This window comes from Ovis canadensis, chromosome 13, assembly GCF_042477335.2.
Source record: "Ovis canadensis isolate MfBH-ARS-UI-01 breed Bighorn chromosome 13, ARS-UI_OviCan_v2, whole genome shotgun sequence".
NCBI lineage: Eukaryota > Metazoa > Chordata > Mammalia > Artiodactyla > Bovidae > Ovis > Ovis canadensis.
The window spans coordinates 79,637,516-79,756,593 of NC_091257.1; the positions used below are offsets into that span (position 1 = coordinate 79,637,516).

Consider the following 119,078-nt stretch of genomic DNA (forward strand, 5'->3'; position numbering starts at 1 on the left):
GGCGGTGGAAATGGCAACCCACTCCAGTGTTCTTGCCTACAGAATCCCAGGGAGAGAGGAGCCCGGCAGGCTATAGTCCACAAGGTCGCAAAGCACTGGACACGACTGCAGGGACTTAGTATACATGCACTAGTAAGCGTAACTTAAAAACTGAGATATATGATACCAAGAGGGAAGAGATAACATTTGTAGAAGGGACCTACTTTAGCCAGTGTAATCAAGGGAGGCCTCTTTGAGGACGTGACATTTGAGCTGAGACTTAAAGGACAGGAAGGAGGCAGCTATGCCCTAGTTTGGAGTGGGAGTATTACGAGTAAGGGAATGGCAGAGAGAAAGTTTCCAAGGAGGCAGAAAGGAGATTGGTGTTGTTTATAAGCTCTCGGAAGCTGGTGGGTATGTAATGGAGTGAGTGGGAGGGTGGGGCTGCCTGAGGTGAGGCTGAGGAGTTGGCAGGGTCTCTAGGTCAAGGGCAGCAGACAAGTTTACAGTCTGCAAGTTTAAATGAGGTCCAGGGACTCCTTAGATACTCTCCTCCTGTTTGTCTCTAGGATGGGGGTCTAAAATACTCGGAAGTGACTGAATCCTAATACAAGTATCCCCCACTTTTTGAAAGTTGGATTTACTTCAGCTTTCATAAAAGACTTTCTCTTTTAAAAATATTTATTTTTATTTATTTGGCTGCACCAGGTCTTAGTAGCAGCACAGGGGATCTTTAGTTGCGGCATGCAAACTCTTAGTCACAGCATGTGGGATCTAGTTCCCCGATCAGGGTTCGAACCCGGGCCCCCTGCATAGGGAGTGTGAAGTCTTAGCCACTGAACAACCAAGGATGTCTCCATAAAAGATTTTTACTTCACTTTTATAAAAGATCTATCTTAGAATGGAAGGCCACCCACTCCAGGATTCCTGCCTGGAGAATCCCATGGACAGAGGAACCTGGTGGGCTACAGTCCATTGAGTTGCACAGAGTCAGACATGACTAAAGCAAGTGAGCATGCATGTACATTGATATAAGCAACAGCTTGGGTTAAGCTCCAGGGAATTATGCAGAGTGAAAAAAGCCAATATCAAAAGATTATCCACTGTATGATTTCATTTATATAACATTTCTGAATTGACAGTTTTAGAAATGGGTGACAGGAGGTTGCCAGGGGTTAAGGATGGGAGGGAGGAGGGTATGATTATGAAAGGGAGCACCTTTGTGTTGTTGGAACTGTTGAATATCTTGACTGTGGTAGTAGATCCTTGAATCTGCACAGATGAGAGAGTTGCGCAGAATTTAATACATACATGTACATGCACACACATACACACAGGGTGTAAAACAGGGAAAATCTGAATAAACTCGGGGGATTACATCAGTGTCGATACAGGGGATCTCTCTCTCTCTTATTTCTTTTTTGACTCTTTGAAAAAAATTATTTTTGTTTTAAAAAATATATATTTACTTATTTGGCTGTGCTGGTTCTTAGTTGCGACATGCGACTCTTAGTTGTGGCTTGAGGGATCTAGTTCCCTGACCAGGGATAGAACCTGGGCCCCCTGCTTTAGAAACACAGACCCTTAGCCAGTGGACCACCAGGGAAGTCCCTGTATTGTTTCTTATAGATGCTTGTGACTCTATAATTGTCTCAAAAATTTCAAGTGAAAAGTGAATTTTAAGACCCCAAGTGCTAGGTAGGAAAATAGAGACATTTTAATAACAATATTTTCAACCTATTAAAAAAAATCCCTGCAGGCTGTCCTAAAGGAGACCTCTCACCCTTAAGTTTGCAAAGTCTAGATTCACAGAGAGGTGGGCAGTATACCCTGAGATGTGAGGGAGCACAAGGTCACCCCACAGACCCCACGATCTCCAGGGCAGACCATTTGATTCCCAGGATAGACCGTTCGGGTTGGCTTCCAAGCCTAACTCGTTGAGCCTCTGTCTGCCCTTCACTCCCTCACCCCAAGCTGATGGACCATAATCACAAAGGCATAACCACAACCTCATCCCACCATCCATCCATCCATCTCTAACTGGTCTTCTGAGAGTTCTTCCCTCATTCGCCACTCCAAAAACAGATACCTGGACCTTAGGAGCAAGCCTAGAACCAGTCCCAACCTGGAGGGCATCAGAGATTGTTTGTTGAATGCAATGAAACAGGAAGCTGATGTAGGCTGGGACAAGCCTGTCCTGATCCTGAGACCCCAGGGAGGGCCTGGATTTTGGGGTGGCTGTGGTCTTACAAGATTCTGGGACCTCTGTGTTAGGCCTACAAAGATGTCTCTTCTAGAACGTTGATTGCCCTGGACACTATCTCAGATTCCATCCCAAGAGTGGAAGACCCAGCAAGGCCTCCCCACTAGATGACCTCGACATACTTATCACTGTAGGGCTGGTATGTTCACACTGTTGACCTCTTACCATGGGCTAAGCACTCTGGTTCATTTGTAGCAGAGGTCACCAGCCCCCAGCACCCCACGATATGGGACGATGGCCTGTTAGAAACTGAGTCTCACAGGAGGAGGTGAGTGGTGGGTGAGCAAGCAAAGCTTCATCTCTATTTACAGTCGCTCCCCATTGCTCACATTACCTCCTGAGCTCTGACCTGTCAGGTCAGCAGCAGCATTAGACTCTCATAGGAATGCGATCGCAACTGTGAACTGCGTACCCGAGGGATCTAGGCTCCGCGTTCTTTGTGAGAATCATCCCCAAATCTTCCCCACCTTCCAAGGTCTGTGGAAAAATTGTCTTCCATGAAACCAGTCCCTGGTGCCCGAAAGGTTGGGGACCGCTGATTTCTATCTTTCAGCAACATTTTAAGGCAGGTACTCTTTGTATATCCATTTTTCAGAGAAGGATCCCGAGGCTCAGAGAGGTTAAGTTACTAGCTCAGGGTCACTTAGCTTGTGAATGGTAGAGCAGCAATTTGAAGAGGTGGTCCTAAAACGTGCTCAGCCTCATCCATGCAGAGGCAAAGCTGAAAAAGAATCATTGCCCGCTGGATGGGGCCAATGACACTGTCATCAAACATTTACAAAGGGTATGTATATGTCAGACACAGGCTAAGCTCTTTACAAACCTATTTCCTTGCCTCTGCATAACAATCCAGTGGAATAAGATTATGCTAGTTTTATGATGGAAATTGAAGCTCCAACAAAAAAAACGTTACCTGCTTAAGCTCACATAGCAAGTACGTGGCAGAGCTGAACAGTCTGACTCTGAATTTTTTTTTTTTTTTGGCCACTTTGCACAACATGTACAATCTTAGTTCCCTGACCAGGGCCTGAATCCACACTCCCTACACTGGAAGTGCGGAGTCTTAATCACCGGGCCACCAGGGAAGTCCTAAACAGTCTGACTCTGGAGCCATATCTATGGGACCCTCTTCTGCCAAGTTTCCTCTTTTTATCCCCTTCTCCCCACCTCCATCGGAGAAGGCGATGGCACCCCACTCCAGTACTCTTGCCTGGAAAATCCCATGGACGGAGGAGCCTGGTAGGCTGCAGTCCATGGGGTCGCGAAGAGTTGGACACGAGAGTGACTTTACTTTCACTTTTCACTTTCATGCACTGGAGAAGGAAATGGCAACCCACTCCAGTGTTCTTGCCTGGAGAATCCCAGGGACGGGGAAGCCTGGTGGGCTGCCGTCTCTGGGGTCATACAGAGTCGGACACGACTGAAGTGACTTAGCAACAGCAATACCCCTCCTCCATACACTGACCCTCCCAGGCTTTCTTCTTGCTGCTCTTTCCTCTCTCCTACACCGGGCTCACCCAGGTCCAAAGCCCCCACCCCTCTCATTCATATGCTGAGCATAGTTTGGAGGCTGGGGTTGGGTCAGACTATGTGGATGGTGACCTCCAGGGGTCAGCTCACACCCTAGAGTGTCCTTCAGCCCTTCCTACTTCCACCCAGGTGCCTGGCAAGGAAAGTCTTGGAGGGGCCCACCTGCCAGTCCTCTTACCTATCAGCCATGGCCAGAATGTGTGTGGCCTGCAGGACGCGGTGGACAGAGCGAGCAGGACACCCCTACCTGGCAGAGAGGCCAGCGTGCCAGGCAGGGGGGCAGTGCTGGGCCTCTTAGGGCTGGGTGTTTCTGGAAGCTGATATGAGCCACAGCAACTGCTGGCATTATCTGGGTTCTAAGAATAGCCTGGGCTAAAGAGTTGGGGGGCGGGGCCAGGGAAGAGAGCAGGAGCCTTTTTCCACTGCCCCCTCTGCCCCTGCTGCTTGTCCTAGAAACTGGGAAGCCTTCCTTCTGGCTTACCACGTGCTCATGGATACACCTTGTCCACCTTTGGGTGGAGGATAGGGGGCATCCCAGGGATTCAGACCCAGGGCTGAGAGCACTGAGTCCACACTCTGAGGTCCAGCCTTCCCCCAGGCCCTTCCCAAGGGCAGAGAAGGGGCTTGGTTTTTCAAGGACTGATATTTTGGAGGCGACCTTTATTCATTTAGCAAACACTAAGAAACAGGTAGACATGATTCAGAATTCAAAGGTACAACCACCATGTGTAAAATAGATATCTAGTGGGAGGCTGCTGGATGGCACAGGGAGCTCAGCTTGGTGCTCTGTGATGGCCTAGAGGGGTGGGTTGGGGCAGGTGGGAGGGAGGCGGCAGAGAGTGGGTATATGGATCCAAGTAGCTGATTCACTTTGTTGTACTGCAGGAACTAACACAATGTTGCAAAGCAATTATACTTCAATAAAAAAAAATTCAAAGGTGCAAAAGGATACACAAGGGTAAAATACCAGTCTCTCCCTTTCCTGGCCTCTAGCCACCTAGTCCTCTCCGCTCCTCACTTTTCTCACTCAATGAAATATCCTGAAATTACGGTAATGTAAATTACCGTAATATATTATGAGAGGAAACCCACATGTCACATTGTGAGTCTCCACTATGTGCCAGGCACTGTTCTAAACACTTCAGATGTTCTAACCTATATAGTGCTCATCAGAATCCTATGGAGAAGGCAATGGCACCCCACTCCAGTACTCTTGCCTGGAAAATCCCATGGATGGAGGAGCCTGGTAGGCTGCAGTCCATGGGGTCGCTAAGAGTCGGGCCCGACTGAGCAACTTCACTTTCACTTTTCACTTTCATGAATTGGAGAAGGAAATGGCAACCCACTCCACAGTTCTTGCCTGGAGAATCCCAGGGACAGAGGAGCCTAGTGGGGCTGCTGTCTATGGGGTTGCACAGTCGGACACGACTGAAGTGACGCAGCAGCAGCAGCAGCAGCAGCAGCAGCAGCAGCAGCCATTGTTAAGAGGTCAAGTATTTTTGCTGGTAATTGATCAGAGCTAGGATTCAATCCCAGGCAGTCTGACATCAGACAAGGTATTCCTCATCACTGCTCCCAACTGCTGTTCACACTTAGGTCCCATTCACTACGCACCACACTGTTGCTCTTCCTAAGGGCCGAAGCCAGAGATGCATTGCCATGGTCAGGCTCAGGCTGAGCTGCAGCAAAGAGCAAGAAAGCCGAGGTCTCTGCCCTCTTGGAACTGGCATCCCCGTGCCCATGAGTATCTGTCAACCAAGGTAGGAGGAGGGAAAGTCAGTGTCACTCACGTGCCCATCTACAGTCTGCTGTTCATACACACCCTGTCCCTTATCCACCGGCCCTTTACTCACTCAGCCCCTGAGCAGCAAGGCCTGAGAGCTCAGAGCTATAGGTAGGTACATGGAGGGCCAGACAGAAGTAGACACAAGAGATCAGAGAGGCCCCTGTGAGCTTCATCTCCTGCCCCCAGGATCCATTTCAGCAGGGCTGGTGGGGGGATGTCTCTAATCCAGGGCCCAACCATTGTTTGAAGTCGGGAACAATTGAAGGGCAAGGGAGCTATAGATAGACCCACAGCTGCTGTCACCTGTTCCCGCCTGGGCACTGGGCCCGAGCATTGTCTCCGGGGGGTACTCTACCAGTGAGGGGCCCTGGGGGTGGGAGCTTGGTCCAGCTAGTTCAGCTCCACAGAGACTGAGTCAGAGGCCAAGACAGAGAAATAGAGTCTCAGCGGGCCGAGAGAGACAGGGTAACACAGAAAGACCAAGATCCTTGAGGGATACAGAAGACTCCCACCCAGTGTCGGAACCACTGAGACTCACTGGGGCTCTGGGAGGGTCACGTTCCCCACATGCCTCAGCGGCTGCCAAAGGAAGGGGCTTGGGGAGTACTCTGGGAGACCCCTGAGGTCTATGAAAGAGAAAGGTTGTGCTTCTGGGTCTAGCCACAGCTTTCATTCACTTCTCATTCACTCTGTGACTTTGGCCAAGGACCTGCTTCTTCCTCCTTGCCTCCGTTTCCCCAGCTGTCCAGTGAGAGAGAGGATTTGCATGGTCACTGAAGGGCCCCTCCAGCCTCTGATGCCTGTCCGGATGTCTTCCTCATCTGTCTAACCTCTCTCCCTCTTGCTGCCATGGAGGCCATGGTCCCCTCCTTTGCTTGCCCTTTGTGAAGATGGGGGACAGCTGGTCCCGCAGCCCCTCCCCCCAGTAACCTTTTGGCCATAAATCCATGCTGAGGCGTCTCTCCACCGGATAAACAGCCCTGATACCTTTTGGCTGTCCTCATCCTATTTTCTGCTTGAAGCATCAGAGCCAGGGCCCACTCGGGCCCTCTGCAGCTGCCCAGGGCCCCAGGACAGGGGACAAGCCTGGGATGAGCAGCTCCCCCCTCCCACTGTCCACCCCCAGGGTGCCAGAGTAGAGGCCCCTCTCTGGGCCTCACCCCCTCGCATTTGGACCCTTATGGCAGCCGCCTCCTAAGTCAGTCTTCCTGCCCTGGTCTCGCCCCTGCAGCCAGTTCTCCACACCAGCTGCCGTGGGGATCTTGTGAACACATAACTCTAGCCACACTGTCAGATGCCCTTGCTCAGAGCTCTTTGATGAAAAATATAAAATAAAAATGCCTTTGATGACTCCCCAACTCCTGCGGGATAAAGCACTGAATCCTAAACTGGCTTCTGAAGCTCTTCCTGATCCAGTCCCAACTGCTCTGTGCAGCCTCAGCTCCCTTTATGCCCGGGTGGCTGCTCTGGCTTTGGTCTGGGTTCATGCTCTCCATCCTGGTCCTCTGTCTTCAGTGCCTCTCCCCGCCCAGACCCCTCCTCTGTTCCTGGGCTGCCACAGCCTCCTCACTGGCCTGCCCGTGGCATCTCTCACCCTTTCCAGTCCCTTCTCCATATGGCTGCCAGAGTGATCATAATTTAAACGTCAACACTTACTCTCCTGCCCCGTCCCTTCACACTTGCAATAAAGTCCTCGGAGATTCCCAGTGATCCAGCCCCTGCTTACCTGTCTCACCTCACCTCATAAAACTCCCCAAGTTCCCTCCCCAGCAGCCCTAGCCTTGCGATGGCTTCAGACACATCAAGCTATGTTCTGCCTCGAGGCTTTTGTATTTACTATTCCTCCTGGTTGGAATCTTGTCTCCTGGGTCTTCGCCTGGCTGGCTCCCCTCTTATCCTTCAGGTTTTGCCTTACATGTCACCTCCTCAGAGAGGCCCTTCCTGACCAGTCTGAACAGTTAACACCTCCATTACCCTCTCCACCACCACCCAGCGTGGTGCCTTCAAAGCACGTGCTACAATCTTTTATCCCTCAGGCTCCTCCATTCTGACGTCTTTCTTCTATGTCACTCCTTTCCTGGACAATCAGTGTTGTGTTCCCCTCCTGGCCACAGAGGAGAAGCTGTCGGATGCATACTGAGTTGAATTCATGTACCTCCCTCCTTAAGGCTTCCCAGGTGGCTCAGTAGTAAAGAATCTGCCTGCTAGTGCAGGAGACCTGGGTTCAACCTCTGGTCAGGAGGTTCCCCTGGAGAAGGGACTGGCAAGCCTCTCCAGCACTCTTGCCTGGGAAATATCATGGACAGAGGATCCTGGTGGGCTACAGTCCATGGGGGTTGTAAAGAGTTGGACACAACTGAGCAACTAACGCTCCCTCCTTAACAGAGTCCTTCAATGTCTTTATCCAGAGAAGGACTTCCAGGCACTGGGTGGCACTGGTGGCAGATATTATTGGGGGCTGGGATGGGGTTCCAAACTCATCCTCTCTGCCTACCTTCCCACCCTTGCTTTCTTCAATACTCAGATCCCACTGGTATTTTCGGCTAGAAGAGGAGAGGCCAGCTTTTTTTTTTTTTTTTTTCCTTTCCTTTTTGGGCTTTGCTCCATCAGCTCATTTCTCATGAAAATCTCCCCAAAATAGTCCTGCCTCCAGGTCTGGCCACTACTAAGCTGTGGGTCCCAGGACTCTTGGCAATTGCTGATCTGAGGCCTTTGGTGCAGAGGAACTGGGGACCCCTAAGCCCAGCTCAGCTCCAGCTCCCCTACATCCAAGACTTTCAGTCTTTCCTTCAGCCCTTTACTCTCCTGACTCTTGCTTCTCCCCTCCCACTCTTAGCTAGGTTCAAGGTTCCCTGGTATAAATGGGGGTAGGCAGGCAGCATATCAGTTTTTGAGGGCAACGACTGGCCTGTCCAGGGCCACCTGGGTCTGGGGACCCAGGGCCACGGGCTAGAAAGCCTGACACCCAGCTCTCCCTGACAGCCCTTCCCAGGGCTGTTAGGCGCTCTGTGCATGCTATGCTATGTTGCTCAGTCATGTCTGACTCTTTGTGACCCCATAGACTGTAGCCCACCAGGCTCCTCCATCTGTGGGGATTCGCCAGCCAAGAATACTGGAGTGGGTTGCCATTTCCTCCTCCAGGGGATCTTCCTGACCTAGGGGTCAAAGCCACATCTCTTATGTCTCCTGCATTGGAAGGTGGGTTCTTTACCCCTAGTGCCACCTGAGAAGCCCAGAAAAGATACAGGAAAGTACAGAAAACAAGCCATTGCACATTTTGGCATATTTGCTTCAAGTCTTTGGACCCAGAACTCTAGCAGGGTTCTAATGACCCAGGGTTCTAACACCCCAGGATTCTAAACCAAGATGCATATATGTCTTGTCTCTGTACTTGTAACATTGGGAAGAGAGGCAGAACAAAAAACTTCAGGTTGTCCATGCTGGCTACTCAGCGGGTGGGTTAGTTGGGATGAGAGGATGGTTGTTAAGAAACAAAACTTCCAGAAGGTCTAAAATTCTGGAACCCTAGCGTCCTAGAAGGCAATGGCACCCCACTCCAGTACTCTTGCCTGGAAAATCTCATGGACGGAGGAGACTGGTAGGCTGCAGTCCATGGGGTCGCTTGGAGTCAGACACGACTGAGCCACTTCACTTTCACTTTTCACTTTCATGCATTGGAGAAGAAAATGGCAACCCACTCCAGTGTTCTTGCCTGGAGAATCCCAGGGATGGGGGAGCCTGGTGGGCTGCCGTCTCTGGGTTCGCACACAGACACGACTGAAGCAACTTAGCAGCAGCAGCAGCAACAGAGTCCTAAGGTTGGAACACACCTCAGAAGTTGTTCAGTCCAAGGCCTCAAGCCCTGTTGCAACCTCTCCTTGATTCTTCTTCGCGTTGGCAGGCTCACTTTCTTCTAAGGCAGCCTCTTTCTTTGCTGATTGGCTTCAAGCTTGAGAAAGTCCTTTTGTGTGTGGTCTCCAAATGCTGCTTCCTTGTAACAGCACCATTGATCTGCTCCTGAAAGAAAGTGTTAGTTGCTTGGCTGTGTCCAATTCTTTGTGATCCCATGGGGTGTAGCCCACCAGGCTTGTCTGTCCATGAAATTCTCCGGGCAAGAATACTACAGTGGGTTGCTATTTCCTTCTCCAGGGGATCTTCTAGACCCAGGGATCAAACCTGGGTCTCCCCCATTGCAGGCAGATTCTTTACCATCTGAGCCACCAAAGAAGCCTGTTCTGCTCTTAGTTAAGTCGCTTAGTCGTGTCCAACTCTGCGACTCTACGGACAGTAGCCTGCCAGGCTCCTCAGTCCATGGGATTTTCCAGGCAAGGATACTGGAGTGGGTTGCCATTTCTTCCTCCAGGGGATCTTCCTGACCCAGGGACCGAATGTAGGTCTCCCGCACTGCAGGCAGATTCTTTACCATCTGAGCCACCAGGGAAGCCCATAGACTTCCTCTGCTCCAGGACAACTCCTCAGGTGTTTAAAGTTGATACCTTAAGTCCTTGCAGATTGTAGCATGTATTGCATCTCTCAGATGCATCTTGGGCTTCCCTTGTGGCTCAGCTGGTAAAGAATCTGCCTGCAATGCGGGAGACCTGGGTTTGATCCTTGGGTTGGGAAGATCCCCTGGAGAAGGGAAAGGCTACCCACTCCAGTATTCTGGCCTGGAGAATTCCATGGACTGTGTAGTCCATGGGGTCTCAAAGAGTTGGACACGACCGAGCGACTTTCACTTCACTTCAGGTGCATCTTAGGTTTCCTCATTGCTTTGCCATGTTTGTTTGTGAGCTCATCTCAGCGGGAAGGTGTGCCCTGCATAGTAGAAGTGAACGTTACAAGGGCAGTTCCAGAACCATTTCTTTGGGCTGGTTTTTCAGTCCCAGATTTCTACACCAAGCAGTTAATTCTAGAATTCAGATCCATGTTATATTTGGTACAGGCTAGGCTTGTTAGAGGTTCTGATTCTCCAGACCAATTCTATTGCTTGGGCCTTAGGCACAAGGCCCTGCTTTCTGAGCATCTTTGAACAGGAGCATCGTTTTCCTTACCCTCTTGGCTTTTTATAAATTGCTCAAACCCAGGTCCTTATCTTCTGAACCCATATGGAAATTACAACTCTATAATCTAAACTATTAAACAAGTTCATTCATTCTTGTTTCATTCTCTTACTTCATAGGTATTTATTGACTTTCTATTACATGCATCCCCTCTGCAGGGTGCTGGAGACGCCGACCAAGCTCTTGTGCTTTTCAGAGTGTGGGTGTGGGTGGGAGGGAGGGGCAGGGAAGAAACAGTCTAAGTTTTATGAAGAGCATTAAAACAGAATGATGTTCTCGAACTTCTCCGGCAGTCTAGCTGTTAAGACTCCAGCCTTCCACCGCAGGGGGCGCAGGTCTGATCTCTGGTCAGGGAACTAAGATCCTATGTGACTCTGCCAATTAAATAAATGTCAGGTTATTTACAAATAAACGAAAAGAAAATTGAGGAAGGGTGCTGGTAATTTTGGGTTCTTGAACAGGATGTGTTTATTTTGGGAAAAATTCATCAGACTGTACAAGAATATTCACTGCAGCCCTGACTGTAATGGCAAAAAGAGAACAATCTAAATGTCCACCAGTATCATTTTGTAACATGGGGAAGTACCTGTAGGGTAAACTACTAACAGGGTCTGGGTGATTGTAATTTTGATAGACATTGCCACAGTTGGCCATGCTTTTTTATTTTTTTGGCCACATCGTGTAGCATGTGGGACCTCAGTTCCCCAATCAGGAATCCAACCCACACCCTCTGCTTTGGAACCGCAAAGTCTTAACCACTGGCCTGCCAGGGAAGTCCTTGGCAATGCATTTTAAAGTGCATACATCTTCAGCTTTCGGCGTGATTAGTTTCAGAGAGAACCCATCTGTGTAGCCACAGCCCAGTTCAGTTTATAGAGCATTTCCTGCATTTCAGAAACTTCTCCTGTGCCTCCTCCCATCCTTACTTTCCCTCAAAGGACTACTCTTTCACTTTTATCATCATTAGCCAGTTTTGCCTGTTTTGAACAATGCACAGTTGAAACGGATCTTTGAAATTATTTCTATATATTTTATAGAGTATAGATATGTCTATATGTTTGGTGCTGGTAGCTTGTTGGTATGGAAGATTTATCTTTGTGAGCTCAGCCCAAGACACCTGGCGAGAATCCTGGCCCTGGACCTCTTTGTGTCAAGCGTCGGAGGTTCCAGGATCCTTTGATTTTCTGACTCTAAAATTCTGCGGCATCATCAGGGCTTGAATGGGGTGATGCCCCAGGAGAGCCCCAAAGTGAGGAAGGCAGCTGGAGTGACAGCACCTCCAACTCCTGATGAGAGTAGGGTGCAAGAGAGGGCTAAGGTGTGAAGTTGGCTTCCTGTGACTCTTCAATGCCAGGATGAAGGAGGCTCCTAACTGGTCTACGTTTCCTCTATTTTCTTCCTCTTCAGTCAGGTTATTCCTTTTCACCTGTGGTTTGAGACCTGCTTTTCTTCTTGTGTGATTTCCCCAGGGGACCTGGGAGAACTGGGGATAGAGGGGAGCAGAAAGGGGAAACGACAGCATCTAGGTGCTTGGAGAGGGATGTCTCACTCTCTCTGCTTCTCTTTGTTTTTTTTTCTTTATTTTTTAAAATCTTTTGGCCATGCTGCATGACATGTGGGATCTTAGTTTCCCAACCAGGGATCAAACCAGCGGCCCCTGCACTGGAAGCGTGGAGTCTTAACCACTGGACCCCTCGTTCCCCCACCCAGGGAAGTCCCTGCTTCTCTTTTTGACTTGGTCTCGGCCACCGCTTTTTGGTGAGACTTGACCAGTGCTTTCCTTTCCCTGGGCCTCAGTTTTCTGGATGTACGGAGAAGGTTGGACCAAATAGTCCCAGGGTGCATCCTGTGGTTCCTGTTCTCTGAGTTTTCTTACTCTTCATTCCTGGACATGTGGACATTTTTCTGAGTATATCAGACTCCCTGAGACTCAGTTCCTCTCCCCCAGCACCTCAGTCTTCCCAAATCTCTCCCTGCCTTGTCCCTACCCCTGTCAGTTTGAATCTCAACCTCCCAGTCTCTGAGTGGAGCGAGTGTCTCTCTCCGCCTTTGTGATCCCTTGACAATGGGAGGTAAAAATAGCCCAGGGGCCGAGCTGGTGGAGATAAAAGGGAATTTGCCTTTTGTGTCCTGTGGCCAGGCTGGGGGGGCTGTGACACGTGGAGATTGCTGACATAGCTCTCCTCCGCTGACCTTGACGGCGGCAATAAAAGGGGGAGCCCAGCTCCCAGCCCTCACCGTGGTGCCGAGGTGGGTGATCAGGGCTGGAGTGGGAGCCCAAGGGAGGGCAGACAGGCTGGTGGGTGAGGGTGCTTGTGGGTTGGCACAAGTCTCTCCATTTCTGTGGGAGAGGATGCTCTGGTGTCTGAGAGGGTGCGTGCATGTGTTGGGGGCTTACCAAAGAATCACCTACTATCAGGTCTTGTGGGTTGGTTGATCACACCCCAGTAAGGGGCCCCTGCCCTCAGTCCCCTCTCCGTGCCATCTTCCAGTGCCTGCTGCCTTGGACCGCCTTGAACCTCCAAGATCTCGGCTGCTGCACCCTCCGCCTCTCAGTGCCACTACCATGATGGATGTGAGTGAACTTGGGGAGTCTGCGCGCTACCTCCGCCAGGGCTACCACGAGCAGATGAAGGTGCACACCGTCCTGTGGGATGGTAAGTGAGGGCAGAGGTGGGCAGAGCCACAGAGAAGCTCTTAAGGACTCAGAACAGGAGTGGGGAGGGGTGGCACTCCCCTCTGGTCTGAAGGAGCCCTCTGGCCTGACACCTTTAGCCCCAAGAAGAAAATCCCAGGGACTTAGTGTACCTCACTTGTGTGCCTGTGAGCAAGCCTTGGTTTGCTCCTCTGTAAAATGGGACAGTATCGCCTGCCTCCTGTGACTGCAGTCTGCGGCCGGAGCCTGAGGCTTCTGCGACGAGAGTGACTGGTATGTGTGCAGGCTGCCTCCACGTGTCCATAAAACCTGTGCTGGAGTTATTTTTAGTGCTTTCGTAGAGCCAAACCCTCTGTTTATTAGGAACAGGAATAAAGGCGACTATTTATGACCCGGTTTGCTCATAGGACAATAATAACAATATGCAATGTGTATCAAGCGCTCATTGTGCGCCAGGCCCAGAGCAGATGACTTTCCATGCATCATTGCAACAACTTGGGGAGTTGGTGACCAGGGCCAGGGCCAGCTTCATGGGTGTGCGACCTCTGCAGCTGCACTGGGGGCGTTTTACTCTTTGCTATCACCATCTTGAAATTTTAAATGATTTCTTAACAAGAGGACTTGCATTTTAACACTGGAGCCTGCAAGTTATGTAGTTTGTCCTAAGGTACTTGGCTAGTAGGTGACAGGATACCTGAGTCTTTCACTTTCATGATGCCTTTAACTACCATGAAATATGGGCTCCCTGGAGCTCTGGGACCAGCTGCCTGGGCAGGAAGGAGCATAAGACAGACTTACAAGGTGCAGGGCTTCAGTCTTGGGTGAAACAGGGGAGACAGAACTCACTAATATTAAGTGCCTGATACTGAGGGTTGCTCCAGAGGGGAACTAAGGCGATGCTCACAATGTGTTGCCTTTGAGGGACAGGCCCAGAGAGAATGAGGGATTTTCCACAGGTCGCAGGGCAAATACAAGAGAAGCATGCATCTGAACTGAAGTGTAATCCAGGGCTGTGGGGGACCCTTACTTCAGTCAGGGGATCCTTTGAGGAGATCTCTAGGGAAACCTCCCAGTGCTTGCTGCCTTTTCAGGAAACAGGGTCTGGAGGGATCTTTCCTGGGTACTCCCGTGTCCTGATAGAGGGGCTCCTGGGAGGCACACAGCTCTAGGGACACGACAGGGGAACCCAGTTGGGCCCCCAACCCCTGGATGTGCATCAGCCTCTTTCAAAGCCCCAATGCTCTCCCGGAAACCCAGGGAAGAAGCGGGTCTGGGTACCTGATGAACAGGAGGCTTACGTGGAGGCTGAGGTCAAGTCGGAAGCCACTGGGGGCAGAGTCAACGTGGAGACCAAAGACCAGAAGGTTTGGCTCCCCCCTTTTCCTGGAATTAGCTCCTCTGCCTCCCCGACGTGTAGCTCCTGGAAGGCATGCTCTGGATGAAAGGGGGTCTGGGGGCGTACAGGGGTGAGAGGCTGAGGTCACTTGGTTCCTGCCCCCACGATATGGCCTTCCTGGCAGGTGCTGACGGTTCGCGAGGCTGAGCTGCAGCCCATGAACCCGCCCCGCTTCGACTTGCTGGAGGACATGGCCATGATGACGCACCTCAACGAGGCATCCGTACTGCACAACCTGCGCCAGCGTTATGCGCGCTGGATGATCTATGTGAGCCGGGAACAGAGGAGGGGCCACGGGTGGGAGGGGCTGTGCGCGGTGGGGCAGCAGGGGCCGTAGCATCGGGGGCGGGGCTAGAACGAGAGCCACAGCTCGGCGGGGTCCGGACCGTGGGGAGGGCGCGGGGCTGTGTGCGGTGGGGCAGCAGGGCTAGAGGTAGGGTAGGGTGATGTCATGGGGCTGAGGGGGCGGGGCCACCGGGTGGTGGGCGGAGCTGGAGGTGGGACAGGAGGTTTGGCTACGGGACTGTAGGGGCGGAGCGGCAGCCGCAGAGTCGCTGGGCAATGGGCTGTGGAGGTGGGGCCGCGGGCTGAGGGCAGGAGGGAGAGCTAGGGCGGGGCCAGGACGGCCACAGGGGTGTGGCGTCGCACCTTAGGCAGCTCATTTTGGGGAATTTTTGCAAAGATCATAGTTTTGCGAGGCTAGAGCTTGAGGACGGGAACTTGGCCTCCGATAACCCATCTATACTGTCTCTCCCCAGACATACTCGGGCCTCTTCTGTGTCACCATCAACCCCTACAAATGGCTCCCTGTCTATACAGCCTCCGTGGTAGCCGCTTACAAGGGAAAGCGCCGCTCGGAGGCCCCGCCCCACATATACGCGGTGGCGGATAACGCCTACAATGACATGCTGCGCAGTAAGGGCTGCCTTGACTCCTCTCCCTGAGCCCTCTCTCTCTCCTGAGACCCCTTCCCCGGCTCCTGGATCCCCTTCCCTCCACTCGCAACTGCCCTCTTTTCCATCCTGCTGGATACTGAAGCATAGTCGTTCTGTCTCTTCAAGTGGGAGGTGGCCTGCCGTCTGAAGGTTCCCACCTGGTCCTTTCCATTTCTGGCTCTGGGTGGCGGAGGGGCTGTCCCAGCGCCAAGGATACCCCAGGTGTTCCACCTGTGGCTGGTCCCTCACTTTGGCTAACTTCTCTGTCTCCTCCCCTTTCTTCCAGACCGTGAGAACCAGTCCATGCTGATCACGTGAGTGTCGGGCTCTGGAGATGGGGTGGGAAATGCTGGCCATCTGGCAGGGAGGGAGTGGAACTAAAATCATTTCCCGAGATTGAATAATCGAATACAAAGTGCTAAGGGCAGGGGTTTTACCACCTAGAGCCAGTGTCCCAGGTGAGGCTAAATTATAGCGTTTTCTCTGTCCCTGCTCTGAGCAGATAAGTAGAAAAGGAATGCCAGACTGATCACCCACCCTCATACCCGCTGTTCCTAGGGCTTGGAATCTTCTCTCACCTTGATCTTTTGGGGGTTCTGATTCTGGCTCAAGGAGTGGGGAGGAGATCCCCTTCCCTTTCCTCTTTATTGTTGTTATTGTTTAGTCACTCAGTCATGTCTGACCCTGAGACCCCATGGACTGTAGCCTGTCACACTCCTCAGTCCATGGGATTTCCCAGGCAAGAATACTAGAGTGGGTTGTCATTTCCTCCTGCAGGAGATTTTCCTGACCCAGGGATTGAACCCATATCTCTTGCATTGCAGGAGTCTTCTTTACCACTGAGCCACCAAGAAAGCCCTTCCTCTTTATTACCAGCTTCTTATTTCTGAATCTTATTTATAACCCTTTGTTTGCCTCCTTGAGAAAGTGGTAGAATTCTTACATACCAAGTTTAGGTCCAGCCAAGCCAATATGGACATCGGTTGCACGTGAGTGGGTGTATGTGTGTGAGTGTGCAGCCTGCTGGTTAAGAGTAAGGCCTTTGAAACCAGAAAGACCTGGGTTCAAGTTCTCATGGGTCCACTTCCTGCTGGTGCCCTTGGTCCTCTGAATCTCATCAGTATAAAAAGGACGGTCCTGCTTACCTACTGCAGAGCTATAGGAGTCAGCCGGTGAATGTTTGCACCTGGCACCCAGCAGAAACAGCTACATGACCTCTCTGAGCCACATCCTCTTCTGTATCAAAAGAGGGTGATGATGGCGCCTGCCTTACAGGGTTCCTGAGGCTTCAGTGAACCAGTTCAGGTGAAGCACTTGGCCCAGGGCCTGGCAGTAAGTTAGCGCTCAGTAAACAGTGGCATCATGTGTTTTCTCATCTCACTGGGATGATCTATGCTAGTTTGTTTTGCAAACAATTCAACACCTCTGGGAGTTGACCCATCTCTGAGGAGTTTTGGGTTGGGGGGCTCCTGAGTTGGGAGCTGACTGTGGGGAGGGTGCTGGGGAAGTAGGGTGCTGGGGGGTGGGAGGAATTAGAGTAGCCAGATAGACATTGGTGACTCATGTTTGTGTCGTCCAAGGGGAGAATCGGGGGCCGGTAAGACCGTTAACACCAAGCGGGTCATTCAGTACTTTGCCATCGTCGCTGCCCTGGGAGACGGGCCGGGCAAGAAGGCTGTAAGACTTGCCCACGCGGGCACTGCTCCCTGCTGCTTCTCACTGTTTTTCTTTTCTTTTTTTTTTTCTCCTTTTCTTCTTTTTTTTTAAAGTTGATTCCCCAGAGCCTCTAGCCCTGCCTGAGCCTCCCACCCTGGTGGCAGACTCTGGCCCGAGCAAGGCTTGACCGGAGAGGCGGCGGCCATTCTCTGTCAGGTGCCGCAGTTCCAGGCTTGCCTCACTGTTCCCATCTGTAATGCAGAGGGGCAGGACCACATTGCTAGTCCTCAACATTTCATGTAATTTTTCCCTTTCATATTTTCACGACCTTCATATTTTCAAAGTTTACCAAGCAGGCTGTTTTTACCAAGAAGTAATAATCAGTTTCTTGGTTTTCATGCTCCAGTTACCTGCTGTCAATCAAACAAGGCAGGTTCAGCCAGAGCCAAGGGCACTTGGCCTTCTCAACAGTCAAGATTAAGGAGCAGTTTTGCACCCTATGATTTCTTTATGGTTTTTGAAATTTTCTGAAACAATGGGGGACCAGTATTTTGGGGTTTTTTATTTGTTTTCGAGGTGCAGTTTTCCTTCCTAGCCCTATGGCCAGCTGTTTAGAGATGTGTGGGCACCGCACACCCACCCCCAAATGGGTTGACTTCTCTTTCCAGAAGCCTAAGGCCTCCACCCACCCAGCCCTCACTCCTGGTCTTGTTGAGCCTTGCTTTTATTCTGGGGCATTTTTCTTTCTTCTTTTTCTTATCTTTTTTTTCCATTTAAAGTTTTTTTTTTTTTTTTCCTTTTTCTTTTTGCCTTTTCCTGTTTTCCCATTTGATTTTCTTGTGTTTTTTTTTTTTTTTCCAGTTTTGGTTTTTTGTTGTGGTGGTGGTTGTTTTTCTTGTTTGGTTTTGTTTTTGCTGTTGACTTTTTTGGTACTCTTTCCTCCCTCCCCTTCACCTCATTTTCCCAACTCCCAAAATGTCTCTGAAGATGCTACAGAAAGTTGGGGCTTGGTCCAGGAATGGGAATGGAGGGCGGGAGCTGACAGGGATACAGCCAGAATTTGTGAGTCTAGGGGGCACCTGGGCAGAAAGGAGCCCTGCATCGTGGGTTTGAGGTTTGGGGAAGCTGTCAGGCAAGGGAGGTAGAGAGAAAGGCTGGCCCACAGGGGCCATGGGTGTTGTAGCTTAAAAACCCTATCAACCTGCCCCCCCTCTGCCCCAAATTTGATCACATCTATCAGAAGGAGCCCTGTTCAAAAGCCCTGGAGCTGAGTGTGTGGGGTGGAGCTCAGGGGAGGGCTCCTGCCATCTCTCTCCTGCCCTTGTCTCCCCAGCAACAGCTCAGGGGGATTTTGAAGTCTTGGGCTCCCTGGAGGTGAGTGAATCACCAAAGTCTCGTGGCATGGGACAGGTGGCATGGCACCTGTTACTCCAGAATCCATTCCTTCCTTTCCCACCTTTTTTTCCCAGGCTGCTGGGATCCAGGGCAGGGAAGAGATAAAAGGGTAGATGGAGGGAAGATGAGGCTAGGAGAGCAAGTGGGGAGGAGTCCTTTGGTTTAGCAAGTCCCTCTAGATGAGAGATAGGTGGCTTTGGGCGTCATGGGAAGCAGGATGCCTCTGACTTACTGTGTCATCTTGAGCAGATCACTTTCCAGCTCTGAGTCTTAGGTTCCTCATTTGCAAACTAGGGCTAATAATATGCACCTGGCGGGGCTATTTTGAATAATACTCGATATATAGTTGTACAGTGAAAATGCATCCAATCATAATAGAAAGGAGAAGTGTGAAGAAGGGCCATCACAGAGGGGGGTCAAGGGTCAGAAGGTTTGGGCAGGAAGAGTCTCTTCTAGCCTCAGAGAATCAGGGAAGACTTCCTAGAGGAAGGGGCTTTTGAGTTGGGCTCTAAAGGGGAGTAGATTGTAGTCAGGAACCTCTGGGGCTTGGGGCAGTGTCAATTCTGGGGTTGTGGGAAATGAAGGGATATGGAGGAGGCCAGAGACAGAGCTTTGGGGCACTGTGGGTGGGGGACACCCACACACAGCTCCTGCCTCAAGCCCCTCCCTGACTAGAGCCCTGCCTGCTCCATTTCTTGCATTTCTCCATCTAACAGCCCGTGGAGGGTCAGGCACAGGGAGTGGGGTGACATTTGGGTGACTAACGTTCACTTTCCTGCTAACCCACCCCACTCCCCCACTGCCACACTCCCGCCTGGTGAGACCTCACACCCTCTAACTTTGTCTTCCTTCTCCTCCCAGCAATTTCTGGCCACGAAGACAGGGGTAGGTATGGGGCTGGTATGAGTGGGGCAGGCAATTATTATGAAGTCCTGGGGACCCTCCCTCCCCTTTCCCTTCCCCTTCCCAAGCAGAGGTGGTCTGGTGTGGGCTAAAATCCAGGACCACGGGGTGAGAGACCCCTCATCCTGCCACCAGGGCACCCTCGAGGATCAGATCATCGAGGCTAACCCCGCTATGGAGGCTTTTGGCAATGCCAAGACTCTGCGCAATGACAACTCATCCCGCTTTGTGAGTGGCTTCAGTGGGAGACTGGGTGGGGTTGGGGCAGGAGGGTGGGGAGGCGGGGAGACACAAGGTCTGGGGAGCCCTGGGTGGATGGAGCAGCACTGTCTGGGCCCCCGACTGAGGCTGCTCCTCTGCCCACAGGGCAAGTTCATCCGAATTCACTTTGGTCCCTCTGGGAAGCTGGCATCTGCGGATATTGACAGCTGTGAGTTCAGAAGAGGGTGGGGAAGGAGGAGGATGGGAGAGGCCCAGGCCTGCACCTTCCCACTCAGATTGAGCAAGTCTCATCAAGTCCTTGGGGCTCCTACCTGCCCCAGATGCTGCTCTTTATCCCCAGGCCACTGCCCAGCTCATGCCACCTCACCTCTCACCTGGAACTTACCCACTGCCTCCACATGGTCTCCCAGCCTCCATTCCTCTGCCTGATCTTCTTTCAGCCAGAGTGATCTTTTTTGGCTACTAATCTGACCACATCGCATTCCTGCCTAAAAACCTTCTCCAGATCCCATCACCTTAAGATGGAGACTCTCACCCTTATTTGGCCAGTCAGGCTCCTTGTAATTGGCCCCTCTGCTTCCCACAACCCCAGCCTTTTCTCTGACCCTTCATCCAGCAGACCTGTGCCCCTCCTGCCCAACCTCATCTCTGGACACCTTGAGACACTGTCCTTCCAGGAAGGTCTCCCCCAGTGTGTCTCTGCAGTCATCACCTATCCCTCCTGACCCAGTCTGGCTATGCAGACACTGGGTGCCCAGGTCACATGCACAGAGGGACTCCCCCGCGTTGAGTGCTCCCCATCTTTGGATGCAGGGCCAGATCCTGATGGCCAAGCATAGGCAGGTGGTGATGGGAGGAAACGTCGTAATTTACACCCTGACGGGCCCGTGTGCAAACACACAGAGGCTCTGCTCTCTGCACACACTGGCACATCAGCACGGCTCTGGGGGAAAGCAGCAGTCTGTGGGTGGAGGAATGACAGCCTAGATAAAAGAACAGACAAACCAAGAGCCACACACACAGGATTTCCCCGGTGGTCCAGTTAGGACAGTGAAGACTTGGCACTCGGTGCTGAGGGCCCGGGTTTAGTCTGGTCAGGGAGCTAAAATCCCACAAGTTATGTGGCCAAAAAAAAAGACCTCTACACAGACATACATTAATACATGCACACTGGTGTACAGACACCACATTCCCACACTGTGGCACATGTGCCAATGGAGAGACCTCCTGCAGCGCATGCTGGGTTGGTGGGGGAGGGGCGGGGATGTGCAGACACCCTTGCCCCCGGCCGGCCCCTCCCCCCTGCTCCTCAGCCCTAGTGGGGTGACCCACTCGGGACAGTAGGCCAGCTCCTCCCTCTCCCCCAGATCTCCTGGAGAAGTCACGGGTGATCTTCCAGCTGCCCGGTGAGCGAGGCTACCACGTCTACTACCAGATCCTTTCAGGGAAGAAGCCAGAACTGCAGGGTGAGGGCCAGCAGCCCGACAGGATGGGAGTCAGAGCCCGCAGGTCTGGGTGGCAGTGGGGCTGCCCAGCCCTGTCCCGGGCCCCCTCAGACCAGGCCCTGGGCTGCCTGTTCCCCTGCTGTTCTGGAGTCTGTGACATCCCTTCTTCCCTAGCGACCCAGCACTCCTAGCCACCCACCCCCTTCCTGGGATTTCTGGCTCCTGCCGAGCCCTCCTCCTCGCGCTGGGGAACATGCCCCTCAGCACCGCTGCCCTGGCCAGGTTTTCTCTCCTGCTGTCCTGAGACTAGGGAGGGTCCCCCCAGCACCAAGCAGGGAGCAAGGGCTCCATCTGGGCCTGGCTCACCTCTCTTGCAAGCCCCTCAAGGGTAGAATCTGATCCTTCCTGTACCCGAGCACCCAGCAAGGGGTCTGGGCCAGAGGGGTGGCCATGAGCAAGGGTCAAAACGTGAGTGAGAAGTAGGGACTGTGGCTCTTTTCCCAGACTCATAAAGAAAGGGACGCCTTGGGCATTGGAGTGGAGGAGAGAAACTCCGGGTACAAAATCTAGAGAGGGCCCTAGAGTTTCCTGCCGCGCGAGCCCCCAGGACCCACCACGCTGCGATCAGGGGAAGGAGGAGAGCTGGTGAACCCAGCCGACACACCCTTCTCGGCCCCGTGTCCCCCAGACATGCTGCTTCTGTCTATGAACCCCTACGACTACCACTTCTGCAGCCAGGGCGTCATCACTGTGGACAACATGGATGACGGGGAGGAGCTCATGGCCACTGACGTACGTCTGGTGCGAGGGGAGCAGGTCTCTTGGCTCCACTGGACCCTGAGCAGCCCAGAGATCTCTGAGTCTTCCCCTCCCCCACAGCACGCCATGGACATCCTGGGCTTCAGCGTGGAGGAGAAGTGCGCCTGCTATAAGATCGTGGGGGCCCTCCTGCACTTCGGCAACATGAAATTCAAGCAGAAGCAGCGGGAGGAGCAGGCTGAGGCCGACGGCACTGAGAGTGAGGCGCCCTGACCCTGACCTGACCTGGGCATGCTCTTGACCCTGATCCCAACCCTCAGTCCGTGACCGTGATCCCTGAGCCTTGTCCGCAACCTTGGACCTCAGTCTGGCCCTGATTTGTAAACTGTGACTTCTCAACTCCAGCCCCTCCCCCTTCTGAGCTGTACAGTTTGCTGACCCTGAACTTGACCTCTCCCAACCTCCCTCTTCTAACCCTAAGTTGAGACCAGTAGAGCCCCCAAGAACCCCTATTCTTGGCCACCTCCTCATCTCACCTGTGTGTCCTGCCAGGTGCTGACAAGGCTGCCTACCTGATGGGGGTCAGCAGCGGGGACCTCCTCAAAGGCCTTCTGCACCCCCGAGTGCGTGTGGGGAATGAGTACGTGACCAAGGGTCAGAGCGTGGAGCAGGTGAGCTGCTGGCAGGCCGGGGCCCACCCTGGGATGGCTGGGGCAGGGTCCGCCTCTTGCCAGGTCCCAGCCCAGCCTCCCCATGACTCCAGGTGGTATTTGCCGTGGGGGCTCTGGCCAAGGCCACCTATGACCGGCTGTTCCGATGGCTGGTGTCTCGGATCAACCAGACGCTGGACACCAAGCTGCCCCGTCAGTTCTTCATCGGCGTCCTGGACATTGCGGGTTTTGAGATCTTTGAGGTACGGGCAGGCCCATGGCCCCAGGCGCTGTTCTCTCCCGGGGTGGTCGACAATTCTCCCGGGCGGAGGACCATGGGGGTGGGGGCAGGAGCCCTGGGGGTCTGCCTGGAGGCAGGGTGTCCCACACATTCCTGTTCTCTGTGGGCCTCCAAGTCCCCATCTACAAGGAGGCCGGCTGAGCCGGGCACTGCCCTCTACAGTTTAACAGCTTCGAACAGCTGTGTATCAACTTCACCAACGAGAAGCTGCAGCAGTTCTTCAACCAGCACATGTTCGTGCTGGAGCAGGAGGAGTACAAGCGGGAGGGCATCGACTGGGTCTTCATTGACTTCGGCCTGGACCTGCAGCCCTGCATCGACCTCATTGAGAAGGTGGGGCCCGGGGCCAGGTCACTCCGGCAAGGGAGTGCCTGTGTGCTTGTGTGTGAACGAGCGTGTGCAGGCATGCATGTGCATGTGCATTGAAGTGAGCATGTGTATATGAGCATGGCTGTGAGCGTGTGTGTGTAATGTGTATATGAACAGAAATGTATGCAGGTGTGTGACTAGTGTGTTTGAGATTGAGTGTGATTGTGTGTTGGTGAGCAGGGCGCGTGTGTGAGTATGCATCCCTGTTGCACTGCTGACAATAAGCCCTGGTGCAGACACAGTTTCATTGGACCCTCAGAACTGTCCAGAATTACAGGGCATGGTAGGGTGTGTTTATTTGTTTATAAAACATTACACATATTTTCCTATGGTACAAAGACTAAAGGAAAGAAAAATCAAAGAAAAATGGAAAAATCAGAAATAAAGGGGAAAGAATATTTCCCCCAATCCTACCACAATGTGCGTCCTTTCCATCCTTTATCCTCGGCATCTCTTTTCTCTAATGGACACAGACTCACTTCTCATCCTACCTTTTCTCTGAAAGTGTATTCTGGGCGTGGTGCTTTGTTGAAGAAGACACAGTGGTTCACACAGCAGATGATGCCCATGCATTTCTGTAATCTCCTACCTGTGCACATTCAGGTGGTCGACAATTCTTTGCTATTATGGCAGCAATGAAAGTATTCGAGTCCCCATTTTGCAGGTTAGAAAACTGAGGCTGAGAGAGGTCTAAGGGCCCCTTAATCACTAAGTGAGGAAGCCAGAGTTTGACATCAACTGTGTTTTTTGACTGCACCATGTGGGAGAGTGTGAGACCACAGATGTCGGGGGTGTGTGGGTACAGGGGTGCTGGTTTGAATTTGCACATTTATAAGCAAAGAGAACAACTCAGGGCTGCGAATTGGTCAGAAGCAGGTTGAAAGCCAAGCCACAAACATTCTTTCTTAGAAGACAGGGCTCCTGGGTGCAGATCCATTCTGCCTCCCTCTGGGCAGATGGTGGCTGAGGTGGGGGGTCTGGGGAAGCTCCCAGAGAGAGGGGCTCCAGGAATTGGGGGTCCAGTCCAGCCTGGATGGACTGGCTTGATGGAGACCCTTCACACTTGTGCCCTGTCCCCAGCCGCTGGGCATCCTGTCCATCCTGGAGGAGGAGTGCATGTTCCCCAAGGCCTCAGATGCCAGCTTCCGGGCCAAGCTCTATGATAACCATGCGGGGAAGTCGCCCAATTTCCAGCAGCCACGGCCTGACAAGAAGCGCAAGTATCAGGCCCACTTTGAGGTGGTCCACTATGCAGGCGTGGTAAGTGCCTGTTGAAACCCCAGCTCTTGACCTCTCTCCTTCCTTCCTGGGGTTCCCCCACCCCTTGGGTCAGCACCTGTCTGTTCTCTGGCAGGTGCCTTACAGCATTGTGGGCTGGCTGGAGAAAAACAAGGATCCACTGAATGAGACGGTGGTCCCCATCTTCCAGAAGTCTCAGAACAAGCTCTTGGCTACTCTTTACGAGAACTATGCTGGCTCCTGCTCTAGTGAGTACCAAGTGGTGCAAGTCTGCAGGGGACTCACAGAGGGATGTTCTCTGCCCTGAGTGACTGGCCCCATGTCTGTCCTAGCCGAGCCCCCCAAGTCCGGGGTGAAAGAGAAGCGTAAGAAGGCAGCATCTTTCCAGACGGTGTCCCAGCTGCACAAGGTGAGGCCCCGACTAGGCCCCGTGCAGGCCCCCACCCAGCCGCCCCAACTCGGTCCTGGCTCCCTGCTCTGTCCCCTGCACCCGGGGCGGGCGGCTGTTAAGACTTGCAGTGATGTTTAACTCCTCTCCACGTGAACATCACAGCAAGTCTGTGCTGCTTCCCGTCCCCACGCTGCCTGGGCAGGGTTTAGGGGGGATGGGGTGGGAGCCACGGGGCCTGTGGGAGGGCTGAGGGAGAGGTTGAGGGGCCTGCCTGGTCAAATGGAAGAGGGCCAAGGGTCACAAGGGTCAAAGGGTGGCGCTGCAGAGACCCAGCACTGAGGTGCCCAGTCCTTGGTGGGCTGGTCCATCCTTGACGGGCTGGTCCACTGCGGCTTCCAATCCTGCTTCTCTGCCCTCTTGTGCTTTCTCCCCTCTCCCTCCCCCAGGAGAACCTCAACAAGCTGATGACCAATCTGCGGGCCACACAGCCCCACTTTGTCCGTTGCATCGTCCCCAATGAGAACAAGACCCCAGGTAGTCACCCCAGCGGGGGCTGGTTCCCCATGGGGGACATGGGAGGGAGGGGACGGGGTGGACCAGAGCTGGGTCATCCCTTTCCACAGGGCCTGTGCGGCCTCGAATTCATGAAGGTGTGTCCCCTGACCGCTAGTCTTTTCTTTTAACCTCCACTGTGCCCAGGGGTCATGGACGCCTTCCTGGTGCTGCACCAGTTGCGCTGCAATGGGGTGCTGGAGGGGATCCGGATCTGCCGACAGGGGTTCCCCAACAGGCTGCTCTACACTGACTTCCGGCAGCGGTGGGTGTCTCCTGGCCCCAGCCCTGGCTCCTCCTCAGCTCCCCCTGCCAGCCACCTTCCCTCTTACCTTCCTCCCGGGTGGAGGCAGAAGGCTGGGTGGGGTGGGAAGGGCACCGAGGAGGATGCAGGAGGGCTGGGGAAGGGGCTGGGGGGCATCCCAGTGGGAAATGCTAGTCGGTGAGACCTGAGGGAGTGGGTTTGGGAGAAGCGAACAGGCTCTGGGTAAATATTGCAGGTTCAGCCAGCAGGTTTTGCTAATGAACTGGAAGTGGAAAGAGAATGAAAAAGACAGGGGTGACTTCCAGGTGTTTGGCCTATCAACTGGGGAGTTGGTGGTAGATTTACTAAGAAACCAAGACAGAATTTTAAACTTTTGGTGGTGGGGAGGTAGGTGGACAGTGGATTGAACTCTCCTTGGAACATGTCAGATTTGAAATGTCTCCAGCAGGAAGCCCCGGAGGGAAGTCAGGCAGGCAGAGCCAGGTGTGGATTTGGGAGTTGAACGAGGGTTCACATGGACTGGGCTTTATGTAATGCCTGGCAACGAGGGCTTGGTCAGTGCTGTAGCCTCTCTGCCTTCCCCTTATAGGTTTGACTTCTGTCTGGCTGCAATTGTCCACGGGTCCCTCCCCCTTCAGATGTAACTGGGGCCATCCACGCCGACCATTATACATGTGTGTCTGTAGAAATACGTTACACATGAGTGCACACACACGCGTGAGCACACACACACGTGAGAACACACACACATGTTCTCTCTGTTTTTTCCCTGTAACCATGTCTTGGGGATTGTTCCTTGTTAATAGACATAAGTCTGCATCATCACCCTTTTTTAAAAAAATTGAAACTATTTTTCTAGAGTAGTTTAAGGTTTGCAGCAGAATTGAGGGGAAGGTACAGGAAATTCCCCACAGTCCCGCTGCCCCCGCACATGCACAGCCTCCCCCGTTGTCAATGAACCCTACCAGAGTGGGGCATCTGTTACGGTGGCGTGATAATCAATAAGTGTCTATAGTCACCATTACAGTCCACTCTCGGTATTGTGCCTTCTAGGACTTTGGATAAATGTAATGACAAGTGGCATCATCCATTTTGTTATGGAGTGAAGTATTCTGTAATCTAGGGACCTGTGCTTTGTAATCAGTCCCTTAGTGAGGGGCCTTTTGTGTTTCCAGGGTTTTGCCTTCACTGTGTGGTCACCACAATCTGACCCACATGGCCCTGTACACACGTGCAACTGTGTCCTTTTAGAAGTGGGCATGCCGGAACCCTTGCTCTTGTTGATCACAATTCTCTCCCAATGCTTCTTCAGTTTGTGACAGGCTGTAACACATCACCTTCTTTACTTTTTTATTGCCTTCTCAAAAAACTGATAAAGTATTAATAATTATAAGTTAAAAATTGTAACAGTGCCATAGGCCTTCTGTAAATACTGCCACCTCTTAAAGAACTACTGAAGCCGTTTAAATATTACCTGAGCTTTTAAAGCAGAGTATGCCCACTCCCCCAGTATCACGAGGCTGTCAAGTGTCACCTGCCAGCTTGTTCAGTGGAGCCTGAACAAGCCTCCGAGAGGCCAGCCTCTCCAGTCCTCTGTTCCCCACCCAGCACTCTCCTCACCAACCCTTCCCCACCCCCTCAGGTACCGCATCCTGAACCCCAGCGCCATCCCGGACGATACCTTCATGGACAGCAGGAAGGCTACAGAGAAGTTGCTGGGCTCGCTGGACATCGACCACACACAGTACCAGTTTGGCCATACCAAGGTCGGGGCACAAGGGAGTTAGGGTCCTGACCCAGTGTGGGCACGCACTCTGCAGGGGGTCATGCAGATGATTGAGGGTTATGCCTACCATGCCCACCCCAGGTGTTCTTCAAGGCTGGGCTCCTAGGTGTCTTGGAGGAGCTTCGCGACCAGCGTCTGGCCAAGGTCCTGACACTGCTGCAGGCGCGGAGCCGGGGCCGCCTGATGCGCCTGGAGTACCAGCGCCTGCTTGGAGGCAGGTGGGTGGGGGCAGGGGGGTGGGACACAGGGTTGGGGGTCAGCCACTGTCCCCCAGCTCACAGAACTTCTAGGCTCTCTGAACCTGGTCATACTGTCCTGTGGGTCAGATTTTGCGTACGGCTGGTTGAGTGTCTCCGAAGGGGCAAGGCTCTGCTGTGTGCCCATTAGCCCCCAGCTACCTGCCACTTCCTCCCCTCAGAAGGTGGGGAAGGAGAGTCCATCTCTATTCCAGGCCATCCCAGAGTGTGGTCCAGAGTGGGAATAAGGGCATCTCGTGTTTTCTCAGAGTCTTATGTGCCAAGCCCTGGGCAAGATATTTTGTTTGAATGTATCTTGGTTAAGGATGGACTTCTCAGGTGTCCCTGGTAAAGAATCCGCCTGCCAGTGCAGGAGATGCAGGAGACATGCAGGGTTTGGTCCCTGGGTTGGGAAGATCCCCTGGAGAAGGAAATGGCAACCCACTCCAGTATTCTTGCCTGGAGAATCCCCTGGACAGAGGAGCCTGGTGGGCCACAGTCTATGGGGTCACAAAGAGTCGGCATAGGCTGAGCACACATGCAAAGTACAGGACAGTCCTAAAAGGCAGATGACCATCTATGCTCACCAGACGGGTGTCTGAGCCGAGAGAGAGCCGTCAGCTGGCTCATGGGGGAAGATGGGAGGCTGGGATGGGAGCCCAGACTGTCCGACCTTATATGACAGTCAGTGGCTTAACCACCCCTTCAGGACCTTTGCAGGGACCACCAGGCCATTCAGGGTTTGTGAGTTCCAGCCCTGAAGGCAGACCTGCATGCCCTGGGCCTCTCCCTCAACCTCGTCTGTAAAGCAGAGGATTAGGACCTATTTGAGAGGCTATGGGGAAGGTTAACGCCATCGACCACACACTGAAGTGCTTAGTGCAATGTCCAGCCCAGGGGAGGTGCTCAGGAGCATCAGGGCTATTGCTATGAAGGGGCAGCTGTGAATCTGCTGACCTCCTGCGGTCACTTCTCCCCAGGGATGCCCTGTTCACCATCCAGTGGAACATCCGTGCCTTCAACGCTGTCAAGAATTGGTCATGGATGAAGCTCTTTTTCAAGATGAAGCCACTGCTCCGCTCGGCGCAGGCTGAGGAGGAGCTGGCAGCCCTGCGGGCAGAGCTGCGGGGGCTGCGGGGGGCCCTGGCCACCGCCGAGGCCAAGCGCCAGGAGCTGGAGGAGACGCACGTCAGCGTCACCCAGGAGAAGAACGACCTGGCCCTGCAGCTTCAGGCGGTAAGGGGGGAGGGGCGGGTTTTCTTTCTGTGACCTGGTGCCCCTACCCCCAGGCATCCTCAGGGAACCCCAGGCTGCTCCGAGGAAATAGCACAGGCAGACCCACCACGCCCCCTGCCCCTTGCCCGGCCAAGGCCGACCTGGCCTGTGCTGGGTGCTCAGGCTTTACCTGGGTCCTTTTTGCTATTCTGGAGGCTCACGGGCTCATACCTGCGTGCGGCCTCCTCATACTCAACCTCCCTACCCAGTCTGTGCATGTGCCCCAGTGCTCCCACACCCTGGGCCCCCATGGCTTCCTGCTAAAGCCTCTGTGGAGCCACATCTCCCCAGCTCTCTCCTCCGCTCCCTCCCTGAGACAGTGCCAGGGTCCCTTCTCTGGTTAAGGGCCACGGGAACCCAGGCAGCAGGTAACAGTAACAACCAGAGGGCACAGATCAAGGGTCCAGATCCTCCCCCAAGTCCATGCAGCCTTTCCTTCCTTCGGCAAATACCTTGAATGTCAGGCCCCACAGAAGCTCTGGAGATACACTGGTGGGGAGACAGACGGGCCTGTGCTCACAAACCCACCCGCTAGAGCAGGAGATGGTTATCCGGTCAGGTGGTGAGGAAACAGCACGGTGGCTGAGAACCTGAGCCCTCCGTGGCCCTGCAGGGCCCTCCCCAGCCCTACTTCAGTGAGGGCGGACCTGGCCGTTGGCTGCTCTTCTTGAGCCCTTGTTTGGGTCTTTCTCTGGGTCGCCCTGCAGCCTAAGGTTCCCCTCTTGTCCCCCGGTCCATCCCTCCACTTGTGCCCTCATTCCACCACACTTGCTTGCCTTCAGGGCCCAGAACAGGTCATTGGCATGGCATTCCTTGGTCCCAGAACCCAACTGAACCTGTGTCAGGCCTTGGCGCGGACAAATGAGCTTTCTGTCCAGGACCTGGCCTGGGGTCCCTCGGCTGTCCTGACTCTGTGCCATTCCCGTGTGCCCCTCCAGGAGCAGGAAAACCTGGCGGATGCCGAGGAGCGCTGCCACTTGCTCATCAAGTCCAAGGTGCAGCTGGAAGCGAAGGTGAAGGAACTGAGCGAGCGGCTGGAGGACGAGGAGGAAGTGAACGCAGACCTGGCTGCCCGCCGCCGCAAGCTGGAGGATGAGTGCACGGAGCTCAAGAAGGACATTGATGACCTGGAGCTGACGCTGGCCAAGGCAGAGAAGGAGAAGCAAGCCACGGAGAATAAGGTGTGGGTGCAGGCCGGGGTGGGGTGGGGCAGAGCTGTGGGGCCAGGCACCTCCAAGTCCCACACCTGTGTGGCCCTGGGCAGGTCTCATCCTCTCTGTGAGCCTCAGTTTCCTCCTCTGTCAAATGGGGCTAATAGCAGCACTTCCCTAATTAGGGCAGGTGAGGATTCAGTGTGTAACTAGTCTGTGCGAGCACTCGCCACTGAGCCTCGCACATAGTAGGTGCTCAGCAGATGCTAGTGATTGTCATCCACCAGCTCCATGTGCCCCAGGTGCCTTCCCTTGTTGAACCCTCCCGAGAGCCCGTGTGGATCACACTCTGGGGGGACTGACTCCATTATATAGGAGGGGAAAGTGAGGCTCTGGAGAAGGGTGAGCTGCTTATTCAGGTTCTCACAGGTGCTTCCCGAGGAAGCCAGGACTAGGGAACAGCTGCTTAAACACCCCTGAATCCCCAAATAGCTGACATCTGTTGATCTCTCAGTGCCGGCCAGACACTGGGGAAGGGCTCAGTAATCCCTCGAGGAGGAAGCTACAACCATCCCTGAAGGATAAAGAAATTGAGGCTCGGAATGAACTGACTTGCCTGAGGTTCCTTGGCTGGAAGGGGCAGCTGCTCAGGGCAGAATTGGGGGAGGCAGCCCCACGGTGACCTTGGCTCCAACACAGGTGAAGAATCTGACAGAGGAGATGGCGGCGCTGGATGAGTCTGTGGTCCGGCTGACCAAGGAGAAGAAGGCCTTGCAGGAGGCCCACCAGCAGGCCCTGGGTGACCTGCAGGCTGAGGAGGACCGTGTGAGCGCGCTGGCCAAGGCCAAGGTCCGGCTGGAGCAGCAGGTGGAAGACGTGAGTTGGGGCCACAGCAGGGGGCTGCACGGAGGGGCTGGGCTGGCCAGGACAGGGGGGGAGCCCACCCACCCTATCCTGCCCCACAGCTGGAATGCTCCTTGGAGCAAGAGAAGAAGCTGCGCATGGACACGGAGCGGGCCAAACGCAAGCTCGAGGGGGACCTGAAGCTGACGCAGGAGTCGGTGGCAGACGCTGCCCAGGACAAGCAACAGCTGGAGGAGAAGCTCAAGAAGTAAGTGTGGGGAGGACCCAGGCCCGCCCTCCTGGGCACGGGGGCCTCCTGAGCCTGCAGCCCGCCTCTCGTCACCCCCGGGACTCTAGTCAGTGTTGCACCACAGCAGAGGTTGAACCGTAGGGTGAAGGGAGCTCACCTAGGGCCAGGCTCTAGGGCCGGGGCTTGAGAGGGAACACCGGGGAGGTCTTGAGGGCTACTCCAGGCACAGTGCCAGCGTGTGTGCTGGGGGCGGTATCCAGGGGCCCCAGGCAGGTGGGCAGCAGTTAGGACCTGGGCCAGCTCATGCCCACCCTCTCCTCCAGGAAGGACTCTGAGCTGAGTCAGCTGAACCTGCGGGTGGAGGATGAGCAGCTCCTCGGAGCCCAGCTGCAGAAGAAGATCAAGGAGCTGCAGGTGCATGAGGGACAGAGGTGGGCAAGGACCGGGTCAGGGGCCCATGGAGGTGACCCTGACGCCTGCCCGTCCCCAGGCTCGGGCCGAGGAGCTGGAAGAGGAGCTGGAGGCCGAGCGGGCGGCTCGGGCCCGTGTGGAGAAGCAGCGGGCAGAGGCGGCCCGGGAGCTGGAGGAGCTGAGCGAGCGGCTGGAGGAGGCAGGCGGTGCGTCGGCCGGGCAGCGCGAGGGCTGCCGGAAGCGCGAAGCCGAGCTGGGCCGGCTGCGGCGGGAGCTGGAGGAGGCGGCCCTGCGGCACGAGGCCACGGTGTCGGCCCTGCGGCGCAAGCAGGCGGACAGCGCGGCCGAGCTGGGCGAGCAGGTGGACAGCCTGCAGCGGGTGCGGCAGAAGCTGGAAAAGGAGAAGAGCGAGCTCCGCATGGAGGTGGACGACCTGAGCGCCAACGTGGAGACCCTGGCCCGTGGCAAGGTGTCAGCCTCCTTCCTGACCCCGACCTCTGACCCGCCACTAGCAGCCCACCCTCACCGAACCCCTCCCAACTGCAGCAGCTCACCCCACCCTCTGAGCCCCAAGCACCCCCTGCCTATCTGACACCACACTAGTGCTGACCCTGCATCTGATCCTGATCCCCGGCCCATTCACCCGGCACCCAGCCCGAAACCCCCCACCAGTTCTGACAAACCTTACCTCCTAAACTCTGTGCCCTGATGCCAGAGGATTTTGACCCAGTATCCAATTCCAACTTCTCAGTCTTTGACCTTTGAATTCTGACCTCATCCCTATCCTGTTTGGGCCTCCCTGGTGGCTCAGATGGTAAATAATCTGCCTGCAGTGCAGGAGACCTGGGTTTGATCCCTGAGTCGGGAAGATCCCCTAGAGAAGGGAATGGCAACCCAGTCCAGTATTCTTGCCTTAAGAATTCCATGGACAGAGGAGCCTGGTGGTCTACAGTCCATGGGGTCACAAAGAATTGGACATGACTGAGCAAATAACACAGACCTGTCCTGACTGTTCTTGTCCTGAATCCCAGCACCCAACCCTGACCCCTGACCTTTGTACCACCTAATCTTAACATCTGACCTGTGACCTCTGTCCCCAGCTGACTTCAGACTCTGGTATCCTAACCTCATCTTGACCCACTGGCCTTCGGACTAGTTCAGCCTGCTCACTTCTGACACCCATGTTTTAAGCCATAGTCCAGCACTAGAATTTCTGACCCTGAACTTGGGGTTCTGTTCTCCCTTTGATTCCTGAGCACACGTCTAGCCTTCCAGTTCCTGGCTGCAGTCTCTCTGATTGGCAGCCCTAGATCCTGCCTTGTGAGTCTCTGACTTGTTCTGATCCCTGACCCCGGCTCCCAGGCCAGTGCTGAGAAGCTGTGCCGGGCATATGAGGATCAGCTGAGCGAGGCCAAGATCAAGGTGGAGGAGCTACAGCGGCAGCTGGCAGACGCGAGCACCCAGCGTGGGCGACTGCAAACCGAGAGTGGTGAGGGGCGGGGCTCGGCCGGGCCACGGCGGGGCCTCCGTGCTGCCCACCCGCCTTCACCTGACCTGCTGGCTCCCCTTTGGCCTGCAGGGGAGCTGAGCCGCTTGCTGGAGGAGAAGGAGTCTTTGATTAGCCAGCTGAGCCGCGGGAAGGCCTTGGCCACCCAGAGCCTGGAGGAACTGCGGCGGCAGCTGGAGGAAGAGAGCAAGGTGGGCCAGCCGTGGGCAGCCACAGAATGGCGGGGGTGGGGGCACAGGGCCACCGGCCGGCCCCACGCTGAGGTCACTGGGCTCTCTGCAGGCCAAGAGCGCACTGGCTCACGCCGTGCAGGCTCTGCGGCATGACTGTGACCTCCTGCGGGAGCAGCACGAGGAGGAGGCTGAAGCCCAGGCCGAGCTGCAGAGGCTGCTGTCCAAGGCCAACGCCGAGGTGGCCCAGTGGAGGAGCAAGTACGAGGCAGATGCCATCCAGAGGACCGAGGAACTGGAGGAGGCCAAGTGAGTGCCCTGCTGGCCTGGCCAGCACCACCTCAGGGCGGGGTAGGGTCAGGGAGGATGCGGGGCTCAGCTACGAGCCCACATCCCATCTGCTCCCGGGGCCCAGAAAGAAGCTGGCGCTGCGACTGCAGGAGGCAGAGGAGGGGGTTGAGGCCGCTCACGCCAAGTGCTCATCGCTGGAGAAGGCCAAGCTGCGGCTGCAGACCGAGTCGGAGGACGTGACCCTGGAGCTGGAGCGGGCAACCTCTGCAGCCGCGGCGCTGGACAAGAAGCAGCGGCACTTGGAGCGGGCGCTGGAGGAGCGGCGGCGGCAGGAGGAGGAGATGCAGCGGGAGCTGGAGGCGGCCCAGAGGGAGGCCCGCAGCCTGGGCACCGAGCTCTTCCGGCTGCGGCACAGCCATGAGGAGGCCCTGGAGGCCCTGGAGACGCTCAGGCGGGAGAACAAGAACCTGCAGGGTATGGCCTGCCACGGGGTCAGAGCTGCCCTGGGGTCACTAGGAGTTCCGAGTCACACAGGCAGGGTGCCCTGGCAGGGGCACCCTGGAATTACAGGGGGGTGAAGTGATGTGGCTGCAGCATGGGTGGTGGGGTGGCCCCTCAGTGCCCTGTCCTCTCTGCAGAGGAGATCAGTGACCTCACAGACCAGGTCGGCCTCAGTGGGAAGAGCGTCCAGGAGCTGGAGAAAGCCAAGAAGGCGCTGGAAGGGGAGAAGAGCGAGCTCCAGGCAGCGCTGGAGGAGGCCGAGGTCAGGGGTGGGGCGACGCTGACCCGCTGGCTCCTCTGGCCTCCCCTCTCAACACACGTTCGTGGACCTCCTGGCTCGTGGCTTGCTCTGTACCCCAGGGGGCCCTGGAGCTGGAGGAGACCAAAACTCTGCGGATCCAGCTGGAACTTTCCCAGGTCAAGGCTGAGGTGGACCGGAAGCTGGCGGAGAAAGACGAGGAGTGTACTAACCTGAGGTGCGGGGGGCTGGCCCTCCTCTCCAGGCCGACAGCCTCTCCCGTCCCAACCGCCTGAGAGCAGAGGGCAGGAGGTGTTGGCTGAGCCCCAGCGTGCACGCGGATTGGCATGACACCTAGTCCCCCACCCCAGGACTTTCTTAGGGGGGAGGAGTAGGTTATTGTCCAAAGTTCAGAGGTGAACCGAGGAGAGGCCAGAGGACTTGCCCAAGGTTACACAGTAGAGGCAGAGCCAGGGTTCAGTCCGTGTCTGTCTGCTCCGGAGCCTCACTCTTGCCTGTGAAGTTGCTCTGATGGGCAACAGGCAGTCACGAGGGGCTTGAAACCAGGGAGAGACCGGTCACTTAGTTTGGTTTGCATCTCCAGCGTTCCTTTTGCGCCTGTCAGCAGGTGCGGTGCCCAGGCCCCTGCTCCTCACAGGTCACCACGCCTCCTTCCGTCCCTCCCAACCATAGGCGCAACCACCAGCGGGCAGTGGAGTCCCTGCAGGCCTCCCTGGATGCGGAGACTCGGGCCCGCAACGAGGCACTGCGGCTCAAAAAGAAGATGGAGGGCGACCTCAACGACCTGGAGCTGCAGCTGGGCCACGCCACCCGCCAGGCCACAGAGGCGCAGGCCGCCACGCGGCTGCTGCAGGCCCAGCTCAAGGAGGAGCAGGCGGGGCGGGACGAGGAGCAGCGGCTGGCTGCAGAGCTCCGCGAGCAGGCACAGGCCCTGGAGCGGCGGGCCGCCCTGCTGGCTGCGGAGCTGGAAGAGCTGCGAGCAGCCCTGGAGCAGGGTGAGCGCAGCCGGCGGCTGGCGGAGCAAGAGCTGCTGGAAGCCACCGAGCGTCTCAACCTCCTGCATTCGCAGGTGGGCACAGAGAGGGTCACCAGAGCGTGTGGGGCGGGGGCCTGCTTGGTGTGGGCCTGCAAGGCCCGACTCTAAAGCTCTGCTTCCCTGCAGAACGCAGGTCTCCTGAACCAGAAAAAGAAGCTGGAGGTGGACTTGGCCCAGCTGAGTGGGGAAGTGGAGGAGGCCGCCCAGGAAAGGCGGGAAGCCGAGGAGAAGGCCAAAAAGGCCATCACTGATGTGAGGCTGGGCTGGGGCTAGGGGTGCCAGAGAAGAGTCCAAAGGGACCGTCACCTCCTGACCAGACTGCCGCCTCCCCCGCAGGCAGCCATGATGGCAGAGGAGCTGAAGAAGGAGCAGGACACGAGCACACACCTGGAACGGATGAAGAAGACTCTGGAGCAGACGGTGCGGGAGCTGCAGGCCCGGCTGGAGGAGGCAGAACAAGCCGCCCTCCGGGGTGGGAAGAAGCAGGTGCAGAAGCTGGAGGCCAAGGTGTGTGCGGCCCGCCTCCCGGCCTGCTGCCCTGGCGGGTGGGTCAGCCCTGGGGAGGGCAGGCCAGGGGCACCAGGCCCATCGGCTGGCTGCTTGCAGGTGCGGGAGCTGGAGGCCGAGCTGGACGCGGAGCAGAAGAAGCACGCGGAGGCCCTCAAAGGGGTGCGAAAGCACGAACGCCGGGTCAAGGAGCTCGCATACCAGGTGGGTAACCAGGACCACCTCGAGGGGCAGCCCTAGAGCTGGCCTGCTTCGGGCAAGACCTGAATCCCCTTTGCCTGCCCAGGCTGAAGAGGACAGGAAGAACCTGGCTCGCATGCAGGACCTGGTGGACAAGCTGCAGAGTAAGGTCAAGAGCTACAAACGTCAGTTTGAAGAGGCGGTGAGTGCACGGGGGTCTGGGTGTTTGGGGCCTAGTACCAGTCAGGATGCTGGTGGTCACCTCACTTCTACAGCTGGCCCCAGCCAGTGGGGATGCCAGCAATGGTCAGGCCTGTTCCATCTCTGGGCTATTTCCCCCACGGTGGCTTTGTGTGTTGGCTGGGACAGTGACCCCACTGCCCAGTGGGAAGAAAGACAAGTTTCTAACAGCTCCAGCAAGACACGAGACCTAGCTCTGTCTCTGAGGGGACCTCTCTGCTTTCCTCTTCCAGGAAGGTCTGGCACCCAGGCACCTCTGGAACGAGTGGCTCCATGCCCTTCCTTCCTGCTGTGGGGACTGGGGAGGGGTAGGGAGGGCTGTGGGCAGTGGTGGTGGACAGACTGGAGGACCAGGAGAAGCCGGCCCCTTCTGGGGCAGCTGACCGTCTTAGTGGTCAGAGAGTGAGCAGGCCTGCCTGTGCCAACAGGAGCAGCAGGCCAACACTAACCTAGCCAAGTATCGAAAGGCCCAGCATGAGCTGGACGACGCAGAGGAGCGGGCAGACATGGCGGAAACCCAGGCCAACAAGCTGCGGGCACGCACCCGGGATGCCCTGGGCCCCAAGGTGAGGGGTGCTGTGGGGCACCTTCCCTGCCCTCTGCCCTGGGAGCCGCTCACTCAGGCACCCTCTCCCTTTAGCACAAGGAATGATGCTGGAGTCCTGGGCTCTGAAGAGGGACACCTGCTCTCTGCCCCACCCTGATCCTGGCCTCTCTTCATCACCTGCTGGAGCGTCACCACCCCAAGCCCTACTCCACCCTGAATAAACCCTGTGGCTGCAGCTCTGACTGGGTTCCTGCTCATTCTTTGGGGTTCAGGAGGGGAGGGGAGCACATGGTCTCACAGACAAAAGTCAGGTCCACATCAGTCATTTAAAATAAATTCTTTAATAGTCTCCATTTAATTGGTTTATTTGTTGTTAATAAATTGGCAACACAAGAAGGGGCCAGGGGTGTGCTCCCAGGCAGGCTCCTGTGCGGGCAGGCTCAGGCAGGAGACACTGCCTGGGGGTGGGGCGTAGCCACCCTGTGCCCCAGGGGATTGAAGGAGAAAGCCCCCCAACTTCTGGGGGAAACCCCTGGGATGAACACAGTGGCCAATGAGCAAACAGAACCAGAGGAGCTAAAGGAAACCAAGGGAGGGAGGGAGGGATAGATGGGCAGGCCTGGGGGAAAGAGGCATTCTCTGGTATCCCCCACCCCTGCCCAGGGGCTCAGAAGCCTTTGCCTGGGTCCAAAGGCCAGGGCAAGCTCGGCTCACAGATTGGGGGAAGCGGCCCACATCTCCCTCCCCGCGCCAGGACTGACAGTCAAGAGACCGGCGGGAGCTCAGACAGAGCTGTTTTTAAAAGTCCCCTTAGCTCTAGGTGGGCCAGGGCCCCAGGGTTCTGAACGAAGGGTGGGCACAGTGCCCCTGTCCTCATCATGGCGATCTTGAGGGAACTGAGGCACCCCAATGACCCAGAGCCTCAGAAGCCAGAGGCTAAGGGCTTCTAGATGCTCCCTCCCACCCAGTCTGTACCTGAAGACCCAGGGCAGGTGGAGCAGCAGGGAGGCGGGGGAAGGGTGGGGGCAGGGCGTGAGGCACGCGTACCCCGCTCACCCGCGCTGGCCCAGCAGCCACCCGAGGCCTGGGCCAAGATCACTCCTCGGTGAAGTCCCTGTCTATGTCCATGTAGGGCTCTTCAATGTAGCTGACAAGGGCAGAGGGAGACTGGCGGTCCGGGTTCAACAGGATGGACACGGTCTCTTTCCAGTATGAGAAGCTGATGCAGGAGCTCTGTGCACAGAGAGAGGGGCCACAGAAGTGCCCTGGTAAGGGGTAGAGAGCTGCCTTCCACAGGGCCCTGGTGGGAGTCAGGCGCCCTGGACACCTGCCCCTCCGAGGAGCCTGGGCCGGCGTGCCGGCAGCCCGCCGGCCACCCTCGGGGGCGGGGCACTCACGTTCTCCAGGCAGGTGCTGTCCTTGTCCTTGTGCAGGTAGTGCTGCTGCCAGAAGCGCAGCAGGTTGTGGAAGTTGTTGAGCAGGAAGCCGGGGTACTTCTTGCTGTGCTCCATCCGCTGCAGCAGCCGCAGGTAGAGGGGCAGCCGCTCTTTCCGTCGGGCCAGCATCAGGATCACCAGGCTGGTGTTGAGGCAGCTGACATTCTCCTACAAAGATCGGGCTGTGCGGGTCAGGTGTGTGCCGGCAGCCCAGGGGCCCTGGTGGACTGGGGCGGGGGGGTAAGGGGATAGTGGGCAGGGCGGAGGTGTCCACGGGCCTCACACGGTGCTGCCCTGCATAAAGCCAACAGAGGCCTGCGGAGAGGAACGATGAGGCTCCTGCCCCCAGTGCCTTCCTGGCCCTCACTGTCCCCTTCTCCCACCCCAGAGGTAAGGGGAGCGGCATTATTAATCTAGTCAGTCCATGCCTCCTCCAGAATCAGCTCAGGCATGGCTGCTTCCTGGGAGCCTCAGTCCCTGGGGCGGCTGGGCGCACACATCTCTCTTAGCACTAGACTGGAAGCGTCTTGGTCTGTTTATTCACTGTGCGTCCCCAGCCCAGGATCTTGCCTTAATAAATGTTTGTTAGATGAAGGAACAAAAGAAAACCTCTGAGTGTTACCCCCATTTTAGGAAAGAGAGTGTGAAGCTTGGAGGAGGGCAGCTGCACAATTGTTTGTTGAAGGAGATGGGTGTCAACATCAGATCCAACCCCACGTCTGTGCTGCAGGCGGGGCCTGGAGAGCACTGGACTGGGAGGAGTCAGAACTCACTGCCCACCCAGACTCTGCCCAAACCACTTGTGACCTCGGAGCCTTGCTCCTTCCCCAGGCCCCTTCTGTAAAATGGGGAGCTGATCCCTTTTTGCAGCAAGTCCTCAGAATAGCTGGGGGGTCTCCTAGGAATGAAGGGGTGGGTGACAGGAGAGGTACTTCTAGGGTGAAGGTGGCCCTGGGATGAGGGTAACTTTCCAATCCCCCTTTCCCCGGGGCAGGTCTGTAGGCCTCTCACCTGGGTCAGCGTCTGCACGTGAATGATATTGATGAGGCGGAAGAGGAAGGACATCTGTGTGGGCACCTGGGATATGTAGGCGAGCAGACGGCACTCGGACAGGACCTCCGCGACTGCGGACAGACAGGCAGAGGCGTGAGCAGCAGGTGCAGACGCTGCTCGGTGGCCCTGGGGCCCGACACCCAGGCTTCTAGTCAAGCCCCCCTTGGGTCCCGACTCTGAAGCTGGGAGCCCCCACTGTCAAAACGACTACAGAAAAGCTGGGCTGCGCAGGAAACACAGCTCCAGCTGCTCTGCCACCGTGGCCAAGCCTGCTTTCCCACGAGGGCCCCCGCCAGGTCGTGCCTTCACCTTGTCCTTCAGGCCCCTTCTGGGCCCGTGCTTCCCTGAGGCCCTCCCCAGGCTTCACCACTGGAATCCTCATCCAGGTAATTCCAGGCCAGGAAAGGAAGGGTATGCGTTGTTTTTTGCATTTTGCTGGCAACAATGTTTTGACCTTCATTAAAATGTCACACATGCCCATCAGAGAGAGCCACTGCCCTGCCCCCACCCATGTGGGCGTTTGGCGTAGTGACTCTCAGAAGCTCCTGTCTCCCTGCGAGAGGCTGGGTGTTTGGCACCAGTGCAGCCACAATGGACAAACTCGCTTCGGCACTGGGCCTTTCTTACCTTTCACGTCCACCTGGCTTTCAAATCGGTCCAGTGACAGAGTGACACAGCGCACCAGCATGTTGGAGTCCACCAGCGAGCTGTTGACCTGCTTCAGGAACACCTGGAACTGGAGCGGGGCCAGGCTGATGGGGGCGGCGGGCTCTCGGCTAAACACAGCCAAGGCCCAGGGCGTGTGGTCGCTGCAGGGGACACCCACCTGCCCTGGCCCAGCTGTTGCCAAGAGGAAGACTGAAACTCAGAGGAACTCGGAGCCCTCCCCACCTAATAAGCAGCCCCAGAGAGAGCTGAACCAGATCTTCAGATACCACGTCCAGTGTTTTCTACACCAAAGGGACTGCTGTCATTTTTACTTCAATTAGTCTGGGCTGGGTTTCTACCACATACACCCTGAAAGCTTAACACATCAGGCCACGTCCTGCCCTTCCAGGGCCCATCACGGCACCTGGCACACTGCGTCAGAGTCATTTCCAAGCTCACTTGCTCCCGCCTGCCCACAAGCAGGTGAGACTTTCATCCCTGCATACCTAGGGTCTAGCGCAGAGCAAGGACTAATGAACACTAACTGACATCTGCCCGCTGACCCCAGGACTCTCCAGTATAAAACCAGCACCTGAAGACTGGCAAGGACCAGGGCTCTGACATAACTTCTCGACAAAACAGTAAACTCACGAAGCCCTGGCTTAGACTTACCTTTGCATCAGTGTTGATGTACTTATTGAACCTCTTGAATGCATCAACATTAAACTTCATCAGTTCCCCAAGGAGGTCAAAGTAACTCTGCAGCACATCCCGTGACTTGCACTCACTGTCCACGATACAGTAGAGGATGTGCTGGGGGTGGGAGAGGACAGGATGGAGGCAGGAAAAGGTGGCTGGTCCCCGGAGGCCCCAGGCCGTGCTCATCTGAGCTGCTCACCGCCTGCCTCCCCCAGCCCTGGTATGTAGCTCAGCCCATGTGCTGTTAGCTTCGAGCAAGCAACCAGGTTAATAGAACCTGCTCCCCTGTCTAGATTCTCATTGGAGGATGCTGGTGGCTCCAAGTGCAGGGCCAGGCCTGACACACTTAACCAGGAAGTGGGGCGGGTAGGGGTGAGGGCACTTTGGGGTATGTAGTCACAACCTCTCTTGCTTGCCCAGGTCTGAGCTAAAGTCTTTTCACGATGGCCAAGCTCTCCAGCTCACAGGGAGGGAGCTGTCTCCAGAGGTAATACGTCCCCAGCCTGAGCACTGAGGCCATTCAAGTGAAGCATGGGGTTTAAGGACAGGAGACACATTTTGACCCCATGGTTCATGTTAATAAATGGAAAAGTTTACAATGAGTGAATTTTTACAAGACAGTTAAAGTGTTTCCTTTTCATTTTCTTGAGTTATATATACTGATTTAGATGAATTCTTTACCTTATAGATTTTATTACAATTCATGGGTCAGTTTCTTATTTTTTTTTTTAAACCAATTGTAGCTTTGGACATTTTGCTTTACCCTCTCTTGTAAATTTTGCTTTTTCTGGAGACCATTTTTCAATAAAGGGAAATTAAATAGTCAGCAGCAAAGTATCCTTGGGGTCAAAAAGCCTTGCTGAGCAACTTCACAGACTCCTATAATCCTCCATGGCCACCCCTCAGATCCCTCAATCACCCGGTAAGCACCCATGGGGAACCCAGAGCTGAAAGCTCAGGGAATATACCAGAGAGATGTGCACTGGCATTTGAAGATAGAGAGTCTGGTCTGCTTCTGCCAGCTGTCTAGGTCTCAGGGCAGGAAAGCAATGCATGGGGCTGGGGGAGAAGGGGACACCCGACACCCTGGCTCCTCCAGGCCATTACCTCTAGAAGGCCTCGCTTCAGCAGGAACATCTGGTCTGCATAGGAGGTGGTCCCTCGGAGGAAACTCTCCACAGCCCGGGCTTGCCAAAACCTGCGACCCAAATGTTGACCCCTGGCCCAGGTGGCTAAGGCTGCCCTCTTCTGGCCCACGTTCCATTCACAGAGGGGCTGGGAGATGTCTATTGCCCTTTTCACTGATTCAACACACTGAACACTGGGAGATGTTTACCGAACATCTCCCAGGCCTTGGGCCTCATACAGGGCACTGGGAACACGTGGCGAGTCCCCATCCTTAGGGAGCTGACGGCTCAGTGGGGAACAGTCCCCTATGTGGTTCATCTGGAAGGAGTATGTGGGTTCAGAGGACTGCCCCAGGAGTCACGTGTGAAAACATACTCCAGGCTCTGCTCCTTCAGAGGAACAGGAGGACATGGAAGAGAGGGGTCAGAAATGCATGAGGGACCAGACAGGCACGTGGACGGGTCACTGAACTCACTTCTGATGGGCTGTCCTAGAGAAGAAGAGGCTGATATTGACTGAGTGGCCACAGAGGGCAGAGCTTGGATCCGTGAGGGGACGAAGGGACAAGGTAGGCTGAGCTGACAGGGGACCCTTGGGCGTGGAGCCTGCTGACAGCTCACACCCACCCTGATGGAATGCCTCCCTCAGCCGCTGTCCTGTCCACAGCCTCTAAGACAACATGGATGAGTCTAAGGAACCGGGATGCCCTCCCTGTCTGCACCCACCGCCCCCTGCCTCCCCACAAGCCCTTCCTTTGCTCCCACAGTCCCCAAGGCAGGTCCTGGCTCTGAGCCCTTCCACACCGCATCCCCCACATAGGGGTCTTTCCATGCTTATTTCCTGCAAGCCAGGGGCCTCCATATGGGTAGGGATTGTAGCTCCCATTTCTCCCCGCTTGTCCAGCATCAGCACAGAATAGGTGCTTGCTGAATGCTGGCTCAATTCCTGAAACACATTGCCAGCACACAGCAAAATCTAGTACGTGCTGAGTCAACACCAGGGAGCCGGCAGATTCCCTCTCCCTGACAGTAACCAGCTATGCGGGGTGGAAGCTGGTGACGACAGAAGGCGTTTCCAACAGCTTAAACACTTGGTTTCTGCACCCTCAGGAGTGGGAGGTGCATGTCCAGACCTACCTGAAAGATGACTCAGCTGGCTCCTTCTTCATAACCTGCAGCAGACGTGTTAACAAGCCTCTCTTCCCATCACAGACCAAACTCCTGAAAGAAAACAGAAATCTTGATGGCAGATTGGAGAGGCTGACAGAGGCCAAATTCCAAACGGCAGAAGAACTGTGTCTTCAGACCCTGGGGCTGGGGGTCTTTGCTGACATAGGTGGGTAAAAAGCAAAACAAAACAAAACATGAGGACATTTCTAAACCTACAGCATGTCCTCCTGCTCCACCTGGGTCCAGAGCACCCTAAGGACTCCTGCAGTCTCAGAACTAAACAGCCAAATGCATTCTCACATCTCAGGGCAGCCTTCTCTGCCCAGGCTTGCTGACAAGTGACCAGAGGCCAAAAACGCATCCAGAGTCATATGGGGCTCAGAACTGCTGGAGGGAGGGCTGCTCGTGAGAAAAGTGGGTTTGGATCACCATGACAGAGTCTAAGAGATGGGGCAAAGTCCGTGCCACTGATAGGGTAAGTGAGGCAGGGAGTACCCTGGGCCCCAGGTTTGGCTTCAGGTGGCCATGGACACATACTCAAGTTTCTGGGCCTCTACTTCCCAGTCTAGGAAGCAAAGACAATAAATGAGAAAAGCACTCAGGCTGCATTACGGAGGAGAGAGGAATAGCAGGCAGCGACTCTAGGCCCTTAAACCTTCCCTTCAAATAGAGCAGTCCTGCTGGTCACCTACTACAGGCCTTGTGCTATGTGCTTATTCGCTCAGTCATGTCTGACTCTTTGTGACCCCACTGTAGCCCACCAGGCTCCTTTGTCCATGGGGATTCTCCAGGCAAGAACACTGGAGGGAGTTGCCGTGCCCTCCTCCAGGGGATCTTCCCAACTCAAGGGTCGAACCCGGGTCTCCTGCACTGCAGACAAATGTGGGACTACATTCAATTTCATTTGAACAAAGATTTCTGCTGCTTTTAAACCAAAAACAACAACAGAAGACCAGAGAATTATGACTCCTGTTGCTGCACACAGTCCTCCCTGCCCTGACCCCTATGAGCCTGAGAACACCCTGCTCTGCTCCAGAAAGTGAGGCATTACTCGGCTAATGGGTTTTGGCAGAGGGCAGGAAAGGAGGCCAACAAAGCTGAGTGAGCAGGGAGGGGGCAGAGCATTTACGACCTTTGGCAGGTGCCCTCGCTGAGCCCCTGCTCCCCAGTTTGTAAAGTGGGTGACAATGGCACTTCCCTCCGAGGCTGCTAAGGGGCTCCGATGAGACATCGCAGGTGGCGGGAGGACAGAGCCTGGTACAAGGGAGCCCTCGGCATGCCAGTTACACGTGGGTGCAAAAGGACAAGTATGCAGACCCGGGTGCACCTGTCTGTGAGTCCCGGGACATGCAGGCAGCCAGGCGGGCTGTGGGCCCCCCACGCTCACCTGTCAGTGTTGAGGACGGCTTCCACCTCAGGGATGTTGGCCTTGAGAGAGATGGCGCTGAGTTCATTCAGCTCTTGGTTGTTGAGCAGTAGATATTTGTTCCTGAAACAGATGTGTTGGAGGCAGTAATGGACAGGCACTGGGGCCGCCACGTCCACACTGGGCCAGTCTCTTGCTGCCCACTTCCGTTAAGAAGCCCCTGGTAGCCACCCTGAAAACCACCCACCCCGAGGCAGCATTCTGGGGGAGGGTATGGAGCCCACTGCTGTTCGGCTGAGGGAGTCTCCCTGGCCCCAAGGCCCACCCTCTGGAGGCCTGCATGTTCACTAACAAAGCCCCTTTCCTTAGTATGTGTAAGGCCCTTCTTTTGCCACTGAACATTTCTATTTAATTTCTCAAAGGCACTTCCAACTCCATGATGCCCAGACGCCCATCACTTGACTCAAGCCTGGCCCTAGTCCAGCTCTCCCACAAGGAGGCCCAAGTGTGACACTCTTCCTTCCCCCTTCATACCCAGGCCTCTCGTCACCCACGTCACGAGGACAGAACCGGCTTCCTAAACGGTCTCCCACAGGAATCCATCCCACACAAAGTACCCATAAAGATCTTCAGAAAACTGGAACCTGACCCTGCCACTCCTATGAAAAGCACGCCCTCCTTTCCTGCTGCTGCAGAATATACACAATCCAAGCCTGCGAATGTGACCTGTCAAATGACGGAAGCGAGGGACCCAGGTCCTCAGGGAAAAAAGGACACATTCAGGACATACTGGTGCCATTTTTCAGAGAGTTGCCATATTTCTTGGGGCTTAAGGCCTTCAGAGAACCTCTGAGAGAGGATGAGCCCCACCACCCACACAAAAGCTTCAAAGTGAAGGCCCCTGAGGCCACGAGTCCTCAGGCATGTTCTATTAGCTTACACAAAGAATCTAAACCAGCACCTAAAAATCAGGACCTTGCACATAAATCTTCATTTCTGGCTTCTCTTGGGGGAAAAGCTCAGAAACTATACAACAGTGGGCCCTGTTTCCTGTACCCAACAGGTAGTAAGAGCTGAGTAGCAGCTGCTTCTGTTTGCCAGCTCACCAACGTCTTCCCAGTGTCAAGGTCAAGGGTCAGCTGCCATTTACCGCCCCCCCCCCCCACCAGCCTGCATTGTTCCCTCATAGCAGAGACTTATTCTCCTACACATCCTCCATCAACGGCTGAAGAGTTAAAAATGAGAGGGCAGAATGTGTTCCAAGGAAAATGGGAGAAAGCACATCTCCTCGTACAGGCAAAGAATATCCCACCTGTTCAACGTATAAATACTCAGCCCACTCTGGCCATCTGAGATTCCTACAGGCCTCTGAGAATAGCCAAGCTGTCTACTCCCGACTCAGAGGGACAGACGGCAGAGAGCTGCATTGACTCCAGGGGTATTAAGGGGCCAGCAACTTCCACACGCACTTCCAAGGTGGCTGTGGAGGTCAAGGGGAAGCTCAGGTGGTGCCTGGCATAAAGGAAGGGCTGGACAAATGGCAGCTCTTATGGAAGTGCAGCCTCGTGGTCACACTGAGGTGGCAGCGGCTCTCATGGCTCCCGGGCCCTCCTCAGCTGAGCTCAGTGATGCGACAAAGGGAGAACAGCAGCAGCAAACCAAGTCTCCTCTTGGGGACAGCTTGTACTTACTCGTGGTGGTCGCTGAAACTCTGGAGGAGCCTCAAAAACTGGATCTTCAAGGTGATGTCCTAAAATACACGTGCATCCTCGATGTTAAGACCACAGTCACAACGTTCAAAGAAAACAAAAGGCTTTGGTGAGAGCCTGGGCATCCTGCTACTTCTCTGAGTCCCTGTCCTGGCGCACAGGTAGGACTCCTCTTTAGTCAGAAAACCTTTTGTCCACATCTGGCCAATAGCGGATTAAGCTAAGGCAGAACCTTTCTGTTAAAAACACTCCAGGATATTGGATACAAAATAACTGAAATTATTTTCAATGTGAGGCTAAGCACATAGGAAAGAAAGGAAATTCCACTAGAATTAGAAATGAAGGAAGGACTGAGTTCAGAGCAGTGAACACAAGAGCTGATAGCCGGCAGAGAAGGGAAAATGAGACTTATTTGGGCCAGGGCTTGGGTTTCAACGCTCTGTAGGGACCAGACAGGACCTTGGGCCTATGCAAAGCCTGTGGAGCTGATACGTTTAGTGAAAAAAGGGTTAGAAAAACCTCACCTACCAGGCCCGGGAGCTGGCAAAGAACCCTGTCTCTGCTGGTGGAGGGGAGTCCCCAGGTCCGCAGGACCCTGGGCTCACACTTTCAGAGGGGGAGGGCAGATACTCAATGTGAAAACTTGCCCTGGGACACTGCTCCCTAAAGCACCTGGCAGACAAAAGCCAAATGTTCTATGGGACTACTTCCAGTATCCCCAAGGAAAACAAGCCCCCTGAAGGTGACCTTCTACAAACGGTACAGAACACAAGGCGACACTCCATCCTAAGCTGAGTGTGCAGACGCAGATACAAGTATCAGCACTCTGTTAACAATCCAAAAAAAAACCCATAGAAAAGCATGTTATGAGTAACTAAAGAGATGAAATTAGAGAAAACACAACAGAAGAAAATATTTAACATAATCAATAAAAGTCCAAATACTTTTCGACAAAGATCCAGACAAAATGTCTAGAAATGCAAAATATATGAACCCAAATGGATCTGTTGAAAGGTAAATCTGACAAAGCCAAGGAGAAAAACAGCAAACTGGAAGACACGGCACTGAGGGAAGTCCCCAGAATGCAGCAGAGACCAGGCGGGACCCACGGCACTGGCCCCTGACAGCCGTGTGGCACTGACGCGGTGCTGATGGCCGATGACTTAGACTCCCCGTTCAGGGCTCTTTAGGGCACTGTGATGAAAACCGGGTAGACATGAGCCCTTGACCCTTAAAAAAAACAAAAAAACAAAACTTCCTAAAGTCCTTTTTGGAGGCCAACTGCTGCCGTGGTTCTGGGAGGCAAACCTAATATTAGGGATGTCAATTAGGATGGGGTAGAGAACAGAATGAGGAAAAACCTGCTGCCCTGGAGTGGAGTGTGTGGCCCTGCCTGGAGGCGAATGAACAATGGGAAGCTGCTGGAGGGCCTCCAGAGGGATTCCTGGGTAGGTGGAGGGTGGGGGTCAGATCCTTCCCCAAGGTGGCTTCCAGTTATGGGAGTACACGGGCTGTGACTTTTAGTTTCTGCTCTACTCTCAAAGAAGGAGATTTCAAAGGGCCAACGGCAGGTCTTGAAACAACCACTCCTGGCATCTTCCGTCAGGGTCCCTGCTCACCGGGCTACAGTCACAGTTCTGGTTGTGACCGTGGAGCACGAGGGCAGATGCTGAATGCTTCCTCCAGATCAGTTTGTCAAACAAATTATTCAGCCCAGGGATCAGCTTGAACTCTGCAATCATTCTGTGAACCTGGAGGAGTAGGAAGGCAAAAGTATGAAGATAGATGTGAGTTGAAGGTCTATCAAAAGCCCAGGCATATATGTACAAGAAGCCTTCAGGATGAAGAAAGCAATGCTGAGCTTTAAAGCAAACATCTACACTTATTCTCACTATGCACCAACACACTTTCACACACTCTAGAGACATTAAAAATTGGTAAAATTAGATGCCTCGTGGAAGAACCTTGAATGTTCAGGATCAGAGGGGAGAAAGGCTTCATTGATACTTATTTATACCTCAATACAGAACTATGTGAATTACTGACCTATTAAAATAATCCATGTCCTTGTAGTACCTGGCACACAGTAGGAACTCAGTAAATGCTGACTGTGCAAATGGGGACACAACAGCATCACACTGGCTCTCAGGAAGGCAGGGTCTTGAGGCCAGCTGGAAAGGGTGGCTGTGATCAGTTTAACCAAAGACCACAAAGATTCATAGAAACTTGGTACTGGGGAGACTAAGGGAGCAGGGGAACTCACGGTGAAGGGACAGGAAGAAAAGTCAGAGCAGCAGGATTTAAGTCCTGCTCTGATGATGCCTGGAGACTGAGAACATGGCCCTTATATAGGTCTTGGTTTTCACAAATATCAAGTGGGATGGAGGCCACCATCTGCTGTGTAACTTACCAAGTACCTGCAAATTCAAATATGATTATAGAAGTGTCTCGAAAAAGAAAAAGCACTCAACACAGGTAAGACATCGTGACTAGTATTTTTTATATGAAATATATACCACATGGAAGGAAGGCGCTCCAGTGCTGTGGACGGCACAGCAGGATTTCATCCAGTGTCCTGGTTTTAAATGCCAACCACAGGTTGACAATCCCCAAAGTTATACCTCCAGGGCCCATCTTGCCCCTAACTTAGGTGCAGGTAACCCCAGTGCCAATTCTAATAGACACCTAAACTTAACCTGTTCAAACCGAATCCTGCCCCTTCCTCCCTACAGACATCTGTACCCACTCCTTACCCACTAGTCTTAACCATCTCAATAAACGGCAAACCATTCCTCCCACCTGCCTGGAAAGAGATAAGGAAGTCATCTTTACTTCCTCTCTCCACTTAAGTCCATACCTAACTTCTCAGAAAATCTTACCTGTTCTACCTTCAAAACAGATCCAGAACAAAAGCACTGCTCACCACCCCTGCCATCAACACGTGGGTCCTAGCTACTGTCAGCTCTTGCACATAGCAGCCGGGGGATGGTTTTCTGTTTCACTCAGAGTGAATGCCAGAGTCCTTAAGTGGTCTATGAAAGCCAGAGGCAACCTGGCCCCCGGTGACCCCTTAGCCAGCCTCTCCTGACTGCTGGCTCCAGTCCACCCCCAGCTTTCTACTGTTTCACTGAACCATCAGGCCGGTGCCCACCAGGGCCTGCTTCCTTGACCTGGTAGGCCACCTCGGGCGAAGCGGTCAGCATGCCTGGCTCCCTTGCTTTCTTCAGGACACTGCCAGGCCAGATGTCATCTTTTCAGCCAGTCTTTCCCCTTCCACCTTCTCTAAAATTGTTCCTCTCTTGCAAAGTTGTAATAACTGCATTGATCTCACAGAGAGCTGTGTGAGAGAACAGTCTCTGACTCAAAACAGTGCTCAGGGACTGCCGAGCTCCCAGCTCCCCCTCAGGCCTCTCGCTATATCCCTAGGAGGTAGAGGGAACGGGAAGGGGCCACTTGTCCATCCTGGGGAGAAGCGGGGTGCGCTTCCAGAGCACCCCCCATCCCTCCCTCCTGGAACTGCTTCAAGACTCAGGGAACCTCCGCACAGCAGGACCCCTGGTAGCTGCCCAGCTGTCATAACTTGACTTAGTTCTGGCCCACCACCCCAATCCCCCATCAGACTGGCAACTCCTCCAGTGCCATCTGCAGGGTAGACACCCACCCTTTATCCTGTGTATTAACAAGGTCGGGTAACATGGCTACGCCACCCACTTCTGCCTGGGGCCTGAGCTCTGTCTAGAAACGTTGCCCCAGTACGGTGCGGTGGGAGGACTATGGGCTCTGGAATCAGACTGCAGGGCTGAGGAACGCGACTCCTCGCGCTGCTGGGCCAGGGCCAGGGCCCTGTGGAGGCAGCTGAGCAGGACGGCCGGAGTGCCGCGCCGCGTGCGCCCGGGAGGCACCTCTCCTCTCGCGCGCGCGCGCGCGCGCGCCTGGGAAGCATCTCGCCGCGCGCGCCCGGGAAGCGCCTCTCCTCTCTCGCGCGCGCGCCTGGGAAGCGCCAGCCCCGGCGCCGCGGCCTGGAGGCGGGCGGGCCTCACCTGGTTGCGCTGGCGCCCCATCAGCAGCACGCACAGCACGTACAGAACCTCCAGCTTGTACATGATCTCGTGCATGATCTTCATCGACTGAGGCAGCTGAGTCCTGGTGGAGCTGTGAGGCGGGCCGTTCTCCTCAGAAGCCCCTGGCGGAGGGAACACAATGGAGGCTGGCACAGCCACCAGGAGACAGGCTTCAGTCACTGCGCGTGAGGAAACACGTTTCTGCTCCTCAGACCTGCTCTGTGAACAGACTTGAGGGGACAGCCTTTAGACTGGGCCCCAAGTCTGTGACGGAGACTCTGAAAGGCAGGCCACCAGGGGCCAGGGGAACTTAGACGCATAGCAAATACGGACTCTGCAATTCCATCCCATCCGCTTTTAACGCTCTGACTCAGCCCACGCAGTACCCTAACCCATTCTCTGCCCTCATTGGCACTCCTCACTCCACCTCCGCCCCCAGAAGGCACCCAGACACGTGTCCAGCAGGAAACTGTCAAATTCTCTTCAGGTCACAAATGACTCTGAATATGTGGTCATTCTGCCGACATTCCACAAGGGGGCACCGCTGAAGGACTGAAAGGGATCTTTTTAAAAGACTTTTTTTCCTCCTGTTGCTCAAACAACAGCCATAGGAAGTTTCCTAAGGCAGACGAGGCATCACAATCGATACTAGAGATGGAGCTGAACATGTTACCTACTAGCAGATTTTCATTTCCCCCGATTTCATTATTAGCAATGACAGCAACAGCCATGTAGTACCTATGGGACACGATGTGTGTCACTGTGTTCTGGGCTTTAGATAAACCATTTACCCCACTACCCCACTACCAAAATAGTCTCCGTGAGTCACACAGTGGAGGGTACTCTCAGGAGCGTGGCAGAGCAAAGGGATGAAGACTGAGGGCTGTGGAACAACAACCTGCTGGCTGTAGGACCCTGGGCGTGTCACCTCCTCGTTGGGCTTTCAAGGGTTCTGTAAATGGGGAGAACAGGAGTGCTGCAGCGGTCAGCTAGAGATCCTGTGCAGAGTGAAGGAGCCCAGAACCTGCTTCCTGGGAAGCCTCACTCTTGCTGTGCTGTGCTCAGTTGTGTCCGACTCTTTGCAACCCCCAAGACTGTAGGCCGCCAGGCTCTCTGTCCATGGAATTTCCCAGGCAAGAATACTGAAGCATTCTTCCTGGAGTATTTCCTTCTCCAGGTGATCTTCCAGACCCAGGGATCTAACCTACATCTCATGAACTGGCACATGGATTCTTTACCACTGAGTCACCTGGGAAGCCCCGGTCTCACTCTGCGGTCCCTATTATTTTAAATGCTCAGAGTCAGGAGACCTTAGGATTTACTTCCTCTTAGTTTTTCTCATCTTTAAGGTGAAAGGATAAATCAATAACTACTGAGGTTCTTTCATACTCCTACTGAACTGCTGCCCTGGAGCCTTTTGGAAAGGCCAGAAAATCAATCTGTTACAGAGCAGTGGTGCTAAGATATACCCAGATGAGGCACTCACAGTTACGACTTCTGTTTGGTTATATCATGCCACAATAACCTAACTTACTCCACCCCATGGACTTGGAACTATTTTTCCAGCCATGTTAACCATCACTAATATATAAGCTGGAAGAGGACCAGTTGCTGAAAGAAGCATGACTGCACCACAAGGCCTAAAGACTTGGAGCCAGACTGTTAGGTGGCTTTGGGAAATCTGTTGACATGCCTGTGCTTCAGCATCCATCCTTATCTATAAAACAGGAGTAACAGCAAGTCTGTGTGCTGTTGCTCAGTCGCATCCAACTCTTTGCAACCCCCTGGACTGTAGCCCGCCAGGCTCCTCTGTCGATGGAATTTTCCAGGCAAGAATACTGGAGTGGGTTGCCACCTCCTGCTCCAGGGCATCTTCCTGTCCCAGGGACTGAACCTACATCTCCTGCATCTTCTCTCTTGTGTCTCTTGCACTGGCACAAGGATTCTTTAATATTGCAACACCAGGGAAGCCCAAAGGCAACAGCATCTATCTATTACCAATGTTGCAGAGGTTAAATGACTTAAAATCGCAACAGTATCTATTACCAATGCTGCAAAAATTAAATGACTTAATATGTTAGAAGTGCTTAAAAACTGCCAAGCACATGTACCCTACATACTAATGTGTGTCAAGCAGAAGTAAAAAACTCACTCTGGGATTTTCAGTTAATGCTTGCTTGCTACTTGTTTTCTTTCTTGTAATCTGCAAGCTCTTAATGGCAACTAAAGAGGCAGTAGGCAAAAACTAAGAAACATTTACTCAAGAAAATCTAATTGAGAAAATGCTATTTATTGACATATATTTTCTTGCATGTGGGGAGGAAAACCATCATTATTCAGTTTTATGTCTTGGGACTCCTTGGCCCAGCTCCCAGCACAGTCAACTGACTGGTAAAGAGAATCTGATGAGTTATCACGCAGAACCACACCTCTGCTGCACACCTGCTGGGTGCCGTGAAGCCTCTGGTGCCTCAGCGGCCTCATCACCTAGACCAGGAGTTTTCGGTGGGGGGCGGGGCACTGCGGGAGAGGGCCTGTGTGGAAGGAGCAGGTGTGGTGGGTGGCACACAAGCCCTCCTCGGTAATGAACCTCTGTGAAGAGACGCAGGCAGCTTGGATTCTTCCGAGTCACTGCCAACTTCTGCTGCCTGGTTTGCAAAGGCCTCATAAGAAAGTCTGGGATAAATATTTTCAACAAACACAGGCCTCAAAGCAATAGCCAGTGTGCAGGAACAAGACAATTCCCAAGGATGAGGATGGGAAAACTCGTTTAAGAGGCCTGGCCTTCCCTCCACATCTCTGCAGTTCCACAATACTGATTAAAGTGGGTATGACCCTCCATACATCTGTCCTGTACCCTGCAGCACACTAACTTAAAAAAAATAGCTTTGAGCCATAATTCACATACCATACAATTCATCCCTTTCAAGAATATAACTCACTGGTCTTTAATATATTCACAGAATTGCGCAGCTATCATCACAATCAACATTAGAGCACTTTTATCACCCCACAAAGAAATCCTATTTGCTTTAGCAGCCGCTCCCCTTTTCTCACCAAGCCCCTAGAAACCCAGGCATCCGTTAGACTATGTTCTGTCTCTTTCTACAAATCGAATCATGCAACTTGTCTTTTTTTTTTTTTTTTACCAGCACAGTGTTTTCAAGGTTTATTCAGGCTGTAGTATGTATCAGTACTGAATAATAATCTATTATATATCAATTTTTTTATCCATTCATCAGCTGATATCTGAGTTGTTTCTGTATTTTGGTTATAATAAATCTGCTACTATGACCATCCACGTGTAAGTTTTTGTATAAACATATATTTTCACGTATCCTAGGTGTATACCTAGAAGTGGAATTTCTAGGTCATACAAAAACTATGTTTAACTTTTTGAGTAACTGCCAGACTGTTTTCCACAGTGGCTGCATCAGTTTGCATGCTTACCAACAGAGAATGAGGGTTCTGATTTTTCCATCTCCTTAAGGACACCTGTTACCAGTCTTTTTGATGATAGTCATGCCAGTGGGTATGAAGGGATATCTGATTGTTGGACTGGATTTGCATTTCCCTGATGGCTAATGATGTTGATAATGTTCTCATGTGCTTGCTGGTTACTCTTGTATCATCTCTGGAGAAAGTCTATTCAGATCTTTTGCCCATAATTTGAAATGGGTGTCTTTTCATTATTGAGCTGTAGGAGTTCTTTATATCTTCTAGATACAAGTCCCTTATTAGATACATGGTTTGCAAAAATGTTCTCTTCTACCCTCCAAAAGTGTTCACCCATTCTGGCTTTTCCCTTTCTTGATGTTGCTTTTTGAAGCACAAAATATTTTCCTTTTAATGAAGTCCAATTTACCTAGTTCTCATCTGGTTGCCTGTATTAGGCATCATCTAAGAAAGCACTAGGGTTTCCCCGGTGGCTCAGTAGTAAAGACCCCACCTCCCATCGCAGGAGATATAGGTTCGATCTCTGGGTCAGGAGGATCCCCTGTAGAAGGAAATGGCAACCCACTCCAGTATTCTGGCCAAGAAAATCCCACAGACAGAGAAGCCTGATGGGCTACAGTCCACAGGGTCACAAGGGGTCAGACATGACTGAACCACAACAACAACAACAAAGAAACCATGACCAAATCCAAAGTCCTAAAGAGTTATCCTTGTTTTCTTCTAAGTGTTCTCAAGGATTAGTTCTTACATTAGGTCTTTGATCTTTTTGAGCTCATTTTTATATATGATGTGAGGTGGCAGGGGAGGGAGGTCCAACGTTATTCTTTTGCATGTGGATATCTAATGGTCCCAGTACCATCTGCTGAAAAGACTACTGTTTCCCCAACCAAATAGTCTTGGCACTCTTGTTGAAAATCAACTGACCATATAAGTGAGCATTTATTTCTCAATTCTCAATTCTATTTCATTGTGTATATCTCTTGAGGTCAGTAGCACAATGTCTTGAATATTATAGCTTTATACTAAGTTGGAAAATTAGGCAATATAAGTCCTCCACTTTGTTCTTCAAGACTGCCATAGCTATTTGAGGCCTCCTGCATTTCCAAATGAATTTGAGGGCCTCCTAGTTCATTTCTGCAAAGAAATTAGTCAGGATTTTAACAAGGACTGTGTTGACTCTTTAGACAGACCTGGAAATCAAGGTGTGAATTACTGCTACTTTAATAATATCAACTCTTCTGATTCATGAACAAATACTTTCTTTACAATTTTTTAGGTTTTCTTTCAGTAATAATTATGTTTCGTAATTTTCAGAGTGTAAGTTTCCTATTTCTTTGTTAAATATGTCACTAAGTATTTTATTCTTTTCTGATGCTTTTTTAAATGAAATTGTTTTAATTTCATTCTTGGTTTGTTCATTGCTACTGTACAGAAATACAACTGATTTCTGTATACCTATCTTGTATGCTGAAACTGTTGAATAAACTTGTTTATTGGTTTAGCAGTTTTTTAGTGGATCCTTAGGTTTTTCTATACAAGAGATCATGTCATCTGTGACTAGAGACAGTTTTACTTCTTCCTTTTATTTCTTTTTCTTGCCTAACTACCTAACCAGAACTTCCAGTACAATGAACAGAAGTGTTAAGAGCAGGTATCTTTGTCTTGTTCTAATCTTAGTAAGGGAAAAGTTATCAGTCTTTGGCCATTAAGTGTTATAATATTGGCTGTGGGCTTTCTTAGATGCCTTTTAACAGGTTGAGTTCTTTTCCATTCCCACTTGGAATGTTCTTATCTTAAAATGGATTTTGTCAAATGCTTTTTCTCCATCTACTGAAATAATCATGTAGTTTTCCTCCCTTTTCCATCAATATGGTATATTAAATTGACTTTCATATACTGAGTCAGCTTTGCATAAATTCCATTTAGTCTATACATACTTGATCAGGTATATAATCCTTTTTTGTTGCTGTATTTGGTTTGCTAGTATTTTTGTTGAGGTGTTTTGCATATACGTTTGTAAGTTACGTTAGTCTGTAATTTCCTTGTGATGTCTCTGGTTTTGTTATCAGGGTAATAGTTTCACAGAATGAATTAAGAAATGTTCTTTCCTCTTCTACTTTATGGAAGTCTGTGATGTACAGGCATTACTTCTTCTTTAAATGGTTGATAGAATTAACCAGTGAAGCCTTTTGAGCCAGGACTTGTTTTTGGGATAGTTTTTCATCACTAATTCAATCTCTTGTTATAGGTCTGTTCAGATTTTCTATTTCTTCTTGAGTCAGTTGCAGGAGTTTGTGTCTTTCTTATAATTTTTCCATTTCAGCTGGGTTATCTAATTTATTAGCATATAGTCGTTTATAGTATTCTCTTATAGTCCTTTTATCTTTGTAAGGTTGGTTATAATATATCCTCTTTCACTCCTGATTTTAGTAATTTGAATCTTGTCTCATTTTTTTTGCTTGATCAGTGCAGCTAAAGAGTTGTCAATTTTGCTGATATTTTCAAAGAATCAGCTCTTGGTTTTGTGGATTTTCTCCACTGTTTTTCTATTCTCTATAAATTTCCAATTCAATCCTATTATTTCTTCCCATCTGTCTGCTCTGGGAATGTGGTTTGCTCTTCTTTGTTCAATGACTTAAAGCAGAAAGTTAGGTTATTTTTTTGAAATCTTATATGTAGGCATTTACAGCCATAAATTTCTAAGCATGTTTTAGTTGAAATTCTATAAATGTTGGTATGTTGTGTCATCATTTTAATTTCATCTCATTCATCTCAAAGTATCTTCTAGTTTTCTTTGTGATTTTATCTTTGAACCATCAATTATTTGGAAGTGGACTACTTAACTTCCACACATTTGTGAATTTCCCAAATTTCTTTCTACTATTAATTGAAGTATATACTCTACAACTTTAATCCTTTTTTTTAAGTTTCCTGAAATTTTTTTAGGGTTTAGTGCATATATATATATATATATATATATATATATATATATATTTAGTCTAGTTGGCTTACTGTGTTGCTCAAGTCTTCTATTTCCTTGTTGATCTTCTACATAATTATCCATTATTGAAACTGGGTTATTAAAGTCTCCAACTATTATGTTGACCTATTTCCTCTCTTCGAATCTGTTAGTTTTTGCTTTCTTAACTTATTTTTGGCTCTGTTGTTAGATACATATGTGATTTTAACTGCTAAATCTCGATAGATTTACTATAAAATCTACTTAAAAATCTGATAACTTTCTTTTTTTTAAAAGTCTCTCTTATAGTACAGCCATTACAGTTTTTAATGGTTATCTTCTGCATGATACACTTCTATCATTTACTTTCAACCTATTTCTATCTTTGAACAGAAAGTGTGTATCCTGTAGGATGCATATAATGGATAGTTTTAAAAAACCCAACATGGCAATCTGTTTTTTGAATGAATTGTTTAATCTATTCACATTTAATGTTATTACTGACAAAACTGAATGTACTTCTGCCTTTTACTTTTTGTCTTGTTAAAGCTCACTTGTATTCCCCTAGTTCTTCTTTAACACTTTTTGTATTAAGTAAATATTTTCTAGTGTAACAACATAATTCCTTTAACTGTATTTCTAAAGTTACTATGTCAAGCAGTCACTACAGGGCTTCTTGCCATATACATCTTGACAGACTCTTTTTTAGATTTAAACTAACTCCAGGGCTTTTACAGGTCCCTCTCCTCCCTTTCTGTGCTGTTATTATTATGTATACTACATCGACATATGCTGAAAACCAAACAATACAATGTACTATACAATACATTGTTACACAACATTTTGTAATTATTTCATAAAATTGTATGTCCATTAAAGAAGCCAAGAAAAGAAAGGAGAATAAATATTTATAATTTTCTATAATGACCCTCTTTATTTACCATTTTGATTTTCTTCAGATTCCTGTCAATTCCTGAGTTACTATCTTATAACAATTTCCTTATTCCAACACAACTTTGGTCCCACCCTCTTTCTTTGATCTGTTATTGTCAAATATATTACTTTTCTATTTGTTATAGGTTCAACAATATAATTATAAACACAGTTTTACACAACTGCTTTCGAGATTAGTTAAGGAAAAATATGCACTTATATTGTCTTTTAAATTATTATAATTACCTTTACTGATGCTGCATTTTTTTGGCGTGTGAATCTGAATTACTGGCTGAGGTCACTTGCTTTCAGCCAGTATTTCTCATAAGAGAGATCTGTTAGCAGCAAATTCCCTAAGTTCTTCTTTATCTAGGCAGTTTATCTAGGTGTTTATTTCACCTTCATTAAAAGAAAATTTCTTTAATTGAAGCATAGTTCATTTACAATGTTGTGCCAATCTCTGCTATATAGCAAAGTGACTCAGTTATACGTGTATAGACATTCTTTTTTAAAATATTCTTTTTCCACTATAGTGTATCACAGGGTATTGAATGTAGTTCCATGTGTTATATAGTAGGACCTTTTTGTTTATTCATCTTGTATATAATAGTTTACACCTGTTAATCCCAAACTGCCAGTCCTTCTTCCCCCCCGCTTGTGGTTGGCAACCACAAGTCTGTTCTGTGTCTATGAGTCTGTTTCTGTTCTGTTCATTTGTGTCATGTTTAGATTCCACATGTTAAGTGATATCATACGGCGTTTGTCTTTCACTTTCTGCCTTACTGCGCCCAGTATGGTAATCTCTAGTTGCATCCATGTTGCTGCAAATGGCATTATTTGCTCCTGTTTATGACTGAGTAGTATTCCATTATGTGTACATACCACATCTTCTTTATTCATTAGTATATGCTGGCGGACATCTGGGTTGTTTCCATGCTTTTGTCTACTGTGAACAGCGGTGCATGCACCTGGTTGAATTACAGCTTCATCTGGTTATACGCCTGGTATAGGACTGCTAGACCATACAGTGATTCTTAGTTTTCTGAGGAGCCTCCACCTTGTGGAGCCTCCACCGCCTTCAACAGTGGTTGCACCAACTTACATTCCTACCAACAGTGTAGGGGAGTTCCCTTTCTTTCACAACTTTTAAAGCATTTGTTTATAGACTTTAATGACTGCCAATCTGACCAGTATGAGGTGGGACCTCACTGAACTTTTGATTTGCATCCCCTTAATATTAAGTGATGTTGAGCATCTCTTCATGGGCCTACTGGCTATCTGTCATGTCTGCTTTGGAGAAATGTCTATTAAAGTCTTCTGCCCATTGTTTGTGTATTTTGGAGATTAAGCCCTTGTCTGTTGCATCATTTGCAAATATTTTCTCCCCTTCCACAGGTTGTCACTGTTGTTTTTTATGGTTTCCTTTGCTATGCAAAATCTTGTAAGTTCAATTAGGTCTCTTTTGTTTATTTTTGTTTTTATTTTTATTGCCTTGAGGGATGCACCTTCATTTCTGAAAGGTTTTACTGGATATAATTCTTGGCTGAGTTTCTTTCCCAGCACTTTGAGTAGGTCATTTCACTCCCTTCTGGCTGCTATCATTTCTGATGATCTTATTGAGATAATCTTGGGCAGTTCAGTTCAGTTCAGTTGCTCAGTCGTGTCCGACTCTTTGCGACCCCATGAATTGCAGCACACCAGGCCTCCCTGTTCATCACCAACTCCCAGAGTTCACTCAGACTCACGTCCATCAAGTCCATGATGCCATCCAGCCATCTCATCCTGGGTCAGCCCCTTCTCCTCCTGCCCCCAATCTCTCTCAGCATCAGTCTTTTCCAACGAGTCAACTTTTTGCATGAGGTGGCCAAAGTACTGGAGGTTCAGCTTTAGCATCATTCCTTCCAAAGAAATCCCAGGGCTGATCTCCTTCAGAATGGACTGGTTGGATCTCCTGGCAGTCCAAGGGACTCTCAAGAGTCTTCTCCAACACCACAGTTCAAAAGCATCAATTCTTCGGCGCTCAGCCTTCTTCACAGTCCAACTCTTACATCCATACATGACCACAGGAAAAACCATAGCCTTGACTAGACGGACCTTAGTCGGCAAAGTAATGTCTCTGCTTTTGAATATACTATCTAGGTTGGTCATGACTTTTCTTCCAAGGAGTAAGCCTCTTTTAATTTCATGGCTGCAGTCACCATCTGCAGTGATTTTGGAGCCCAAAAAAATAAAGTCTGACACTGTTTGCTCTGTTTCCCCATCTATTTCCCATGAAGTGATGGGACCAGATGCCATGATCTTAGTTTTCTGAATGTTGAGCTTTAAGCCAACTTTTTCGCTCTCCTCTTACACTTTCATCAAGAGGCTTTTTAGCTCCTCTTCACTTTTAGCCATCAGGGTGGTGTCATAGCCATTTCTTTCTTGCTATTTTCAAGATTTTCTCTGTTTTCCAGCATTTTCATTATGATGTGCCTGGGTATAATTCTTTTATTTACTTGTAGTTCTTTGAACTTCTTGGATGTGTACACATTGATCAAATTTGGGGAGTTTTCAGCAACTACTTTGAATATTATTTTCCTGTTCCTTTCTTTCAGTGAACTTTTCATTCCAGTTATTGTATTTTTCATCTCTGGAACTTCCTTTTGACTTTTTTTTAATCTGCTTATTAATATTCTCTATTTGATGACTCATTGAGCTTCTTTGAGCATAGTCACCTTTAGCTCTTTGACCATAATTATGATGTCTCTGTTAATTCTAACATCTGAGCTCTTCCACAGGCAATTTCTTTTGCCTGCTTTCTCCTATGTATGGGTCATATTTTCCTGTTTCTTTGCATGTCTCAATTTTTGTTAAACATTGGACATGTTAGGTAAATATTATGGCAACTCTTGAGGCTGATTCCCCTTCCTCCTTTCAGGGCATGTTGTTGTTTTCTTGTTTGTTCAGTGACCTGCCCAGCCACTTGTGGTAAAGTCTGTTTCTCTGAGGACTGGTTTGCTGTTTTCTTGTTTATTTGTTTGGTGACCTACCTAGCTACTTGGGGATAAAGTCTACTTCTCTGAGGACTGATCTGTTGCTTTCTTGTCTAGTGACCTGCCTAGCCATTTGTGGTCAAGTCTACTTCTCTGAGGACTGATGAGCCCCTCTGCCAGCCTTGGGCATGTGTCCCTGGATGACAGTGTTTTAGCAGGGCTCTCTTTGTCTGGATCTTTCCCTCATCTCTCTTGTTAAACTTTCTGCCTCATCTGATACGAAACTCAGCTGTCAGGCTCCACTAACTGCTAGCTGACTGCTCTACTGTTTTTGACAAAAGCCTTGAGGCATAAATTGCTCCAGAGTCTGATTCAATTAAATTCAGGCAGGGGTAGTTTTTGAGGCTGAGATTTCTTGTGACCTCAGCTTTAAGCTCTTCTCAGCCACTTCTTTCCCTGGTTCTCTGGGGGAACTAGCTGGCATATGGTTTGACTTTTAATTCTCAATTAAAAATAAGTCCTTTTATTTTCTTAAAAAATCTACATTGTTTCTGAGAATGACCTTGAGCTCAAACTTCCCAACATTCTGTTCTTACCTATTACCTCTCTGCCTGGCAAAATCTCAGTGCTACTACTCTGAGCAGGATTGATAGCCTCTACTGTCTTCTCAGCTTGCCTCTATGTGGTGGAACCTCTGTTCCACAAGTGAACTGGGGCAAGGTGATAAGGGCCACAGAATTCTTGGCCTACTGGGCCAAGCTTCTGAGCTATGAGTATGGTATGGAGGTGGATGGAAGGAAGGAAACCCTGGCATTATGCTAAGTAAAATAAGTCAGAGAAAGACAAATACTGTATAATACCAATTAAATGTAGAATCTAAAAAAAGCTGAACTCAGAGAAACAGAGTGGTGGTTACTAGTGGTTAGGAGTCGGGAAAATGAGAAGATATTGGTTAAAGAACACAAACTTCCAGTTATAAGATTAATAAGTTCTGGGTGTCCAATAGAGAAGATGGTGATTACAGCTAATAATACCATTATCATATACCTGAATGTTGCTAATACAGTAGATCTTAAATATTCTCACCAGAAAAAAAATGTTAATAGGATAGAGGTGTCAGTAAGGCTATAGTGGTAATCATTTTACAATACATAAATGTATGAAATTAACACACTGGGAAGGGAAAGGAAGGCAGAAGGAAAGGAGCCCCTGCCCTCATGGCTGTATTCATCAAGAATTCAGCCTCTTCCACTTGGAGCTAGAAGGAATGAGAGCCTGTCCCTCCTGGTGAGATTCTGTATCCTTATCTGGGAGCTGAGAGAGCCCTGTCTTTCTGGCCACACCTGGCTAGAGTGGAACTTGCATCAAGCAGAAATTCCAGCGTTACAAGCTCTCAAGGTTCCCAATTTTAGTAGATTTTTCTGGAAGAAATGTTTCCCTACTCGCTGTATGCTGAGAACAACTTCCACAGACTTTACATGGATGTCTGTTGCTGCTGCTGTTGTGTATCCCAGGAATGAAACTGCTCCCTTCACTTTTATCTGCATGATTCCAGTGGGAATTCCTGTGTTTGTACAATTTGACCCCAGAGTCAAATGCTTTGGGCTGAGCACCTCATCTAAAACAGAGCAGTTCACCGAGAAGCTGAAGCTGAGACTAGGAGTCCACACATTTCCAGGCGGCATACTCATCAGAATGGAGAGCGGAGAAGAGTAAAGAAATGTGTAGGAAAAAGCACGGACAGAGAGAGATCCTCTGGGCTGCTAAGAATGTTCTGGTAATGCTTTTCCAGTTGGTCCTTTGGGTTCTGTAATAAAGGTCCTGTCCCTGAAATCAGGTCTGCTTTGAGGGAGCTCCAAGAAATTCTGCCATTTGCTATTAAAATCTGAACAATCATGATTCAGGACCGCCCTGAGGGAGATTCTTTTTTGAGTCAATTTCAACTTATTCTCCTTGGAAAAGAGGTCAAGAATAGCTCTAGGAACCCACAGGAACACTCTCCACCTCTCAGGAGACCTGCCCCGGGTACCTTGATTGTGCTCAGATTCTTCATTAGCCACTCGCATCAGGGCATCTAGCACCAAAGCGTTGTCCAGCCACGTGTACCACTCCTCCAGCTCCTGCAGGAAGCTGGCTGTGCCCGTTGACTCTGATACCTTTCGAGTTGCCAGCTTGCAAAGCCGCTCGACAAAGCCAGGGATGCTGAGGAGGGCCGCTGCCGAGGAAAAACAAGAGAGGAAATATGACCACAGAAACCAGTGCTATAGCTCTCAACAGACAACCAGATCCTCACCTGCATGAGAGGAATGATCTCTTTTTTTAGGTGAAAATTCTGGGTTTTTATTTTTTAATTGGAACATAATTATGTTGTGTTAGTTTCTGCTGTACAACAACCTGAATCAGCTCTATGTATACATACATCCCCTCCCTTTTGAGCCTCCCTCCTGCTCCCTGCATCCCACCCAGAGGAATGACTCTTAAGATGACAGCAGTTAGAACTTCCTTTTAAAATGAAATGCCCACCCAAGGTAAAATAGTAATAAAGGTAGAGAAATAAGAGCAATTTTAGCAGGTGCAGGGAGTCAGGCTCTCTCATATCAGTTGGTGGAAATATAAACTGGAATAACCTCTAGACCTTGCATCTCTTTGAGCTAGAGGTCCATTTCTGTGAATTCACCATAAAGAAATAATTAATTACATATAAATAGCTAGATAGGTATCTGTATAGAGAGGTTCACTGGTGATTCTATAACAGCGAAAGTCATAGATGACTATATGTTCATTAATAGCATACCGATTAAATACAATACATCCACGCAGTGGAGCACAATACACAGATACTAAAAACAATGACACGTATGTCTTTATACAGCAACTCTGAAGAGGTGTTTAATTTACTTCTTAAAGAAGTAACTTATCAAACAGTATTGGCTTAAGCCCAATTTCTTTAAATTTTAAAGTTTTCTTCTTTAAAATATGCACATAATGTATATATATACACACACACATATAAAGAATGGAAGGATATATACCAAAGTATTTACTGCGGCTGCTCCTGAGTAGGAAAGGATACGAATACTTCTTTTAAAATTACTTAACTATCTGATTTTCCTATAACACACACACCTTTTTTTTTTAAGGTAAAGAAAGTAACTTAACCACCCAACTCCTATTTCCACCAGTTCCACTGTCCTCACAATGATGAGTAAGACAGAAATTCTGGTCAGCATAAACAACATAATAAACTTTGAAGGCAGGGAATTCAGGTTCAAATCTTGGCTCCCAAAATTAATGCTCTTTAAAATAAAGCTAATGTCTGTGCCTCTTTGCTTGTGGATATACTAAATCTTGGAAGGACAGAAAAGAGTGGTTGCCAAAAGCAAAGAGAATATGGCCATTGGGAATAGTGTGAGGGGAAGTTTTCAGTGCACACCTCTCTGAATTTGTGATTTTCTGAATCATGAAAATGTAACATTTAATAAAAAATTAACAAATAGATATTTCAAAATATCAACATATTAATATTACTTTGGGAGAGTATAATATGGTATTAAGAGTTATGGTTCAAGAATCACCATCTTATAGAAACACTGAAATATATGCAGGTGAAATAACGTCTGGGATCTGCTTCAAAATATCCAAAGTGAGGAAGGGAGGAGACATAGACAGGCCATCAGTTGATAATTGTTGAAGGTAGGTAATATGTAAACAGGGATCATTATACTGTTATATACATGTCTCTACTTTTATATGTGTGAAGATTCCCATAACAAAAAATTTAAAATAAATCCTAAAAGAATACAACTTTAAAGAAAAGTCTTTAAAAATAGAATAAATAAAAACAAAATAACTAGTTAGGAGGATTATGTCATATGAATTTAGTCCCAGCAGAAACTGGCAAATCATCTTAGCCCCCTTTCCATCCTCTACAAATTAGTGACTATAAAATAATGTATGACCTCATTAATAAAGATGAAATAAAACTACATTTAAACTAACTTTTCCTCTAAAAAGTTAAACATAGAATTATTATACTATATGACTTAGCAATTCCATCCTAAGTTTTCATTCTGTAAGATCTTACAGAAAAATCTGAATGAACTTTTAGGCCAACCCAATACATACCCAAAAGAAGTGAAAGTAGGTGCTTCAACAAATACATGTGTTCAGAGCAGCACTATTCACAGTAGTCAAACGGTGTAAGTAACCCAAATGTCCATCAATAGATACACAAATTTTGTTATATACACACAAAAAAGAATGAAAAAAGAATGAAACACTGACATTCAACAGCACTGATGAACCTCAAAAACATCATGATAAGTGAAAAAGGTATGAGACATGATACAAAAGGTCACACATTTTAAAAATCCATCTATATGAAAAACCCAGAGCAGATGAATCCACAGACAGAAAGCAGATGATGGCCAGTGGTTGGGGGGAACAGAGCTAGCTTCCCAGGTGGCGCTAGTGGTAAAGAACTTGCCTGCCAATGCAGGAGACCTAAGAGATGCAGGGGTCTGATCCCTGGCTAGGGAAGATCCCTTGGAGGAAGGCAATGACAACCCACTCCAGTATTCTTGCCTGGAGAATCCCACGGACAGAGAAGCCTGGTGGGGTCGCACAGAGCTGGACACAACTAAGGCCACGGGGGTGCAGGGGGAGGGATTAGGGAATAACTGTTGAATGTATTCAGGGTTTCCTGTTGGGTTGAGGAAAATGTTTTGGAACTAGATGGAGGTGGTGGCCGCACAAACTGCAAATGTACTATAAGTCACTGAATTAAGTGGTTAGTTTTTTAATGTAACTCTCACCTCAAGTAATAAAAATATACTGGGATAGAATTTTTTGGTTTTGTCTTTACATTTGTTTCTTTTGAGATACCATTTCTTACTTATCAAGTTTGACAAATATCAAGAAATCTAAAATAGCCCTATACTGGGAAGGGTATACAGGGTGGGAAGATGAACTAGTAATTTCTAGGGAAGGTAAATCTGTTAACATCTATCAACATTTAAAAGGCAAGTATCCAGCACATTAAACTCTATACATAAGGATGTTATTTGTAGGAACAAAGATGAGGGAAACCAAATTTCCATCAACAGTGGACTAATTAAATAAATTGCGGTATGCCCATACAATGGCTATCCACTTGTAAAAAGGAATCAGGTAATTCTACATGTACTGGAATGGGATGCTTTGTGAGATAAAGTTATCTGAAAAGAGTCAGAGGCAGAATGGTGCTTATTTTACATCATCATCAGTACAAACAGAAAGGAGCCAGTCTTCTCTCATTCCCTCCTCCACCCCTGTGGCTGGGCATGTACAGATTATCTCTGGAGGGACCGATGAGAAACTGGTAATACGTCACCAATGGGAGGAGAACAAACTTTCTGCTGTATACCTGCTATTCGTCTTGTAGTTTGTGGAAAAGAAAAAAAAAAAATCTGTAGATTCCCGCCCCCCCAACAAAAAATAAAATAAATGAGTTTGAATTCTAAAAATCTCTAATTTTGAAAAATTTCAAAAACATGGACTTTTAGTCACACCTTCTTTCTCCAGGTAAACAGCCCAGTTTTCCTAACTGTTCCTCAGAGGGCAGTTCCTAAGACCTAGTCTACACATCGTGAACACCAAACACAGCCATTCAGATGTGACCTGCCCAGTGTTTAGGATTCTGAGACTGATTCCCACCCCACAGGGTCCTGAGCTTTTGTTAGTCACTCATCTCGGCAATGGCACCCCACTCCACTACTCTTGCCTGGAAAATCCCATGGACAGAGGAGCCTGGAAGGCTGCAGTCCATGGGGTTGCTGAGGGTCGGACACGACTGAGCGACTTCACTTTCCCTTTTCACTTTCACGCATTGGAGAAGGAAATGGCAACCCACTCCAGTGTTCTTGCCTGGAGAATCCCAGGGACGGGGGATCCTGGTGGGCTGCCGTCTCTGGTGTCGCACAGAGTCAGACACGACTGAAGCGACTTAGCAGCAGCAGCATCTCTGATGAATGTTATGGATTCTCTGATGATGAAAGCTGATCAAAGTTATGGATTCTCTTCTCAGAAAAAACTCACTGGCCTCATTTTACTCACCAACTTATGCACAATCTCAGGGGACTGGCACCCCAGCATTGTACAATCTTTGTACTTCTTCACGGCTTTACCAGTAGTCACCACACACACTGTTGACTAATGTTAAACCAGTTGAACATTAAAACATCCACAACTTCCAATAATTTCTGCAAAAGCAGACCTCGTCTCTCTTGTTAAAACATCAGTATTTCCAAAATATTCCTGTAAATTTTTCTGCTGCAGTTGAGGCCCTGCTTTCCAGATCTCTGAGAGGATTCTGAATTCCATTCTAGCTCGTATGCTGTGTAAATCAGCCCCTCTCATCCTGGTGTCACCTATAAATTGATAACTGCCAGGCCTGAGGCTTTATTTACATCTCTGACTAAAATTTGAAAGACTTTTTCCCCACAGATGGATCCATTTGTTCCCATCTGAATCAACAGAAGAGATAACTGGTAGTTTCTGAGCAGCCTATAAAGTGCTCTGACATTTTCATTAACTGAGGGGCAGGAAGATAGCATAAATCATGATTTTGCTGGTCAAGAAAACTATTTCACAGCCACAGTTTACTAGAAACAAAACAAAAACTTTTTGACAACATCCTACACGCTTCAGCCTTCCATACTATAATGGAATGAATTGTGTCCCCCCGCCCCAATTCTTATGTTGAAGCCCTAATCCACAACATGACTGTATCTGGAGACAGAGTCTTTAGGGAGGTAATCAAATGAGGTCATAAAATGAGGTCCTAATCTGACAGGAATGGTATCCTTATTTAAGAGGATGAGACACCAGAGCTCTCTGTGCATGTGCAGAGAGAAGGTCACCCTGAAGGCGTGAGAAAGTGGCCATCTGCAAGTCAGGAAGAGAGGCCTGATGGCACTTGCATCTTGGACCTGTAGCCTCCAAAACTGTGAGAAGCTAATTTCTGTTGTTTGAGCCACTCAGTCTGTGCTATCCTGTTATGGTAGCCAATGCTGACTCTTATGTATACCTCTATTTCCTTAAACAACTAAAAGCAGAGCTACCAGTCAGATCCTGCAATCCCACTCCTGGGCATATATTTTGGTGGTTTAGCCACTAAGTTGTGTCTGATTCTTGCTACCCCACAGACTGTAGCCTGCCAGGCTCCTCTGTCCATGGGATTCTCCAGGCATGAATACTGGAAAGGGTTGCCATTTTCTTCTTCAGGGTATCTTCCCAACCCAGGAATCAAACCTGGGTCTCCTGCCCTGCAGGCAGATTCTTTACCAACTGAGCTACAAGGGAAGCCCCGCATATACCTGGAGAATACCATCACCCAAAAAGATACACACGCCACAACATTCATCGCAGCACTATTTATAACAGCCAGAACATGGAAGCAACCCAAATGTCCACTGATGGATGAATGGATAGAGATGTGGTATTACAATGGAGTATTACTCAGCCACGAAAAATGAAATAGTGTCTCCTGAAGCAACACAGAAGGACCTACGGACTGTCATACTGAGTGAAGTAAGCCAGAGAAAGATAGATACCATATAATACCCCTTATATGTGGAATCTAAAAGTAAAAAAAAAAGGTACAAATAAGCTTATTTACAAAACAGAAATAGAATCATATATGGAGAAAACAAACTTACAGTTACTAAGGGGGAAGCAGGGGAGGGATAAACTGGAAGGCTGAATTGACATATTCACACTACTATGTATAAGATAGATAACTAGTAAGAAACTTCTGTATAGCAGAAGTTCTGTATAGGGAACTCTACTCAGAGTTCTGTGATGACCTATATGCGACAAGAATTTCTTAAAAAAGTGGATGTATGTATATGCGTAACTGATTCATTTTGCTGTACAGCAGAAACTAACATATTTTGTATCAACTATACCTCAATAAAAAGAGAGACTGCTGAAATGACAAATGATTTAAGAATATTACATAAACTTAGTTGATAAAGCAACAGCAGGGTTTGAGAAGATTGACTCCAACTTTGAAGTAAGTTCTACTATGAACGGCTTTGCCTGCTACAGAGAAATCATTCATGAAAGAGTCAATCCGCGTGGCAAACTGCTATCTTATTTTAAGAAACTGCCACAGCTACCCAAGCTTCAGCAACCACCACCCTGATCAGTTAGCAGCCCTCAACACTGAGGCAAAGAGATTATAACTCTCTGAAGGCTCAGATAATGGCTAGCACTTTAAGCAATATTTTTAATTAAAGTATGTACTCTTTTTTAGATGTAGTGCTATTATTACACATTTAATAGACTAAGTATACTGTAAACATACTCTTTATATGCACTGGGAAACCAAAAAGTTTGTGTGACTCTATTGCAGTATTTGTTTTATCACAGTGCTGCAGATACTGGAATCGAACTTCCAGTTTCTCTAATGAATGACTGTATATATCCTTCTCTCTGCTTGTGTGTGTGTGTGTATATATACACACACACGTGCTAAGTTGCTTCAGTCATGTCTGACTCTTCACATCCCCACGGACTGTAGCTCACCAGGCTCCTCTGTCCATGGGGATTCTCCAGGCAAGAATATTGGAGTGGGCTGCTGTGCCCTCCTCCAGGGGACCTTCCCCATACACAGACACATACACACACATACACACACACACACACAGCATATAGCATCAGTCAGTGTCAGTTCAGTCGCTCAGTCATGTCTGACTCTTTGAGACCCCATGGACTGTAGCATGCCAGGCTTCCCTGTCCATCATCAACTCCCAGAGCTTGCTCAAACTCATGTCCATTGAGTCAGTGATGCCATCCAACCATCTCATCCTCTGTCATCCCCTTCTCCTGCCTTCAGTCTTTCCCAGCATCAGGGCCTGTTCCAATGAGTCAGTTCTTTGCATCAGGTGGCCAAAGTACTGGAGTTTCAGCTTTAGCGTCAGTCCTTCCAATGAATATTCAGGACTGATTTCCTTTAGGATGGACTGGTTGGATCTCCTTGCAGTCCAAGAGACTCTCAAGAGTCTTCACCAATGCCACAGTTCAAAAGCATCAATTGTTCAGTGCTCAGCTTTCTTTATACTTAACTCTCACATGCATACATGTGAACTGGAAAAACCATAGCTTTGACTAGACTGACCTTTGTCAGCAAAGTAATGACCAAAGATTTTTTGCATATAGCATAAAGACCCAGAAAAGGTGTAGCAGAACAAAAGATATATGTACTTTTAATTTTGATAAATAATGGTGCTTCACATTTTTGAAATTCTGGATCTATTAAAAAATCTGATGGCTATGGACTTGGTCCCCCAAAATAACGAACAGATACACACAAATTTTACATACTCTAAGTGGACCCAAGGAGCCCTCATATGTGATTCAAATCTCTAGAAATACTGAAAGAAGATTTAGGAAGGGATCTCAGTGCTACAATGCTACAATGTCAAAATTCTGACAACTTAGAGAGTTTACCTTGGTTAATTTCAGCTGCAGAAGGCCCCAAGCTCAAGCTCTTCTTCTGCTGAGCATTTTTGGCAAGAAGCGTATGCTTGTCATCATTCCCTGTATCCATCTCTGAAATGGTGACAGCCAGAATCCGGCAGAAATTAGCAAGCTGTTGCTGATCAAAATTGGATACTAAGGAACTCAGATTGGGGACTTCATCTAGTCGGATCATTTCCTACAAAAGACAAAAACAGAACAATTCCCATGCTCAGTTCATTTGAGATTGAATGTGCCGCTCTGCTGCATTCCCCTAAGAATGGAGCTTGGTATCTAGACCACTTAGGTTCAAATCCCAGCTCCGCAATTAGCAGCTGTGCAACCTTAAGTAAGTCATGGAACTTAAGCCTTTGTTTTCTCATTTGTTAAACGGAACTAATCTACCTCACAGTCTTGGTTTGAGGATTAAACCCTTTGAGCGCCACTATTTGTATTCTTTACCTTTGCTCATATGTCCCATTTTGGCTTAAAAAAAAAAGTCTACCATTCAAGTTTTATGAATGAGAAACTGCCACAGATGTTCTCTTTTTAAGACATAAAATATTTTAAACATAGCTGAAGGCCCCTGTGTGTCCCTATCCAGTTGCCTTCACTTCTTTCCCCTCAGAGGTAACCATTACTTTGAACTCTATTTATTTCTACACATGTTCACACTTACAAATATTTCCACAAAAATACATTATTGTTCACAACCTACTATGTATAAAATAAAGATATAACGTATAGCACAGGGAATGCAGCCAGTATTTTATAACTTTAAATGGAGTATAACCTAGGGACTGTCCCAGTGGTCCAAGTGGTTAAAAATCCCTGCAATGTAGGGGATGAGGGTTTGATCCCTGCTCAGGGAACTAAGATCCCACATGCCTAGAGCCACTAAGTCTGCATGCTGCCAACTACTGAGCCTGCATGCCACAGCTAGAGAGTCCATGTGCCACAACAAAAGATCCCATGCGCCAAAACTAAGACCGGATGCAGCCAAATAAATTCTTCAAATAAATCTTAATGGAGTATAATTTTTTTAAAATTTGAATCACTAAGCTGTACACCTGAAACTAATATAATTATACCTCAATGAACAAAAATATATGGTTTTGTTCTGCATGCAGTGGGGTTGACATATTATACCCTATTTTTCACAGTCAACACCGTAATTTAACTTTATTGATACAAGTAAGTCTGGTTTATTCATTTCTCACTGTTTTACCCTATGATTTATTCAATCTTTCTCCTTTTAAAATATGTGTATGTTAAGGTGGACTACAATTTTTCACTATTAAACAAATTTGCAATGAATATTCCCACAGGTGTCTCCTTGTGTACCTGCTTATGTACCCAATTATCAAGAGTAAATGATAGTAGACCGTCTCCCCTTTTCCTGTAGTAGAAGTATTCCCAACGTTTCAGGTTCAGTTTGCTGTCTGCTGTAAATTTTAACAGATAGTCAATATCACCTTAAGGGATTTTCTGTCTATTCCTAGCTTTTATCATGAATGAGTGCTGAGTTTAATGAAATGCTTTTTGTTGTCTGGTTATATTCGCATTTCCTTTCTTTCGTAATAGCCACAAATGCTGCACATACATCACATGAGTTTCTCTCCTTGAAGCAGCCTGACATTCTTCAGAAAACATCTGCTACCCCTCATCCCATACATTTACTCAACTTTCACTGGATTGGGTATTTCTCTATTACTGCACGTATCACATGAACTTGAAGTTTTCTATTCTTGCATCTGATTTCCCGAATAAACTGACACGGTCTTGAGGGTGAGGTGTGTCTTACCTTCTCTCCAGAGCTGCAGTGCATAGAACCTGGTAGTGAGGGTCTCAGTAAGTATGTACTGAACAACTGGATGATTCCTAGAAGCCCTCCTGAATCTTACTCCCACTTCTGGTTGTCTGTGGAGGGGTATTTGAGAACAACTTCTTCCATCTTTGCTTCTCAGTAACAACAGTAACAATAATGTTGGCTATTGTTATTATTGAAAACTGGGACTTTCAGCTTAATCAGTTCCTTTGCTGCTGCTGCTGCTGCTGCTGCTAAGTCGCTTCAGTTGTGTCCGACTCTGTGCGACCTCAGAGACGGAAGCACACCAGGCTCCCTCGTCTCTGGGATTCTCCAGGCAAGAACACTGGAGTGGGCTGCCATTTCCTTCTCCAATGCGTGAAAGTGAAAAGTGAAAGAGAAGTCGCTCAACTCTTAGCAACCCCACAGACTGCAGACTACCAGGCTCCTCCGTCCATGGGATTTGCCAAGCAAGAGTACTGCAGTGGGTTGCCATTGCCTTCTCCCTCAGTTCCTCTAGCCCTGGCTAACTTAGGGTGTGGGGTTACAAGCCAGGCCCTCCCACTCTTCAGGTGTATTTCTTTGGGTTACATTTTAATTTTTATTTAATACTTGGTATAATATATGCTACAAAGTAAAACAAAGTGAACAGCTATGTGTGCCTTTTTTTATCACATTTCTCTGTCTCTCTACCAGAGGTAACCACTATCCTGAATTTTATTATTGTTTTTTCATTGAAAAAAGTTTTGTATAATTTGAGTTTGCCTATTTTTGAGCTTTGTAAAAATGATATACTATAGACCATCTTCTTTGACTGACTTCTATCAGTAATTTCTATGATTTGGCTATGTTGCTGCTTATAGCAACATTCATTGTATAATATCCCATTGTGGGAATAGAGGACATTTATCCATTTTCCTGTTGATGGATCAGAGAGACCTGATTTCAGGCTCTTAATCAATAATGCTATAAATGTTCTTATGTGTTTCTTGATGCACAGGTGCAGAAGTTTTTCTGGGGCAGTGGCTTCCAAACCATTCTGACAATATTCAAGAGTAAAAAATAAAATTTCCATCACAACCTAGCAAATATACATAGGTGAACGCATAAATATGTGTATAAACATGAAACAAAAACTTACACAATACATTTTGATCTTTTCTATTAGCTGGCAGATCCACTGAATTGATTTCACACCCTAGTTGCTTCAATTTAGTGTTTTTATTTCTAAGAATCACTGTTCTGGGGACTTCCCTAGTGGTCCAGTGGTTAAGAATCTGCCTGCCAATGTGAGGGATACAGGTTTGATCCCTGGTCCAAAAGATTCCACATGCCATGGAGCAACTAAAAGCCTTTGTGCCACAACTACTGAGCCTGTGCTCTAGTGCCCACGAGCACTACTACTGAGCCCACGTGCTGAAGCCTGTGCACCCTAGAGCCCATGCTCCAAAAACGAGAGACGCCAATGCAATGAGAAGCCTGTGCATTCCAACTAGAGGGGAGCCCCTGCTCGCTGCAACTAGAGAAAGCCTGCACAGCAATGAAGACCTAGCACAGCCAAAAAATAAATAAATAAAAGAATCACTGTCCTGGAATTGAGCTTCCCCACAAGCGTGCCTGGGCATAGGTTACAGATGTCCTAGGCCACGATACTAACGCCTCAGTCCTCAAGGAAATGCTTCCATAGGTGGGGGTCACAGGGAAGGCACATATTCAACTAGAAAACAAAATAGGTTTACTCCACTGATACAAAAAGGAGTCTGCAGTAATGTGTTTGCAGTGATACACATTCTCGTGACAGTTAAGCATCTTCTATTTATGGATCATTTGTCTCTCTTCTGTAAAATGCTTGTTCCTATCACTGCCCATTTTTCTACTGGGCCATTTGTCTCTTCCCTGCTGATGTATAAGAATTCATGATAAATTCTATTGTTGCTTTTGGTCATTTCTGTTGTTTGTCTGGCCATGCCACGAGGCATGTGGGACCTTTGTTCCCTGGCCAGGTACTGAACTCATGCTCCCTGCAGTGGAAGCTCAGAGTCTTCAGCCACTGGAGTGCCAGGGAATTCCTCAAGATAAATTCTGAATACCAATCTTTTGTTAGTTGAATGAGTTGTAAATATCTTTTCCCAGTTTGTGGCTTGTGTTCCCACTCTCTTTATGGTGTCTATTCTTTCCAGCTAACATCTAGCAGAACTCATCACCATTTTTGGCAACACAGAAAAGTATGAGAGGGGAGAGAGCACACAAGGAACAAGGGGGCCAAGTTATGAAGGAGCAATCCCAGAGACTCATGCTGAGATTGTCAGGGAGTTTGGAGTTTCCACCTTGGAAGCCCCTTCTCACAAACTGGAACATACAATTATTGGAAAAATAACAAAGCCTTTTCATCAAAGGGCACAAAGGGTCTGTCTGGGACCTGCACACATCTCCAGTGTGTTCCTACAGACAATGGGTCACTTGTGCATCTTTGGCCTGGGCAATGACAAGCAGAGCCCGGGGAAAGTGCAGCAGGATGACAGAAGCGAAAGCGGGGATCTCCACAATGCACACGGTGCTCTTTTCACCGCAATAGCAACTCTAAGAGCAATGCTAACTCCCACCTCCTCAGTCGTAAAAGAAAGAAATCTGCCAACTGACACAGACTGGGGGAAGAAAACCAGGTTCTAACAAGCATTATGCCAAAAATCTAATACAGTGCTTCTCTAACATGTCTACAGATGTGTTCTGGGGAGGTCTGTGAGTGCTTGACGACAAGTTTTTAATTTAGTGCTTTCGATTACAGTTTGCCTTTAAAAAAAAAAAGCGTATTCTGCATCATTTGAAAGTCTGTCTTAAGACCAAGTAGTAGGATTTCAGTGCTCATATTTGTCATTTCCTATGTTGGTCTCAATTAAAATTAACTGCTGAAGATTAATGAGAAAAAACACAGGTGAATGTAACAAGTGAATGTCAAACATCACAAGAAAGCTTCACAACAGTTCAAATACAGAGAAGTGGCAGCAAAACAGAGTCCCTGCACAGCACACAGCAGAAGAGCTATGGGAAAAAGATCCTGCATCATAATAGAGGGACAATTTGATTTCAGCACAGTAACATTAGCTGACACATTAAATTCATGTCAATTTGTCCTGAGTTTTATAATTAGTTTGATTTCAATCTGTCTTAATTTTTATAGTCACTTAAGACCTGTTATAAGGAGCATAACCTAGTAAATATATTTAACACACAAAAATAACTTTTTTGTGTGTTAAATATATTTGAGTATTTAAAAATATCTTTAAGTATTTATATGTTTATATATAAATATTCTGTTAGCATATACTATAATAAATATTATATACTTATAAATATATTTAAGTATTTATAAGGAATATGGTAAAATTCTTCTTTGAAAGAGCTCTTGTATATTACTCATGTTTAAAAATACAACTGTCTGAGACATTCTGCTCCACCCAGTCATGCACCAGCTAGCGGACCCAGCTCACCTTTTTAACACCCAAAATATCTTCAATGAGGGTTGCTGTTTGTAAGAATGTCTTCTTACTCGTCATCAGTGTAAACAGGAAGATCACAAAGTCATTTTTTTCCGCCAAACGCTTTGTAACCCCTTCCGTCTATCAAGGGAGAAGAAAAGACAGAACAGGTTAAAATCACAAAATAAAATATGAAGGGCAAAATACACCCTCCAGACACTGGAAAAGCAATTCCATGCTGTACCAGGAATTGTGGCTGAGACCGTAAATTCCTACAACTATATAAAAAACACTGTGTATGAATGCATTTTTTTCTGGGGAGGAGTTTTTAAATAATATCCATCATAGGCTCTTAACCTAGTATCTGCCTAGTATTTAAATCAAGTGCTACAAACCAGCACATAGTAGGCCAAGTTTTATTTGGCCAGCAGCACCTTTTAAATTTTGAATTTAAGTCTTTAGACAGGACAGTCTTACTCCAGGTTAGTCACAAGTTCCCACTCTAAAACAGGCAAACCTTTCTTGTTTGCTACCTGATCCTTGGAGGCACTGGTGTTTGCAACTTTAAAAGCCCTAGGTTTCCATCTAACCTGGATGTAACTCAAATCAGCACAAGGTTGCACTGTATCATCCTATCTTCTTTATGTTTTTGTTTCTTCTTCTTTCTTCTCTTTCCTTTGTTTCACTTTCTTTCTCGTTCCTTTTTTTTTCCTTCCTTCCTTCCCTGTCTTTCCTTCCCCTTCCTTGCCCTTTATTAAAACTGAACTGTGTTCTACTGGAGTATCATTAACATTAGGTATCATTATTAAGAAACTCTCTCGTAAGACTGCCCCATAGGACTATTAACAGCATGGAAGTTGTGAATGATGGAGTCCTTACATCATACATACATCATCTTTTTTTAAATAAGAACAATTTCTTACTGGCTTTAGTTATAAGAGTAATTGTGCACTACCTGAACAATTAGCTTATTTTTATCTTATGGGTCTGTTTGTGCCTACCTGTGCCACTAGCTACATGTGACTACTGAGGACTTGAAGTGTGGCTAGTCTGAACTGAGATGTGCTGTGAGAGTAACAACTACACTGGATTTTCAAAGTTTAAAACAAAAAAAGAATGTATCATGAATAATTACTTATACTGATTACATGTTATCTCACTAATAATTACTCTTGATTACATGTTGGAATAGTATTCTTGACATACTCAGTATTAAATAAAATACACTGTTAAAATTAACTTCAACTATTTCTTCCCACTTCTTTTCTTACTTTCAAAAAAACTGGCTACAAGGACATTTAAAACAACCCTTTATCGGAGAAGGCAATGGCACCCCACTCCAGTACTCTTGCCTGGAAAATCCCATGGACGGAGGAGACTGGTAGGCTGCAGTCCATGGGGTCGCTAAGAGTTGGACATGACTGAGCGACTTCACTTTCATGCATTGGAGAAGGAAATGGCGGCCCACTCCAGTGTTCTTGCCTGGAGAATCCCAGGGACGGGGGAGCCTGATGGGCTGCCGTCTATGGGGTTGCATAGAGTCGGATACGACTGAAGTGACTTAGCAGCAGAATTCTGGAGTGATGGGTCATTTCATCTGTTTTTGGAGTATTTTTATATTATACTCTAACATTCTTGAGAGACCAGTATAATACATTTTTATACTTTTTAAAATGTGGTACACAGAAGCAAACACAAAATATTCATAGCCTAAAGTGAAAGTGGAGAGTGAAAAGGTTGGCTTAAAGCTCAACATTAAGAAAACGAAGATCATGGCATCTGATCCCATCACTTCATGGGAAACAGATGGGGAAACAGTGGAAACAGTGTCAGACTTTATTTAGGGGGGGGCTCCAAAATCACTGCAGATGGTGACTGCAGCCTTGAAATTAAAAGATACTTACTCCTTGGAAGGAAAGTTATGACCAACCTAGACAGCATATTGAAACGCAGAGACATTACTTTGCCAACTAAGGTCCGTCTAGTCAAAGCTATGGTTTTTCCTGTGGTCATGTATGGATGTGAGAGTTGGGACTGTGAAGAAAGCTGAGTGCCAAAGAATTGATGCTTTTGAACTGTGGTGTTGGAGAAGACTCTTGAGAGTCCCTTGGAATGCAAGGAGATCCAACCAGTCCATTCTGAAGAAGATCAGCCCTGGGATTTCTTTGGAAGGAATGATGCTGAAGCTGAACCTCCAGTACTTTGGCCACCTCATGCGAAGAGTTGACTCATTGGAAAAGACTCTGATGCTGGGAGGGATTGGGGGCAGGAGGAGAAGGGGATGACAGAGGATGAGATGGCTGGATGGCATCATGGACTCAATGGATGCGAGTCTGAGTTAACTCCGGGAGTTGGTGATGGACAGGGAGGCCTGGCGTGTTGCAATTCATGGGGTCGCAAAGAGTCGGACACGACTGAGCGACTGAACTGGGCTGAACTGAATCGGTGACTAAAAATGCAGATTAGGTGCAGGTTTATTACATAACTCCTTTTAAAAAAAAAAAAAAGAAAAAACAGGTCCAAATCTTCACGGTTTTAAAATTCTACGTCTTTTACATGTGTTATTTAAACGACCTCTAAATGGTTAATGTACAATGAATACTTTTTTTCTGAAACTGAACCATGAATTCTGACCTCATCAATATGATTATTCTAAACAGAATAAGAGAGTGTTGGGAAGGGCTGTGTGCTGCTTGGAGACCACCACCAGCACATGCCTTCTTGTAGAATCCAGGTGCCCAATCTGTGCAAAATGCTTTTGAAGACTAATGATTATGGCTGATTTTAAAGTCAGTCAATGGAATTAGAGTTTCTTTTTGTTTTGAAACATCAAAGGGCATTTAAAAAAATAAATGAAACAGTTTGCTTTCAGTCTACAGAGGTAAACTCAAAATTATGACTATCTGCATGCAGTAACACTCCTTTTCAAATATTTTTGAAGAATTTATACATTTTATAAAGCATGTCTTAAAGAGTATAAGTTTTCTGATACTGGTTTCACAAAAGGACAAATGCTGCTAACAATAACTAACAGTGAATATCTAAGTTCAAGCTAATGTATATGGAACAGGCAATTAAGGTGGCTAATCATAAGCCACAATGCACATTTTCCCTATGAAAAAGTGAACTAGTTTGATCCGCATTTCTAGAGTTACTTGGGTAGAAAAACAAAAACAAAAACCACTCTAATTCAGCTCAGAGTTTTGATGAATTTATTGTTCCTAAAATGTAACCAGGTAAATAGTAAAGGATATGTACCACTGAACTATACTATTATTTTAACTTTTCTATAAAAAGATGGCCTGCTGTGTTGGAAGGGATGAATGAGCACTGTTGGACAAATGAGAAAAATGTCACAGAATGTCTCAGTTTCTTCCATAAATTATACTTTCTTCTTCCATGACACAGGTTTCACTCTATAAAACTTTGTCCCCAAAGGAACTTTAATCTGTTTTGTGCTTTTTCGGCCTGACAGTACTCCTTCTCCATCACTTTTCCAAAGACCTATGGTCTTTAAGATGCACCTGAAGCCTGGACTGGGATGTGGGTCCACCGGTGGGCACGGTGGCTGGGAGCTGGAGAGTGGGGACTGGAGAGCAGTCCCGGGGCCAGGACCCCAGGACCGTGACCTACCAGAGAGAGATGGCCTGAGGGAACAGGAAGAAGGAAATTTCTGGCAAGGAGTCCCCCCAGAGGAAAGCTGCACAGCCATGGAGACAGGGCACCACTGCTGAGTCACACACAGGGGTGCAACTCCTTTTAAATATTTTATTTCGACAGATCAGTAGACTAAGCTCGTTTTAGCCTTTTTTGGTGACGGTAGTCTTTGATGAATCCTTCTGAACTCTGAACTTACTGACAGTTTAGGCCCTTAAACTATTTTTCATTTGTATGCTGGAATCTAGATTGCCAGGAGAAATATCAATAACCTCAGATATGCAGATGACACCACCCTTATGGCAGAAAGTGAAGAGGAACTAAAGAGCCTCTTGATGAAAGTGGAAGAGGAGAGTGAAAAAGTTGGCTTAAAGCTCAACATTCAGAAAATGAAGATCATGGCATCTGGTCCCATCACTTCATGGGAAATAGATGGGGAAACAGTGGAAACAGTGTCAGACTTTACTTTTCTGGGCTCCAAAATCACTGCAGATGGTGACTGCAGCCATGAAATTAAAAGACGCTTACTCCTTGGAAGGAAAGTTATGACCAACCTAGACAGCATATTCAAAAGCAGAGACATTACTTTGCCAGCTAAGGTCCGTCTAGTCATGGCTATGGTTTTTCCAGTGGTCATGTATGGATGTGAGAGTTGGACTGTGAAGAAAGCTGAGCGCCAAAGAATTGATGCTTTTGAACTGTGGTGTTGGAGAAGACTCTTGAGAGTCCCTTGGACTGCCAGGAGATCCAACCAGTCCATTCTGAAGGAGATCAGCCCTGAGTGTTCTTTGGAAGGAATGATGCTAAAGCTGAAGCTCCAGTACTTTGGCCACCTCATGCAAAGAGCTGACTCACTGGAAAAGACTCTGATGCTGGGAGGGACTGGGGGCAGGAGGAGAAGGGGATGACAGAGGATGAGATGGCTGGATGGCATCACCAGCTCGATGGACATGGGTTTGGGTGAACTCCGGGAGTTGGTGATGGACAGGGAGGCCTGGTGTGCTGCAATTCATGGGGTCGCAAAGAGTCAGACACGACTGAGTGACTGAACTGAACTGAACTGAAGACATACCTGCCTTGCTCAGGACCTCAGTTTTTATTTCCTGTATGTTTATAGTTATATCCAAAGCTTACCCCTTTTTAATTCTTTTTATTCAAATGGTCTATCATGTATGTTGTCAAGATCTTTGTGGATGCTGATTTTTACCTTAGGATATCAATCCTGAACTAATAAACACATTATTCCTAAAGGTAAAATAAAAAGAACCTGAGTGTTTAGTATTATATTTCTATTGCAGAGCACTGTTCTAATAGATGCTTAACTGTGTTAAGCATTGAAACATATTTCCCAATTTGTGTTGGTGGTCGCTAAGACACTTAAACCCAAATTTGTACCCCAATTCATGGTACAGATGATTTTATGTTCAGCCCAATTCCTTGGATTCCTATCTTACAAAAATTAACACTGTATATTGCTTTACAAAGTGCTTTCACATCTGTCATCTCACTTAATCCTCACAATAACCCTATGGTGTTATTAGTATGATTACTAACCACACTCTACTAAGAAATGAAACTGAAGCACAGGGAGAATGAATAAGCAAGAAGACAAGAGCCAGAACCCCAAGTCAACTTCTAGCACTAAGTGCTATGCTCTCTCTACCAAACTGCTTCTTCTATTTACCATTCTTTCTCACTCAGTGATCAACCTAGATGAGCGTCCTGCTCAACAAAAGGTGGGCCTTCTGGTTCTTATTCTGTTTTCTAACAATAAAAATGAAGGAGTAGGCACAGTAGAGTTGAAAGAAATCCTAAAAGGTCACAGACACTCTTCCAATGCTTGCATCCATTTAACAAGTATTTGTTCAGTCTCTGCTTGGACTCCTCCAGGGCTAGAGTTCAGTAGCTGTTGAATCAGCCATGGTTCTTAACAATTACTATTTTGCCACCCCACAATTTCTACCTGTTGGTTCTGGTTCTCGGGCACACTTAAGTCCATAAGTCCAATTCTCCAATGTGTGAAGATAGCTGTCATGTCTACCACCCCCATTCAAATCTTCCTTCCTCAAGCACTGCAGATCTGGTAGGGAGATAAATGAGGTCCCAGTGGCAGGGGTACTTACACAGACACAGGTATTATACAAGATGCTCAAACAGTCCTTGGACATTTCATCACTTACTGAAAGTGAAAGGGGAACAAGTGGTTATTTTTCTCATTGGAAAGACAGTACAACAGAATCAAATTTTTGAACATAAGAATTGTTCCTCATAATCCCAAAATGATTATTTTCCTTTCAGCATACCTCCTTCCAGTCCTTATTCACCCAAGTTTCAGGATGCCTATCAGAACCTATTAACCAATGTGTATATAGCTTTTTGGTCTGATATACTATTATGCTTATCAGGCTCCACAGTCTTCATAATTTCAACCTGTTGTGGTGGTGTGACCACTTAATAAGCCATGTTCCCTTTGTAGCTTGCTTAAAATCATATCCAGCTTTTTTTTTTTTTACTTTTGCTATTTAAATAGGCTAGAAATAAACGTAATATACAGCCTTAATTTTATGCTTGTGTTGAACTGGTTCCCTAAAACACATTTCCAAAAACAGAATTGTTAAGAATCCAATAAAACTAAAGTATCAGCACCATGATTGTTGTTATAAATCTCCATTGAAAATTCTATTAGCAGCAAACAAGAAAGTCATTTTTACTCCAGACTCAAAGTGTTCTGTTTTATTATTTGCGCTAAATAAAAGGCTTTTAATCCCTAACCTACTGACTCTAATAAAGAACTAGTTACTTCTCTGTGAGCAGGAACAGAAGAGTATGACAAAATGGAAAATAAATTTTCATGACCTCAAAAGCAGGAGATAATAAAGCTGAGTATGAACCATAGATAAAGTGTTTTGTTTGGCATCATTTTTTATTTTTAAAAACTGTTTACATTCATTCCCATGCTGCCACAAACTCTAAAATGTTAGGCTTCTCTTCACAATTCCAGTGGGCAGCCCTGCCAAGCTAGAGTGACCAGAAGTCTAACTGACATAATCTTGAGACAGTGGAGATGTCCTATGTCCCTCATCACTGCTTTTCAACCTAAGGGGGCTTTTTGGTTTATTTCATGACTTCAGAGCAGGCTGGAACACCAAATCAGTGTATTTCAGTACTTCTAGACCTTCATTTTCAAAGGGAATTAGAATTCACTCATTCATCAAATATTTATTCAGCATCCACTCTAGAGCAGATACAGAATATATGGAGGTTAGCGGGGGGGGGGGGGGTGGGCAGGGGGGAGACAAAGCCTCACAGAACTTATAAATTTAGAGGGGAAGAGAGAATAAATAAGCACACCAACAGCTAATTATACGATGCTACTTGCTACGAGGACCAAGGACGTGAAGAACCAATTTAGACAGGATACAAAGGTACAACATCAAAGATGAATATAAACCCTCTTAACCACTCCTGCACATATAAACAAGGCCTTCCTTACACACTATGTCATGTTGATTTTGTTTAGAAGAAAAATTTTTCATTAAAAAAAAAAAAAACCAACTGATGTTTGTAGTAAACATTCATCATATGTTAACTGATCCCTGGCTTGAAATGTCAAAGTAAGTGTACTTACAATTTTTTAAAAAATTATAAAAGGACTACCTAAAAATAGTATTTGCAACATGTGTAAGTTATAAAGACTAATAATAGGACAATACCCATATACCCACCGCCCAATTCAAGAAATTATGTGCTATCTTAACACTCATACTTTTCACCATACACATTCTGGTAGTAACGGAACTTTTTACAAAGAGCATGAATAACCTCATAACAACAAAAACAAGACAATAATTAAAAAAAATAAATGATCTTGCCAATTTTTCCCTTACTCTCTCAATTAATGATATGAGAAATAAGAATTTGCAAAGAAAACATAAAAGCTGAACCCAAAGACTATTAGAAATTACAAAGATGCAATTCTTTTAGTCCAGTAGTTTTCATACTTTTTGATTTAAAGCACCAGATTTGTATTTTCTACCGAGTATACAATAAGGAGAGCAGTTAGGCAGAGAATGTTCTACAGCTGAATGTAAGGCATGTCCTCAGTGTGAAGGGAAAGAAGAGACACTCCTGGGAATCACCACAATAGCAGGTTAGGAAATGAGCACCAGTAGCTGCTGAGTATACTTACTTTTCAGCTTCTGTCCCCGAATAGAAATTGTAGGCCTCATAAGAATTTCTACAAGGAGCTATTAAAAAAAAAAAAAAAAGGATAAAAATCTTCAAAATTCAAAGCACAACTTATAAAACAATCTTTGCTGTGCTAACTCATGGCCCAAATATCTGTCATGGTACTGCAAGACTCTTTTGTTCCCAACACAGGGAAAAGGCAGTGAAGTTCAGGGTAATGAGCACTGTACCAAGAGTCAGGAAACCTGGGTTCTAGTCACAGCTCAGCCACCTATTCTCCATGTAAACTTGGGCAAGTCAGGGCCCCACCATGGTCTCAACTCTCATTTCAAAAGAATGTTAGATTAGTTAACCTCTGGGATCCAATATGGCTTCAATTTTTTAAAAGCTGCAGAAGAACATTGTAACAATGATTACTCTTGCTTTAGAATATTTATGTTCTTTTGTAAACACAAGTTTATAAAAAGAATCACAAAAGATACACCATGAACTGTTAACACTGATTTCCACAGGGGGCTGGAGAGGATATGCATTCACTTATCATTTTACATACCTTTAGTACAACATATCACTGTTTAAGGGCTTCCCTGGTGGCTCAGACAGTAAAGAATCTGCCTGCAATGTGGGAGACCTAGGTTCGACTCCTGGATCAGGAAGATCCCCTGAGAAGGGAATGGCAACCCACTCCAGTATTCTTGGCTAGAGAGTCCCGTGGACAGAGGAGACTGGTGGGCTATATATAGCTCATGAGGTTGCAAAGAGTCAGACATAACTGAGTGTCTAACATTTTCACGTCATAACTGTTTAAACTGTTTATAATAAATATGCAGTTAAAAGGTCATTCTGGAAAAAAAAACCACACATTTTGTTGAAAGAGAGTTTATAATGATAAAAGGGTCAATCCAGTGGAAAAGATAGAACAATAACAAACATATATGCATCTAACAACAGAGTCTCAAAATACACGATGCAAAAACTGACAGAACTGAAGGAAACAGACAAGTCAAAACCAGTAGTTGGACAATACAATACTCCACTCTCAATAATAGAGAGAAAATGAGGTATCACCAAACAGAAGACGTGAACACGATAAACCAATCAGCTCTAACAGATAGCTATAAACTTCTGCCCAGCAAGAGCAGAAAACATGTTCTACTAAAGCACACATGGAATACACACTCATACACAGAAGAATACTACTCAGCTATAAAAAAGAACAAAAATTTGCCATTTGCAGCAATATGAACAGACTTGGAGGACATTATGCTAAATGAGATAAAACAGAGAAAGACAAACACTATATGAGTATCACTTGCATGTGCAATCTAAAAAATAAAACAAAAGAGCGACTATAGTGAAAAAAGAAGCAAGCTCACAGATACAGAGAACAAACCAGTAGTTACCAGTTGCGGGGAGGGGCAACATAAAAGTGGGGGAAGTACAAATACTGAGTGTAACACAGGCTACATGAATGTATTATAAAACAGGGGGAAGATAGCCAATATTTATAATAACTAAAACTGGAGCATAACCTTTAAAAACTGTGAATCACTATGCTGTACATCTGTAACTTATATAACATTGTATAGCAACTGTACTTCAGTAAAAACGCAAAAAATTTATCTTAAAAGGAAAAAAAAAGGAATTATCTCAAACCAATAGCCTAATCTTTTACTTCAATTCAGTGGAAAAAAGAGGTGTAAGCCAACCCCAAAGCAAGCAAAAGAAAAGAAACAATAAGGATTAGAATGGAAACTAATTTAGCAGAGAATAGAAAATAACAGAGAATATCAAGGATATCACCACTGACCTTATGGAAAAGAAAAACTACCTTCCTCCTGATGAATATTTTTAACTATTATATGTAATGTCACACTAAGAATTTTTGTATACAAAGCTTTATCTCATTTTGACTTATGTCCTCAGAAGAGATTCACATAAACACAGAGCAAAATCGTAGCGATCTTTAAGATTTTGAGATGTACTATACAAAAGCTTTTCAAAGAGATGCCCTGCCTTTCAGTCATCCCAGGAAAGTATGAGGTGTTCATCCTGCATACATTATTATATTTAAAACATGATGTACTATGTCAATGAACAAATTAAAAGTCCTTGAATGCCAAGCATGGATTATACCTGGCCCACAGACGTAATCCATGTGGTCCACATCTACTAAAAAACTGTGATTCTACTTACGAATCTAGATTTCCTACATCCCTGAGGGCAAAGGTCAACAGAAATGGAAGTCATTTCCCCATAAAAGCAGGCATGCACTCTCCAGTTCATCTCAGTCCCTGCAGTCATTTAATTTATGTAGATCATCTTACTCTGGGCCTGCTTCACTATATACCTACTTGATCCTACAGGCATCTAACTTTACAAACTCTAGGATACACTTTCCAGTGTTACATTAGGAGTTTGTTCAAGTTGACAAGGAATGGTCTAGCCACCACTTCACTTCAGCTAAGCATTAGGCGGCATGTTGAAAAGGGAATTACTTTGGAGCCTTCCTGGGGATTGGCAGCGGGAGAAATACAGAACTTTGAAAGGTACTTTTAGAAGCAAGATGACAAGAGTATTCAGCAAGAAGAAATGCACGCAAATAATGGTTAGTGAAGAACAAAATAATCCAAGCAAAAGCCTCTATCTGTAAACAGACTGAGATTCTTGGAGAAGCTAACCTAACTCAAAGCAGGGAAGAAAAACTCCACAAAATCAAGAACTAATGGTCCGGAGATGTCCTAAGATGGGACGTGCACCTCCAACAGAAAAGCCTCGTTCCCACTGCAAATAAGACACCAGGCTAAAGACTCCTATCTTCTTTTTCCTCCCAGGAACACACTGGTTTCTATTAAGCAAATTCTTTGATGAACGATTCAGAAGTAAAGGCCCTTCAAACTGGCCAGTAAGTAAATGCGACAGGACCGCTAGGATTGCTAAAGAGGGAATGGTGGGCAACAGTTGAAGGAATACAGTCTATGACTCATGCTATGGATGTAAATGTTCAACACTCAAATTTTGCTTTGGGGGAAATGGCATCTTTTGAAATGTTTTTTCAAATTGAAGTAATAATATGATAGCAAACACTCTCTTCCAACAACACAAGAGGAGACTCTACACATGGACATCACCAGATGGTCAATACCGAAAACAGACTGATTATATTCTTTGCAGCCAAAGATGGAGAAGTTCTATACAGCCAGCAAAAACAAGACCAGGAGATGACTGTGCCTCAGACATGAACTCCTTATTGCCAAAATCAGACTGAAACTGAAGAAAGTAGGGAAAACCACTAGACCATTCAGGTATGACCTAAATCAAATCCCTTATGATTATACATTGGAAGTGAGAACTAGATTTAAAGGACTAGATCTGATAGACAGAGTGCCTGATGAACTATGGACAGAGGTTCATGACACTGTACAGGAGACAGGGATCAAGACCATCCCCCAGAAAAAGAAAGGCAAAAAAGCAAAATGGCTATCTGAGGAGGCCTTACAAATAGCTGTGAAAAGAAGGGAAGCAAAAAACAAAGGAGAAAAGGAAAGATACATCCATTTGAATGCAGAGTTCCAAAGAATAGCAAGGAGAGATAAGAAAGCCTTCTTCAGTGACCAGTGCAAAGAAATAAGAGGAAAACAATAGAATGGGAAAGACTAGAGATCTCTTCAAGAAAATCAGAGATTCCAAGGGAACATTCCATGCAAAGATGGGCTCAATAAAGGACAGAAATGGTATGGACCTAACAGAAGCAGAAGATATTAAGAAGAGGTGGCAAGAATACACATAAGAACTGTACAAAAAAGAGCTTCACAACCCAGATAATCACAATGGTTTGATCATTCATCTAGAACCAGACATCCTGGAATGTGAAGTCAAGTGGGCCTTAGGAAGCATCACTACGAATGAACCTAGTGGAGGTGATGGAATTCCAGTTGAGCTATTTCAATCCTAAACGATGATGATATGAAAGTGCTGAAGTCAATATACCAGCAAATTCAGAAAACTCAGCAGTGGCCGGCCACAGGACTGGAAAAGGTCAATTTTCATTCCAGTCCCAAACAAAGGCAATGCCAAAGAATGCTCAAACTACCACACAATTGCACTCATCTCACACACTAGTCAAGTAATGCTCAAAATTCTCCAAGCCAGGCTTCAACAATATGTTAACAGTAAACTTCTAGATGTCCAAGCTGGTTTTAGAAAAGGCAAAGGAACCAGAGATCAAATTGCCAACATCCACTGGATCATCGAAAAAGCAAGAGAGTTCCAGAAAAACATTCCAGAAAAACACCTATTTCTGCTTTATTGACTATGCCAAAGCCTTTGACTGTGTGGATCACAATAAACTGGAAAATTCTGAAAGAGATGGGAATACCAGACCACCTGAACTGCCTCTTGAGAAATCTGTACGCAGGTCAGGAAGCAACAGTTAGAATTGGACATGGAAAAACAGACTGGTTCCAAACAAGAAAAGGAGTACATCAAGGCTGTATATTGTTACTCTGCTTACTTAACTTACATGCAGAGTACATCATGAGCAATGCTGGGCTCTAGATGAAGCACAAGCTGGAATCAACATTGCCAGGAGAAATATCAATAACCTCAGATATGCAGATGACACCACCCTTATGGCAGAAAGTGAACTAAAGAGCCTCTTGATGAAAGTGAAAGAGGAGAGGGAAAAGTTGGCTTAAAGCTCAACATTCAGAAAACTGAGATCATGACATCTGGTCCCATCACTTCATAGCAAATAGATGGGGAAACAGTGGCAGACTTTATTTTAGGGGGCTCCAAAATCACTGCAGATGGTGACTGCAGCCATGAAATTAAAAGACGCTTACCTCTTGGAAGCAAAGCTACGGCCAACCTAGACAGTATATTAAAAAGCAGAGATATTACTTTACCAATAAAGGTCTGTCTAGTCAAGGCTATGGTCTTTCCAGTAATCATGTATGGATGTGAGAGTTGGACTATAAAGAAAGCTGAGCACTGAAGAACTGATGCTTTTGAACCGTGGTGTTGGAGAAGACTCTTGAGAGTCTCAGGGACTGTAAGGAGATAGAACCAGTCCATCCTAACGGAAATCAGTCCTGAATATTCATTGGAAGGACTGAAGTTGAAGCTGAAACTCCAATACTTTGGCCACCTGATATGAAGAGCTGACTCATTTGAAAAGACCCTGATGCTGGGAAAGATTGAAGGTGGGTGGAGAAGGGGACGACAGAGGATAAAATGGTTGGATGGCATCACTGACTCAATGGACATGAGTTTGAGTAAACTCTGGGAGTTGGTGATGGACAGGGAGGCCTGGCGTGCTGCAGTCCATGGGGTCGCAAGAGTTGGAAATGACTGAGTGACTGAACTGAACTGAAAAACATGATAGAGCAAACAGTATAAATTGTAAACACACAGCTCCAGTTTTTACAAAGTGCATCTCATTCCAACACAATCAACACCCAGATCAAGATACAACACAACCACAACACCCTGAAAGCCTCCCTCATGCTCCCAGTAACAGGGGAAAGGACAGCTATCTGAGAGAAAAGCAGCAGGACCCCAGTACCCTCACTCATTACATAAAGATAAATTTCAAGTGGTGCAAAAATTAGTCATACATAATAAAAACTTTGACGTATTAGATGGAAGTAAAGACATAGTTTATAATTCAACAATGGGCAAAGAAAAACTCTGAACCCATGAATGGAAAGACTGATCAGTTTGACAACTTAAAAAGTAAACCTAAAGAGTTCCACATTAAAATGTATCATAAACAAAGTCAAAATACAATTTTCAAACTAGGGAAAAAAATAGAACACTTATGACAAGGGACCTTTAAAAACTGAGTATTTACAAGTTACTATAACCTGCACATTAGTGTCTCCTGAAAATCACACTAAATCTTAATGCCCACTGTGACAGCATTAGGAGGCGGGGCCTTTGGGAGTGATTAGGTGTGAGGGGAGAGCGCCCACGAATGGTGTCACACCTTATGAAAGAAGCTCCAGAGATTCCCCAGCCCCTTCATCATGTGTGGACTCAGGGAGAAGCTGGCAGTTTGCAACCCAGAAGAGGATCTTCACGAGACACCAAATCTGCCAGTGCCATGAATTTGGACTTCCCAGCCTCTAAAACTTTGAGAAATAAATCTGTTGTTCATAAACTACTCAATTTGTGGATTTTGCTATAGCAGCCTGAACTAAGACAAAAATCAATAAGAGAAGGTGAATCAATTAGAAATCAATATTTCTAATAAACAAATAGGAAAAAAAGGAACTACTTATAAACACATGAAAAGATATTCAATTCCATTCACAGAAAGAGATAAATTTTTAAAACTATACAGAGACTATATAAAGGGCTCTCAGAATTCATAATAACAATATTTTCCAAAGAAGACAAACAAATGACTTAGAAGCACATAAAATAATGTTCAATAGCATTAGGCAACAGGAAAACGCAAATCAAAACCACAATGAAGTAACATTTCACACCCAGTAGGATGGCTATAATCAAAAGTAGAGAGAATAGCCAGTGTTAAAGAGGATGTGGAAAAATTAGAACCCTTGTGCATTGCTGGTGGGTATGTAAAATGGTGCAGCTGCTTTGGAAAACAGTCTGATAAATCCTCAAAGGATTAAATACAAGAGCTACTATATGACCCATCAACCCCACTTCTAGGTATACACCCAAGATTAATGGAAAGATATTTCTACACACAAACTTGTACACAAACGTTAAGAGCAGCATTATTTGTAATAGTCAAAAGGTAGAAATAGCCCAAGTGTCCACTAACTGAAAAATGAACATACAAAATGTGGTATATCCACACAGTAGAGTATTATTCAACCATAAAATAGAATAAAGTGCTGAAACGTGCTATAACGGGGATGGACCTTGAAAACATGAAACGAAGTGAAACATACCAATAACAAAAGATCACATATTATGTGACTCTGTTCATATGAAATGTCCAAGACAAGGTTATCTATAAAGACAAAGTGGAGTAACAGTTGCCTATGATGGGGCTGGTGGCTGGAGGAGTGGGAGAGTGATAGCTTAAACATATGGAGTTTCTTTTCTGGGTGATAAAAATGTTCTCGAGTGACTGTGGTGGTTTCACATATCTACAAATACATTAAAAACTACTAAATTGTACACTTTAAATGGGTGAATTATATGATGTGAACTGTATCTCAGTAAAACTTAAAAAAGCTATGAAGAAACATCATTTTTCTCATACCTGCTTAGCAAATATTTAAAATACTTAAAACATATTGCTTAGTGAAGGAGGCTACTATGTGTTGGCAACATTCTATTTCATGGTTTGGGTGGCAAAGGTGAACTTATCTTCTCACAGTTACTGACATACTTCACTGTATGCAAGTTATACCTCAATAACAAAGTCCATAAAAATACACATACACACACCGTGTTGGTGATGGAGTGGATAAAAAGGCAATCTTCTTCTTTGTTACTGGGGATATAATTGATAAAAGTCTTTCAGGTACATAAAATTGGTAAGTTTATAAACAATAAAAGACACATGCTTTGATCCTAAAAGTATACAGTACTCACATGTACAAAAACTTTCACTACAACCTTGTTTGTTATACGAAAGGTGCTGAGAAAGCTAAATGTCCATCAACTAAGTCCTGGGTAAATAATGGTATAATCATACGGGGGATACTATATAGCTGTTAATAATAATGAGGCAGATTTACACATATTAAAATGAATCTACCCCCAAGTTATAGAATCACATGAAAAAAGCAAGCAAGGTACCTGTATATATGATATGCTACTTCTATGTGGGGAGAATATAAACCTAAGGTGGGGGCAGTCAGGGTAACTATTTACACACACACACACACACACACACATATATATCACATCTCTGGAAGGACAAAGAAGAAACTAGTAATCACAGCTGAACTAGGAAACATTAACTTTGTGCCTTAAAAAAGTTGATATTATTATCAATTCCCATAAATCAACTCTTTCAATGTAAAAGCTATGGTATTTCAACACAGGTGAATATCATGGAGCTTCTAAAGGAGAAAATTCTGAAATGCTTGCTATAAATTCTAAAACGCTTCCTAATTCCCATTTCGAAAGTTCCCAAGCCATAGCCATTAAATAGCAGTAGTAATAATAAACAATGACTTACATCAACACCTCCAAACAAGTCAAAAATATAAGTATTTGGATAAGTGGTTTCTTGGGTAAGTTTCCTCTCTTCAGTAACAAATGCCATAGCCTCCATGGAGAGAAGAGGAGAAATTTCCTAGTGAAAAAGGATACCAAGAGACACTGAGTTTTACTATCCAACACAAACCAGACACCAAAATAACAGTTTGCATTTTAGTCACAACTTGAATTCCCATGAGGCCAAAAACAGCCTCCACAATGAACAACAACAAAAAAAGAGCCAACTTACAGAAAAGCTGATATGATAAAAGTTGTTGTAATCATAGTAGAAGTTAACTTATTAAATACTTATATGTACCAGGCATGGTTCTTCATAAGTTACCTCTTTTAATCCTCACAACTCTATGATGCAACAGTAATGTACTGGCCCAATTTTACAGATAAGGAAACTAAGACACAAAGAAGTTGTCAGCGTCAAACAGGGTAATGTGACAGAGTCAGGACTTAAACCTAGGATGTCTGGCTCCTGAGTCTGTGCTTACAAAAGAAAGCATACCTATTGTGGGTCAAACAGGAGAAAGAATAGGAAGAATACAGGGTCCTACTCATCATGCTCTCTTCTTAAGAACCTCAAGGGAAGACGGAACCTACTGGACTAGAGCAGTCGTTCTCATACAGTGGTGAGCATCCAATCACCTGAAGGACATGTTAGAACCCAGGCTGCTGGGTCCCACCTGCAGTTTCTGATTTAATAGGTCTGGGCTGAGGCCTGAGAATGTGCATTTATCCTAAGTACCCAAGTGATGTTGATGTTGGTCCAAGTACCACTCATCAAGAGAAAGCAGAACTCTCTCTTACAGATAACCTATTACATGACAAGCACCGGATTTATATACTTAAGTCCATTTAATCCTTAAAATAATTCAATGAAGTGAGTATAGTTTGACCCATTTTACAGGTTAAAAAACAAAAATCACAAAGTTGTACAAGGTCACATAATTAGTGGGAGAACTACTGCCTCTGGGTTTCATTTCTCTCATTTATAAAACTAGAATGTAATTCTGCGGGCAACACTGTACAATGGAAGCTGGTTTCAGGAGTAGGACAAATCTGGGCTCATCATAATGATAACCACATGACGGCGGGTGGATTATGCTGAGTCTGTTTTCTCAACTGAGAAAGGAAATGGAGAAGACATCTGGATTTTCCTGCTCAGTATCTCCTTTTCTCTTCTTCAGGTAACAGCCCTACTTCTGTGGAAGACTACGAGGCCACACACAGATGTCAAGATAAGAAATAGACTGCCTAACTCTATTTGGCCCCTGAATTCACATCTTTGCTTTCTGAAGATGTGAGACAATAAATAATCTTTTTCGCTAATCTGAGTGGGTTACTGTTACATGCAATCCAAGTATTTTGGACTAATCTACTAATACCACCCATCTCACAGAGTTATCATAACAATTAAATATGCCTGGTACATAGTAAATTTCACGTATTTGTTGAATGCATAAAGAAACGATGATCACATAGCAAGCACTCACAAATATGAATTTCCCTCTTTCATCTACCTCATATCTCAGAGATTTTGCAGGAATCAAATGAAATAATGTATAATCCTTCACAAAATGTTTTCAAGCAAGCGTAAGACATTGTAATTATTTCTATCCTAAATCAAACTGTGAGAAGATCAAGAACACAAACGTCTTTTTATAAATTTTTACTTGGGAATGATTTTCAATTTACAGAAAAAGCTGTGTAGACAAAACATCTCTTCCTAAAGGTAAAGATTAAACTTATCTGGCCCTATTAATATTTATAAATGATTTATGTGAAATAATAAACAGAACTTCACATATGAAAAACATTTTATTATGATCAAATATAACTTGAATAGATTTTAGCTACATTAGAGCCAGTAATCTAAATTCAAAGTTGGACCTGCTTTCCCAGTATGAAGTTTGACCTACTAAATCAGAAATTCTACTGGCAGGGCCCACCATTAACAAGGCTTCCAGGTGACTCTGATACACACTCCAGATTGAGAACTGACTGCCCTGGATGTCTCTGCACTCTTTCCAAGTCTCTTTACCTTCAGATGTCGGTCATACTTATCAACAACCGCAAGGCCACTTCCTTGAAGTCTCACCAAAACGGGACCTTTTAAATCCCATTGAAAAAGAATATATCCCAATCCCAGGGCAAGGCCTCCTTACTTAGGCAAGTACTAGGACAAAACAAGTGAGAATAAAACCCAGAAGTATACACACCGGGAACTTAATGGTGATTATCTCTGGGTGGTGGGATTATAGGTGATTTTTACTTTCTTCTTTGCACTTTTTCTGAACTTCCCAAATTTTCTACAGCTTACTCAATAAATACAGGCTATTTTAAAAAGCAGACTGAAGAAGAGGAATAACCCAGATGTCTAGTATCACCTGGAAGCCCTGAATGCAGCCCCTCCAACGCCCCTAACAGTTACCTTGAGGATGTTTTGGCATTCAACGAAGTCACTGTGGAGGTGGCTGGTCGCATACAGCTTAAGGAGCAGCTGCGGAATTCCACTCCATTTGGACTGTTTGTCCCTTTCCGTCAAAAAAGTTTCAGTGAACTGTAAATCCAAAGGAAACAAAAAAAAAGAGGAAACTATTACTGGTGAGGAAAGAACTACTAGAACATTCAGCAAAGGAGAGCAGCTGGCTCCCAAACCCACCCAGGACAAGTCAGTCAAAGGTCTTTCTAGAAACCTTCAGAAGTTCCCCAACAGCCTGTAAGGCCCAAGTCCAGCTCCTCGTTTATGATACACCCCCTTCCTATTCTATCACCGACTTTTCTCTCTTAACTTCTTCTTTGCCCAATGCACACTCCAGGCTCCAAATGTATGTGTTTTCTCTCTATGCTTTGCATGTGTTTATTCCCCCATACATGGCTCTGTATAGACATACAGGTATGCCACCTGTACGGGGAGAAAATAAACCTAAGGTGGGAGCAAGAGGGATAATTATTCACACACACACATATACAGGTTTCAACTGCATGGGTCCACTTACATGAGAAATTTTTTCAATAGTTAACATTACAGTACTACACAATCCATGGCTGATTGAATCCACAGATGCAGGGGAACTGTGGGTACAGAGGGCTGACTCTTAAGTTATACAATAATTTTGACTGTGAAGGGGCCCCTATGCCCCTGTGCTGTTCAAGGGTGGACTCTATGCCACAGAACATTTCTGGGCGTCTTTCCTACCTGGAAAGCTCCTCCTCCTCCCTGTCTCTTCTACCTAGAAAGTTCCTTCCCCTTCAAAATGCAAGCCAAAAAGACAGAAACTTTCCTTGACAGGACTTCCTCTCTCTCCTTTCTAAGAGGGTCTGGGACCTTATCTAACATTTATCATACGGTATCATAATTACTGGTTCATTTGTCCTAAACACCGCCCGCCGCTAGAGAGCAGGTGCCAGGCTGTGTTTACTGTGCACGCCTTCTTTCTCTCAAAGAACGCCAGGCACGGAGCAGGGGCTCAGGAAGCGTCTGAAGGCATGAGCAATAGCCTAGTCTAATGACAGGTTCATTAATCACGGCAATGTCTATTCTGGGGATATGGCATTATCGGTGCCAGAAGTGAATTATTTTCATGTAGACTTGTCCCTCAATTAGATCAAAAGCTCCCTGCAGCCTACAAAGGACATGCAGGTCTTCAGTAACTGCTTGGCCTATCCTGATACACATCAGTACTCTGATCTTGGACAAGTCCCATTCATTACTCTTCCTGAGCTTGTTTTCTTAGATTGTGAAAATAAAATAATTCAAGGGTCATGAAAGATAATGAAATGTTTCTGAGTATTTGTATTAGGGTGAACCATAGGAAATTACCATTTCTGTAGGTCTAAATGATTATCAGAAATGTTATATTCTTCAAGCAAACTCAAATTAAGGCAAACCCCGAAACAATGGGGAAAAAAAACACCTTTCCCTTCCTTGAAAGGAAAAAGACAGAAAACAACAATGGCTTCATGGGACTAGGCAAAAGCAGTGCTTATAAGTTTATAGCTATAAACATTTATATTAAAAAGCAGAGCAATTTCAGATTACCTTATCTTCCATCATGAGAAACTAGGGGAAAAATGGAGTAAACCCAACCCAAAGCAAGCATGAGGAAATTAAAAAGATCCTTGCAAAAATAAGTGATATAGAGAAAAAGAAAAATAACAGGAAAAAAATCAACAAAATCAAATTTGGTTCTTCGAAAAAACAATATTGAAAATAGTTACACTGACTAACTTACATTGACTCAAATTACTATATATTCAGGAATGAAAGAGGAAACAACTACCAATTTTAAGGAGATAAAAAGGTTTACATGGAAATACTAGGAGCAACTATATGCCAACAAACTACATAAATTAGATGAAACGTACAAATTCTCAGAAGGACACAAATAACAGAAACTAACTTAAGAAGAAACAGAAAATCTGATATACCTAAAACAATTAAAGAGATCAAATTAGTGATTTAATACAAAAGGAAGAAAAAGAGGGAAGGATGAAGGAAGGAAACGACCCATAAAGAAAAGCCCAAGTGCAGATGCTTCACTAGTAAATTCTACTGAACATTTAAACAGAAATTGGCAAATTCTTCACAAACTCTTCCACAAAACAGAAGGAACACTTCGCAACTCATTCTATGAGGCTAGTATTACCCTGATACCAAAACCAAAGACATTAAAAGAATACCTAGAAATAAACTTAATCAAGGAGGTGAAAGACCTATACTCTGAAAACTATAAAACAATGATGAAGAAAATTAAGGATGATAATAGAAATGGAAAGATATCCTGTGTGCTTGGATTAGAAAACTAGTTAAAATGTCCATACACTCAAAGCAATCTACAGATTTAATGCAATCCCTATCAAACTAGCCATGGCATTTTTCACAGAACTAGAACAAATTCCTAAAATGTATATGGAACCACAAAAGATCCAGAACTGCCACAACCATCCTGGAAAATAAAAAGAAGAACAAAGCTTGTGGTATCACGCTCCCTGATTCAGACTATACTACAAAACTACAGGAGCCAAAACTGCACAGTCCTGGCACATGGACGCAGACACACAGATCAACGGAAGGAAACAGAAAGCCCAGAAAGAAACCCACCACTTATGGTCAATTAATTTACAACAAAACCAACAAGAATATACAACAGTGAAAAGGCAGCCTCTTTAATAAGCAGTGTTGGGAAAACTGTACAGCTGTATGTAAAACAATGAAATGCGTAACAACACTGCAAATCAACTATACTTCAATAAAATAAATTTTTTAAAAAAGAAATCTAAACATTTTTTCACACAGTATAAAAAATAAATTCAAAATAGGTTGAAGACCTAAATGTAAGACCAGAAACCATAACTCTTAGAAGAGAACAGAGGCAGAACACTCTCTGACATAAATCATTGCAGTATGTTTTTTGTATCTGTCTCCTCAGGCAAAAGAAACAAATACAAATAAATGGGACCTGATTAAACCTAAAAGCCTTTGCACAGCAAAGGAAGCCATCAACAAAATGAAAAGGCAGAACCTACTGAATGACAGAAAATACTTGCAAATGATATAAATAAGGGATTAATATCTAAAACATATACAGCTCACACAACTCAAATCAAAACTACAAAAAACTAATTAGCACAAATTAGCATAACATTATAAATCAACTATACTTCAACAGAAAAAATAGAGGAAAAAAATATAAACAACCCAATTTAAAAATAGGCATAAGACCCAAACGGACATTTTTTTCAAAGGAGACCAACACACACACTTAGAGCTAATAAGTGAGTTTGGCAAGCTTTCAGGATACAAAATGAATATATAAAAATCACCTGAATTTCTGTGCATCTGCAATGAACAATCCAAAAGTGAAAATAAGAAAGCAATCCCATTTGTAACAGCATCAAAAAGAATACTTATGAATAAATGTAACAAAATATAAGATCTATACAATAAAACACAAAACATCGTCGAAAGAAATTACAGAAGTAAAGAATGCCTAAATAAATGGAAAGCCATTCATGCTCAGAGATTGGAAGACTTAACATTTCTAATATGACAATATTCTCCATATTGATGAGATGGTTGGATGGCATAACTGACTCAATGGACCTGAGTCTGAATAAACTCCGGGAGTTGGTGATGGACAGGGAGGCCTGTTGTGCTGCAGTCTATGAGGTCCCAAGGAGTTGGCCACAACTGAGTGACTGAACCGAATCGATCAAAATTCCAGATGGCTTCACTGCAGAAACTGACACTACATTTAATAGCTACTCTCTATACATTCTTTGCAAGTATACAGAACATTTACAAAATGCACAGCTGCTGGGCCATGGGACAAATTTTAACACGTATCTAAATGAATCAAAACACAAACTATGTTCTCTGACTGCAGTGCAATCACTGTAAAATCTGTAACAGAAAGATAATTATAAAACCCTGATGTTCATAAATTAAAAAGTATACCTCTTAAAAATGCATAGGTCAAAGAAGAAATCCAAGGAGAAATTTGAAAGTATTCTGAAATAAATGACAATGAAAATACTACAGATCAAAATTTGTGGGGTCCAACTAAAGCTATGACTAGTGGCCAGGATAAACTTGATACCAAAACCTGGTGAAAGGAAAATTATAGGCCATTCTCATTCATAAACACAGAAGGAAAAAAAGCCTAATAAGAAAATTAGGACTCAAATTTAGCAATCTATAAAAAGGATGAAGTTTTGAATCAGAAATTCAGATTTGGTTTAATATTTGAAAAGTTTACTCAGTGTAATTCATCATATTAATAACACAAAGGAAAACAATTATATTAACATCTCAATGCAGAAATAGCATTTTGATAGAATTCAACACAGAAATTCAGAAAAGAAATGAACTAATAAGAGTATCTACAGAAAATATTCAACAAACATCATACTTAATGGTTAAGTGTTTAAGGCTCTCCCTCTTAAATCAGTAACATGCCACTTCATTCACTGTAAAGGAACATCCCAAACAGCAGTTAGGTAAGAAAAAAAAGTTGTAAGATAGGAAGGGATAAAATAAAAGCTTCATTTGCAGATATACTTGCAGATGACTGTACACATACACAATCCAAAATAATCTAAAGTATTAAAATACAGGAGCAGTATAAACGCTGCAGCAATACAAAAACCAATCCTGTTTTTATATTACAGCTACAGCTAGAAAACATGGCTTTAAAAATGCTATTTACAATACCACCAAATCATATCAAATGCCAAGGAATGAATCTAACAAAGAACACTACATAGAAAACTGTAAAATAGCATCAAGAGAGATTAAGGAAGATTATATCAGAGAAAAAGAGATGTAAGGGAAGGAGAGAATGAGTGTGCAGTATTGAATAGACTGAAAGCAATCCCAATCAAAATCCTGTTGTAAAAATGTACATACTCATTCAAAAATGTATATGGAAATGGCAAAGGACCAAGAAGAGCCAAGGAATTCTTGAAGAAAAGCAGGAGAAGCTACTCTTCTGACTCAATGTTCTATAACCAAAATCAACACATAAAATTACAGAAAATAAGACAATGTGATATTAGCATAAGGGTAAATGGACAAATCAGAGCAACAGAACAGACATGAAACAGACGTGAAAACAAACATTCCAGAGCACTGGAGGGACAAAAAAGACTCTCCAATAAATAACTGGTTAACTTGATCTCTCTATGGAAAAGCTCACACCACACCCAAAATAAATTCCTAGAACATGTATTTCAATGGCAAAGGCAAAACAGTAAAGCTTCTAGAAGACAAGCAGAGTATCTTCATGACCTTAGAGCAGGTAAAGATTTACTAAATAGAATACAAAAACCATAAGGGAAAACAGTGGTATTAAAATTCAGCACTTCTGTTTACCAAAAGATCTTTTGAGAGACTAAAAAGCCAAGCCACCAAATAAGAGACAATATCTGCCAAATATAACTACAAAGGGCTCATATCCAGCAAATAAAAAGAACTTTATTTTAAATGAAAAACCCCACCAGAAAAATATGTAAAAGATTTAGACAGGTAATCCACAAGACAGAAAGTCCAAATGGCCGATGAACTCCTGAAAAGATGCTTAACTTCACTAGTCATGAGGGAAACACAAACTCAAATCACAAGACGCCACTTCTCACACACTAGAATGACTAAAATTAAAAAGACTGGCAACACCACAGGTGAGTCAGAACATGGAACAGGAGCTCACATATACTGCTGGTGGGACTGTAAATTAGTACAACCATTTAGGAAACTGTTTAGCTGCTAATGCTAAACCTATGTACATCCTATAACCTAGCAATTCTATGTTTAAGTATACACCCCCAAGAAATTGCACAGATACGCTTAAAGAGAGAAGTACAAGAATGTTCACATAAACATTATTCAAAACCACCCAAAACTGGAAAGATCCCAAATACTCATCAAAATTACAAGGAATTAACTGGGGTTTAATACTATATAGCAATGAAAATGAATGAACTACTGGAGAAGGGAATGGCAAACCACTGCAGTATTCTTGCCTTGAGAACCCCATGAACAGTATGAAAAGGCAAAATGATAGGATAGTGAAAGAGGAACTCCCCAGGTTGGCAGATGCCCAGTATGCTACTGGAGGTCAGTGGAGAAATAACTCCAGAGATGGCATCACCGACTTGATGGACATGAGTTTGGGTGAACTCCGGGAGCTGGTGATGGACAGGGAGGCCTGGCGTGCTGCGATTCACAGGGTCGCAAAGAGTCAGACACGACTAAGCGACTGAACTGAACTGAACTGTGGTTTAATACTATACAGCAATGACAATGAATGAACTACAGCTTTACCTGTCATCACAGATGAATTTCACAATGTGGGCTGAAAGAAAGCAGAAGGCAGACATAGTACATACTGTTTGATTCTATGTATGTATGTATGCATGCGCGTGCTCAGGCGTGTCCAACTCTTTGCAACCCCATGGACTATAGCCTACCAGGCTCCTCTGTCCATGGGATTTTCCAGGCAAGAATACTGGAGTGGGTTGTCATTTCCTCCACCAGGGAATCTTCCCAACCCAGGGATGGAACCCGTGTTTCCTGGACTGGCAGGCAGAGTCTCTACCACTGTGTCACCTGGGAAGCCCTGATGCTATTTGTATAAAAACTAGTATGACTAAATGCAAAGTTAGAAGTTAGACTAGCGATTGCATTTGAGGGGAAGAAGAGTAGAGAGAGAGGTTAGTAAGGAGTACAGAGGTGATGCAGTATTTGCTACACAGTAGATAATTTTGAGCTGTTCATTTATCTTTGTGCATTTCAACACAGAAAGTTTTGTAAATGCCTAAAATAATCTTATGTACTGATTATGGAAGGATCTCTAGAATACGTGTGTAAGCGAAAAAAGCTAGAAGCACATAGTATGTATACATACTACACAATAGTATGTATAGTACAGTATCACCTGTGTAAGGAAGACCATAGCGACATATTTGCTTTCCTAAGCTTAGATAGAGGGATCCACCAGAAATCAATAACCAGAGTTGCATCTGGGAGTAGAACTGGAGGGAGATAGCAGAGGTGGCAGCAGGCCATTTTTAAGGCAGACTGACTTTCCTCCCTTTTGTACATGTGTATATGTTACTCAAAACAAATGTTACCTCCGGCAGGGAGGGACTGACATGAAAGGGGCATTAAATATATTAATAACTTCTCAAATTTGGCCATGGGTACATGTTTACTGTGGCAACACACTGGTATTACTTATTACAGCTTTTTAAAGGTCAAATATTTAACAATAAACTTAAAAAAAAAAGCCAACTATACACACAATGGCACACTGTGGATGTCCAATAAATGTTAGTTACGTTCCCCACCCTAATCCCAAATATCTAAACTTATCTCCCACTGATCTCCCACAGGAGCACTTCACTTTCTCTTCTGTCTTCTAATGGCCAGTTATAGGGACTTTCTCAATGGTGTTCCTGAGAAATATCTATGCTACTGTTAAAAGTCTACTGATTCTTCAGAACCAACTCACATCTCACTTATTCTATGAAGTTCTCATAGAACTTCAACCATAGCCCAAACTTCAAAGCAACCATAGCCCAAACTTCAAAGGAGAGAAAACGTCTTTTAAAAATAGGAAGATCCTAAGAGAACACTCAGTGAAATCGTTTTGCAGAGGGGTTAGTCAGGTGATAGACATGACTTCATTATAGTTGTTACATGTTTTAATGTACATCTACCAAAGTGTACCCACAATGAATGAGAAAACTTTCATCAATGCATATTATAGCTAAAATTACAGAAGACAAGCTCTTAAGAGGTAAGGAGTGGGAATATAGGTCATGCACAAAGGATGGGGAATGAGAACAGAACCTTTCAACAGTTACACCAAGTGCTTAAAGATAATGGAATAATATGCCATTAAAACTTTAAGGGAAAATAACTTCTAACTTAGAATTATATACCCAGCTAAACTAAATACTCAAGTATAAGAAAAAAGGACATTTTCAGACATACAAACTTAAAAGAAAGTTACCTCCCATGTTTGCTTTCTTAGGTGGCTACTAGAGAATGTACTCCAAGAAAAAGGAACACAGAATTCAGAAAACAGAGATCCAAAACATGAGAAAAAGAAATAAAATGTCCTGAATTTGGTGAAGAGAAACCCCCCAAATTCAGCTATACAGCTATTCTAGCAAGTAATTAGTCCAAGCTGAAGCAGGCCAGAGGGTTCCAAGAAGAATTTCTTTTTAAAAGAAAAAAGTAGGAGTTTTAGAACTTGGTAGTAAATTGTAATAAAAAGTAAAGCAAATTTTATAAGGATGATTACAGTGAAAGAAACCAGACTCAAAAGTCTACATATGGAATGATTCCATTTCTGTGACAGTCAGTAAAACAGCATGATAGGATAGACAACAGATGAGCAGTTGCCAAGGGATGGTGGTGGGGAAGGGTAGACTACTACAGGGGAACTTTCTGAATCTTAACTACAGAGGTGGTCACACAACTATGTGTGTTTGTCAAAACTTACAGAACTATACACTGAAAGGGTGAATTCTACTATACCGAGGTCTCAATTTAAAAAGTAGGGGAAGAAAGGGGAGCTTTTAACTAAGAAAAACACATTATACAGAATATAATTGTTGCATACTATATGGCTCTGCCGTAAACGATTATATCTTATCACTGTCATCATAAAGAAAATACCAATGGCCAAAACTGACATAACCACATTAGGAGAATCACAGAGACCAAACATGTGGCACAGGGTGCTGTGACTTAAACCCTAATCCTCTACAAGAGGAAGAGAATAGATAACCTTTAAAACTGTACAGTCAAGTATTAGCCTTATGTCATTTAGAATACTGGCTTTCCTGTTTCGTGGACTCTTCGCCTGCAAAAGAAAACAGCCACAGTGTGGGCAGGGACTGCCTGGGGAGAGTGGAACTTGGGGTGAAGAGTGGGGGCACTGCGGTTATTTTTTACAAGGTTTGTGATACCCAGAGATTCTCCAAATCACATTCAAAATACTCAACTTCACATGGAATTTCTTTTACTACTACCAGTTTGTCTTACAAGGCATTTACTCTCATTTAAAAATAATCATCTGGATTTTGTTTTCCTTGTGAACATCTGAGTAGTATGATGAAAAGAGCCACCATCCAGGCATCTTCAAAGCTGAATTTTTGGCAGGTGTTGTATGGGTTTTTTCTCTTGGAGTACTTGTGGTTTGACAGTTTATAGGAGTGATAATCTCTTACATCATGCTGCCTAAGCTGTCAACCTATTTAGTAAATGTGACACTTCCAGACATTTACAGTTTTTGTTGACTTATTTTTGTCTTTAGTGCTTTTCTTTTTAAATAAATGTTGAACTCCATAAACATAAAATGTATATTTTATTTGTTCAGTTCTAAGTGTAAGATATCAAATGCCTCGAAATAAATTAAGTGCAAGTAAATAGCCTTCTTCAAGATTAATGAAGATTAAATACCTTTAATTAATGAAGATAAAAGACATTGTTAGATTATTCTGGTAATATTAACCAATGAATGCTTGCATCCATTTTAATGGGATCTGTTATGTTTTAATATAATTAAAAGTGAATTTTATGGTTTGTGAATATAAAAAGCTGTTTAAATATTATCCATATTTTTAAAAGAATTTATCCTACTGGGGGGTTTTCAATATCAAATTATTCTTGACAGGCAAAGAAGACAGTATTTGATTTGAACCTCTAGGTTTTAAATGTTAATGCTTAGAACAAGGCTGAAAGAGGCAGTACCAATTGAAAATTTTTTTTTAAAAAAAGAGGGGGTCAATACATATGAGGTAAATAACACTCAGGTAGAATTTAAATATACCAATAATTACGAAGGAAGTGATGACTGGAATTTGGGAAACAAACAGGATGCCATAACCCAGCCTATCATTAGATTTCCAAACTGAAGTGGTATCTCTACATGTGGTGGGTCATGACCTGTTGAGTTGCCTTGCCTAGTCTACCCCTTTCCCACAATTCCCACTGACCATGGAGGGTCCTGTGCACCCCAGGGAAGGAAACTGGATTTGATACCAACTGCCATGGGATGCCACTGGAGGGTTTTAGGCAAGGGATTATAAGACCTGACTTGTTTTAGGGATCAAATGTGCTGATAAATCTGGACAGGCTCTGTAAACACTAAAGCATCATACCAGCGTATTTTATTACCCCGACAGAGGGCAAACTGAAAGGGGGAGATGAGAATAAGGCACACTAAAATCCCAATAGGACAGGCCCACTTTAAATCATTCAGCCCGGAGTCTTCTCCCAGGCTCCTCTTAAGCTCCATTTGGGACCTGAGGAAGATCAGATTTGGTGGGCTGTATTTGCCATATTAAGTTTTTGAGGTGCCCATTAGATGTCTGTGGAGATGCTGAGAAAGTATTTGGATATATCCAACTGGAACTAAAGGGGGGAACCAAGATGGAAATACAGATTTAGGATCTATCAGAATATAGTTTTGCTAAAAACAATACTTGCTAATCTTTATAGCATGCCTACTATATTTTAGACACTATTTTAAGTGCTTTACATGTATAAATGCTCTTGGTCCTTACCACAGCCTTACCAAGCTAGAACCCATGATTATCTCTATTTTATAAATGAAGAAACTGAGGCAAAAAGAAATTAAACTACTTGTTCAAAGACACACAGCAAGTATGCACCAGAGCTGGGATTCAAATCTAAGTAATCTGACTCCAGAACTCTTTAAAGCCATGGGACTGTGTGGGATATACCAAGAAACAGCACTGAGAAAGACAAAGCCCTCAGATACAGTATTTCAAGTCAAACAATTTCCTGAGTCCTGAGGATCAAATGACTGGTGCTGTTTCAGGCTCTGCAGACACATAAAAAAATAAAACACAGTCTTTCAAGAGGCCCAGTCTCAGATCTATGAGCTGATGACAACGATTTACTGAGCACCTACTATATGCCCTATACTGGGCAAGCTTTTTAGATACATTATTCTACTAACTTCTCCCCCAACAGCACTAAGAAGATGTTACCACTGCCATTTTAGAAAGAATGAAACTGAGGTTAAGAGAGGTTATATAATATAACCTACCAATAAATGACAGAACTAGGCTTCAATACAGGTCCATCTTACTTCAAAATCTGGTTTTTCCCAAGGAGTTCCTGTTACATGCTACAACACGGATGAACCTTGAAGACATTGTACTAAGTTAAATAAGCCAGGCACAAAAAGACAAACAATGCATGATTCCACTTATATGAGGTATTTAAAATAATCAAATTCATGGAAACAGAAAGTAGTAGAACGGTGGTTACCAGGGGCTGTGAGAAGGGGAAAAGAGTAGTTTAATGGCTCAAGTTTCAGATTTACAAGATGAAAAAATTCTGGAGATCTGCTTCACAACAATGTGACTACTTACTGACTGCACACTTAAAAATGAATGAGTTGGTAAACTTTACATTATGTGTTTAAAACGCAAAGAAGAAAATTTTAACCTGGTCTTTCCAAGTATTCCACAGGCCATAAGAGAATATACTCACTGTGTCATGGAAATACCTGTGAGGAAATCATTCACTCTGCAATGTGGGGGGAGGAAAAAGAGTGAAACAAGGACGAGATCAAAGAAAGCTACTAAGAAGGGACACATATGAAAGATGAAGATCCCCACTTGATCCTCACTATAGTTTTGGAAAGGAACCTCAGCCTCAACTTCTGATATAGCTCCCACACCTGTCTGTATACAACTTGATTACCATACTAATGGTCATAATTAATGTGGTAATCAATTATTACCACAGACTATAAATGGGGCTCAAGAACATTCCAGCACCTTCTATCCGATGAGTTCCTCCAGTCTCCTTCCACTCCAAGCCATCCAGCATTGGGTACAAATATGTGTAAAGAACTTAATTCTCTTTCATTCATTGAGTTAAAGAACTTTGGTGGTTCTCTATTGCTCTCAGAACACAGAAGATTATCAAGAAGAGTGCTTGGGAGCAAATTGCCTAATCTTTCTGAGCCTAAGTTTCTTCATCTGTGTTAAGAGATGAGTCCTGACACTTGATTCAAAAGACTTGAGAATGAAATAAAGACACAGTATAACTTGCACAATGCTTGATCCAAAGTATGTACTCAGTAAAGGTGAGTTGAGTTCCCTTTCTGCCCACTCCTACCTACTCAGGTCAGTAAGAGTCTTTGGGTTAAAGGACAGAGCAAGTATTTCCAGGATCTTAAGGCAGATAGAGAAGAATGCAAAGGGAAAAAAGTTGCTCATCTATGGTTATCTTATGGCAAGGAAAATACTGCTCACCCAGAACTGCTTCTTCATCTGTAACCCTATACAAACACACACACACACATATGTGTATATATATATATGTCCTTTTAACCATATAATATTAAAATGGCTCAAAACTAAGTTACTATGAAAAATCTCACTCTCATTCTCTCCCTCATCTACCCAATTCCCACTCCACCAACCACTTTATTAGTTTCCTGTACATACTTAAAAGTTTCTTTATGCAAAAGCTGTCCTTAAGTTAAGCTAATGTTTTACAGGAGTGTTTACAAGGTAACTTCTGGGAACAAGGTGAGGGGGAAGGGGAGGAGCAAGCAACCTTGGTCTTACTCATCCTGATTTACTCTAAAGCAGTGTCCTTCATTCATTTAAAAAAAAAAAAACTAATCATATAATAGCCACGTAGAGTAAGCTAGATAACAAGTACTGCATTAGTATTAACTGATTACTCTTCAGCTTTTTACTATGCACCAGAAACGCATTTAACGCTTTACACAATTGTCTTTGATCCTCACAACACCTTAACAGGTTGGTTACTAATTATCATCTTCATTTTACAAATGAGGAAACTGAGGCACAGAAAGGTAAACTTGCCCAATCAAGAGACAGCAGGGTTCTGAATCCAGGCCTGACTCCTGGAACCCTAGCTGTTAACCATGACGCTTTACACACGCAACACAGATACAGTCCCTGCACCCGTTGGAGCTCAGCCGAATGTAAGATACAGGCGAGAAAAAGAGAAGACAACAAAGAAATATGTAATTAGAGACTAAGAAAGTGATGTGAACCAAATGAATTCTGGGCTGTAACTGAATAACAATGGGGACCTACTTTAGAAGCGGGGGAGGGGTTATGTCAAGGAAAGGCCTCCGAGAGAATGACATTTATGATGACCTGGGAACCGTTTGGTGGCTGCAATGATGACCCACCGCCCAGTTCAACGCGGAGAAACTCGTGGCCCGTAGAGGCTAAAGCAAACTCGCCCAGGGTCCCCCAGACGTGCAGACGTGGCGCAAGGAAGGGAGGATCCAGGAGCTGGGCCCAGGACTCGTACACGCCATCAGTGCCCGATGCAGCCCAGCCCGGCTCGGTCCCTAACCCGGGGCCTCTAGCCCGCCGCTGCCCACTGCCCCGCCGCGGCTGACAGCGTCGGGACAGCCTTCAGAGAGGCCCAGCGACCGGCCAAGAGGGGTCAGGCCCGTACTGCGGCGGCCTGGAAAGGCCTCTTCCCCGGCCCCCCGCCAGCTCCCGCCCGGTCCACCCCGCCCCGCCCCTCCGGGCCGGCTTCATACCTGCACGGCCCGGGCCAGGCCCCGGCCGGTCAGCTGGCCCTGCCGCAGCTGCAGCAGAATGTTACCCGGCCGCGGCCGGCCGCCCCATCCGCCCCAAGCCGCCACCGTTGCCGCCGCCCGTCGCCCTCGGCCGGCCCCAGACCCAGCAGCCGCCGGCGCCGCCGCCATGTCTCCTCGTCCTACAAACAGGAAGCAAGCGGCCCCGGGGCCGCGGAGATTTCTACGGGGCGGCAGAGGGGTCGCCGCAGCGCCCCCAGTGGGCCGACGGCGGAGGCGCAGGCCGCGTGGCAGGGGCTGTGCGTGCCGCGGGGGCTGCTGGGAAATGTAGTCTTGCTCCCAAGCGGGCAGATGAGAGAGAGGCGTTTCTTGCGCCACTTGTCCTTTGGGCCCCTCGGTCCAGCATTTCACTGAGGTCCCTCCAGGTCGAAGACAAGTCCCTGCGTGCGCAGTCTCCCATTTCTTGCCAATTTGGGGAGGTTAGAGTCAAATGACTAGGAAAAGGTCTTGGGTTCCAGACCAGGAATCAGGCCGCCTGTTCTGATTCCCACCTGCTTCTTTCTGCTGAGACTCGCCACGGACCTCCCCGAGCCTCATTTTCCCGAGTTCATTCAATCGGTAGTTCCTGGGAGCCTATTCAGCCAATACATAGTTCCTTGGAGCCAGCTCTGCGCCCAGCACCGAGCGGTCCCTGGAAAAGCAGTGGTGAGCAGAGAAGATAACTAGGTCCCTGTTTTGGAATGCGAGTTACAGGGGAAGACAGCACATCCCTACTCAGACGCACAGTAGGGTAAGTTGTGTAACTTGGTAGGTTGCTGTGAAGTTAAATGAAATAAGGGAAGGGAAAATGGTTGGTAAATTGTGACATCATATTCACTGTCAGAGGAAACCTGACCTGATTTCTCCCCACCAGGATGTTCTTACTCTACTCTGAGCCCAAATAATCATGCTTTGGGCAAACTTCTGTGGTAGGATCGTGGCGTCTCCTTTTCTTTTTTCGTTCTGGGAGGGGGTCTTGTATTAATAACATAAATGAAAGAGGAATGCTGGGTGTGGTGCAATAAGGAATGGTAGAGATTGTAACTCATAATTTATTGCCCAAACCAGAACATTTTTGAGAATGAAAGAGTGCTATTAATTACAACAGGACAGTAAGCATATAAAGCGGCTGTTTCTGGTAACCTGGGATTGTGGTCATCATCCTCATTCCCATCTGCAGGGAGTGGGCTCTACTCGCCTCCAGCAGGTTGTTGCTGAATTGTCTGGTTTTTTCCAGAAAGGCCAAAAGTCTGAATTTTTATGTGAAATTACCCAATTTTGAAAACCCCATGGGCCAAATAAAACCCTATTTGTGACCCCTGAAACAAGGAGATCAAGATCAGATTCAGGTATGCATGGAAATTTAACATGTGGTAAGGGAGACATTTCAAATCAATGGGGAAAGAAAAAAAAAAAAGTTAGGTGTTGAACTTTACACCAAAAGCTAAAATGAATCTCAGACATACTAAAAGCTGTATGTAACAAAATCAAAGTACAGTTTTAAAGCTGGATTGTGCTAATGGTTATACAACCATAAGTTGGCTACAAATCATTAGACTCAAAGTGGGTGAGTTTTATTGTATGTAAATTATACCTCATAAACTTATGAAATGTAAATTATATATGTTAAAAATCAAAGTATAAAAACAGTAGAAGTGAATCTATGGGACTACTTTTATGATTTGGGGGTATGAAAGTTCTTCTCAATCATATAGCCCAGAAGTCATGAAGAGGAAAAGACTGACAAGTTTGACCGTAACAATATTAAAGCCTTCTGTATAAGACACTGTAGTGTTAGTTGCTCGTTCATGTCCAACTCTTTTCGACCCTTTGGACTGTAGCCTGCCAGGCTCCTCTGTCCATGGGATTCTCCAGGCAAGCATACTGGAGTGGGTTGCCATTTCCTTCTCCAGGGGATCTTCCCACCCTGGGGATTGAGCTTAGGTTTCTCACATTGCAGACAGATTCTTTACTGTCTGAGCCACCAGGGAAGCCCCATAAGACAGCAGGCTGCTGCTGATAAGTTGCTTCAGTCGTGTCCAACTCTGTGCGACCCCATAGATGGCAGCCCACCAGGCTCTGCCGTCCCTGGGATTCTCCAAGCAAGAATGCTGGAGTGGGTTGCCATTTCCTTCTCCAGTGCATGAAAGTGAAAGGTGAAAGTGAAGTCACTCGGTCGTGTCCAACTCTTCGCGATCCCATGGACTGCAGCCCACCAGGCTCCTCTGTCCATGGGATTCTCCAGGCAAGAGTACTGGAGAGGGTTGCCATTGCCTTCTCCGTAAGACAGCATAAACAACCATAAAAGGTAAGGGAATATTTTGGGAAACAGTCAGTATCCAGAATGTGTGAGAAACTTACAGTGTGCTCTCAGCCAAAACTTCTCATCCCCAGGAAGCTTTCTTAATGGCTTGCTTTCTCATGTACTCCAGGTTTCTATTCAAGGAGAGACCTTCCCTACCATCCATATAAAAACAGCCCTCGCACTCCTTACTTACGCTCTCCATCTTATTACCTGCTTTGTTTGACCTAACATGGTTTTTCACTTTCTGCACCCTTCCCCCTGCCTAGAGGATAATCCGGGTCTTTGCTCATTGCTGCATTTATATCCCCAGCACATAGAACTTGACACATAGTAGGTGATCAAATATGTTTATTGGCTCAGTAAATTAATGAACAGATGCGTTCTTCAGTTCAGTTCAGTCGCTCAGTCATGTCTGACTCTTTGTGATCCCATGAACCGCAGCACACCAGGCCTCAGGCCTCCCTGTCCATCATGAACTCCCAGGGTCCGCCCAAACCCATGTCCATTGAGTTGGTGATGCCATCCAACCATTTTATCCTCTGTCATTCCCTTCTCCTCCTGCCTTCAATCTTTCCCAGCATCAGGGTCTTTTCCAATGAGTCAGCTCTTCACATCAGGTGGCCAAAGTATTGGAGCTTCAGCTTCAACATCAGTCCTTCCAGTGAAAACCCAGGACTGATCTCCTTTAGGATGAACTGGTTGGGTCTCCTTGCAGTCCAAGCGACTCTCAAGAGTCTTCTCCAACATCACAGTTCAAAAGCATCAATTCTTCAGCACTCAGCTTTCTTTATAGTCCAACTCTCACATCCATACATGACCACAGGAAAAACCATAGCCTTAACTAGATGGACCTTTGTTGGCAAAGTAATGTCTCTGTTTTTCAATATGCTATCTAGGTTGGTCATAACTTTCCTTTCAAGCAGTAAGCGTCTTTTAATTTCATGGCTGCAATCACCATCTGCAGTGATTTTGGAGCCCAGAAAAATAAAGTCAGCCATTTTTTCCACTGTTTCCCCATCTATTTGCCATGAAGTGATAGGACCGGATGCCATGATCTTCATTTTCTTAATGTTGAGCTTTAAGCCAACTTTTTCACTCTCCTCTTTCAATTTTATCAAGAGGCTTTTTAGTTCCTCTTCACTTTCTGCCATAAGGGTGGTGTCATCTGCATATCTGAGGTTATTGATATTTCTCCCAGCAATCTTGATTCCAGCTTGTGCTTCCTCTAGCCCAGCTTTTCTCATGATGTACTCTGCATATAAGTTAAATAAGTAGGATGACAATATACAGCCTTGACGCACTCCTTTTCCTATCTGGAACCAGTCTGTTGTTCCATGCCCAGTTCTAACTGTTGCTTTCTGACTTATTGGCTCAGTAAATTAATGAACAGATGCGGTAACACCTACAAAAATCAAGGAAAACCAAACAACCCAATAGGTATGGTGGACTAGACTGTCTCATCTTTGTTACAACTGGGAGACAGGATCCTGACAGATCTTACAGTTCAAATGGCCCTTCAGGTTTCCCTTGGCACTCATCATGCTGAAGGCAAGTCTTCCCATCTCAGCTGTGACCCAACCACAAATGTCACTGTCCGTTCCTAAATTTGTACGTTCCTCAACCCAGCCTGGCCCAGGCATTCCCCAAATCTGTCTATTCACTGAGTCAAAAATGATCACTTCAAGTTCAGTCCCAAGGTCACTACCAACTAGGAAATAAGTTTTCAGAAAGTGAAAGTGAAGTCACTCAGTCATGTCCAACTCTTTGAGAACCCCATGAACTGTAGCCTACCAGGCTCCTTAGTCCGTGGAAATTTTCCAGTGAAGAGTACTGGAGTGTGCTGTTATTTCCTCCTCCAGGGGAATCTTCCCAGCCCAGGGATTGAATCCCCAGGTTTTCAGAAGCCTCTGGGTAAAGGCACTCCCACTTCATCTCTTTTCTGCCAGTCTTTTCCATAGAAACCAGATGAGTGTCTTTCACCACCAGAGGGCGTAGGACCCCTCCCAAAAGAGCCTAGTTGATGTCAATTGGGATCACGGTTAGAAAAACTGAAGCTTCTTAATAGGCTAATTTCCACACCCCACATTAATCCCAAATGGTTTAACCAAACATGCTGATACTACTCAGAGACTATCACTTCTTGTAAATGAGTTACTCAACTGGGCAGATGGATTTTCTGGGGCAATTTTTAAAATTTTTCAACATAGAAAAGTCATTTTAATCAAAGCAACTGGCACAGTTATATTCAGACCATAGAAACAGCTGTTCATATATCGTCCTTTGCTGTTATTTCCAACGATTATATTTTACACATTACATTTCTAATGTACAACTTTTCAAGGATTTGTTTCAAAAATGTTTATTGGGTACGGTTTCACTTGCCAGGCGCTCGGGATACAGTGCTAAATAAAAGAAACAAAATCTCTGCCCTCATGGAGCTTATATGCTTATGTAAGACCCACCCTTTTCTTTTTCGGCGGGCAGGGGGTGGGAATTTACCATTGGCCAAGCAGTTTATTTGCAATGTTTTATTTTCCCTCCAGTTTTTTTGGGGAAATTTTCAAATCTTCAGAAAAGTTGAAAGAATAATACTATGAATACTCAGATATTCTTGCTTAAACTCATCAATTGTTTACATTATTTTATCTTTATTTTTCTCTATCTGCATATATATATATATACATATACACATCAAATTTGTTCCCAAACCATTTGAAAGTAAATTACAGATATCATGATACTATACCTCAATACTTTAGCATATTATTTCCCAAGAATATGGACCTGCTTCTAATAACTATGACACCATCACATCACCATCACATTAAAGAAATTTAATGTTATATAATATCACCTTCCATTCAATTGTCTGCAGTTGCCCCCAAGATGTCCTACAGGGTCTTCCTCCCACCACCCCCCCAACAGGATTCAATCAAGGATCATGCCTTGTTTTTGAATATCATATCTCTTTAGTGTCTTTTAATGTCTAAGAGTCCTCTCATCTGTTCTGTCTTCATGACACTGACAGTTTTTAAGGGTCTGGGCCAATTTTGCTGAATGCCCTACTATCTGGATTTCTTGATTAGATTAGGGTTCAGATTTTCTAGCAAGAATACTATATAGTTGATGGTATCTTTCCCACTGGTTCACATCAGGATGAAATAATATAAATTTATCCCATTGTTAATGATGCCAAGGTTGATCTCTTGGCCTAAGTGGTATTTGCCAAGTGTCTTATTGGAAAGGTACATTTTTCCTTTTGTAATTAATAAGTAATATGTGGCCTCAAGACTGAAGCTATCTTGTTCCCCCCACCAACTTGTTGTTTTAATTGCTAAGTCGTGTCTGACTCTTTTGAGACCCCGTGGATTGTAGCCTGCCAGGCTCCTCTGTCTATGGGATTTCCCAGGCAAGAATACTGGAGTGGGTTGCCATTTTCTTCCCCAGGGGATCTTTGCAACCTAGAGATCGAACCTACATCTCCTGCATTGGCAGGTGGATTCTTTACCACTGAGCCACCTGGGAAGCCCAACCTTTTCCCTAGGATGATAGTAATTAACCTTTCCTCTGTTGTCAAAGGGGCTTCCCTTGTGGCTCAGCTGGTAAAGAATCTGCCTGCAATGCAGGAGACCTGGGTTCCATCCCTGCCTGGGTTGGGAAGATAAGGAAATGGCAACCCACTCCATTATTCTTGCTTGGAGAGTTCCATGGACAGGGGAGCCTGGTGGGCTGCAGTCCATGGGGTTGCAAAGAGTCAGACACAACTGAGCGAGTAACACACACATAACACACACACCCCTGATTCCCATCATTCTTCCAAAGAGTCTGACACAACTGAGTAACACACTCCACCCTGATTCCCACCATTCTTCCACATCCCCTTCATGTTCCAGGCAGACTCGGATCCTTAGAGACCTCCTGGGTGAGAAGACCCAACTCCTGCAAAGCCCACATTTTCTTTAAGACTAAGTGCCTATTCTTTGCGGAACTCTGGAAGCATTTCTGGTCAGACTCTCACAACCTAACCCTTGCTCACCAACATTTTTAGTTTTGTTCTATACTTAGTTCTCGTGGTTTCTTTCAACTTCCTGGTAGACTGCATCTGACAGAAGGATAAAGTAACAAGATTACTTCCCCTCCTCCTAACATACATATAGTTCAAAAGACATTCAAAACCTTATTTCCTGCAATTGTATAATTATCCCTTTTTGAAACTCCTTTTTGGAAAGAATCAAAAAAAAAAAAAAAGAGGTCTCTTTTGAAAAGAAAGAAAAAAATCTAAGTAAAAGCCACTGCCTCTGAGTCTTTCCCATAATTCTTGGGAACTTCTTGACAGGCGACAAATTTGACTTCTCTGGTGAATTCGAGTCTCAAAAACAGGCCAAAGTCCTTGAGTGAAACGATGAATAGTGGATGATTAATACCATTTTTTTATTCTTAAAAAAATTTTTTTAACTTGGAATAATTTTAGATTTACTAAAGAGTTGCAAGAATAATACTAACAGTTCCCTTATACCCATATCTCATCTTTCTCTAATATTTATATCTTACATAACCATCCTTTTTCTGTTTTTTAAAGCTTCAGTACAAGGAAAAGAAGTCCCAGATTGACTGTTGTGCTGCAATCCTAGAAAGCAATCAAATCAAATTAGTAAGAACCCCTAAGAAGAAAACAGAACAGATTCCCACCAGGAATTAGTGTCAAAAATTGAGATTCTTCAGCATTCAGAAACTCGTAAGAGGATATAATTACAATTTTATGCCTAGACATTTGAAAATTTAGATGGAATAAAATTTCTAGGAAAAAAATCTATACCAAAATGGACACAAGAAGTAATGGAAAATTGGAATAATCCCATAACTATTAAAGAAATTGAATCTATAATTTAAAAACCTCCCCCCCACTACACACACATACATACACACACACACACAAATTCAGTCCCAAATGACTATGAAATCTACCAACCTTTTCAGGAAGAAATAATACCAGTCATATATAATTTCTTCCAAAAGCCAGATAAAGAAGTAATATTCCCCGACTGTTATTGTGAAGCCAGCATAACATTAATACCAACAATAAGAGATAAGGGGCAATGAAAAGCTCTAATTTTATTTCATTTAATTTGAGCTGCTTTCATTAATAAGGTTTCATCGATTTCTTACAACAATGATGGGGACATCAAATACCCTGGTTCTGAAACGTGAGCTTACATCAGAATCACCTGGCCAAGTTGAGCATACAAAGTTGCTTCAGTTGTGTCCACTTCTTTGTGACCCTATGGACTGTAGCCCGCCAGGCTCTTCTGTCTATGGGATTCTCCAGGCAAGAATACTGGAGTGGGTTGCCGTTTCTTCCTCCAAAGGATCTTCCCAAATCAGGGATCAAACTCGTGTCTCTTCAGTTCAGTTCAGTTCAGTTCAGTCACTCAGTCGTGTCCGACTCTTTGTGACCCCATGAATCGCAGCACGCCAGGCCTCCCTGTTCATCACCATCTCCCGGAGTTCACTCAGACTCATGTCCATCGAGTCCATGATGCCATCCAGCCACCTCATCCTCGGTCATCCCTTTCTCCTACTGCCCCCAATCCCTCCCAGCATCAGAGTCTTTTCCAATGAGTCAACTCTTCGCATGAGGTGGCCAAAGTACTGGAGTTTCAGCTTTAGCATCATTCCCTCCAAAGAAATCCCAGGGTTGATCTCCTTCAGAATGGACTGGTTGGATCTCCTTGCAGTCCAAGGGACTCTCAAGAGTCTTCTCCAACACCACAGTTCAAAAGCATCAATTCTTCGGCACTCAGCCTTCTTCACAGTCCAACTCTCACATCCATACATGACCACAGGAAAAACCATAGCCTAGACTAGATGGACCTTAGTCGGCAAAGTAATGTCTCTGCTTTTGAATATGCTATCTAGGTTGGTCATAACTTTCCTTCCAAGGAGTAAGCGTCTTTTAATTTCATGGCTGCAGTCACCATCTGCGGTGATTTTGGACCCCGAAAAAATAAAGTCTGACACTGTTTCCACTGTTTCCCCATCTATTTCCCAAGTAAGATGGTAGGTGTTGCAAGAGGGCATCAGAGGGCAGACACACTGAAATCATACTCACAGAAAACTAGTCAATCTAATCACACTAGGACCACAGCCTTGTCTAACTCAGTGAAACCAAGCCATGCCCGCAGGGCAACCCAAGACAGGCGGGTCATGGTGGAGAGGTCTGACAGAACCTGGTCCACTGGAGAAGGGAATGGCAAACCACTTCAGTATTCTTGCCTTGAGAACCCCACGAACAGCATGAAAAGGCAAAATGATAGGATACCAAAAGAGGAACTCCCCAGGTCATTAGGTGCCCAATATGTTACTGGAGATCAGTGGAGAAGTAACTCCAGAAAGAATGAAGGGATGGAGCCAAGACAAAAACAATACCCAGTTGTGCGTGTGACTGGTGATAGAAGCAAGATCCAATGCTGTAACGAGCAATATTGCATAGGAACCTGGAATGTCAGGTCCATGAATCAAGGCAAATTGGAAGTTGTCAAACAAGAGATGGCAAGGGTGAACGTTGACATTCTAGGAATCAGCGAACTAAAATGGACTGGAATGGGTGAATTTAACTCAGATGACCATTATATCTACTACTGCAGGCAGGAATCCCTCAGAAGAAATGGAGTAGCCATCATGGTCAACAAGAGTCCAAAATGCAGTACTTGGATGCAATCTCAAAAATGACAGAATGATCTCTGTTCGTCTCCAAGGCAAACCATTCAATATCACAGTTATCCAAGTCTATGCTCCAACCAGTAATGCTGAAGAAGCTGAAGTTGAACGGTTTTATGAAGGCCTACAAGACCTTTTAGAACTAACACCCCAAAAAGATGTCCTTTTCATTATAGGGGACTGGAATGCAAAAGTAGGAAGCCAAGAAACACCTGGAGTAACAGGCAAATTTGGCCTTGGAATGCAGAATGAAGCAGGGCAATGACTAATAGAGTTTTGCCAAGAAAACGAACTGGTCATAGCAAACACCCTCTTCCAACAACATAAGAGAAGACTCTACACATGGACATCACCAGATGGTCAACACCGAAATCAGATTGATTATATTCTTTGCAGCCAAAGATGGAGAAGCTGTATATAGTCAACAAAAACAAGACCAGGAGCTGACTGTGGCTCAGATCATGAACTCCTTATTACCAAATTCAGACTAAAATTGAAGAAAGTAGGGAAAACCGCTAGACCATTCAGGTATGACCGAAATCGCGTCTCTTACCTCTCCTGTATTGGTAGGCAGATTCTTTACCACTAGCGCCACCTGGGAATCAGCTGGAAGGCTTGTTAAAACACATACTGCTGGCCCTCCCTTTTCTGAATCAGAAGTTCTGGGGTGGAGCCCATGGGTTTACGTTTTTAACAAGTTCTCTGGTGATGCTGCTGCTTCTGCACCAGGGGCCACACTTGAAAACCATGGAACCAGTGGCATGTATTAGGTTGGTACAGAAGTAATTGCAGTTTCGGACCGTGAATTTTAAATCATTATAACGAGGATCAGCTTCAATGTTTGCTGTCAGTTGGTCGTTCTCAATTTCCAACGATTGGCCACTATGCGCCTCAGCTTTAAGGCTCTTGTCTCCTTTGCAAAACTTCTTGAACCACCATTGCACTGTACATTTGTTAGCAGTTTCTGGGCCGAATCCATTGTTGATGTAGCTAGTTGTCTCCACTGCTTTAGGACCCATTTTGAACTCGAATAAAAAAGGTTGCTCAAATTTGCTTTTTGTCTTAACATCATTTCTATAGTCCAAAATAAATATAACATAAACTGCAAGTAATGTCATTAGCAAAAAAACAGAAAGTGAGAAATGCAATTAAAATGATGTATAACATAACCACATTTAAGAATGTATTCTAATACCAAACAGCAAAGTTCAACAGTGCAAAACCGCAATTACTTTTGCACCAACCTAATATATTGAAATTTTGCTTGCCATTGCAGTAATATCATTTGAAATGCTTGGATAGGCTTGAAATGTTGGACTGGGTTTCCTAAGAACTTTCTAATTTAATTTACTAAGAATGTTAAAAAAATATGTCAGTCAAATAGGCCAACATTGTTATTCCAAAAAAACAACTTTGAAAAGATTTTCCAAATGAGATTGTTTTTTGGCTAGAAAAATAGGAATTTTATTCTTGTATTCTTGTAATGGACTTCAGACTTTCCATTATGACTACCAACTAACTCTGATATGATAAAATAAGTGGTAGGTCACCTCTAATCCCTGAAGAATTTTTTTCCAAAAATTGGCTATTCTGTTGACTTCCTTTAATAAAATGAACAACTTCCACTGTTTCTGCCAAACATACACATGAATTTCAGCAAAATTTGTTTTCCAAAGATTTACAACCTGTAAGACTATGCCAAATAACATCGTTTTCAGATGCTGCTAACATTTTAAAAATGCCTTTGTCATATTTTAATTCTTCCAGACTAATTTATATTGACCAAAATTGCACTTGTCAATTTTGTAAACATTTTAAATCCAGTTTTGTGTGAAGAGAATAACTAAATACATAACAAGACCCTCCTTAAAATGGCCTTACCACTCATCTCAGGCATAAACTAAGCATTATACAATACCCAACTTGTCTTTCTCAAGTTAGATCACAAAATCAATACCATAATTAACACTACTTTCAAAATTCTGCAAAGATTCAAGGAGAAATCATATTATTGCTAAGATGTATGTTTATTGATTTACCATAAAAACAGTACACAACAAAAAATATACCAGAAGACTAAAAACCTTTAGCACAGGGAAGGAAACCGTCAATAAAACAAAAAGGCTACCTACTGAGTGGGAGAAGGTATTTGCAAATTTCATATCCAATAAGAGGTTAATATCCAAAAGAGACAAAGAATTCATACAACTTAACATCAAAAACTAAAACAAAACCTAAGTAACCCAATTTAAAAATGGGCAGAGGATCCAAATAGGTGTTTTTCATACAGATGGCCAACAGGCACATGAAAAGATGCTCAACATCACTGACCAACAGGGAAACGCAAATCAAAACCACAATGAGATATCACCTCTCACCTGTCAGACGGCTATTATCAAAAAGACAACAGATAACAAACATAGGTGAGGATGTGGAGAAAAGAGAACCCTTTTGCACTACTGGTGGAAATGTGAATTGATGCAGCCACTGTGGAAAACAGTACAGAGACTCCTCAAAAAAGTTAAAAATAGAACTACTATACAATTCAGTGGTTTCACCCCTGGGTATTT

At 46.0% G+C, this 119,078-nt stretch overlaps 2 protein-coding genes and 1 long non-coding RNA gene across 5 annotated transcripts; 1 reads left to right on the plus strand and 2 right to left on the minus strand.

The window, feature by feature from the left end:
• Window positions 1–1,075: 1,075 nt before the first annotated feature.
• On the minus strand, window positions 1,076–4,075 carry LOC138417159 (uncharacterized). Its single transcript, XR_011248005.1, has 2 exons — window positions 3,951–4,075; window positions 1,076–1,251 (listed from the first exon to the last, which is right to left on the minus strand). It is a non-coding gene; the product is annotated as an uncharacterized lncRNA (long non-coding RNA).
• A 9,067-nt stretch (window positions 4,076–13,142) lies between these two features.
• Window positions 13,143–37,177, plus strand: MYH7B (myosin heavy chain 7B). 2 transcript variants are annotated; one of them, XM_069548391.1, is made up of 41 exons: window positions 13,143–13,275; window positions 14,532–14,638; window positions 14,795–14,938; window positions 15,429–15,585; window positions 15,892–15,919; window positions 17,186–17,282; window positions 19,518–19,541; window positions 19,695–19,787; window positions 19,926–19,989; window positions 21,149–21,247; window positions 21,915–22,018; window positions 22,106–22,244; window positions 22,538–22,656; window positions 22,749–22,898; window positions 23,099–23,269; window positions 24,386–24,565; window positions 24,660–24,792; window positions 24,877–24,953; window positions 25,382–25,469; window positions 25,635–25,752; window positions 27,395–27,518; window positions 27,620–27,756; window positions 28,755–29,010; window positions 29,988–30,230; window positions 30,900–31,076; window positions 31,166–31,311; window positions 31,617–31,707; window positions 31,784–32,173; window positions 33,067–33,193; window positions 33,284–33,402; window positions 33,494–33,690; window positions 33,797–34,146; window positions 34,311–34,435; window positions 34,534–34,649; window positions 35,105–35,501; window positions 35,595–35,720; window positions 35,805–35,975; window positions 36,075–36,179; window positions 36,262–36,357; window positions 36,824–36,961; window positions 37,036–37,177. In XM_069548391.1, exons 1-41 carry the CDS (start codon window positions 13,185–13,187, stop codon window positions 37,045–37,047), a joined length of 5,826 nt encoding a protein of 1,941 aa, XP_069404492.1. In that variant the 5' UTR covers window positions 13,143–13,184; the 3' UTR covers window positions 37,048–37,177. The 2 variants fall into 2 exon arrangements, with proteins under 2 accessions (XP_069404492.1, XP_069404491.1); XM_069548390.1 differs by lacking the exons at window positions 13,143–13,275; window positions 14,532–14,638; window positions 14,795–14,938; window positions 15,429–15,585; window positions 17,186–17,282 and having other exon boundaries at window positions 15,871–15,919.
• An 87-nt stretch (window positions 37,178–37,264) lies between these two features.
• TRPC4AP (transient receptor potential cation channel subfamily C member 4 associated protein) lies at window positions 37,265–107,707 on the minus strand. Of its 2 annotated transcripts, none has more exons than XM_069548392.1 (19): window positions 107,451–107,707; window positions 93,794–93,922; window positions 91,331–91,447; window positions 83,162–83,219; window positions 81,096–81,151; window positions 75,328–75,456; window positions 70,024–70,231; window positions 62,561–62,746; window positions 50,191–50,357; window positions 47,770–47,901; window positions 46,133–46,191; window positions 44,463–44,564; window positions 43,043–43,126; window positions 41,886–41,976; window positions 40,752–40,892; window positions 40,059–40,167; window positions 39,390–39,502; window positions 38,340–38,546; window positions 37,265–38,175 (listed from the first exon to the last, which is right to left on the minus strand). In XM_069548392.1, exons 1-19 carry the CDS (start codon window positions 107,616–107,618, stop codon window positions 38,038–38,040), a joined length of 2,394 nt encoding a protein of 797 aa, XP_069404493.1. In that variant the 5' UTR covers window positions 107,619–107,707; the 3' UTR covers window positions 37,265–38,037. The 2 variants fall into 2 exon arrangements, with proteins under 2 accessions (XP_069404493.1, XP_069404494.1); XM_069548393.1 differs by having other exon boundaries at window positions 50,191–50,333; window positions 107,451–107,704.
• Window positions 107,708–119,078: the final 11,371 nt, after the last annotated feature.

What these genes read in the sequence shown, in the direction of transcription:
- MYH7B (XM_069548391.1), top strand. Translation starts at nt 13,185, where the DNA reads ATGATGGATGTGAGTGAACTTGGGGAGTCTGCGCGCTACCTCCGCCAG. An exon ending in GGAGAACAAGAACCTGCAGG is followed by an intron (nt 34,147 to 34,310) that starts GTATGGCCTGCC and finishes TCCTCTCTGCAG; the next exon opens with AGGAGATCAGTGACCTCACA. An exon ending in TCAACCTCCTGCATTCGCAG is followed by an intron (nt 35,502 to 35,594) that starts GTGGGCACAGAG and finishes GCTTCCCTGCAG; the next exon opens with AACGCAGGTCTCCTGAACCA.
- TRPC4AP (XM_069548392.1), bottom strand. Translation starts at nt 107,618, where the DNA reads ATGGCGGCGGCGCCGGCGGCTGCTGGGTCTGGGGCCGGCCGAGGGCGA. An exon ending in TGGGGCGCCAGCGCAACCAG is followed by an intron (nt 47,902 to 50,190) that starts GTGAGGCCCGCC and finishes CTACTCCTCCAG; the next exon opens with GTTCACAGAATGATTGCAGA. An exon ending in ACAGCACCTGCCTGGAGAAC is followed by an intron (nt 38,176 to 38,339) that starts GTGAGTGCCCCG and finishes CTCTGTGCACAG; the next exon opens with AGCTCCTGCATCAGCTTCTC.